This window comes from Salmo trutta, chromosome 37, assembly GCF_901001165.1.
Source record: "Salmo trutta chromosome 37, fSalTru1.1, whole genome shotgun sequence".
Lineage (NCBI taxonomy): Eukaryota > Metazoa > Chordata > Actinopteri > Salmoniformes > Salmonidae > Salmo > Salmo trutta.
This window is the reverse complement of record NC_042993.1, coordinates 7,689,681-7,811,576: the sequence shown is the minus strand read 5'-3', so window position 1 is coordinate 7,811,576 and position 121,896 is coordinate 7,689,681. Positions and strand designations below refer to the sequence as shown.

Genomic DNA, 121,896 nt, shown 5'->3' with positions numbered 1-121,896 from the left:
ACGCTTACAATTACGTTTTAATTCTTGCTTGAACAGTCGTTAAGATTATATTTGGGTTGGGATCTTTGCAAAATAACTCATTTTGGATGCAGCAGTTGTTAGCTAGAATGCTAACGCTCGTTGATATAGGCTGTAGCAAAAGCTAGCCGAAATATCAATTTTACTGGTTGAAGTATAATGCAGTTGATTTGCGATGATGACACAAACATTATATTAAGCAGGACATTCATACGAGCCTTATAATCCAATCATAATCCAAAAGTAGTGTGAAAGTCACTCATAAACTACATGTAAATATGCTTTTTTGTTGTTGCTGGTGTTCTATAAGAACTCCCCCTTGTTCTGCCACCAACTTGCACAACTTGCGCACAGCGCCCTCGTGCGGCAATATTTGTAAACACAGAAAGGGGTCTATTTACAGCTTGTTTTGGTTGTGTTTCGGGCGATGTTTGTCCAATAGGAAGTGAATGGTGAATAATGTACTGTCATTTGAGACACTTTTATCGTACGAATAGGTGTTTGTGAACACCAACATGAATAAGAATGCTAACATGATTATAGATAATCATAAATTATTTGTGAATGATGAGTGAGAAAGTTAGAGGGATAAAGATCATACCCCCCCAAAAAATGCTAATCTCCCACATTATTGGTAATGGTGACAGGTTTGCATGCTTTGTTGGAGCCTAACTTTCTCACAGTCATTATTCATTAATGATTTTTCTTAATCATGGTATTATCAGGATTGATTTAGAAGTGTTCAGAAACATTGTATCTACTCACTTAGAAAATTACTCAAGTCATCATTCTATTGGGCAAAACAAAAACAAAACAAACTGCAAATGCATCCAATGAGTTTGTAGTCACAATTTTGATGTAGATAATATGTGCTAGGAATTTGGGACCAAATATTAAACTTTTGACTACTTTGGTAGACTAGAAGTGAAATTTGTCCAAATGCTTGACATCTTCAAATGGGGGGAGGAACTAGATCTATAAAGTGCTTTAATTTCTAAACAGTAAAATACCCTCAAATAAAAAGGGGACATTCTGTTCTGTCACCTCATATGAAACATTATCTCAAATCCAAAATGCTGGAGAATATAGCCACATTTTAAAGGTTGGCATCCCTGTCCAAATACAGACGTAGGAGAGTGTATTCTCGCATTCATATTCCTGCCATCTTTCCACATAAGTTAATGAGTACACTGACACAAGGAAACACTTTGCTGAAACATTACGCTTTAAGGAAATATGTTTATTGAAGTAACCAGCATATCCAAGAGGATCCATCACGAGATAAAGAACATGTCCAGAGGCATTTCTTTCCAGACCCCCTCCCCTTCTCCCTACAGCATTACTTGTAAGGGGAAAGGGGGATACCTAGTCAGTTGTACACCTGAATGCATTCAACTGAAATGTGTCTTCCGCATTTAACCCAACCCCCTTGTACAATGTTGGTCCAAAAGAAGCATTAAATATAAGGTCATACATGCTTTGCAACTGAAATTCAAAACATGAGATGAAGCACATCAATTTCAGAGATTGTCAGTGGTTGTTAAAAACAATACTAAGAACTTTTGTAATTTGACTATACAGGCTAAATGCATTAAAATAAAAATAGGCCTACATTGGATGTAATTTAGGTCAGAAAAATTCTGACTTGAGAAATTAAATATTGGAATGTGAACAGTTCACAGTAAAAAGAAAAATAGGAATGATAGATTGATTTCATAAAAACACCATAGATATTAAAGCTCTAAATAAGAGGAAATTCTTAAAATGAGGTATCCATAAACAGAGTAGGGTTGTTCCATGAAATTAGTTGCTTTTGCATCCTTTGATATTTTAAGTAGAAATTGTGCACCAATATTGGATTTTAAAAGCCTGTTATATTAAATGAAGTAGACCACATGGAAAATTATATAAATCAGATTTTTTTTATATGAATAAAATTCAGCATTGACATGTCCCTCTGTGCACTGACTTCTCAGAAGATTTTAATCCGCTTCTCCCCAAAATTGTAAAACCCTAGTTATTCTGTTGCTTTGACAGTAATTTATGAATATTTTTTTTTATTTCATGAGATTAGTGATTCATTAAGGTAAAAAAAGTAAAGTAAAAGAAAAATAAAGAAAAGTCCTTAATTTTAAGGTCAACCCTGTTACGTGAACCGAACTTGTCTTAATATCATGAAACTATTCCTTTTAAATATATTTTTCAAAAATAAACTAATAGCCAAATCATAGTGTAAACGCAGGTGAGCTGGTTCTACTCTTTTAGGCCATTTTCTGGTGTTGTGGTGGAAAACTGAGTGGGCCGAGCTTTAACTCGTCAACCCTGCTACCCATTGCTACAGGCTAATAATGCTTCATTTAATAAAATGTTGTGAACCTTGCATTCAATAGCCCCTCCCTGTTGCATGCAACAAGCTTCCATTCCTCCTGTCACAAGGGGATTTATGGCTGATTTAAGATGAAATCATCAACCCTGTTACTTTATTTGGCAGTTATAGTATTTTTTTATTATTTAACCTCTTGAGATGGGAAAACATGTTTTATTAAGTTGAAAATGTGCTCATCGTTACAGAATGAGATATATATATATATATATATATATATATATATATATATCCAAATTACAGTACCTAAAAAGGACTCATTTCGTGGAACAACCCAGTGGCATTTAACAATAAAATGACTCAGAAAAAAACTTTCCATGAATTAGGTGGAGAAACAGGTGGCAAATAATTCTATATTTGTCCTAAAAAGGCTGGTTCATTTAGTTTGTTTCTAAAGAGCATTAAGACGCAATGCAAAACGGACAACAAAGCAATTTGCTCTGAGCAATACATGATATGAAAATCCAACATAAAGAAGGAAGACATGGCTATAGTAAGTTAAAGCACAGGGATATGAACAATACCACTCCCTTTAAGGCACCGTCAGCATAAGATACTAGTCTTTCTGTATCATATGCACTTTCTCTTAAGAAACACTTTTGACCTGGTAAAAACTAAAACATGTTTGTTAAAACATTTCAATTTGCCTTAATCATTGTCATTTAAAAAAACTGTCATTATCTTTTACTGAGCACTGATTTAACAGTAAACCTTCCAGTTTCTTGAAATGAATTAAAGTGCTGCAAACTAGGCTATTTATTCACTGAAAACCTGCTTGGCCTAAAACAATACTAGGCTATTCTTTGTGTATTTTGAATTGAGACATAATAAATTGAAGTACAGTGTCTGTTAAAAATGTAGCATTTCAAATCTGATGTCAATACTAGGTGGCTATTTCAAAGGTCAACATTTTTCTGTCCATTCATTGGAGCTTATAAGATTGATTCAATGAAACGGATTCCTGTAGTAACTGTTGACTAACTGCATGTCTATGACTGAGGATCAAAAGGAGCAATTTGGTCCCAAAAACATTTCAACAGAGACTGTTCAAATATCCAGTTGTTGTTCTGAAATACTTAGCTTTGGTTAAACCTCCCTTTTGAATGATAACTTGCAGAACAATGCATAGAGGAAGTAAACTGTACATAGTTCACAACCAACTGATTGATTGACGTAAGATGCCCCATAGCACACTTATAGGCCGATTTCATCATCAAACTCATCTTCAAATGTGTAGCCCCGTCCATTGTCTCCCCCTTCCTCTTCCTCGGAATCAGTCTCTGAGTGACAGTTGTCAACCCTCCTCCTGTCCAATGGGGTGACACCCTCATACTCTGAGCTGTGTGAGGAGGCGGGACTGGAAGGTGAATCCGCCTTGTGATTGGTGGGCTGTACCTCTATTCCCGCGATTGACACGTTGATGACTTTGTTCCCCCTCTCTCGATCTTCCTCGGTGGGACTCACACACTCTTCCTCAACATCTAACCCCTGACCTTCCTCCTCCGACGCTTGGCGAATTATCTCCTCTCGTTTGTCGCTGAATCTCACCTTCGGCCTCTGCCCTTTGGCCTTGATCCCTCCAGTCCCCTCTATTATCCTTCCATCTCCCACCTCATCTCCCTCGATCCCTAAAAGCTTCTTCTCATTCAGCTCGTTCCTTATGCTGACAGACTGATCCTCCGCCGCCATTTTAAAATTCTCCACTTCAACGACAAGACTTTTGCTTGGACTGAAGACGTCTTCCTCATTAGCGCAAGTCCTAGTCCAGTCTGAGTCCAGCCCCAGTCCATCCATCACCCCCAGCACATCACCCATGATGGACGGACCCAGGTCGAAATCCATATCGAGTGTGAAAGACGACACCGACTCGGAATGCTGAAGCTCACTGTTCAGTGGGCTTCCGAAGCCATCCGTGACATCATCAGTGTGGTTAAGTGGCGTCTCGGAATCAATGGGCGCCATTGAGTCGTTTGTTGCCGTGGCACCCGGAGACCCAGGTTCAGGGCTGGGGCCGACAGTAGCCAGGAAGGAGGTGTCACCGAAAGCATCTCCGCCCCTCCCGATGTGCATGGTGTGGCGGAAGTCCCCCAGCGGAGCTGAGATCATGGTGGGGTCCAGGCGAGGTGCCTTGTGGGACGACTTGTGGAGTGGCATGACAGCTGACAGAGGGAGAAAGAATTATGGAGAAAGGAGGCAAGAGAGAGAGAGAAGATGGGGTTCAGAGGGAGAGGAAAAAGTGGTGTAGAGAAGAGAGGGTGGGAAAAAATGAAAGAGTGACAGAAATAAAGAAAGAGGCCAGAGACGGGGAGAAAAGAAAACCAGTTGGATGAGACAACACATCAAGCAGAAACATGATCTTCTATGCATCAGAAAACACACGGGAAGTCTAAATGAAACTAACAAACTACCTTGATGTTCTTACTTTGACGTAATCTATTTATGCGGACACTGAGCCAAGTTCAGTCAGTGTGAGACAAATACCAACTCAATAAACCTATTTAGAAAACACATAACAGAAATAAAATACCTTCACAAAAAGGTATTGTGCCAGTATATAAAACTGTCAACATAGATAACAGAGAGAAAGTGAATATGAGGGGCCCAGAGCCAAACTGTCACTGAGGGGCCATTTCCCTTGATTAGTGTCACTATACAGGGCAGAACTTCTATGGTCTTATATACAGTGACCTGTCATGACAGGCCTACATGAAAACATCACTGTTGTGCAAGAGTGTGAGAAACCAACGAGTCGTTTGGCATTGATATTTATGCCAAGGCCATGCCGGGACTTGCAAGTGAAACATACTCATGCAACACAAGAACATACTTCTGCCTGGATTCCTTCCCTCGGGGTAGGAGACTTTAAAGCCATAGACAAACACTATCTAGGGCAATACTAAAAGCAATTACAATGATTCCCTATTGCATTGAATTGAAAACTATATTGAAAACCGGTGTTGCTGAGCTTTTAAAAACAAATGAGGTAGCCCACATTTAAAAAGCAGTCTGACATTACTGTCATATGTTTACTATTTACCAATAACTTTCATCAGAGGATGAAACAGTAAGCGGGTGAAAGTTAATTAGTCCCTATGTGCGTCCCCTTGTCCTTGCAAGTGACATGCCTCATCAAAACAAAATCAACAACTCCTCATAAAACTGATCGCTTTTATGCGGCAAGGCAGGCTACATTATGTCAAACTTACTGCCAGACATAGCTCGGGACCCCATTTCAACAAATAGCGAATGTCTGCGAATTGAACTCTAAAACGTATCATATAGATTGTTTAGCAGTAGTAGTCTATGTAAGGCCATATTGAGTGATGTCAATGGGGAGGAAAGGGGGTAAAACTTGCGCTCCGCCGATCAAGTTTCTGAGTGGAATGTTTCCAAAGCAGAAAAAGTATGGGAAACTTACTTTGATTACGCTCGTGTTTCGCTTCCTCCCGCCTCACTATCCCTCTTTTCATCGGTCTTTTCTTCTTTATCTTCTCTTCTGGCTTCTTCTCGCTCTGTCCCAGCGTCGTTCGGCCCTTTCTAATATTTCTTTTTCTAAGGGATTGGCAAGGAAGTGACGCGATATTTTATTAGGGAGTGTTTTACGGAGGGGGAATGACGGGGTCCAGGGTCCACATCAAGTGCACACATAATCAAACAATCAATAACTAAATGTTTTTGATACAAGGTTTTTGTTACAAGTATGTTGCATAAGGGGCTCCCGAGTGGCGCGGCGGTCTAAGGCACTGCATCTCAGTGCAAGAGGCGTCACTACAGTAACCTGGTTCACTACAGTAACCTAGTTCGAATCTACCCAGTCACTACAAAGAGACAGGAGTCCTTCATAACTCAATTGCTGGAGAGGAAGGAAACTGCTCAGAGATTTCAACATGAGGCCAATGGGGACATTAAAACAGTTAGAGTCTAATGGCTGTGATTGGAGAAAACTGAGGATGGATCAACATTGTAAGTTACTCCACAATACTAACATAAATGACAGTGAACAGAAGGAGGCTTGTACAAAATATATTCCAAATGTGCATCCTGTTTGCAATAAGGCACTAATGTAAAACTGCAAAAAATTTACTTTATGTCCCGAATTCAAAGTGTTATGTTTGGGGCAAATCCAATACATCACTGAGTACCACTCATCATATTTTCAAACATGGCGGTAGCTCCATCATGTTATGTGTATGCTTGTCACCGGCAAGGACTTGAGTTTTTTTTTTTTTTTTTATAAAAATAAACGGAATAGAGTTATGCACAGGCAAAATCCTAGAGGAAAACCTGGTTCAGTCTGCTTTCCAACAGACACTGGGAGACATTAATCTTTCAGAAGGACAATAACCTAAAACACAAGGCCAAATATACACTGGAGTTGCTTATCAAGACAACATTGAATGTTCCTGAGTGGCCTAGTTACAGTTTTGACTTAAATCGGCTTCAAAATCTATGGCAAGACTTTAAATTGACTGTCTAACAATGATCAACAATCATCCTGGCAGATGTCAGAGCTTGAATAATTTTTTAAAGAATGTGTAAATATTGTACAATCCAGCTGTGCAAAGTTCTTCGAGCAGGTGAGTCAAACTCATTCACATGGAGGTCCTAGTACCTGCTGGTTTTTGTTTTTTTACTTTCAATTAAGAAAAAGGTATGAAATGGTATGAAATGTATGCATTCACTACTGTAAGTCGCTCTGGATAAGAGCGTCTGCTAAATGTCTAAAATGTAAATGTAAACGTATCACATCCGGCCGTGATTAGGAGTTCCATAGGGTGGCGCACAATTGGCCCGGGGTAGGCCATCATTGTAAATAAGAATTTGTTCTTAACTGACTTGCCTAGTTAAATACAAATAATTAGGCTACATTAATGAGAGCTCTTCTCTCTGTCTCTCCCTCAGCCAGTCAGGTTGGTGTCATTCCTGTACATGATAGAAACTTAGCTAATTACTATGGGTGTAAGAAATTGGCTACAATTCCTCCCTTTTCGGGAATGCTGTCAGGCAAGTCAGTCGTCATACTCAACCACTTAGCAGCACAACATGCTTTGTCCTAGAGAGCACTGCCTGTGGGGTCTAACACTCAGTTCCTCTTCGCTAATTTGGATCAGTCCGCTATTATCCATCTTGAAAGGGGACTTGAGGAAATCCTGGATCTAGGCAATCAGAATTCTGCCCGCTGCTGTAGGAAGACCTTCCGTTTGCTGTGGGACAGGAGAAACTATCTCTCATCTTCCTCCCCATTCAGCCCCATATCACTCATACTTCAGGGAATCACACAATGATGAGGCATGGAAGTGACTCACTGTTTTGTGGGATATCGTCACCCAAGGTTTACATAGCTGTGGGAGGTGTCCAAAGGTTCAATTGAATGGCACACCGTGGGAATTGAATTCAATCAGGGAAAAGTAAAGTGTCTTCTACTACCCATCAAGTCCCAAATACAACCTCTGGATGAACCAGTAGACTATCAGGAACCAGTGGAGGTGTTTGTGGTCACACTGATGAGTGCCTATGGGAATGTTTTTATTTTTTTTATTTAACATTTATTTAACTTTATTTAAATATTGATATAGGATATTGCATCTGAGTCCTTGCTCTCTATCTCTGTCTCTCTGTGTCACACACACATCATACAATAGTAAGATATCCTCCTCTGCTGACCATTTGTGTGCGTGTGTGTGTGTGCGTGCGTGCGTGTGTTTTGCAAAGACACTGTGCTTAGGGTTGTGAGTATGAAAAGACGTACATCCTGCAGCAGTCGAGGTGCAGGGCAGGAAATAGAGAGAACAGCAGGGGGAAGGAGGAAAAGGGGAAATGAGGTACAAATGTATGTGTGTTTATTACGCCATATTACTCACCTCTCCCGTGCTCTATTCTGTTTGCCAAATATGACCTCATAAATAGAATAGAGCCAGTTGGGAAATCAGAATTTGCTCAGTAATAAAAAATACATAATTATTTGCTCTTATCTGACAGAAGTTGGACTTCTGTCTCAGGTGACATGACCTAGCCATTAACCCAATAATGTTTAAAATGAAAGCCATGGGATTAGTGGCCCATATAAACTTTTTTTAATCGTGTCTGCTGTTCAGTTCAATGCCAAATGAGGATGCTATTAATCTTTTATAGTGCTTGATTCCACCCGATTGTATTATCTACTGTCACTGTAAATCGACTATTATGGTTCATGAGTCAATGCATTTAAGACACTACAACATAGTATCAATGTGTCTGATAAAACAGTGTAGGTTACGCATCAGTCATAATTATTTCTATGTCTGTCCTTATATTGTTCATGTGTGGCTCCGTAGATGGGCTCATCGCTATTAAGACACTGACGTCTTGCTCCCAGACAAATTAAACAACTTCTTTGTTCGCTTTGAGGACAATACAGTGCCACTGACACGGCCCGCTACCGAGTAAAACATTTAAACGTGTTAATCCTTGCAAGGCTGCCGGCCCAGATGGCATCCCTAGCCGCGTCCTCAGAGCATGCGCAGACCAGCTGGCTGGTGTGTTTACGGACATATTGAATCAATCCCTATCCCAGTCTGCTGTTCCCACATGCTTCAAGAGGGCCACCATTGTTCCTGTTTCCAAGAAAGCTAAGGTAACTGAGCTAAATGACTATCGCCCCGTAGCACCCACTTCCGTCATCATGAAGTGTTTTGAGAGACTAGTTAAGGATCATATCACCCTACCTGACAGCCTAGACCCACTCCAATTTGCATACCGCCCCAATAGGTCCACAGACAACGCAATCGCAATCACACTGATCACTGCCCTAACCCATCTGGACAAGAGGAATACCTATGTAAGAATGCTGTTCATCGATTACAGCTCAGCATTTAACACCATAGTACCCTCCAAACTTGTCATTAAGCTCGAGACCCTGGGTCTCGACCCCACCCTGTGCAATTGGGTCCTGGACTTCTGACTGGCCGCCCCCAGGTGGTGAGGGTTGGAAACAACATCTCCACCCCGCTGATCCTCAACACTGGGGCCCCACAAGGGTGCATTCTCAGCCCTCTCCTGTACTCCCTGTTCACCCATGACTGCTTGGCCACGCACGCCTCCAACTCAATCATCAAGTTTGCAGACGACACTACAGTGGTAGGCTTGATTACCAACAACGACGAGATGGCCGACAGGGAAGAGGTGAGGGCCCTCAGAGTGTGGTGTCAGGAAAATAACCTCACACTCAACGTCAACAAAGGAGATGATCGTGGACTTCAGGAAACAGCAGAGGGAGCACCCCCCTATCTACATTGACGGGACAGCAGTGGAGAAGTTGGAAAGTTTTAAGTTCCTCGGCGTACACATCACGAATAAAGTAAAATGGTCCACCCACACAGACAGAGTGGTGAAGAAGGCGTAACAGCGCCTCTTCAACCTTAGGAGGCTGAAGAAATTTGGCTTGTCACCGGAAACACTCACAAACTTTTACAGATGTACAATCGAGAGCATCCTGTCGGGCTGTATCACCGCCTGGTACGGCAACTGCTCCGCCCACAACCGTAAGGCTCTCCAGAGGGTAGTGAGGTCTGCACAACGCATCACCGCGGGCAAACTACCTGCCCTCCAGGACACCTACACCACCCGATGTCACAGGAAGGCCAAAAAGATCATCAAGGACAACAACCACCCGAGCCACTGCCTGTTCACCCCGCTATCATCCAGAAGGCGAGGTCAGTACAGGTGCATCAAAGCTGGGACGGAGAGACTGAAAAACAGCTTCTATCTCAAGGCCATCAGACTGTTAAACAGCCATCACTAACATTGAGTTGCTGCTGCCAACATACTGACTCAAATCTCTAGCCACTTTAATAATGAAACATTGGATGTAATAAACGTATCACTAGTCACTTTAAACAATGCTACTTTATATAATGTTTACGCACCCTACATTACTCATCTCATATGTATATACTGTACTCTATACCATCTACTGCATCTTGCCTATGCCGCTCGGCCATCGCTCATCCATATATTTATATGTACATATTCTTATTCATTCCTTTACACTTGAGTGTATAAGGTAGTTGTTGTGAAATTGTTAGATTACTTGTTAGATATTGCTGCACGGTCGGAACTAGAAGCACAAGCATTTCACTACACTCGCATTAACATCTGCTAACCATGTGTATGTGACCAATAAAATTTGATTTGATGTGTAGGGTAACGTGAAGGTAACTAGCTCCCCTAAGAACAAAGTCCAATTGCTGACACAAAATGCAATGTTTTTTGTTTCGGCAATAAAATTATCTCCAAATCATGTCAAAATCATCCTAAAGTATCAGGGAAAAAATTACTGCGTAACTCAATGAAGTGAGTTGTAGATTATTTGGACATGATTTGGAAAATCCTAATTTGGAGCAAGTTGCCGCATTGGAGGATGGGCCAATTGCCCCCTACACACTCACCTTAAATGTTAGTGCTCTATGAAACATTTATTAAAATGTGTATCTCTAAACAAGTGGATAGTTTTTTTTAGGCTCCCCTAATGGTATATATATATATATATATATATATATATATATATATATATATATATATATATAAACATTGATAGATCTAACTTAATTGTCACGTCCTGACCATGTTATTTTCTATGGTAGAGTAGGTCAGGGCGTGACAGGTTTTTTTTCTCTCTATGTTTTCTATTTCTATGTTTAGGTTCTAGTTTTGTATTTCTATGTTGGGGTTTTGTTTGGGATCATCTCCAATTAGAGGCAGCTGGTCCTCGTTGTCTCTAATTGGAGATCATACTTAAGTAGGGGTTTTTCCACCTGGGTTTTGTGGGTGATTCATTTTGAGTTGCGTATGTGTTCATCGCTGCGTCACGCTTTGTTGTTTGTTTTTCTTTTCTTTTTTAAAATGTCAGTGTATTTATATATATTGCATAGTTTCACAGTATAAATAAAAATGTGGACCGACACACACGCTGCACTTTGGTCCGATCATTCCTACGACAACCGGGACATGATTATATACAGTATGTATAACTTTTTGTAAATCACGAAATATTAGATAAACTTACCTCAGAATCGTTATGTTAGATTGACTTAAATTTTCCGTATGAGACAGAGAACATTTTTAGTTAAGCAAGAGTACTGGCGGCCAGGGAAAGTGTTGGTAAAAAAATTGTGACAAAGTGGTGTCTGTGAGAATTACGGGGGGGGGGGGGGGGGGCAGTTAGCCCACGTTACACTATCACGAGTTTTTGAAGCACACAGTGTTTCAACATGGGATCGATTTCAAAAACAATGTTGGGAAGACAAACATTCAGATTGCTAATTATGGGAGGCCCAGGGGGGTCTCCCAAATGAAACATGACCCAGCTACCACATACTATATGTTTCTTGGATCTTGGTGAGAGCATGGTTGTCCTATGGTTATTTTGCATACAACCTTCTAGCAATGGTGCATGATTTTTTTTTTTTAACTAGGCAAGTCAGTTAAGAACAAATTCTTATTTACAAGGATGGCCTACCCCAGCCAAATGACACTGGGCCAATTGTGCACCGCACTTTGGGACTCCCAATCACAGCCAGATGTGATACAGCCTGGATTTACATTTTTGTCATTTAGCAGATGCTCTTATCCAGAGCGACTTACAGTAGAGAATGCATACATTTCATACATTTTTTTCCCCGTACTGCTCCCCCATGGGAATCGAACCCACAACCCTGGCATTGCAAACACCATGCTCTACCAACTGAGCCACACAGGACTGTAGTGATACCTCTTGCACTGAGATGCAGTACCTTAGACCGCCTTAGACCACTGCGCCACTCGGGATACCCAGCTAGCACATAACGTTCTGAGAACCATATGTTGCTTAGGTGGGAATTTCAGTACTTCAGTATAACGTTTCCCACAGGTTTCCTCATGCTCTTATATAAAGTAATGTTCTCAGAACGCTCAGAGAACATTAAGAAACAACGTTCTTCTGTGGGAATTTCAGTACTTCAGTATAATGTTTTCTGCAGGTTTCCTTATGGTTCTATTTGAAATCAAATTGTATTGGTCACATACACATATTTCGCAGATGTTATTGCGGGTGTAGCGAAATGCTTGTGTTCCTAGCTCCAACAGTGCAGTATTGTCTAACAATTCACAACAATACACACAAATCTAAAAGTAAAATAATGGAATTAAGAAATACATAATTCCATTCCATTCTAAAACCTTTTAGAAGTAATGTCCCTTGTTTAGGGGACCTGCGTGGTTCTGGTACCGGTTCGGACTGACATTTTCGCTTATAAATCTGTGGACACCTTAGATTGAAATGGCATGCATTGAATGACAAATAGCCCTGGTGCCCACTGACACAGTAGTATTTTTTCTGAGCCTGTGTGACTTAGATGTGGAATCTGAAACCACTTGAAGCTGGTATGCCCCTCCTACCATTTCATTAGCTCTTCTGACATTTCATTCGCTCTTCCGACTGTCCATCAACTTTTGTCTGAACCCCACATCATAGCCACTGACAAAGCAAATGCCTGCAATCATTACATCGTAGCGCATTCAGAGATCGATTAATAGCTATTAATCAAAAATAATTTATAGATTTTAAACAAAACACACTCTCTGTGTAATAGACGGACAAGATTAATATGAAATGAAAGGCGAGTTCCTAACGAGTTTAGGAAGCTAAGCTAGAGCTCTGTGATACATTCACAGCGATGGGGGCAGACGTTTTGATCAAGAGAGACCTTTGGAAAATATGCACATTTTCTCTAACACTAAACATACAAATATGCATTTCCCAGTTACAAGGAAGGTGGAATCTTAGAGTTAGTAGTTTTATAACTTGATAATGCTGTATTTAGAAAGCATATAAGTAATTTTAAGCCTTCTTCATACAGTTTTGTTGAATAGGAAATACATCACATAAAATATGTAATATTTTTATCATATTTGTACTGTGTACTTGAGCTTGTGTCCTCAAAAGTGACTACACCTTAGCAATTTACAGCTATTTTAACCAGAAAGATGAGATTTAAATCTTTCTTTGAATATGCAGAACTTCTAGTTATTATTTATGGCCCTCTCATGATAAATAATTACTTTTGGGGCTTACATTACTTTTTCTGATTGATTTAGTTACATTTAACTGGTTAAAGTCATGTTCTCAAAACGTTCAGAGAACATTAAGAAACAGCGATCTTCTTGTGGGAATTTCTGTACTTCAGCATAAGGTTTTGTGCAGGTTTCCTCATGTTCTTAGAACATTAAGAAAACGTTTCATAAAAACCACAAGAAAACATTAGTAATGTTCAAAGAAAAATCTAAGAATGTTATTTTAAAAGAACAGAAGTGAACATTTTGCCTGTTCTGGGAACTTACATTTTTAGTTTGCAGGGAGACTCTGAGAACGTTTTACTATGGTTCCCTGGAAGTTTTCGTAGGAGGTTTTATTAACGTTCTGAGAATGTAAATTATAGGCTATTTGGAGGTTTTTGAAGAATGTCCTTAAAACTTTCACAGATTTTTTTTTTGTTGCATAGGGCAACCAACCCATCATCAGCATCTGGCTCCGAGGCACATTCCTCTGAGACAAGGCCATACCTCAAACTATTCAATAAAATTGACATCTGTGCCCAGTACGGGTTGTCATCTCCGAACAGTCCTGTATCTTAGACCCTTTTCAGGTGTCCCAACTTTTCTTTTTATAAAAAATGTATTAATTCAGGCTACAAGAGCATAGACCCAATGACAGTCACTGAATGTCATTACACTTTTTGGTGTTTTGTAACAGATTCATCAAATTGCGTGAGTGCACAGTGCATTGTTTTGATGCTTGAGTGGATGAACATGCGCAGGTAGCCTACTTTTTTAAGTGATTTGTTTGACAATAAGATGAAAACATCATGACTGGTTGTGTTCATGCTAAATAAAAAACAGACAGTTAAATATCATTTACTATTAGGCCCATAATTTTTTTGTGCACACATAGGAGGTCCCATGAAATAAATAGAGACTCCCGAATGTCACGGTATAATTCACACACTGCGAACAATGTTGCTATGACCCAAGTCAAATATTCAAATTGAACTGGCTGTATTTAGACCAGAGTTTAGAGTTTAATTTTTTTTAATTAATACTTTTTTACTTTCAGATTTTTCAGGGGGCACCCTCAGCATACCTGCTTCCCACGGCTATATGCGGATCAATTTTCCAAAACGTAATAATAATTATTTATTTTTAATTCAGGAACTCTGTCGGGGTCTCAAATTACTGTTTAGAGTTAGAATAGTAGAATACACAAGGTGCAATTTTTTGGTTGTGGATCAGCAGTTTTTCTCTTGTTATGTCAGTCACTACACTGTCACTCAATTAGCTCATGTCAGATATTTTTTTTAGATTGGTAAATTAGTCGAGCCAGCTATCTAAACTTGTAGTAATCATTGTCGAATTACCGACTGGGGGGCCACTTAGGGCCCCCAAAAGGCTATGGCCGGCTCTGACTGCACGTGTGGGTATGGATTTGGGTACAAAGACCAGCGAGCTACTGCGGCCCCTCATGATGAGTTCAGATTTTTTGTGGCCCCCACCCCCATCAAAGTTGCCTATCCATGGTCGAGACTATCTTATCACATTCACCTTGATTGACAGTGGTGTGGTGGAGGATGAAGAGTCTTAAATATATATATTTATTTTGCTTATAACAGCTTTTAACCAGTAGGGAGAGTAAAAACATGTTTTATTCAATATTATTCTACAACATCAAGGGTTACGGTGTAACAACAATAACTTTATTACGCAAGTAGTAGCAATAGTGATAATGAGAAGGCAAAACTTTGAAATCTAGGAACAAAGTAGGTGTGTATTTTCCTCCAATGAGAGGAGGCGAGGCAAAGGAAACGGAAGGCGAGGCATACGTTCCATATCTAATGCAACTGCCATTTTGTTTTTCAGTTGAAGATCCATTGCAGCTACCGTTGTTGTTGTGAAAATGGTGTTATTCGACGTTTAGATATTGCTTTATAGTGTGTTTTTTTCTTAAATTTAAAGACTGTCTTGTTGAGAAGTAGTGGATGGTAGTGTAAAAGACCAACTTTCCTTGTATATTGTGATTTAATTGTTCTTGTTTACGTTAGGGTCTTCTGGCCGACGACGTTCTATTATATTGGTACTGTAGCCAGCTAGTTATATCGGTGGCAAAATGGCGGCGAATACGACCCAGACAGCTCCAGCTGCTAACTGGTAAGACTTAAAATTATCAAGTTAAACATATCAAGCTTTCGAATAGGTTCTCACTTTATTTTGACCTGTATTCTAGCTAGACATTGACATTTAATAACGTTCGAAGAAAGCCTGCGATTCGCAGAGTTCTTCTCGTTCCGTTAGTTAACGTAGCTAACGTTACCTAGCTAACGCTAACTAGCCAGTAAGTTAACGTTAGCTAACTCCTACTTTCCTGCAGCTTTGTATCGGCTAGGCTTCTGTACTAGTAAACACCACCAACTATGTAGTACGTAGTTATGATACACAAGGTAATTAGCTATCTGGGTCACAGTCCAGTAACCTAGTAACAGACTCTCACCAAGTTTACGTTATCTTCCAGGCCGGGTCACAACTTCTAGTATCAACACGATTTTCATGTCTACGATGGGTCATCAAGAACTGGTGTAATAGGGCTAATGGGTTGATTCCGGACCGGGCAGTTGAACTACTCTCTCAAGGCTTGGGCAATATTGTATAACTTGTCATTGAATCACATCTATAAGATTTGGAAGTGGTCTAGCTAATTGTCAGAAAAGTTACTGGCTCTTAAATATAGGTAGGGCCAGGCGATGACTGTTTTATTCTGTACGAGCAGGGGTTCTTGCTATTCTTCATCTGGAGTCAAAGCACTCTTATTTTGAGCCTCGCTCAACATACCCTCTGCTGACAGACACATTTATTTCCCATCAATGAGAATGTCCCATTTTATTTAGGGGCTACAGAAATAGCAGGCTTTGAATTTTATGTTTGTGGCAGGGCCATGCTCAAGCAGCTGAGATGCTCATTCAACAGGTTACCTTACTAAAATGTATTCATATACACTGAGCAAAAATATGAACACAACATGTAAAGTGTTGGTTTCATGAGCTAAAATAAAAGATTCCAGAAATTGTCCATATGCGCATCAAGCTTATTTATCTAAAATGTTGTGCAAAAATGACATCTGTTAGTCATCATTTTGCCTTTGCCAAGATAATCCATCCACCTGACAGGTGTGACATATCAAGAAGCTGATTAAACAGCATGATCATTACACAGGTGCACCTTGTGCTGGGGGCAATAAAGGGCCACTCTAAAATGTGCAGTTTTGTCACACAACACAATGCCACAGATGTCACGTTTTGAGGGAATGTCCACCAGAGCTGTTTCCAGATAATTTAATGTTTATTTCTTTACCATAAGCCACCTCCAATGTCGTTTTAGAGAATTTGGCAGTAAGTCCAACCGGCCTCACAAACCTCTCTAGGGTATGTGGGACGAAATCGTCCCAACTACGTAACAGCCAGTGGAATCCTGTGGCGCGTTATTCAAATACCTTAGAAAGGCTATTTTTCAAACATATAACTATTTTACATCATTTTAAAGACAAGACTCTCGTTAATCTAACCACACTGTCCGATTTCAAAAAGGCTTTACAACGAAAGCAAAACATTAGATTATGTCAGCAGAGTACCCAGCCAGAAATAATCAGACACCCATTTTTCAAGCTAGCATATAATGTCACATAAATCCAAACCACAGCTAAATGCGGCACTAACCTTTGATGGTCTTCATCAGATGACACCCCTAGGACATTATGTTATACAATACATGCATGTTTTGTTCAATCAAGTTCATATTTATATCAAAAACCAGCTTTTTACATTAGCATGTGACGTTCAGAACTAGTATACCCCCGCAAACTTCCGGTGAATTTACTAAATTACTCACGATAAACGTTCACAAAAAACATAACAATTATTTTAAGAATTATAGATACAGAACTCCTCTATGCACTCGCCATGTCCGATTTTAAAATAGCTTTTCGGTGAAAGCACATTTTGCAATATTCTGAATAGATTGCCCGGCATCACAGGGCTAGCTATTTAGACACCCAGCAAGTTTAGCCTTCACCAAAGTCAGATTTACTATAAGAAAAATGTTATTACCTTTGCTGTCTTCGTCAGAATGCACTCCCAGGACTTCTACTTCAATACCAAATGTTGGTTTGGTCCCAAATAATCCATTGTTATATCCAAATAGCGGCGTTTTGTTCGTGCGTTCAAGACACTATCCGAAAGGGTAAATAAGGGTTACGCGCCCGACGCGTTTCGTGACCAAAAAATTCTAAATATTCCATTACCGTACTTCGAAGCATGTCAACCGCTGTTTAAAATCAATTTTTATGCCATTTTTCTCATAAAGCGATAATATTCCGACCGGGAAAGCGTGTTTACGTTCAGAGAGAGAAAGTAAAAGCATGGGATCCCCTCGTGCACGAGCCTCAGTCTGATGGCCCTCTGATCGACCACCATCCAAACGCACTAAAGTTTTTCAGCCAGCGGCTGGAATTACATCATTTAGCTTTTTCCCGGGTTCTGAGAGCCTATGGGAGCCGTAGGAAGTGTCACGTTATAGCAAAGATCCTAAATTTTCTTAAACCTCTTATGGCTAGGGGGCAGTATTTTCACGGCCGGATAAAAAAACGTACCCGATTTAATCTGATTATTACTCCTGCCCAGAAACTAGAATATGCATATAATTATTAGCTTTGGATAGAAAACACCCTAAAGTTTCTAAAACTGTTTGAATGGTGTCTGTGAGTATAACAGAACTCATTTGGCAGGCCAAAACCTGAGAAGATTCCAAACAGGAAGCGACCTCTCTGACAAGATCTTGTTCTTCTTGTCTCTGTTTATTGAAGACTGAGGATCTTTGCTGTAACGTGACACTTCCTACGGCTCCCATAGGCTCTCAGAGCCCGGGAAAAAGCTGAATGATATCGAGGCAGCCCCAGGCTGAAACACATTTGCGCTTTTGGCAAGTGGCCGATCAGAGGATAATGGGCTTAGGCGCGTGCACGAGTCAACCCCGTGCTTTATTTTCTTTCGTCGATTTACCTAAACGCAGATTCTCGGTCAGAATATTATCGCTTTTTTACGAAAAAAATTGCATAAAAATTGATTTTAAACAGCGGTTGACATGCTTCGAAGTACGGTAATGGAATATTTAGAATTTTTTTGTCACGAAATGCGCCGTGCTCGTAACCCTTATTTACCCTTTCGGATAGTGTCTTGAACGCACAAACAAAACGCCGCTGTTTGGATATAACTATGGATTATTTGGGACCAAACCAACATTTGTTATTGAAGTAGAAGTCCTGGGAGTGCATTCTGACGAAGAACACCAAAGGTAATAACATTTTTCTTATAGTAAATCTGATTTTGGTGAGTGCTAAACTTGCTGGGTGTCTAAATAGCTAGCCGTGATGGCTGGGCTATCTACTGAGAATATTGCAAAATGTGCTTTCACCGAAAAGCTATTTTAAAATTGGACATATCGAGTGCATAGAGGAGTTCTGTATCTATAATTCTTAAAATAATTGTTATGTTTTTTGTGAACGTTTATCGTGAGTAATTTAGTAAATTCACCGGAAGTTTGCGGGGGTATGCTAGTTCTGAACGTCACATGCTAATGTAAAAAAGCTGGTTTTTGATATAAATATGAACTTGATTGAACAAAACATGCATGCGTTGTATAACATAATGTCCTAGGGTTGTCATCTAATGAAGATCATCAAAGGTTAGTGCTGCATTTAGCTGTGGTTTTGTTTTTTGTGACATTATATGCTAGCTTGAAAAATGGGTGTCTGATTATTTCTGGCTGGGTACTCTGCTGACATAATCTAATGTTTTGCTTTCGCTGTAAAGCCTTTTTGAAATCGGACAGTGTGGTTAGATTAACGAGAGTCTTGTCTTTAAAATCTACAGTCAAAAGTTATATTACAGTTTGTAGAAACATGTCAAACGATGTATAGAATCAATCTTTAGGATGTTTTTATCATAAATCTTCCATAATATTCCACCGGACAATTCCTTTGTCTTCAGAAATTGAAAGGAACACAGCTAACTCTCACGTGTGAGCGCGAGATTGAGCTCATGTCATTTTCTCAGTCAGATTCCAATGGCTCTTATTCTCTCCCCATTCAGAGGCATGAAACAACGTTCTAAAGACTGTTGACATCTAGTGGAAGCCTTAGGAAGTACAAAATGACCCCATTGACACTGTATACTGGATAGGGAATCACTTGAAAAACTACAAACCTCAGATTTCCACACTCCCTGGTTGGATTTTTTTTCTCAGGTTTTTGCCTGCCATATGAGTTCTGTTATACTCACAGACATCATTCAAACAGTTTTAGAAACTTCAGAGTGTTTTCTATCCAAATATACTAATAATATGCATATCCTACCTGCTGGTCCTGAGAAGCAGGCAGTTTACTACGGGCACGCTTTTCATCCGGACGTCAAAGTACTGGCCCCTACCCCGATGAAGTTAAATAAAAATATATTTCTTTTATGAACTGTGACTCAGTAAAAGCTTTGAAATTGTTGCATTTATATTTTTGTTCAGTGTAGTTACACATTTCCAAAAATAATCAGTCTTATCTCTTGAGTAAAGAATTGGTGTGCTGTAAATATTGCTGGTTTGGTGGTAGTATCTTCCAAGTTAACAAACCTAAAACTTGGTCATGTTAAATGTATCAGACATTTGTTTGGTGTCCATACTGAATGACTGACAGTCACGTGTCTCCTGTCTGTTGTAGGTCGTATGGCGCAGGTCCAGAGGGCCAGACAGTCTCGGAAAACCCAGAGTGGGAGAAGGCCAGACAGGCACTGGCCTCCATCAGCAAGACCCAGAGCGCCACCAAGATCGCTCAGGCCAACCGGACCACTGCACAGGTGTGTGTTTGCTTATGTGTCTGTGTTTTGCTTCTTGGATGCGTTTGTTCACTTACTGTAAGGCACGTTACCTACGATAAGGAAGTAAAATTCTGCTTAGGAAGGGGTTTCATATCTGGCAGATGGCAGTTCAATTTGTCTAATTCAGGGGTTCCTAAACTGTTTTGGCCCGTGACCCCATTTTGATACATATAAAAATGCGACCCAACCATGTAAAAAAAAGTTATGTCATCAACGGCAAATGTTCACTTTTTAAATTGGGGCTATGACAGTTTATTACAAATCAGCCTGACAGTACTTTTGACTAGGGATGCACGATATATTGGTGAACATATCGGAATCAGATGTTATTAGCTAAAAATGCCAACATCGGTATCGGCCCGATGTCTAGTTTAACGCCGATGGCAAAACCGATGTCAAAGCTGATGTGCATACCTATATAACGTAGGTACATGACGTAATGACGCCACGTAAAATTTTGCGCTACACATGCAACACAGCATTCCTAACCTAGCCCACAATGTCTGCTGGTGTGGCTCGAGCAGTCAACAAGTCGAACAGTCATTTGAAAGAGTAAGAACATTTCAGAGAGAGAACTCAAAGGCGAAATCCATTTACGCCAAGATAATGGAACTCATTGCCTTTGACAGTCAACTGTTCTCTGTCGTGGGTGATGTTGGCTTTCGCCGACTGGTCGAGCACCGGTACACATGTTGCCCTACCGGAGTTACACAGTAATAGTGTCACTGCTATTAGCTTCACGACGTACTATGGAACACCGTTTGGGTCTTTGCGTGTCAAAAAAGATGAGTCAAATGACACTATTTGACGAGTCAAATAAGCTTTTAATTGGTGATGCACCGATATGACATTTTTGGCCGATACTGATATCTGAGATTTTCCTTGCCAAAAAAAACAATACTGATAACCGATGTTTAACATTTCTGCGGCCTTTTAAGCATTTTAGTACAGTTAAATAGTTAACACACACACATGGACGCAGCGGTCTAAGGCACTGCATCTCAGTGCAAGAGGCGTCACTACAGTCCCTGGTTCGAATCCAGGCTGTATCACATCCGGCCGTAATTGGGAGTCCCATAGGGCGGCGCACAATTGACCCAGTGTCGTCCGGGGTAGGCCGTCATTGTAAATAATAATTTGTTTTTAACTGACTTGCCTAGTTAAATAAAGGTTACACACACACCAAACTAACCAAAAATGTATTTTGTTGGCATTTACCTATGTCCCCATTACCAGTAAAACATAATCAAAACCTATTTCTTTCACTTGCTGTGCTGTTTCGTTGTTCAGTCGTTTCATTCTCAACCAGGATTTCTCATACTATGGAAAGCCCTTTAGGTCTTTGTGTGAAATAACACTATTTGATGTGTGAAATAACACTATTTGATGTGTGAAATAACACTATTTGATGTGTGAAATAACACTATTTGATGTGTCAAATAACACTATTTGATGTGTCAAATAAGCTTGTTGACCAATCATAGGTTGACAACTTGGAGTCACGCGATGATATGGTGTGTGTGGTCCGCCCACTACAACTCGGGAAACCATGCAGTTTATTAGGCTACAGATGAAGTAAATTATGAAAGTGCACGCTATGAGCTTGATGCTCCTTTACAGTAAATATCAAGGGTCTTATTCTGGTGACATGATGGATTGCTTGACTGCCATTTGACAAATACAAATATCCATAATATAGACTCCTACCTGCACAGCCTACCCACACTGTATCTGCAAGCTGTTGTCTAGAGTGCATGTGCCAAGACCAGAATAGGAAAATGTTATTTAACGCAACAGTTTTTGTGACAAAACTATCGGTAGAGTTGAAGATGCAATGGAAACACACTGAACGTTTCATTTTTATTAGATACATGAAAACTTAAGTGAAAAATTACATTTTGTGTGCACTACGTCATAAAGCACAGATTTCTCTTTGTGGATTTTAGGATATTCGCATTAAAATCTGTTGCCAATTGGATGGAGATCTAACTAATGTTGTTTTTCCCCCAGTCTGATTTAGTGCCTGTTCGTCCATTCTGTTCTAATGAGTTCTGCGTGACTTGTGGGCATTGTAGAGTGAAACAGAATGCACATATACTACTCAAAAAAATAAAGGGAACACTAAAATAACACATCCTAGATCTGAATGAATGAAATCTTATTAAATACTTTTTTCTTTACATGTCACGTCTGTCACGTGCTCAGTGTGAACCTGCTTTCATCTGTGAAGAGCACAGGGCGCCAGTGGCGAATTTGCCAATCTTGGTGTTCTCTGGCAAATGCCAAACGTCCTGCACGGTGTTGGGCTATAAGCACGACCCGCACCTGTGGACGTCGGGCCCTCATACCACCCTCATGGAGTCTGTTTCTGACCGTTTGAGCAGACACATGCGCATTTGTGGCCTGCTGGAGGTCATTTTGCAGGGCTCTGGCAGTGCTCCTCCTGCTCCTCCTTGCACAAAGGCGGAGGTAGCGGTCCTGCTGCTGGGTTGTTGCCCTCCTACGGCCTCCTCCACGTCTCCTGATGTACTGGCCTGTCTCCTGGTAGTGCCTCCATGCTCTGGACACTACGCTGACAGACACAGCAAACCTTCTTGCCACAGCTCGCATTGATGTGCCATCCTGGATGAGCTGCACTACCTGAGCCACTTGTGTGGGTTGTAGACTCCGTCTCATGCTACCACTAGAGTGAATGCACCGCCAGCATTCAAAAGTGACCAAAACATCAGCCAGGAAGCATAGGAACTGACAAGTGGTCTGTGGTCACCACCTGCAGAACCACTCCTTTATTGGTGGTCTTGCTAATTGCCTATAATTTCCACCTGTTGTCTATTCCATTTGCACAACAGCATGTGAAATGTATTGTCAATCAGTGTTGCTTCCTAAGTGGACAGTTTGATTTCACAGAAGTGTCATTGACTTGGAGTTACATTGTATTGTTTAAGTGTTCCCTTTATTTTTTTGAGCAGTGTATATGTTCCTGAGTCTTCTGTTTCAGTGATGGGGCCATAATATTTTGTAGCTTAAACCATTCCAAAAGCGAGCCATATTTATAGTAAAAAAAACCGAAGCCGCTCGGTTTATTTCAACCCCATCTTGGAGCTACTGAATGTTGCTGACGTAACCCCGGTTCTATGAACCAAGCACCTTTTTCTTTCATGAGTTTCTCCCGTGATCCCGTTTTTAAATGAAATGCTGGTCTAATTGTTGCAATTATTGGCATAGTAACAGTGCCTTTTTTTTTTAAGCCGGGTGGACACCACGACTTTCAAAATCCTAACATCGCCGAGCCTCTAAAATTAAAGGACTGTCTTTCCTGTAGGTTTTTTTGTCTTGCCAACGTAGTGGTGCGCACAGACGGGGTCACACACTACAAGATTGTTGACCTGGTCGTGAGGATTCTCCTTACCATGCTGTCTTGCCAAAATAACAATGATGTGATTACATTTAACGTAGCTACGAACTGTGGCTCAAAGCAGCCTGATCAACGTTTTGTCATTCACGCTTCCCATTCAAATTAGATAACTTACGTTTTGAATTAAATATCATTGCTTATGAGCTTCAGAGCTTTAACAATTTGACACTTTGGTTAAAGGCAAGTACAAACACATACTAGTAGTAGTCATCGCTCCTGCTCGAGAGTCATCTGACTGGCTTCTCTGGCGAGCTCTCATTGGCTATTGCTGATCATCGTTCTCAACTTGTCGTTGCACATCTCACACTACAAGACCATTGCACATTTGGTTCCGATAAAAATCAAACATGTTGGAAAATATCGGGACGTCTGGGATTGCTCAAAGACGAGATCAGTAGCCCTCAGATTGAGTCTCTGACCCGCTCACATTAAACGACGGCCACGGGCCCCGGGTAGGCAATGACATGGAGCTTTTATCTCAATCTCAAAAACTTGTTTGGGACAGCTAAATCGGAGCCAAAATAGTGTAGTGTTGACCCGGCTTTAATCTCACAGGCGCTTGTTATTGGGTACAATATATTACCTCAACAGTTATCTTAACTTGACGAGCTGTACAGCATGGACCATTTTTTGCCCTTCCTGACACACACAACTGTCTGATCTGAGCTCGTATCCACAAGGCGTCTCAAAGTAAGAGTGCTGATCTAGGATCAGGTCCCAACCTGTGTAATGTAGTCTTATTGATTAGGATTCTAAAAGGCAAAACTGATCCTAGATCAGCACTCCTACTCTGAGGCTTTGTGGATACGGGCCCAGGTCTTCCTAGCTTTTTACCCGAATATGATTCAAATGGACAGGCTTTCGTTCTGATTTAATCTCTCATCACTTAGTAGTTGTCTGTTTGTGTTTCCAGGCTGGTCAGTTTCAACCTGCAGTAACTGAGTCCGCAGCCATACAGCAGCAGCAACAGCAGCAGTACTACCAACAGTGGTACCAACAGAACCAGCAGCAGCCGTATCCTGGGTACACGTACCCCTACAATTACTACTACCCCATGGCGCCGGGCCCCGTACGTGTACATATCCTCGCACCCTCCACATTTCACCCCCAAAGCCAATTTCTCCTTCGGCTGCCTCTCCTTCCAGTTCTCTGCTGCCAATGACTGGAACGAACTACAAAAATCTCTGAAACTGGAAACACTTATCTCCCTCACTAGCTTTAAGCACCAGCTGTCAGAGCAGCTCACAGATCACTGCACCTGTACATAGCCCATCTATAATTTAGCCCAAACAACTACCTCTTCCCCCACTATTTATTTATTTAGCTCCTTTGCACCCCATTATTTCTATTTCTACTTTGCACTTTCTTCCACTGCAAATCTACCATTCCGGTGTTTTACTTGCTATATTGTATTTACTTCACCACCATGGCCTTTTTTGCCTTTATACCTCCCTTATCTCACCTCATTTGCTCACTTTGTATATAGACTTATTTTTCTACTATATTGACTCTGTTTATTTTACTCCATGTGTAACTCTGTGTTGTATGTGTCAAACTGCTTGCTTTATCTTGGCCAGGTTGCAATTGTAAAAGAGAACTTGTTCTCAACTTGCCTACCTGGTTAAATAAAGGTGAAATAAAATTTCAGTTGAACTGTATTGATAATAATCCTTGGCAATGATTTCCCCGACACTGATGCCGGCTTTATGCACTATAGCGTTTAGATAAGGAATTGGAATTGTTCGATTTAGCCAACACATTACAAAACCGGCACTTTACGACAAAAAAAAACTATGAGCTGTTAACACATGATACACCGACAGAATACACAACATGAAACCATTGGTTGAAGCCAAGCCAGTACCATATTTGAAGTGTGTTTTCCTCTGATTCTCCAGTATGGTGGTGGTGGCTATCCTCCTCAGGGCCAGTATGGTGTACCTCCAGGACCTTACCCCTCTCCCACCACTCCAACTGGACAGGTAACCATCAGAAAACTGCTACTGTTGCTACTAAATCAATCAAGTTTTCAGTTTACTTCACTCTTCCTCTATTGCAGTTTATGAATCATTGACTAAATGATTCCCCAATGCCAGGCGTTTGTGTAAATATAACTTTCTGTTTCCGGACAGAAGTGCGCCAGGAATCAAACGTATGAATTAAGATGTTATTGATGACTGGCATTTGAATAATGTTCTATTTCTACCCTGACGAGCGTCCCTAATTATCTCTCACTGTCAGGTACAACCCTACACTGTTGATTGGTCAATGCGTCATGCTGCCTTGTTGACAAAATTACTGAGTGGCACAGATTACTGTTCGGTTTGAGAAGGGGCACAGATTACTGTTCGGTTTGAGAAGGGGCACAGATTACTGTTCGGTTTGAGAAGGGGCACAGATTACTGTTTGGTTTGAGAAGGGGCACAGATTACTGTTCGGTTTGAGAAGGACGCTCCTCCCTCCCCGCTTTCGACCGATGACGTAACGGGCCTTTACCCGGTGCCTCGCGGCTCAGCATAATGTAATCCTCCCACTAAGAATATGTCTGGAGCTGAAGTCTGTTGCAGTTAGAACGTTTTGCTCTGCAGTTCTCCTTTCATATTGAGATATTCTCAGTTTGAAGTTTTTGGAATCTCTGTAGTTTATTACCTTTCCTTCACAAGTTTATTTTCCCCCATCTATTATTTGTCCCTACTTTCCCAGCCTCCATCCCTGCCCGTGATGGATGACCAGTCTTCCAGCTACCCCTCTCAGCCCCAACCCCCTCCTCCTGCTGCCCCTCAACCACCCCCCCAGAGCCCCACCAGCTCTGAGCAGCCCCCACCCCCCCCTCCCCCAGCCATCCCTCCCCCTCCCAACTCCCAGTACCCCCTTCCTCCAGGGCAGAACTCCTACAACCCCAACAACCCCATGCCCTACCCCAACAACGACCCCAATCAGATGAGAGGTTACAACCACAACCAAGGCAGGCCCAGCTATGGGCAGAGCTACCAGACTCAGAACTCATACCAGCAGCAGCAGAATAACAACCAACACCAGCAACAAGGACAGGGTCAGTATGGACCAGGAGCTGGGAGAGGAGAGGCCAACAAAAACAAGAATCATCAACAACAACAGCCACAAGGACAGCAGCTCTGGCACCGCATGAAACGTAAGTGTGTGAGGGTATTGAGTTGTGTGTGTGATCAGATATCTCAAGCATGTTTTTTTCTGTCAGCTTATCTTTGTGTTTGTTTCCTATCACTTGGTGTTATTGTCTTCGTTTCAATGCCTTCTTTATTGTCTTCCACAGAGGCACCTGGAGCAGGTGCGATGAAGTTCAACATTCCCAAGCGACCCTACGTCATGACCAATCAGAGTTTCCCTCCTGGGGAACAACCCACCGGATTGGCTGCTACTCCTTCCTCCCCAGCTGCTGCTCCTGCTGCACCTGGCGGTGCCCAGACACGGTGAGGAGACAGCTACTGACACCAATATATCTGTCTGTTCTATCCTTAATACCTACTGGGGAAGAATTAAGTATCTCTACTCATGATCAGAAGATGACAGGGGTTTCAAATCTGCATCCAATAGATTTCAGAAGTACCATGTCCCGCTTTCTCAAACTAATAATTAGTCACTTCAAATTGACCTAATGCTCACAAACCAGTTTCCTTTCCCCCTGATTTATTGTTGCGATGCTGATTATAAAAATGATTCCCTCAGGCCCCAGGACTGGCCCCAGGCGATGAAGGAGTATGTTCAGCGCTGCTTCACAGCCTGTGAGAATGAGGAGGACAAGGACCGCACCGAAAAGGGGCTGAAGGAGGTCCTACAGAAAAGACTACAGGATGGGTCTGCCTACACCATCGACTGGGACCGCGAGCCTCTGCCTGAGTGAGTGGAGCAGTTGTTCTTGGAAAACGCCTGATATTTCACTGTCTTGGAACTTAGCCTGATGTTTCACTGTCTTGGAACTTAGCCTGATGTTTCACTGTCTTGGAACTTAGCCTGATGTTTCACTGTCTTGGAACTTAGCCTGATGTTTCACTGTCTTGGAACTTAGCCTGATGTTTCACCGTCTTGGAACTTAGCCTGATGTTTCACCGTCTTGGAACTTAGCCTGATGTTTCACCGTCTTGGAACTTAGCCTGATGTTTCACCGTCTTGGAACTTAGCCTGATGTTTCACCGTCTTGGAACTTAGCCTGATGTTTCACCGTCTTGGAACTTAGCCTGATGTTTCACCGTCTTGGAACTTAGCCTGATGTTTCACCGTCTTGGAACTTAGCCTGATGTTTCACCGTCTTGGAACTTAGCCTGATGTTTCACCGTCTTGGAACTTAGCCTGATGTTTCACCGTCTTGGAACTTAGCCTGATGTTTCACCGTCTTGGAACTTAGCCTGATGTTTTACCGTCTTGGAACTTAGCCTAATGTTTCACCGTCTTGGAACTTAGCCTGATGTTTTTTATTTTTGCATTTTCCAATTAAGAACATTCTAAACAAAAGTGAAAAGATATTAGACAACAATAGAACAAAGTGACAGTAACAGACGAGCGTAACAAAAAATGTTAAATAATTATAATTATATATACAAACATACTATAAATAAGTCATAATAACGAGTAAAATAAATAATAATAATGAGACATTGGCTCATATGGTCACCTGCCATAAGCTACATATTATACATTACGTGTGAAACATTATATAGAGATTCAATGTGATGTGGGGGAGATTCACCATATAGTCAAAAGGTTGCCAAATTCTGTAGAATGTCTAACTTATTCCTCAAGCAGTAAGTGATTTTCTCCAGTGGGATACAACTATTAACTTCTGTTAGCCACATTGCAACTGGCAGGGGGAATCCGATTTCCATTTCAAGGCAATACATTTCTTGGCAATCACTAGCAATATTTCTGTTAGGCAAAGCCATACTATAAAGCTAAGATTGGTGTTAGTAAAGTTACCCAGTAGACAGACCTCCGGGTCTAAAAAGAATGCAACCCTGTGAATTGAGGATATGTATCGCATACCCCCTGCCAGAAACCGTGTCGTTTTGAACACTGCCAAGTAGAATGGAGGAATGTTCCTTCATCTGAGCCACATCTAAAACATGGGGAGGAAATATCAGGGTTGAACTTGTGCAGTCTAGATGGGGTGATATAGAGCTGATGGAGGAAATTAAACTGGATCAGTCTGTATCTGGAGTTCAATGTGGATGTAACACCATCCCTGCATAGGTCACTCCATAGACCCTCATCAAGATCAATACCCAGATCTTTTTCGCATCTAAGTTGGGGTTTATCTAGCTCAGGCAGTGTTAGTCCTGACATAAGAGCATCGTAAACACAGGAAATGGTCTTGAACAGTGGTTGGTCTACGTGGCAGAGTTGTTCAATAGGTGACATCTTAGGTAGGTTCCATTGTCCCTCGAGAGTCACCCTAATAAAGTCTCGTAGTTGTAGGTAGCTAAAGAAGTCCCTGTTAGGCAAGTGGTATTTCTGTTTCAGCTGATCAAAAGACATAACTCCCTCCTCATAACAATGTTCCAGAAGAGTGATACCATGGTCTAAAGTTACTATTCTGGAAAAACATAGGGATCAATCTATTGTTCCATAAAGTGGTTTTAGGGGAAAGGAATCCCCCCTCGTCTGAACAGCTCATGCAGTTTGCACCATGCCAGGACAGAATGTATGATTAAAGGGTTGTCTGTGATGGTTTTTATAGATTTTCTGTCCCATTTGTAAAACAATTCTGCCCCAGTGTCATCATTTACCTCAAGCTTTTCAATGTTCAACCATGAGGGAGAGGGACCATTGTCAAACCTCTGAGCCAGAAACCTAGACTGTGCAGCCCAGTAGTACATTCTAAAATTGAAGTTTTAAGCCCCTTTGACCGTAATCAAGGGTCAGTTTATCCAGGCCAACCCTAGGGTTTTTGCCGTGCCAGATAAACCATCTGGTCAGCTTGTCGAGAGAGGAAAAGAATGCTGCGGGAACAGGGATAGGGAGAGATTGAAACAAATATAGAAATCTGGGCAGGACATTCATTTTAATTATTGATTCTACCCAGTAGAGTGAGAGGCAAGTCCATCCAATTACAAAGGTCACCCTCCACCTTTTGCAACAAACTGGCCAGATTGAGTTTATAGAGGTTGTTCAGATTACCATCCACCATTATGCCCAAATATATGAAGCCCATAGGCGACCATCTAAGAGGAAACTTGTGCTTGAAAGTATGATGGTCAAAGACAGAAACCGTAAGATTTCGCTTTTATCGAAATTGACCTTATATCCAGAGAAAGAACTATAACACTGTAGTAGGACCTGCAAGTGAGAGAGGGAGTGTTCTGGGTTCGCTAGAAATAAGAAAAGGTCGTCCGCAAAGAGTGATAACTTATGGGTCTGGGGGCCCACCTCAAAGCCATGTATGTCAGGGCCCGTTCTAATAGCCTCAGCCAACGGTTCGATGGTGAGGGCAAAGAGGTGGGGGCTAATTGGGCAACCTTGTCTGTTCCCCCTATAGAGAGGAGGAAGTAATCCCATTGGTAGCAATCCTAGCTTTAGGAGATTTGAAGAGTGATTTTATCAAATTTACAAACACGGTACCTAAACCAAACTTTTCCAAGACGCGAAAGAGGTATGGCCATTAAACCCTATCAACAGCCTTTTCAGCGTCGAGGGAGACTGTGACACTAGGTATTTTGTTTTTGTTAGCAAGGTGAATTATATCAAAGAACCTAATGAGATTATTGGAAGACAATCTATTAATTATGAAGCCAGTCTGATCTGGGTTGACCAACAGGGGAAGACATGACTCCAGTCTCTTAGATAGCATCTTGGTGACCAGTTTAAAATCTGTGTTAAGGAGAGGGGTTGGTCTATAGGAGGCGCACTTTAGCGGGTTTTTCCCTTTCTTGTGGATTACAGTAATCACTGCTTGAGAGAAAGACTCTGGAAAGCAGTTGTCTTCCCCGGCTTTTTTAAGTATCTCCATAAGGTAGGGTACCAACAGCTCCCTAAATTCTTTATAGAACTCTGGAGGGAAGCCATCCTCCCCAGGAGATTTATTAGAAGGTAAGGATTTAATGGCCTCCAACAATTGAGAAGTGAGACGTGTTCTGAGAAGTGTTCACTCAGGCGCTGTCTGTCTTCCCCTGACAGTCATGGGAGGTTGAGAGAGGAGAGAAAGGAGTTGATCTCTGATAGATCGCTTGATTGGGAAGTGTAGAGGTCTTCATAGTATTTCTTAAAAGTATTATTAATTTCAGTAGGGTCAAAAGATATCTCATTAGTAAGAGCATTAATTGTCCTCTTACTTTCCTCTGCTTTCTCTCCAAGCTCGTAATAACGTTGTTTTGATTTAGTGATGGCTTTCTCAGCTTGATATGTGTTCAGAATATTATATTTCAGTTTTTTATTTACCAAAAGCCTGTATAGATCTTTAGTCGGGCCTCTTTGGTAGGTTTTCTCTAACTCAGCGATTTCAGATTCAAGGGCACTCAGTTCCGCACCGTGTTTTCTCTTCAGCCCTTTAGTATAGGAAATGATCTGTCCCCTCAGATAGGCTTTCAATGTGTCCCAAAGAATGAAACTGTCAGGAGCGGAGGGTTTGTTTGTCAAAGTAAAAAATATTGATCTGCTCGTTGAATGCACAAAATTCAGGTTGCTTAAGGAGTGTAGAATTTTGTCTCCATCTATATGCTCCATTTACCTTGGTAGGAATGGAGATTGATAATACCAGAGGAGAATGGTCACTAAGCAATCTGGGGAGATACTCAATATCTAACACTCTATGAAACAGTTGGATCGATAGTAAAAGGTTATCTATGCGTGTGTGTGTCTTGTGGGTGTGAATAAAAAGAGTAGTCCCTATCCTGTGGGTGCGACTGTCTTCAGATGTCTAGCAAATTAAGATCTTTCATGAATGACATGGTGAGCTTGCCGGCTTTGGTAAATAGTGAGGGTTTATCAGAGGACCTATAAAGAATTGTATCTAAACAAAAATTAAAATCTCCTCCAACCAGTAGCCATCCTGGTGGTGCTTGTGCGACCTGAAGGAAGACATTCTGTATAAACATATGGTCATCCAAGTTAGGAGCATAAATATTCAATAGGGTCCAAGACTCTGAAAACATATGCCCCTGCACCAAAACAAACCTGCCCAAGGGATCAGAGATGGTGTTGTTGAAGCAGAAGGGGATGTCTACTTATCAAAATTGCAGTTCCTCTTGCTTTGGAGTTAAGAGGACGCAAAAACTTGTCCTACCCATTCCCTCTTCAGTTTCTTGTGTTCACTGGCTGTAATATGTGTTTTTACAAAAAACACAATGTCAGCCTTTAATTTCTTAAGGTATGTGTAGACTATTTTCCTTTTAATCGGGCTGTTAAGACCTTTTACGTTGAATGTGACACATTTTAATGGATTAAGCATAGGTTGGGTTTCAAATATGTAACCGAATGGAAATCTCTCATATGGAAATAGTCAGGAAATGTTTTAACTTTGGTTTGAACACAGAAGTGACCTATGTGTCTCTTTAGGAAGTAAACAACAATAAACAGGGGAAAAAATCCCACCCACCCCGATTGTCAGACTAACACCACAATCCCAACAATCAAACATGAATACACTTGTAGAGATATGTTGCTGCTCGCTTTCCATCTTGCTCTTACTAGTTAAACCTTGGCGTAAACTAAAACCTGCGAGCTCTAAGTTGAAAACAAAAGTTGTGAATAGACATTTATGGCTGAATATTTACTGCCCACGGTAAGGGCTGCTTGAGTGTCTTTTCGGGAGAGGAACATAAATGGGAGGGAAAGCAGTGGGCCTATGCCCACTTCTTTGCTTCACTCAGTGGATATTGACTAAACCAAAATATACTCTCCTGTAAATGTAATAGGACTCACCCCGGGGAAAATACGGTTAGTTGAAAATGTACAAATCAATTATAGCGACCGGATAGCGGGGTAAACGGATCCAAATTCCAAGAAGATATCAGCAGTTCAGTCCGGATAAGAGAAAACAAACTGCATCTTATCCCCCAGAGAGACTGTCCTGGTTCAGACGCGGTTCAGTTCTTTGAGAAAAGTGAACACTTCTACCGGTGTGTTGAAGAGATGGCTTCAGCCTTTGTACTGAACTTTCATCCGCCCAGGGTGGATGAGGTAGCTGGTGATGTTCTTCTCCTTCAGTGCTTTGGTGGTAGGTCTGAACTGCTTGCGACGTCTGGCGAGATCCGCGCTCATATTCGGGAAAAGGCTGACCCTCTTGTCATCGGGTGATGTCCCCTTTGGCTCTTGTGAGTTGCAGTATCTTCTCTCTGTCTTGGAAACGGAGGAACCTGACCAGGACGGCCCGTGGGGGCTCATCTGGCCGGGGTTAGGGCGCTGATGTTCTGTGGGCGCGTTCGATTTACAGCAGCTTGGTGAAGTTGATTATGCCTAGGACATCCGGGATCCATTGAGTGAAGTAACGGCCCTCGCTGTCCTCTTTCAATCCCACCACACGGATATTACTACATCTGCTCTGGTTTGCCATCTGGTCTACCTTGTTTTTGAGGTAGGCATTGTCCTTCTGCAGTTGTATCAGAACCTGGTCATGTCGAGCGACGGTATCTTGAACTGTGCTAATGCGCAACTCAGCCTCGGTCATTCTCAAAAGGAGATCATTCATGGAGGATTTCAGGTCGTCAATGGAAGAATGGAGTTCAGCTGATTTCTTGTCCAATTTTCATAAAAAGACCTTTGTTACCATCCTGAATTTCCCAGAGGAGAGTAGCTAGCATGTCGGCAGGCTCGCAACAGTTTGGAACTGTCGTCTGAGTTATGAGGGCTAATGCTAAACTTGCTAGCTGTAGCGTTATCGCCCGCCGAACTTAGCCCGATGCTTCGCCGCCCGCTTCGCCGAACTTAGCCCGATGCTTCGCGGGAACTTAGCCTGATGCTTCGCCGCCCGCCGAACTTAGAAAGCCTGAATCCCCTTTTGGAGACCAAATGCCTAATTTCTGTCTAAGCCCTATCAAGAGGTGCTAGTCATTCTAATCCCTTCTCTCCTGTCTCTCCGTCCAGACTGAAGGCCAAGCAGTCTCGCTGGGAGGCTGTACCCACCCGGAGGACTCTGGAGAGTTCTGTGGGTCGTGGTGGGGGTACAGGTGGGGCTATGCGTGGCAGGGGTGGTGGGGCCAGGCTGGGGCACTACAGGAACGTCTTCTCCCAGAGAAGCCCCTCATCCAGCTCCTCAGGCTCCTCCTCTCGCTCCCCCTCTCCCTCCCACAGCCGACACAGGGACCGCAATGGCCAGAGACACAGGCGCAGGTCAGTGTGTTTTGGGTTAGTCCAGTGATTTTTCTTCCCCCCCCTCCCCATGTAATAATTGGCTAGGTGTATTATTTGTCCCAACCTGCTTTGTTATAGGTCAAATATTCCCCTTAATATAGTATAATGATAGCCACTCTAAAAAGAGAAAGTATGCTGTGTAGTTTTATGTTGTAATGTCCTGTTCGTTCTCCTCTTCCAGTGACTCTGAGTCCCAGTCGGACAGTAGCATGTCCAGTGACCTCCGAACCCAGCTTCCCCGGCGCAACCAGAAAGGAGGGCGTGGCCGTGGGGGCGACAGGGACCGAGGCAGAGGGGGTGGAGAGAGGGGACGAGGAAGGGGCGGAAGAGGCAACAGAGGACGGAGGTAAACAAGCATATTTTGGCCAAAAGAGAAATTCCAGCCGAAATGTTTTGCATGTCAACAATCAAGTTTTCAAGATATACAACTTTCAAAATACAGAAATATAGCCGGAATTATTCATTCTGCATCATATTATGCCAAACTGCAAAATGCGGACAAAATGCGCCATACCGGCAGTATTTTGAAAGTGGTACATCTTGAAAACTTGATTGCTGACATGCAAAACATTCTGGGACTATATCAACAATGGACTAATGAAACAAATACCAAAAGCTAGTCATTGGCCTTGACCCACCCACAAACTAATATTCACCTTTCCCTGATTCTCATTGTGCTGATCACATTTCGGCTTCTCTTCTCAGAAACATGGATGATGCTAACTCCACCGTCCTGGGCAAGAAGAGGAAAGGTGGGAACGCCGGCCTGGACTTCCACGACCCCCACCGGGAGGCCAAGAAACAAAGCCGAGCGGCACGCTTCCACAACACCAAGATGCGCTCAGAGCCCCTGGTGCTGTCCATCAACAACCTGGAGCTGCCCAAGGAGGACCTGAGCTGGGACGACTGCCCCATCGTGGGCACCTGCCAAGAGATCACCAAGATCTACCTGAGACTCACCTGTGCCCCCGACCCTGCCACCGTGCGTCCCATATCTGTGAGTATCGCCTGTCACGTGGAATGAGAGGATCCTTATTTGAGGCCTCCCTTCAGATTGTGTGATGCTCGTCTCCTAACCCCCTGTCTCTGGCCAGGTGCTGAGGAAGTCTCTGTTGGCCGTGAAAGCCCACTGGAAGACCCGTCAGGACTACCCCTACGCCTGTGAACAGATGAAATCCATACGACAGGACCTCACGGTCAGTTTACATGTTCTTTTTAGTTTTGTCGAACAGGCACTTTGTCCTATCTCGGTATTTGAGTCCTATTGTATGAGGATATGAAAACAGGAGGCGTCTCTTCTCATTTCAGGTCCAAGGAGTTCGTACAGAGTTCACAGTGGAAGTATACGAGTGCCATGCACGCATCGCTCTGGAAAAGGTGAGGGGTCCTTTCCATACATTGTCCCCCTTCGCTACCTCGTATTTGACGTCAGGCATCGTATTTGAGTTTAAAGTTGCTGTGTCGTACTAATGTGCATTCTTCTCTAAATGTTTGCGTTGTTACCAGGGCGACCACGCAGAGTTCAACCAGTGCCAGATGCAGCTGAAGGCCCTGTATAAGGACAACCCGTCAGAGAACATAGGGGAGTTCACTGCTTACAGACTACTCTACTATATCTTCACTAAAAACTCTGGAGGTAACTTACCACCTGCCTGATATTCCTCATCAACCATTATATTTCTGCATTGGATTTTGGCTTGCATAGAATTGAGCTTAATGTCCTGATTTTCTTGGTTGCGTGTTTGTCCCCCACACACAGACATCACGACTGAGCTGGTGTACCTGACTGCGGCGCTGCGGGCGGATGAGTGTGTGTCCCACGCTCTCTCCCTCCGTGCCGCCTGGGCTCTGGGAAATTTCCACCGGTTTTTCCAGCTCTACCGGAGAGCCCCACGCATGGCATCCTACCTCATAGACAAGTTTGTAGAGAGGGAGAGGATGATCGCTCTCAGGGCCTTATTCAAAACGTATGTCAGAGGCCTTTCATCCAAACTCCATGGTTCCGAACAATTCATCATTTTACGTAGTTGTATGTAGGATAGAAATGCTCCAACTTTAAATTGCCTCTCCCCCTCTGTGTTTTCCCAGATTCAGACCAGACTTGCCGGTGGAGTATGTGCAGTCCAGTCTGGGCTTCCTTTGTTTAGACTCTTGCATGGCCTTCCTCACAGGCCTGGGGGTCACCTTCTTCCCCTCTGACCCCAGCAAGATAGACTGCAAAACCAGCTCAGCCTGTCTGGCAGCCTCCTGAGGGGGTGGGGGGTTTACCAGGGAGGGGGGAAAGCACACTAAAGGGAGATACTGAGAGATAGACAGGGTCAGGAATGTACCCTACAGTTCTTCTGCACTACACTTCAGGAGGGAGACTAGTAGTTAGACTGAAACTACAATTTAGTCCTGTAGAAAGAGGGAGATATGCACTAGGATGCACTAAATCACTTAAGGCTGAAATTCAGTGAGGATCCCACCCACAGATGCACTGTACTCACAGATATGGACTGTATAACAAGAGTGGGGGAGATTGTCTGCATACATGCTGCACATCAAATACATTTAGAATAGCTTAGCCCCACACATCTCTGATCAGCTCAAGATATTAATTATACCTTCGACTTAGAACATTTTAATGACGAACAGATGATGTTAGGCATTAGTTCAGTTTAAGACCCGAAGATCAAGCGCCAACTCACACAGATCAGGGAAGAGCGTAGCCTCAAGGTCTCCCATCCACTATCGCTCTCAGAAGTGTTAAGCTAACAGTGTTCTGTTATGTTTTTCCCTCCCTCAAGTCAACAGCCTCAAACTCATGCGAAGACGAGCCTTGAGAACCCAAGAGAGAGATGAAAAATAAATGAGCTAAAGTCATCCCTCAAGCCCTCATCCAACAGGCTGCTCATCCACTCCAAAACCAAACCATCAATCAGAGAAGAGGTTTGTCTGTTCAGGTGTTCAGCTCTAGAGACTGTGCTAGCCCTTTGCTGCTTTCAGGAAGCCTTCGTGATCCAGCGTCCAATCCGGGAGAAGAGGAGATGGTGGTTTGTATGTCCTGCCCCCCCTTCCCCCAAGCTGTCTACGATTGGCGATCAGGTGGGGAAAGTTACCCCCACTTCCTGTTCCTGCCTAGCCCTGCACACTTGGCACCCCTGAAAGGTATTGACTGAGAAATCTGAAGGTTCTGATTGGCTCCTTGCCCAGGTTGGCCACATCCATCCTTACCCCACAGTTGTCCGCTACCCACAGTCCCCTGCTTCACCCTTCAACAGTCTGTCACCCAGAGTTCACCAAAGTTTAACCACAAAGTTTACATCCCAGTTATATCTGCTCTCTAATATAGAAGATCTCCAAGCCTGGCGTCTAGTCCCTTCTGGTAGGCATTGACTTATAAAGTGTGATGGTGGATACAGTCCCCTAATCTTTACCAAGAATGGCCTCTGCAATCTCTCGGTATGTGTCCAGGAGGCAGGATATCCACCTATAGTCCATCTATCCCCTGAGAGCAGACAAGGAGGCAGTCTCCCACCCCTTAAGAATACCAAATAACCAAGTTGAGGCTCTGGGCGAGCCTGTGGTGTTTCCTGAGTTACCCGATCAACAACCCCCTCAGCAGCATGGAATAGCAGTCGTCAAGCACTCCCACCACATAGGAAGAAGTCAGCTCTATCAAGATGGTGGCAAAGTCTCCACCTTCAAATATGGTGGCTGGATCAGTTCCGCCATACAACAGATGGAGATGAGATCGCTGTCTGTGCAGATGGCGGCAACGTCTGGGTTTGTATGCTCCACACTCCGTTCAATAAGGCTGAGTATGTATGTATGGCTGGTAAGAAAAAGGACTCTTGGTGTGCTGAAAGGAGGTGGATGACAGCACGGCAAAGATCACCTGGCATTCACTATTGGTTCATTCACAAACACTAACCATTGGTTTGGGTTAAGGTGTATGATATCAAGTCTATGGTAATTGTTTAAATTCCATCCACATGATGATAGTGTGTCTGAAATGGTGATATAAAATGAAGGGTGACAGTATTAACCCTTGGGGAACACCCCTCATTTGCAAGACAATGATGAAGTCATATTGTGCAGGTGCAGATACCTTTTAAACCTGAATTTGTGTAACTGTCTCCTCAATTGAAAATTGACATTCTGCCACAAAACATTAATTTAGGACATTAATGTTGACGTCTAAAGCATACAGGACTCTGCTTATCAAATGTTTGTCTGTAATCAAATAATCTGCTTATATATTTAAAGCTAAGAAATCACCATGTGATATTTTTAAAACCCCATTGCAGACATTTTGGTTTTCAGTAAATGCAGGTGAGAGAAGGATTGTAGAGTAGTTATTTTGGGGTCCTATCAGCAGTTATACATTAGGCTACATCCCTGTGTATACTCTTGATAAGATCTGATGTGAGGAGATTAGTGTGGAGAGTTAATTGTAAATCAACATAATTGGCAATACATAAATAGAACATGAGTTGGTGATATCAGTTGATCTAATATCAGCGTATATACCCCTTGTTTTCAGGCATGACCTTGAAGAGTGTTAACTTGATTCACATCAAAGCTTGAGGTATTTTAGTGAGTTCAGTGCCATTGCGGAGATATCAAATTTATTTGTCACATGCACTGAATACAACAGGTTCAGACTGACATGCTTACCTGCGAGCCCTTTCCCAACAATGCAGAGTTAAAAAGTGAGAAAAATGATATAAATAAAAAGGGATTTGGTAACACAAAATAACTAACGAGGCTATATACAAGATAGGACTCTACTTTCAGGATGAACAGAAGTCTGTAACAAATGTCCTGTGTGCTCATCTATAGAGTAGATCTGTCAGTATCTAATGTACATTGTTGTGGATTCAGTTGACCTTTTTTCTTCTCAGTAACTATTCATTGGTCATTTTGATATGTTTTATGTTTACCAGGGCAAGTGTAATTTTGACAGAAACGTATATGGTGAATGAGAAGCTGAAGCATTTTAGATATGGGTAATAAACAATTAATTATTTAATTAAATTGATGTGAATATGTAAATTATAATTACAAATCTAAAAAGTTGGATGATTTGGAATACATTGCCTGTTTTTGATATTGCCGTGGATTTAAATGGGGAATTGATAGTAACTGCTTTTTGTAGTGCAAACACTAGCGTGATTTATACCCTATTTTTGGCCGCTTATTCAATAAGTGTGCAGGACAGAAGGTTTATATTTTGGGCTTTTACAGGGATTGAAAATGGGATATTTGCTGTATAAACCAAATATTTTTCTTGCCACATTTCCCTTAGATATGCGCACTTGGTTGACCACTTTCATTTCTGACTCATTTTTTTAAATGCTCATCTTCTGTAAACCCATTTTTCTTTAGATTTTATTTAATGCATTTCTGTGTCTTCTCAAACTTTCTGGCTATCTGTACTCATGAACTCCTTAGAGCAGTGGTATTCAAAGTCAGCATCGCAACCCATGAGGGAACTGCAGTGGGGTCGCCAAAATGCGAGAACATTCATAGGTCATATTGTATGGGACAATATAGAAACGTTTTTGAGAAAGGTCATTTGAAAAATTAATTTTTATTGAGTAAATGTATTTCTTGGTATATTTTCATTTCGATGAGATGAACATGTAATGAATAAGGGTGTCAGTAGGTTTGGAAATTCTTCCGGACAAAAAAATTTGTCCCCAGAAATTCTGGTGGAAAAATGGTGTCCCCGCTGAAAAAGTTTGCATATCACTGCCTTAGAGATAAGTAATGTACTAAAACCACCACACAACATCCTGATGGCAAGAGAAAGGTTTGGTTGAAGGCACTGCACTCCCATCAGCCAAGAAACAAACTGTTACTGTGTGTGTTTGTGTTGCTCAAGGCTCCCGTTTGTCAATTTCTTTGGAAGTAGTTTGTCAGAGTAAACCCAAACCTGTTTCAGATTAACAGTGACTTGGCTGTTTGGCTGGTGTGAGTCAGTGTTTTGATATGGTAACATATCAATATGGTACTGTCATTATGTTATTAATATTCTTAATGATTGGATTGAGAGAGCGTGTGAGATATATGTATGTGTATATATATATATATATATATATAGGACTGCAGGATCAGTTTCAATATGAATGTCTGGATGAGTGATCAGTCTTCTCAGCAACTTGTCTACCCATTTATAGATCCCTTTGTTTCATTTGACTGGCACTATTTTGTCTATGTGCTCTTGTTTCGGTCACTTTGGTCATTAATTTCAGAAGTTGTACTCATGACTCAACTTGTCCCTTCTCTCCTCATCTTCCTATCCTCTGTCCCTCTTTGCTTTTCCCCACTCCCTTCACCAGTCCTTTTCTCTTATTTTTCTTCTTGCAGTACTGCATTACAGGAGCAAAAGGAATGTGAAAAGAGAGCACCTCCTCCCAGCCTCCAGAAGCAAGCTGGAGAGAGGGAAAAGTGTGAGAAATGGAAGACTTGATACTGCCAACTCAAGTTCAAGCCATTTTGTCAATATGACCTGAAATGTTGTGTTGTCTTATACATGGGAGGCTGACTTCAATTGTTTTAATCAAGGCCTTTTGAATGTGTTTTATTTGACTATTCTTAACTTGAATCAAGAAAACATTCAATGTCAGATTTTTTTCCACTCTAGTTTGCCAGAAACAATCTATAGTTGAGGTTTGCCAAAAATCTATGTCTATAGTTAGGAAGGCCTATACCTTTAAACCATCATGTGTTAATGTATACTGTTTGTCCAGAAACATTTGCATGCGTTCTTGTTTTTCATAACCAGGGTGTTCCCTAGAAATTGCTTTGTCATTATGTCAACTTCTCAAGTACAGATCAATATTTGGTAAGGCAACCTTTGTTTGTCAGTGGATTTTTGGCGTCTCTGTAACTTTGATGTATTTTGTCAGCTGCCTCATGTGGTCTACCTGTAAATTAATTTGCCCGCATTTGGTATTTGTCGTAATACAATGGGAGTTATTTTAACTTGGAAACACATTAATAAGTATCTCTAGCATGTAAACTACTTTTTGGGATTTGAAATGGATCTGGACATACAGCATACAATTTATTATATCAAGGAAAATACTCTATTCCATTCTAGATATTTTTTTTCTTATCTCCTTATATTTGGCCACATTCCTGTCAGTTTTGAGTAGTCCGGTAGTAGTTGGCTCCCATATCAGAATGTTGCTCTGTCTTGCTCTGTACCTTTCCTAAACAGGATGCTTTTCTGTCTTGTCTCTGTTGATTTCAGACACCTCTTCAACAGTGAAGTCTCCTGGTCAGATGTGTTTAACATTACAGAACCTCTCATATCTCACATTGATGCTTTAGTTCAATAAGTTTAACTGTACATTTCCATTTAACTAACTATGCTTCTCCTTTTTAAAATGTGCTGCTCCTTCTCTTACTCAACTGTTCCTTCTGACACCTGTGGGTTTGTTTTTTCCTCTCTTGAACTTCTTGAAGCCCGTCAATGTGTAACTCCTGCCTCCATATGTCCTATTAGACTGCACTTGAACAATTCCCTTTTCTTACTTCAGCCTGATGCATCGGTTCATTTTTCATTCTTTAGTGGATTTGTTCTGTTGCTCCTTTTCTCTCACTCTCCTTACCTGCATGTGTCCCCTCCCTCTTCTCTTCTATCAGAATATCTCATTTCTCCACCCTCTTCATGTTGAGTATCTGTTTGCTAGTGACCATTGTTGCTGAGTAACTATCCATTCTCGGTAGTAAGTATTGCTTCTACGCTGCTCAGGTGGTTTCTGTTGCAGCTAGCTGAAACTAAAGGATATACTTTCAAAATATCCCTCCTCCCCAGTCTCAACCCTCCCTGGATTGTATTTGAAATGAAATACTCCTGTTTTGTAAATACTGTGTACATATGTATTTTGTTCTTGAAGAACCTAATAAAATAAGTTTAGAAATAAGTATTGTTTGTCTTGCGTTATAGAAATGACACGTTGCACTTCTACTTAATCAATGTAAAAATTGCTGCTCAAGATTGAGTAGTCTTCTGGGTTTGATACAATATCAAACTGAACATTGTTAAAGGCATTTAATTTATTTAAAAAAAATCTGAACTAAGACGGCAACAATCAATCATATTACAGGGACAGTTCAGTGAGTTGATTGACATCAAAGTCCTGAAATTCTGGCTTTCATGTCACTGATCAACATGATTGCACTGTTTCTAGGGATTGGCACTGAACTTAAATTCAAGGAACAATATTAAATGTCAAAAGAAGGGCCGGAGTAAAGAATAGCTCACAGTATGACCAGAGAGCAGTTGGAAAAGGCATGCAAAATAAGAGGAAATTGAGTAGGCTGATAGCTATAGGGTAAAGAAGCCTCAGAATGTCTTCTAGAGAACTACAGATAGGTGGAGAGGAAATTCTACAAGATTCATCTCTTCAGATGTGTAAGTTCATAATGAAGGAAAATAAGTTATAGGAAGAGAAAAGCACACAGGAATAGAATGTGACAGACGTGGAAGCTGGTACAAGAGAAAAGAGCTGACTTCAGAGAAATTAAAGCAAGGGGCATAGAACATGAGGGAAGATTCTGACTAGACTGAAAGATGAAAGCAGTTTTTCACAGGAGCTCAGAAGACAGGAAAGCATTCAGAACAGGTGAATGGAGAAGAAAAACAGCATAGCATAACTAAACAGCTGAAAGAACTAAACACAGCTGAAAGAGGAGGACCTAAAGAGGGACAGAGTGGAGCAGAGGAAGACCTAATTAGGGTCAGAGAGGAGCAGAGGGAAAGAGGAAGACCTAAAGTGTGTCAGAGAGGAGCAGAGGGAAAGATAGGAGCAGAGGGAAAGAGGAGGACCTAAAGAGGGACAGATAGGAGCAGAGGAGGACCTAGAGAGGAGCAGAGGGAAAGAGGAGGACCTAAAGAGGGACAGAGGGAAAGAGGAGGACCTAAAGTGTGTCAGAGAGGAGCAGAGGGAAAGATAGGAGCAGAGGGAAAGAGGAGGACCTAAAGAGGGACAGATAGGAGCAGAGGAGGACCTAGAGAGAAGCAGAGGGAAAGAGGAGGACCTAAAGAGGGACAGAGAGGAGCAGAGGGAAATAGGAGGAGCAGAGGGAAAGAGGAGGACCTGAAGAGTGACAGAGAGGAGCAGAGGGAAAGAGGAGGACCTGAAGAGGGACAGAGAGGAGCAGAGGGAAAGAGGAGGACCTGAAGAGGGACAGAGAGGAGCAGAGGGAAAGAGGAGGACCTGAAGAGGGACAGAGAGGAGCAGAGGGAAAGAGGAGGACCTGAAGAGGGACAGAGAGGAGCAGAGGGAAAGAGGAGGACCTGAAGAGGGACAGAGAGGAGCAGAGGGAAAGAGGAGGTAATAGAGAAACAAAAAACAGAAGAAATAGACAGCACAGTAGAGTGAAGGAAAGTAATGACAGCTGAGAAATAAAAGAAGATGGACAGAACATTTAGAAAACTTTAAAATAGGAAAGCAAAATAAATGACAGAAAACAGAAAAATAAGAAATTGGAAATGAGTTCCAGCTTAAAGCAAACAGAAAGATAGAACTCACAAGTCAGGTAAACGAATCAGGATGTTGTAATGTTAGTATAAGGAAGTAGTTCATGTTAATAGAGAAAGTATATACCAAAGTGTAGAGTGAAGCAGAATTACAGAAATGATCAAAAACAAGAAATGTAAAAGTGGCACAGCTAGATGACTACAAGACAGCTAAGAGGACAGTGTGTAAAAAGCAAAAGGAGAGTTTAGAAAGAAAGAGTAAATCTGAAACAATGAGGAAAGAATTGCAGAATATCAGTAGCAGACAAAAAGTAGAATAAAATTCAGAAACAGAAGTTGGGAAAAGAAAAAGCAATATTGTGTAAATAGAAGACAGCAAGAGGAAAGATGAACCTAGAAAAAGGACAATTTAGGGGAAAATAAAGGAGAAATGCTGTTGGGAAAATAGAGAAGAGGACAGCAGAAGTAAGAGGCGAGGAAGGTAACATTACAGTGAAAGAAACTAGGAAATGTACAATTTAGAGAAATACATGATAAGATACAGAGTCAAGATGGTGAGGAAATTATTTGAATGCATCAAAGCAGAGAAAAAAAGTTTAGAAAATGAAGACAAATGTGTCAGTAAAGAAGAAGACAAAGGGTGAAGAAAGCCTTAAGATGAATACAGAAAAGGTGAAACGGATCGAGTGAAGAAACACAAGAAAAAATGTAGTAAATAAGTTTAAAATTGCTATTAGATTGAAAGAAGGGTAAATTATAAATCTGATAGCCATGCATAAAGAAAATAGGAAAATAACAGACCTGAAAGCAGAGGAGTTTGAAAGAGCGAGAGCAAGAGCGAGAGAGAGTGAAAGATCGAGAGATAGAGGACAGCAGAGTAGAAGTAAAAAGGCATATTTTTCCATATTATACATTTTTACTAGATGTAAAAATACCCTGATGAAGGCATCACAGTCAAACCGTTGTTGAAATTGAATAATACCATGATAAAGTGTGACTTTAGTTTCTATTTCAAATTGATATTGTAGGCATGGTTAACTAACCCTCAATTATATCTCGTAGGGTTAAGGTTAGGGTTAAGCTCCCCTTAGAAATAGTGAGAAAAACCAGAACAACAACAGTAAAGCTTGGAAAGAGAAGTCTTTTTCCACTTCCAAGAAGATAGGAAAACGAAGCAAAGAGGGGAAATTAGTATACAAAAACTAAAGCTGAACTTTGCATAAAGAAGAGGTTTAGCCCATAGGTTGAAACACACGCAGTAAGACCACACACTAAAGCAAGGCAGGCACAGGGCTGGGTGTCTAGGTACTATACTGTAGCCCCTCTAGAACCACACATACAACATTTGAGATACTAAACTCAAATATGAAGTTATATGCGTTGATCTTACGTTAAGATTCAGTCCATACAGTACAAAGGTACTGAACCAGAAACAGTTGCATAAACATATGCAGACAGTCATTTCTGTAAAACACTCACAACCTTCTTGCACTGGTATCAGTCAGCCTCAAAACTTACAGTTATAGTTGAGAAAAGGAACACTGAGAATATGTTTGAGCAGAAGAGTGAAGGACTGCAAAAAGAGGCATTGAAAAAGAGAAAGGAAAATGACATGAATCAAAGAGAGGAGAGGAAAGGGAAAAAGAAACAATGTTTTATTGAGAGGTCAACAGCAAATAAACAACAGTGAAGCTAAAGTACAGGATAGAGAAGGAGAGATGGACCCATAGAACTCATCTGATTCTTTCTATGGATGGAACACAGATTCTCAAACAGAATGGAGAGATGCAGGCGAGAGAACAGGAAGAGGAAACCAGACACAACGTCATAGAGTTTAACAGGACAGAGGAAATAAGGGAAAGCACCATAGAGGTTACAGGCTCGTCAGGCAGAGCGAAGTAAAACCCAGAATGAGGCTGCCATAGAAAAATGATAAAGTGGGTTAGGGAAGTTTGTCGAATAGCTAGTATTTAGCATTGAGCATTATGCAAGTAGAGAGAAGATGGATAGAAGCTCAACAATGAAAATAAGAAAAAACGTTTTGTTACAGTTAATTTGTTGACAGAGAAGTAATGGCTCCTGAATGCTTTTTTGACAAGTGAAACATTTTTAGAATCAGAGGTAGATTGTTAGGAAAGCAAAAACATACGTACATTTTATGCAAATGATAGTTTTAGGGTTCTAGAAGCATTTAAAAAAAGATTACTGTGCACATTAACAATACCAGTGACATTGCTGTCTCTCATAGCTTGTGCTTTGAGTATTGATGTCGTCACATACTCCCACACACAAGCACACACACACACACACACACACTTCAACGTCCTCAAACAGTGCGCTACATCATTGACAAAACCAGTGTCATCAAAAAGAAGTAATTTAACTGTATAAAATGTCATTGTACTCTACAATTTGACTCTTGAAAAGTCAAAAGCTCAGACGTTGATCAAAACCTGTTTTACAAAGGTCACCATGTAGAGAAACCAGTATTGTTGTGCCACTTGTGTTGCAGTATTGCACCATGAAGTCCAGCCAATGAAAAATAAAATGGCTCACATTCAACTCTCTCTGTTAGAATAGTGAAAGAGTAGCTTATAACCCAGGTACGGAGGCAGAAATCTTTACATTCTTAAACCCTGGAACAAATCAGTGGCACAAACAATACAGATTAAGTGTAAAATAAAGGTTTTAAATAACTGTCTATACATTAGATCAGGCTCTTTATCCTATATGTATTCTCTGATAGAATAAATAGTGAAAAGCTACTACAGTATTTACACGTCCAGTCGGTTGGATTTGACCGTTTCCAAGTGGAGGGAGTCAGACAGGAGGTGACACAGAGTTCAGTGATGTCATAACCTGTCCTGCGTTGTTGTCCTGGCACTGGCCAATCCCGGAAGAGGTGGCGGGGTCACAGAACGGCTTCCAGGCTCCCATTGGGCAGCTCAGTAAGGGGTGAAGCGGTTGTATCCTCCTCTGTACAGACTGGCCTAGAAATAAGTAGAAGATATGATAAATCATGGTGGATCGGTGCCCACTGGCGGGTTGAGACTGATTCCTTTTTGAGGCTCGATTAAAGTCTGTCTCGTTGCTAGAAACAATGGTCTGGATGACTTAGTGGGTCACACACTTTAAACGTTGGTACTGCATTTTGAGTTTTAAAGAGGCTCACCATTGTTCCGACGCCGTATGTTGCCGTGGGTCCCACTGAATGGTGGTAGGGATCCGTTGCAGCAGCATAAACTCGGCCATATCTGATGGACAGACAAAACAAAACCCCAAATGAGAAAACATACTAAACCAGCATGGTCTCATAGACTAGACGTAACATAGTAAACAAAAATCCGGGACACTCAAATTAGTATATGTTACGTTTGGTACAGTTACATAAGACAGAAGGTTACTTAAGGCAAAAAGGAAAGGAGGGTGGGCGGTTCGGAGTGGATGGGTGGGCGTTTAATGCAAACGTCATGTTCGAATTTCGTCATGGACAACTTCGGCATTTTAGCTAGAAATTTTGCAATTACTTACTACTTTTTAGCTACTTTGTAACTACTTTGCATGTTAGCTAACTCTTCCGCTAACCCTTTAACATAACTCCTAAACCCTAACCTTAACTCTAACCTTAACCCCTAGCCAATGTTAGCGACCTCGGTAACGTTAGCCACAACAAATTGGAATTAGTATCATACGTATTGCAAATTCTTAACATATTGTACGAATTGTTGTCATTTGTAACATATCATACATGTTATGATGATGGACATCCACAAATGAATACATACCATACCAAACGTATCATTCTAATTTGAGTGTCTTGGATTTTCGTTCACTATGTCCGTCCAGGTTACTAAACAGGTGTGCTAGTATTGTGTTAGAACTAACAGTGAGGCCCCATAGACCAGACTTGAAGACCACAGAACCTCAACATTAGAGTGCTGCTTATCTCATGTTCTAAGTCCCTTTTGAAGGAAAAAGTCCTTGAAATCCTCATACAAACACAGTCACATTGTCAGTCATTGGGCGCTGCTGCTCACCCATCACTGTATGTTGCTGTGGCAGCGGATGGTGACTGGGCAACTCTGTACGCTGCAGGATACCCGCCCTGATAGGGAAAAGACATTCAGAGACAAGGTAAGCTTTTAGCTAAACACAAGGTAGACAGCCTGAAATAAGCTGAAATCAGAAGAAAAATGTCCACTTACATAGACTTCAGCTCCATATAATCCATCTTGGTACAGCACACTGAAAGGAGACATTCTATCATTCACACAATAAACAGTGAAAATTAAATCATTTACTTACACTCACAATGGAAATGGTTATTCATTTTAAAATAGATTTTTTGAAGATAGAAATGATCTTACCCAGGGTAGGCGGGCATGGCAGTGGGTGCGGCTGCAGCAGCTGAGCGAATTGTGTTGTAGACAGCCCGGCCCCGCCCACGCAGTGGTGAGCCCCGATAGGCCAGGGTGGGAGCAGCTACGGGGTAGGGGAAACTGGCAACTGAGGAGAGAGAGAAAGAGAGAGAGCTTACAGTACCCACTAGGATATGTACTGTAGCCACCCTGCCTTTATAAGCAGGTTTATTGACTACCCCAAGGGAGCATGCTTTCTTGGAGCCATCGATAAGAGAGATTGAGTATCATAGGTGGGATCTGAACCTGGGTCTCCCGCTCGGGAAACCCACGTCTTAACCATTAGACCAAAATAGTATTCTTCCTTGGTGATGAGGTAGCAAGGCCTCAACACAAGAGTCTGACTGACCTCCGCTACAAGGGGTCATGAATTCCGATTGGGTTTGATAGGGATACAGTACAAGTACATATATTACAAGGACAAACTAATATTGAAGTAATCAAACTCACCCGAAAACTCACATTGAAACTCACCGGTATAGAGTTCAGGTGCATACATCGCTCCCATGACAGGGTTGATCTTCCATCCAGGAGCTACGAAAAGAAAGAAAGTAAGAAAGAAAGAAAGAAAGAAAGAAAGAAAGAAATAGAGAAATAGAGAAAAGAAGGGAGATGTTGAGAGAAGGAGAGAGAGAGAGAGAGATGTTGAGAAGGAGAGAGAGAGAGAGATGTTGAGAAGGAGAGAGAGAGAGAGAGATGTTGAGAAGGAGAGAGAGAGAGAGAGAGATGTTGAGAGAAGGAGAGAGAGAGAGAGGAGAGAAATAGAGAAAAGGAGGGAGATGTTGAGAGAAGGAGAGAGAGAGAGAGATGTTGAGAGAAGGAGAGAGAGAGAGAGGAGAGAAATAGAGAAAAGGAGGGAGATGTTGAGAGAAGGAGAGAGAGAGAGAGATGTTGAGAAGGAGAGAGAGAGAGAGAGAGATGTTGAGAGAAGGAGAGAGAGAGAGAGGAGAGAAATAGAGAAAAGGAGGGAGATGTTGAGAGAAGGAGAGAGAGAGAGAGATGTTGAGAAGGAGAGAGAGAGAGAGAGAGATGTTGAGAGAAGGAGAGAGAGAGAGAGGAGAGAAATAGAGAAAAGGAGGGAGATGTTGAGAGAAGGAGAGAGAGAGAGAGATGTTGAGAAGGAGAGAGAGAGAGAGAGAGATGTTGAGAGAAGGAGAGAGAGAGAGAGGAGAGAAATAGAGAAAAGGAGGGAGATGTTGAGAAGGAGAGAGAGAGAGAGAGAGATGTTGAGAGAAGGAGAGAGAGAGAGAGAGGAGAGAAATAGAGAAAAGGAGGGAGATGTTGAGAGAAGGAGAGAGAGAGAGAGAGAGATGTTGAGAGAAGGAGAGAGAGAGAGAGATGTTGAGAGAAGGAGAGAGAGAGAGAGAGAGATGTTGAGAAGGAGAGAGAGAGAGAGAGAGATGTTGAGAGAAGGAGAGAGAGAGAGAGATGTTGAGAGAAGGAGAGAGAGAGAGAGATGTTGAGAAGGAGAGAGAGAGAGAGAGATGTTGAGAGAAGGAGAGAGAGAGAGATGTTGAGAGAAGGAGAGAGAGAGAGAGAGATGTTGAGAGAAGGAGAGAGAGAGAGAGATGTTGAGAGAAGGAGAGAGAGAGAGAGATGTTGAGAGAAGGAGAGAGAGAGAGAGAGATGTTGAGAGAAGGAGAGAGGTTAAACAACAAGTAAAGGAAGAAAGAGACAGTGGAGATCATGGAGATTAAGGGGAACACACAGATACAGTTCAGAAGTACAGAGTGCATGTCCAACCCCTCCCACATGCCACGGAAAGATGTGTCCAAATAACTTTAGGTATCTTACTTGAAACCTCACCATTCACAAGAGGTGTTTGGGGCTTCTTGGTGACTATTCTGGCTGTAGCATTGTTCACCTGCACAGACAGAGGGTACAATTTCTTAGACAGACAGACAGATAAACAGATATTCAAGATAGACATACTATAGATAGTTATTCCTCACCTCAACCTTCCTTCCCTCAACGATAGTTCCATTCAGTTTTTCCCTTGCTCGGTCTGCCTCCATTGCGCTCTCAAAGGTCACGAACCCAAAACCCTGAGAGACGGAAGGAGAAACATTTCTGATTGTCCAACTTGTCATTGTCTTGGTAAGGCAAAAAACAATAGGGCAACCAGGTTTCATTCATTCAGTTTGTAATTTCTGATATTGAGTGGTCTCTCACCTTTGACCCTCTCTCATTAAAGATAATCTCCACATCCAGGATCTTGCCAAATTGCTGAAAGACAAAACCAGATCACAATCTTGTCCACAGGTTATCACTGAGGTTATAAGAGATTACAATGTTTCGTAGGATAATAAACCTGGACATAACCACTAGTTGTGTCTCTCACCCCAAACATCTGTCTGAGGTCCGGGTCTCTGAAGCGGAAGGGGATGTTGGAAACATGGAGACGCTTGGGCTGGGCCTTGCCTGACCCCTCCTCATCGCTACCACTTCCTGCTCCGCCCCCTGATGACACTGACACGCTCAGAGCCTGGGAGTCAGAGGTCACCGGAACCAGTGCATCGTCCTGGGAGACAGAAGAGGAAGAGGAGAGGAAGAGAGGAAGAAGAAAAGGACGAAAAGAAAGAATAGAGGAGATGAGGAGGAAAGAAAGGAAGTGAAGGAAGGAAGGGGAAAGGAAGGAGAGGAGTGAAGGAATAAGAGGAGAAAGAGAATAGACAGAGGAAGAGCAGGAGAAGAAGAAAAAGGAGGAAAGGATGGGGAGAAGAGGAGGATAGAAGGACAGAGAGCAGGAGAAGAAGAAAAAGGAGGAAAGGATGGGGAGAGGAGGAGGATAGAAGGACAGAGAGCAGGAGAAGAAGAAAAAGGAGGAAAGGATGGGGAGAAGAGGAGGATAGAAGGACAGAGAGCAGGAGAAGGATATAAAAAAGGTTTCAAGGGAAAGGCAGAGAAAGAAGGGGGGGAGATTACAGAGGAAACTAAGGACATGTTGCCAATTGGTCCATGCACTTGTACACCTCTGAATAGACAACTAATTTACAATTTAGTAAAAGGATTCTGAGATAAAAACAGATTTTTTCCACAGAATGTTTCTTTAAAATCTATCAAAACAGTTCACATGTTCTGGTACAGTGTCCCATTACAGAGGCATCACATTGCATTGGAAAAATGTTGATAATTTTAATTGAATCAAGTATCCACAACTCAGTCCAAATAAGCATTCAGCACCCAGTGATCCTTCTCAGGCAGGAGTGAGGAGGCGTGAACAGTACCTCATTTTAGTGAGGCATTTAAATACATGCCCGTTAGAAAATCTAAAATAATATGTACAGCAGAGGAGGCTGGTGGAAGGAGCTATAGAAGGATGGGGTCAATGTAATGGCTGGAATGGAATTTTTGGAACGGAGTCAAATAAGTTGTTTCCATGTGTTTGGTACCATTTCATCGATTCCATTCCAGCCATTACAATGAGCCTGTCCTCCTATAGCTCCTGCCACCAGCCTCCTCTGATGTATACTAACAAAATATTAAGCTACATAGTCATGTTGATTCAGTTATAACAACCAGCCAATACCGAAAGTAACAGCTCCCCCAACAGAAATACTTTGGAGGAACTGTAACTAAATACAATATCATACTGAACATAATTGTGATGAATTATACTTAGAAATTCATAATAACTAGGTAGTTCAGGTGACATAGATTATATAGACACGTAAACAGTAAGCCTGCAGGAATACATTTTCATAATATAATCTCATTAAAATGCCCCCATGCAAAACCATACAGGATATAGTAATGTGCTTCAAAACCAAAACATCCACTATCCCAAAATGCACCACGATGCCAGTGTCTGTCTATTGGTCCTCCAAAAACCAAGGGATTATATGAGTCCAAACAAGAAAATTAAGATGAAAAAAATATTACACCAAAAAATGAGTGAGCGAGAGCAGTGGGGGTGATAGGAGAGAGGGAGCAGAGTGCAATGTGAAAGGAAGAAATATCTTTAAATTGAAAATCAAAGTGAATGCAGGCTTGAAAGAAGTCAGATAAATATTAATGCAAATCAAAATACAGATCCTAATATGCAGAAATGAAAACACAGGTATTATTAGCATTATAATATAGGAAGGCTGATAGAAAGAGATGTGCACAATGTCTTCAGAGCAACGATAAATAATAAATTAAACAAAAAGATAAAGTGAACAAGGCAGAAACTTGCGCAAAAAGCTTGGGTTGGGGTGAGGAGTGGGAGCTGGGAGGCATAGTGCCGGGCAGGGTCAAAGTTGAACGTTCTAAATGTCAGTTTGGGGTCACGGTGCTGCTTTTTCTGCCAAAGGTTAAAGATCATTACTCAAGATTCCGAGGGGGCATGTATTAATAAGTGGGGTAGAAACAGAGGGAGAGGGATAGAGAGACACATTCACGCAGAGAGAGAGAGAGAGAGAGAGAGAGAGAGAGAGAGAGAGAGAGAGAGAGAGAGAGAGATTCACACAAACACATACAGTGCATACAGGCTACTGCTGTGTTGTTATATACTGGCTTCCCATGGCAGCATGGTTCACACAAACACCACCTCCTCATCATCCTCACACACACACACCAGAAACAGGCTTTGGGGAAGTGGGACAGTGAAGAGAGGGGAGGGGGGAGTGGAAGAAAGGGGTGGGTGGGTTGGGTTGGATGTTGGTGTCATGTCATGTCATGTCACGATGCAAAATTGATTTCTGAACCTGGCCGATATTTCGGAGGGGGAGGGGTCACCCGTTCGGCCTCCCCCGTTGACCCCACCTCCATGATGTGTGGCGGCGTCTCAACTTTCCCCGAAAATCAGGACGGACCTTGTAAGTCAGGGGCTCTAGTGATGGAATATATAAATGTGGCCATAAAAGTCAGTTATGACATCAGAAAGAGCTGCTGAGGCAGGGAAAAGGACTTCACAGTCACAATGCATTGACCTTTATTCACCATTCACCTCTGTCTTTGTCTAGAGTAATAACCTACAGTATATAAAACCTACCAGGACACTGGACATAAACATTAATGTACATGTTTTCCTCATTATAAGTTCATAAACTGGGCATTGTTCCTAATGAAAATTCCTAAGATCCCATCAAATACATGTAATTTTGTGCTGTAGGCTATATGAAAATAAATAGTAGGAAATATTACATTGAACCCTGATAACTTACCTAATAACTTATGCCATACAATATACCAAAATACATTTAAATTATAATCCTACATTTAAATACTGTGTTGTTCCATTCTCCTGTGTTTTCTCCTGTAACTTCTCCTTTCTCAACTCTCTTTACCCCAACCCCCTACCAGTAACCCGCTGCATGATTTTACACAGACATACTGCATGTTAACGGCTTTGGGATTACCTGCTCTATTTCCAGATAAATGGGAGAGGGAAAGAGAGAAGGAAAGAGAGAGAGAGAGATGGGGGGGGATTCACTTTCAAAAATGAATCTCCTCTCAGCTGCCCCTATCTGCTCTGCTGTGCGCCAGAGGAGATTCCCCTACATGGGCACAGGAGTGGAGGTGGGGAGCTAAACATAGAAGTAGCAGGGTCCTCTGTGTGTATGTGTTCCATGTTACTGACAAAGAATTTCCTCAAACTTTGTGTGACATGTTGTCGTTGATTAGAATAAAATCCCCTCCTAGAAATAGGTTACAAACAACATGTGATTCCCCCATACACACATACAGTAGCTACATATCTTGATTACAAAGTATCTCTGTCTCTCTATCTTTCCTGGACACTATTTCTATAGTCCCACACCTCCAGTCTATCATGTTGTTCTTACCGTGCTATTGGCTGCCAGAGTGTCAGCCCCTTCGTGTTGCGGGCCCTGATAGACTCTGAGCTGGTGATGCTCCTGGTACTCTGAGTTGGGGTGGGCGGGACTATAGTCTAGGGGAGGAAGTCTGCCTGCAGGTGTGGGAGGAGCTTGTCCTGGTGGAGGGTATGAGGGAGGCTGGGCATAGACCTGGGGGAGGGTGGGGTCACCACTGCCGGGGCCGGCCTCCTGGCCAGGGCCTCCCTGTGATTGGATGAGAGAAGAGAATCAGTCAATAATCAATCAAAATAACATTGTCATAGTATCTATCCAACCTAGCTGTAGAATAAACCATATTGAAATTGTAATAGTGAGTGTGACTCTTGTTATAAGAAACAAAATAATCAATTACTATCACCAGATATTCATTAATTACATTAAAAATAGACCTTTTTGATTCACAGCATACATTCATTGACAATGTGTGACTGCCCATAGAATCATCTCTAATGTAAGCACAAAGACCTCGGGCTTCATAAAAGTCATTTTCTCTGAGTCTTTGAGTCTAAATATCACCTGGGAAATGTCTTATGGTTGAGTGGTGCTGGGCAGTTTAGATTTGCACAGCTGGTACAAAACTAGAGGACCTTAAGAAAGATCCACAGAACAAACCCATACATACAGTACAGCTCACTGTGATATGTATACTATTCCTTTTGAGTATTCATTCAGGATTCAGCATACTTTGGAAAAGAGTATCTGGCAAATATCCAATACGTTACCACTTATGCCAAAACAGTGCACCTACAAACACTTCATTGTAATGAAAAATCAACTCAGAACGAAACTGATTCCAGACTAATACCTTCAACATCATCATAATCATATAATCAATGTACCAAATCCATTCCAATCCATTGATTCTTCAATGTACCAAAATAAACAGCAAGAAAGCAGAGAGTTCACACAGTGAGGTGACCAGTTCTCACACAATGAAAAGTGATAGTGGTGACACAGACACAACAGGAGAATAGATGATTGTCTTACCCCGTCACTGCATATCTGATTCTCTGGTACATTGTCCAACAACTGCCACATGTTTTAATGCCGGCTTCAACCCGCCCACTACACCATAAGTTCTACTTAACCACCAATCACATGACAGGAGTTCTGAGAGGAGGGGGAGCTGGGGGGGCTATGCCAGCTGTGGACATTTGTACCTGTCAATCACTTTTAACCGCCTCCCCCTCCTCACAGAAACACACTAAAAACTTAGGAGAGCTACACAAAAATGTGTAATTTCTACATTAAAAGCTAATACTGTAGCCGTACTTCAACTTGCCCACTAAAAGGTCACCTCTAAGAATACTATCCTCATTATTACCCTGTAATTGCTGACGTACTGCCTTTTAAATATTCCTATGTCTTGTAAATATTCATATCATTCCAATACCTTCTTTTTGACCAGACTCTTTGAAGAGACATAAGCAGGCAGGAAACATTTGGGTAGTTTTATATCTTTCACATTAAAACACATTAATAAAACCCTTATATCTCTACTCTGAAACTGACCAGAGGTCAACCAGAAGATTGGCAGAGCCATTAGTAGATTTTTATGTTGTCCTTTACAGTTGTAAACATAGTAAGTGTCACAAGGTCTAAAGGTAATTTAATACAGATTCATGTTGTTTTCTCCAACCACTTCTCCTCTTCCTCCCCCCTCTCTCTATCTGTCCATCAGCTGTTGCACTCATCGGATGGGGGAGATAGGACTGATGGTGAAATTGAAGAGGGCGAAGTGGAGGGAAGGTATGAAAGCTGATCTGATCATTTAAACCTTGTACGATCAGCTGATTCTGATATGTAACAGGGAGAGTGTCCTACATTCTCATAGGTCTAACAAGACAGTGTGGCTACTGCAGGTAAAACCGCAGCATCAAAGGTCTTACTAAGATATGAACTAACACTCACACTTGTCTTTTCCTACTAGCACTGACTTTGCTGATAACTTCATTTATTGAAGAACAACGTAGTTGCTATGACTGTGATGTGTGGTTGTCCCACCTAGTTATCTTAAGATGAATGCTCTAACTGTAAGTCACTCTGGATAAGAGCATCTGCTAAATGACTAGCATGTAAATGTAATGCTAAATATAAGATATACTATCTTAGTTCACTAGAAATGGAAAAGGAACACCTTGTCTGTGTAGGTCTTAGATTCTTCCTATCAAACATCAGGGGTTTTAGTACAAAGTACAGGATTTCTCTTCACAGACCACACAGGTGTTCCTCCTATACCTCTGAATTCTTACTTTAGAAATTCCACTAGAAGATGGTCAGGAATGAGACTGATACCATCTTGAATGTATTAGGTCTCTAGAATAGATTTACAGGCATATCATTTACAAGGTTAGTCATTTAGCAGATCATCTTACATAGTGCTTTCAAATGGGCCAAAACAACAACCATGTAAAAAATCATCATAAAACCTTTCAAGATAAAATGTTTTTACATGTACTACTCTGCATCCTGTCTGCTAATATTGGAAGGCATGGGTGTTGTATATCTGGGTTTATTCCAGGGTTGACGCATAATAATTCAGAAACTGTCCTTTTAGCTTTCACATGGCAGATCCTGGCGATCAGTACACACAGTAACTGGGCCATGTTAGAGGACATGTCAACACCGACACACATGCCTGTATTGTGTCCCCCTCCCCACCTCACCCCCCAATATCTGACCTTCCCAAGCTTACACCATACATGGAGAGTGTCTGACAGGGGGAGATAATAGAATCTATTTGATACTAGCACTGGCCACCTTCACACACACTTCCTCTCTTTGTCTCCCACTCCCAGTACAGTATTACATTGTCAGCAAACAAACATTATACACAGTATCTCTCCATGTGCCTCAACTTTATTCCTTGCTGTCTTTTTTTGATTGCCATTTGTTCCCCTCTGTCCTTCCTCCCCCTATTCAGCTGTCAGGTATCAGGGTCAAAGGTCACCGGCTCTGAGACAGGGGGTTGCTGGGACAGCTGCTGGAGGATTTACACTCCGAAGACGACAGGAAACTGCTGATGTGCCCTTTAAGAGGGCTCATATAGTGGGGGATACAAACGCACAGACAAAAACACTGACACACCCTATGGCCTACTACATTCACTATGTTTACACTGAGTGTACAAAACATCTTTTCATGACACAGACTGACCACGTGAATCCAGGCGAAAGCTATGCTACCTTATTGATGTCACCTGTTAAAACCACTTAAGTCAGTGTAAATGAAGGGGAGAAGACAGGTTAAAGAAGGATTTGTAAGCCTTGGGACAACTGAGACATGAACTGTGTCGGTGTGCCATTCAGAGGAAGAATGGACAAGACAAAATATTTAATAACGGGGTATGGTAGTAGGTGCCAGGCGCACAGGTTTGAGTGTGTCAAGAACCGCAACGCTGCTGGACTTCACGCTCAACAGTTTCCCATGTGTATCAAGAATGGTCGACCACCCAAAACACATCCAGCCAATTTGGCACAACTGTGGGAAGCACTGGAGTCAACATGGGCCAACATCCCTGTGGAATGCTTTCTACACCTTGTAGAGTCCATGACAAATTGAGGCTGTTCTGAGAGCAAAAGGCGGTGCAACTCGATATTAGGAAGGTGTTACTAATGAGTTGTACACTTAGTGTATATTAAATACAGTATACAGTAATATCGAACAGGTAATATGATCACAAACACAGATTGTCAGACATTTTACTCCACTGGTATGTTCTGATCATAGCACAGTACACTGGTCCTCATCCCCCTACTTAGGCTACACACTATCAGGATATCAGTGTCCCCCTTATCTGCATGACAGGGGAGCCTTCTCTCTCTGTGTTAATCTACTTTTCAAGGAACAGGCTAAAAATACAGGGGCTGTGACACAGAGACAAGGAAGACAGATTCCAGACACACATCATATCTGTGCTGGCATTCACCAACGGGTTGTCAAGGACTCACACACACACACACACACACACACACACACACACACACACACACACACACACACACACACACACAACCACCTGCTGGCACCACTGAGACCTGCAGATTAAATATAACTGCCAGTGTGTCATTGCATTTAAAACCAATGGGTTTGGCCCTATCAACAGTATTTAGGCCTCGATGCAGCTGTTTGCAAACTCATGACACAAATCTACACTACATTATGTGAACAACCACATAATTTTGCTGTGAACTACTCTGAACTAAACATCATAATTTGGATTATTTTGAAATCTAGTTCAATAAACCACTTTGCTATCATCATCATGACAAACACAAACAGTTTCATTTATAATGTGTAATACTGGGTCTGAATACATTTAATCTGAATGTCCCTTTCCATTTCACAAACAGGCCCTCCAACCTGTTGTTTGTGTCATGATGACATGTCATTCCCCGGGCCAGTGATTCAGCATATCCAGTGACTCAAACCCAAACTATCTCAATGACGCTTGAGATGAGAGCCATGTATACAGAATTCAATGGGGACCATGTTTGCACCAACAGCTATGCAGGATAGTTTGCTGATCTCTGTATTTGGCTCTGGGTCTACTGACAGAGTACCAAGAAAGACATCCAATGCTACACACCCGGCCTAAAACATGGTAGGAACAAGGAGAGAGAAGGAAAAGGCAAAAAGAGGGATTGAGAGAGAGAGACAGAGGTAGATTACCTGTACTAGGCTGGGGTAACATTGGGCACCCTGGGGATAGACGGGCAGTCCGTAAGGCTGAAGAATCATTGTAGGAGAAGAGAGCATGGTGCATAGCCCGAAAACCACCAGGAGAGGGAACAGTGGGGAGATATGAGGACAAGAGAGGGTGGAGGGGGAAAGGGAGAGGATGGTATGCTCAGAGGAGATGAAAAAACAAGGCAGTTTGAGTAGAATCCAAGTGATGAAAACACAGAAGGTCCAAGTGAATGAGAGGAAGAGCTGTAAAGTCAGAAGGATAACTGTCAACAGTCAACCTCTCAGCTTTAAAAAATAAAAACAAACTCCCTAAACTAAGAAACAGCCAGCCTGTCTAGGTAGGAAGACAGGATATGGCAGAGAAGTTAGAAAGAACACTGCTGTGTGTCTGTCAGCCTGTCAGTTGGTCGGCCTGACAGACAGAAACACATGTAAAGGGTCCCGTTTCAGGGTGTTATAAATAGTCCCCGTCTCTCTCCCTGCCACCTCCACCCCCCCTCTCTCAGTCTGTCAATTAGCCTACTACTAGGTACCATATGCACGCTCTTCTGTTGTGAGCGCACGTGCAACATGTCGTTTGATTGGGTGTGGTGGTTAGTAGGCTATCACTTTTCTAAAAGCATTAGCTACCCTTACAAAAAAATTGAATGAAACAACACACTCAGACTGGTCCATTTGTTGTGTGTACATCTCTGCTCTCCGTCTCCCAGTAGCACTGACAGTGGTGGCTGTCAGAGATTTGTGACAGCTGGGTCTTTCTCACACGCACACATACACACACACACACACACACACACACACACACACACACACACACACACACAGCCCCTACATAGGATGCTGGGCTAACACACATAACGTTACACTTTTTTTTTCTAAACAATGTTCAATAACCGAACAGAGGCCTACACAACAGCTCACAAAATAATACATGGCATACCTAGGTGATACAACTTTCATTCCGTGTAGTATACTAGACTAGATAGTTGTTTGAAAAGTTAGTTGTTCATGTTCAGCAAGTAAACATAAACGGTTTTTGTTTGACGAACAAAGCTGTAGTTTTAAAGTTGAACAACAGATGGAGTTGTTTCACCAACTGCTGCTTTGAAGTGGTGTCGTCACATATTTATGGGAAATGTAGTTCGCGGGATCCTTATAAATATTGGAGAAATCCAATTTGACTTCCTCTTTATCGCGCTGGCCTGTGGAACACAGGTAATAACGTACTATGCGCTTTAGTCTGTTGTTTTTCCATAGAAGTAGGGTCGCAATGTTGAGAAGTAATGTATTAATACGCTTAGTTGTGCATTTCGGTAACATCGACCAACATCTTTTGTATATTTTTGGCATAACTTCTGCCTTATTCGGTCATGTCAGTCGTACACGCACTGTACAACGTGGTTAGCTAGCTAGCTAGCAAGAGTGACATATCGCCGGTCTGGCCTGACGTTACTGTAGTTCTCTGCATCTTCTCAAAAGCTTTACACTATCAAACTACATTTACAGTTTGCAATTGTATAGGTGGGGGGGAAAATGCCCTAATATAAATTGTCTATTTATATGAATCCGTTGACGCTAGTTAAATAGTTAACAAGTTCCCACTGTTGCTTTCGCCAGCCAAGTTACGGAGTACCACTGTATTAATGGGTGTATGACTTGGTCTGCAGAATAATTAACATGGGTTGAAATTCAGTTTAATAATTTGTGTAATCGCAATGTTGGAACTAAACAGCCATATCAATTCTTATTCCTCAGGCACTTTGATCCACTATGCCCGTTGCCAGGAGTTGGGTTTGTCGCAAGACATACGTCACCCCCCGCCGCCCCTTCGAGAAGTCTCGTCTCGACCAGGAGCTTAAACTTATCGGTATGTGTGCAAATAAGCAGATTCAATATAAATCAAAACTTGCTCTCTAAATACCATGTATTTTTTTCAGTAAATTAACTTTAATCTCTCAGGGGAGTATGGTCTGAGGAACAAGCGTGAGGTGTGGAGGGTGAAGTTCACCCTGGCCAAGATCCGCAAGGCCGCCAGAGAGCTGCTCACTCTGGATGAGAAGGACCCCAAGCGTCTTTTTGAAGGTACGCCACAGCTAGATTGTACTCTGAGCTATATTTTGACTGTTCGTAGAAGTCCTTTGAGCTGTTAGCTAGTGAGATATCGGCCAATGATTTAAATATTCGATATTCAGATTGTCTGTGGTGTCAAGAATTCCTCGTGAATGAGGCCGTCAGTCAGATTTCCAGATGCCTTAAATCGGGGATATTCAGATTTTACCCTAAGAGGTCCAGATTACTGCTGGTTCTGTTCTACCTGAATTAATTGCACCCACCTGGGGTTCCAGGTCTCAATCAGTCCCTGATTAGGGCCAGATTAGAGGGCCCTATGTTGTGATCAGTGACTGAGAATTTCCGCATCCTGTATCCTAGGTAACGCCCTGCTCAGGCGTCTGGTGAGGATCGGTGTGCTGGACGAGGGCAAGATGAAGCTCGATTACATCCTGGGCCTGAAGGTGGAGGACTTCCTGGAGAGGAGGCTCCAGACGCAGGTCTTCAAGCTGGGCCTTGCTAAGAGCATCCACCATGCCCGCGTTCTCATCCGCCAGAGGCACATCCGGTAAACTGTTGGAGATGGTCACTAGATGGCCATGCTAGAAAGGACAAGTCGATAGATCATTACACTGGTCTGTTTTTTTAAGTGGGCTCTGAACTTGTGACCGGTAGTTAAACCACTTGTAACATGTACATTTTTCAAATTCTCACATGCCTACAATAACTGTTCAGGTAACTTATGAGTTGAAACTGCACAACTTATGAGTTACTTTCTCAATCCTTAGAGGGCCTCACAAACGATAGCTCATCCCTGAGTGTGGTTTAACATTCCAGCAAGGTCAATTCGGTAACAAACCGTATACCTTGTCTATGACTGCCCAGAGCCAATCCTGCCCATTAAGAGTGGGCAAAGAGTTTCAGCAAGGTCAATGCAGTAAAACTGTATACCTTGTCTATAAGACTGCCCAGAGCCAAGCGAGAGGCTTATTTGCTGACAGGTAATGTATGGAGGATTGCACCTCGGGCAGATATGTGGACCAATGGTCACGGCAAACTGTCAAGTGTATTTGACTTGTAAGGCAATCGCATGGTCTTCAATTTAGTTTGGATAAGAGTACTTTACCTCAGGCAGGCCGATGATTACAATTAATATTCAGACTTCCTGTGGTGTCAAGAATTCCTCGTGAATGAGGCCTGTCATTGATGGAAAACTATTCTAGATGGTTTTGTCTGCTATTAAGTGGGGGGGAACAAACCACTCACTGAGTTCTCCTTTCTCCCTCTAGTGTGCGCAAGCAGGTGGTCAACATCCCCTCCTTCGTGGTGCGCCTGGACAGCCAGAAGCACATTGACTTCTCCCTGCGTTCACCATACGGTGGCGGACGCCCCGGCCGCGTCAAGAGAAAGAATGCCAAGAAGGGCCAGGGTGGTGCTGGAGGAGCTGATGAGGAAGAGGAGGATTGAAATAGAGGATGACTTGTCTGACACTTCCTGTTTTTCAATAATAAAAACATTTGACCACAAATTTAAGTGATCATTTTTACTTGGTGGAAACTACGCTTGTTAAGGCCTCTGCACAATAATTGACTACACCTAATGGCTACATTAGGGTTATAGATGTGTGATTGCTGGACATTTATAGGGATCATGTAATTCTGACTTGCTCAGTTGGCTATTGGGAGTGAGAACTAATCACATTTTCCATTGTAAAACGGGTGTAGACTAACTGAACTGCTTGCTAATGGGCTGTTCCCAACAGTGGAGAAATAAATGAAAAATAAGACTAACCGTTAGAGACATAGTACCAGGTTAATGTGCATGGGGTATTAAGGAATTGAAGTAGATTGTAAGTGACTAGGCAATGGTGAATGCAGATCATCTAGCTCTTGGTTAACTAATTAGCAGTTGGACAGCTTGTGGGTAGGCGCTGTGCAGGGTCTTGTTGGTTCCAGACTGCATCAGTTTTCCCTGTTATCAGAACTGGGACTTGGGTGGCTGGAGTCTTAACAATTTCTAGGGCCTTCCTGACACCACCTGGGTTAGAGGTCCTGGATGGCAGGGAGCTCGGTCATACGCACTACCCTCTAGTCTTGCGGTTGGATGCTGAGCAGTTGCCATACCGAGTGGTGATGCAGCCAGTCAAAATGCCCTCAATGGTGCAGCTGTAGAACTTGAGGATCTGGGGGCCCATGCCAAATCTCTTCAATCTGAAGAGAACTTGAAGCTCTCGACCTGCTCCACAACATCCCCAACAATGTGCATGGGGGCATGCTCGACCCTCCGTTTCATGTAGTCCACGATCAGCTCCTTTGTCTTGCTGAGGTTGTCCCGGCACCACACTGCCAGGTCTCTGACCTCCCAATGATTTAAGGCTGTCTCAAGAATAAGCAAATAGCACAGGGTAAGTGCTTTGTCTGCCATAACTCCAATGGGATTGTGGATTCATAGGGAATAAAGGTAGGTAAAATGCATATTTATCAAACAGCCTAGTTAGACTGACAATATTCATATTTGGCACTTGAAATGTAGGCCAATCTGCAGTTAAAATGATAAAGCAGTCATCCCTCCACTCCTTTACGGGGCTGGAGAAATGTAAACACTCATTCATAGACGGCTATGGATGCAAGGAACTAACATCCATAAAATGAAATGATATTCACCATGTTTTACATTGGTTACAATGGCTTATGAGCTTATTTTGGGTCCTGATGGGGAATATACACTGAACGCAATGAATGGCATAACAATGGCCTCAGGATCTCATCACGGTATCTCTGCATTCAAATGGCCATTTATAAAGTGCAATTGAGTTCGTTTTCCCGTAGCTTATGCCTGCCCATACCATAACCCCACCGCCATCATGGGGCACTCTGCTTACAACTTGACATCACCAAACCGTTCGCCCACATGACGCCATACACGCTGTCTGCCATTTGCCCGGTACTGTTGAAACTGGGATTCATCCATGAAGGGCACACTTCTCTAGCATGCCAGTGGCTATCAAAGGTGAGCATTTGTCCACTGGAGTCGGGTCAAGACCCTGGTGAGGATGACAAGCACGCAGATCTTCCCTGAGACGGTTTCTAACAGTTTGTGCAGAAAGTCTAAGGTTTGCAACAACAACAAAAAGGTTTAATGAGCTGTCTGGGTGGCTGTCTCAGACAATCCCGCAGGTGATGTCCTGGGCTGGCTTGGCTACATGTGGTCTGCGGTTGTGAGGCCTGTTGGACATACTGCCAAATTCTGTAAAACGATGGAGGCGGCTTATGGAAGAGAAATTAACATTCAATTTTCCGGCAAAAGCTCAATTGGACATTCCTACAGTCAGCATGCCAATTGCACGCTCCCTCAAAACTTGAGGTATCTGTGGCGCATTGTGTTGTATGACAAAATTGCACATTTTAGAGTGGCTTTTTATTGTCCCCAGCACAAGGTGCACCTGTGTTATGATCAAGCTGTTTAATTAGCTTCTTGATATGCCACAAATGTCAGATGGATGTATTGTCTTTGTAAAGGAGAAATGCTCACTAACGGATGTAAACAAATGTGTGCACAATTTGAGAGAAAAAAAGCATTTTGGAACATTTCTGGGATCTTTTATTTCAGCTCATGAAACACGGGACCAACACTTTACATGTTAAATTTATATTTTTGTTCAGTGTATACTGTATCATTGGGTACGACAGTTGAACAAAGCTTATGAGACATTAAGTAATATTCCTCAAGAATCAATGGGTTCGCCATATTAATGTAAAATTCCAAATCATTTCAAGCAGAATGATTATTTTTTAAATGTACTGCCTTAATTTATGGACGGGGCAGTGTCCATGGGCGGGGTTTTGGTTGTGAATGACACGTTGGTGCGGTAGTAGGAAGTGGGATTTACCAAATCATCACGGTGCTTGAATATTTGTTCCAGGGATTGTTAACTATATTGAATGTCGGCCTGATTTTAAACGTGAGTACGTTTACTCTAGAAGTTTAGCTACATCCTTTGAACAGAGATGTACATCTACAGGGAATACAATCATTGAGCTAAGAGCTAACGTTGGCTGCTACTGTAGCAAGTTAGCTCGTTGTGGTCTTGGGGGATAGCTAGGCACATTTTTTTGCGTTTCTAGAATATGTAACTTATCGCCTATAGAAGATCCTCTAGAATAAATATTTCCCTTGTCTTCTGTCACTGCGGCACTTCCTCTCGTGTCACGCAAGGCTGCAGTAGCTAACTAGCCCAGCGTGTGCTAACATTTAACGCGTATGTTGCAATTCTGTGATTACTCCATCCATGGCATGATCAGGCGAGCTCTGATTCAGTCCACACACTAACTCACGTCAGTGGTGTAAAAATGTTGTCATGACGATGTGTTGTTGAGGCATGTGTATGATATAAACACTTTCTTATACTACTTAGCTTGTACCAATATTTGTGTATTGAGGAACCAACATGCATAGCAACTTCGAATAGAACTGACATTAAGTTGTCGATCACAGGATTTATCACTGTCATAATGATGTATGCAAACTGCAGTCAAATTTCTCATAGCATTTTTCCATGCAACGCAGAGGACCTATTTTAGTTACCATGATCATACTGTATACTGTGTGTGTGTTGTGTACCTGTGTGCAGAGAGATGTCTCCTGATGAGCTGGTCTACTTGGGAATTCTCGCTGCTTCCATCCCCATCGGGTTCCTATTCCGGTACCCGAGTGAGTATTCTATCTGGGCCGTCGAATAAATTCACCTAACCTATATGGCGTCTCCTAGAATAGATGAACACTGAAAAACACAATTCTTTATTTTCAATACATTCTGGTAACACGCAGGACAGAAGAATTAAAAGGCAGTTGCAATCACGATAACATGTCTAAACATTTTTTAGCACATGATTTATAATAGGCCTATCTGCTCTGCTCTGAAGGTTTATTGTGAGTGAAATGTGTGTGGGTATTATTGTTGCTGTAGGTCCTCCAGTGAAGCAGGGGGCAGCGTTGCTCTTGGGCCTCTCGATCACCATAGCAACATGTCATGTCCATGCCCTCCACTCGCTGGTGACAGTGCTTGGAACATGGATCATCATCAAGAGCAGCTGGCGGTGAGACATTAGTGATGGGGGGGAAGAAATCCATGCAGTTACATACCGATATATTATTTTTGACGATATGTTGTATCGTTTTGACTATATCACAATATAATTTTTTGCGCTAGTTGGCTGTACCTGCAACAAAACTCCAGTATCTTTTCTTCATAACTTCTTCTATATCTTCTTTTTAAATCCGGAGCCAATTTGTTTTCAGCACTTTTATTTCCATGACTGATCACAACTTGTGTTCTCAATGGCTCTCTCTTGTCCCTTTGCAGCAGACATATGGTGAGCAGTATGTTTGGAACATCGAATCGCAATACATATTGTATCAGCGCCAAAGTATCGTGATAATATCTTATCGTGAGGTCCCTGGCAATTCCCAGCTTTAAGAGACATTATTCAAAATATACAAATGATATACAGTTTAAGTCGGAAGTTTACATACACTTAGGTTGGAGTCATTAAAACTCGTTTTTCAACCACTCCACAAATTTCTTGTTAACAATCTATAGTTTTGGCAAGTCGGTTAGGACATCTACTTTGTGCATGACAAGTCATTTTTCCAACAATCGTTTACAGACAGATTATTTCACTGTATCTCAATTCCAGTGGGTCAGAAGTTTACATACACTAAGTTGATTGTGCCTTTAAACAGCTTGGAAAGTTCCAGAAAATGATGTCATGGCTTTAGAAGCTTCTGATAGGCTAATTGACATTTGAGTCAGTTGGAGGTGTACCTGTGGATGTATTTCAAGGCCTACCTTCAAACTCTGTGCCTCTTTGCTTGACATCAAGGGAAAATCAAAAGAAATCAGCCAAGACTTCAGAAAAAAATTGTAATTGCATACTATTGTACAAACAATAGTATGCAAGTATAAACACCATGGGACCACGCAGTCGTCATACCGCTTAGGAATGAGACGCGTTCTGTCTCCTAGAGATGAACATACTTTGGTGCGAAAAGTGGAAATCAATCCCAGAACAACAGTAAAGAACCTTGTGAAGCTTGTGGAAGGCTACCTGAAACATTTGACCCAAGTTAAACAATTTAAAGGCAATGCTACCAAATACTAATTAAGTGTATGTAAACTTCTGACCCACTGGGAATGTGATGAAAGAAATAAAATCTGAAATAAATAATTCTCTCTACTATTATTCTGACATTCCACATTCTTAAAATAAAGTGGTGATCCTAACTGACTGAAGACAGGGAATTTTTTACTAGGATTAAATGTCAGGAATTGTGAAAAACTGAGTTGAAATGTATTTGGCTAAGGTGCATGTAAACTTCCTACTTCAACTGTATCAACAGACACTGTAGAACACTCCTGTGTCGTAATGGTGTGCCACTATTTAGTGTGACAGTCAGGAACTTCTCTCTCTCACCCATTCCCCTGTTTACCTTCTTCAGGAGTGCCCCAGCTCTCTCTCTGGCCTGGACCTTCCTCTACCTCCTCTTCTTCAGACTGGTCACATGGTTCGGCCTGCCGCCGCCAACACCCTTCGCCAACGCCATCCAGCTACTCCTCACTCTGAAGGTACATCTACAGGAAGAGATGGAGGACATACACGATTACTGAAATGCAAGGGCATAATGATGTTGTTTACAGTAACAACCCACTTGTTTTCATTCAGATGGTCAGTCTGGCCAATGAGGTGCAGAGTTTTCACCTGGAGAAGAAACAGGAAGTGAGCTCATTCTCTAAGTCTCCTGTGGTTGGTGGACTGTCCCAAGAGCCTTCCCTCTATGATATGATAGCCTATAGCTACTGCTATGTGGGTATAATGACAGGTAAGGCTGTCTAGCCCCATTCCCTAGTTTGTTTCATCATACAGGGCTACTGTCAACATATCCACAGTTCACCCATTTCTCTGGACCTCTTTTTGATATGGAGACAGGTGAATGGCTTCAGTGTGTATGTGGTGTAAATGTACCATGTATCTAGTATGATTTGCCACAAATTTGCTTTTGCACCCATTTTAACTGTTGTTTCTCTCTGTCTTTGTATCTGCCACTAGTAAAATATTGTGAGTCTGCTTACGTTCTCTTCCAGTACACGACCTTCCTGTAACTCTCCTTCCTTTTTTTACTCACCCCCTTCGTCCATCACCCATTAACACTACTCTTCTCTCTTGCAATCTATCCTTTTTGTCCTCCAATGATCCCTCTCTCTCCTTATTGTCTTTTCTAACTTGTACTATTCACCTTGTCTATCCTACCACTTCTCCCTCAATGCTCTCTCTTCATCCCTTCATTTTATCCCTGCATCTCCCTAAAGGCCCGTTCTTCCGGTTCCAAACCTATGTGGACTGGCTGAGGCAGCCCAGCTCCCTGGACCTTCCTGGCTGGGTACCCTGCATGCTGAGGCTGAGGTTGGTGCCTGTCTACGGAGCTCTGTTCCTGACCGCCAACATGTACTTCCCCCTGGCATACGTCCGCACTGAAGAGTTCCTGGAACATCACTTTGTCTTCAGGTAGCAAAACAGCACTCTTGATTTTGTAAAAATGTTGTTAAATAAATTACTTGTATCAAAAAAAGGTATACTACCCTTCAAAAGTGTGAGGGCACTTAAATTAGTTTTTTAAAGAAAAGCACTTTTTTTCTCCATTTAAATAACATCAAATTGATCAGAAATATAGTGTAGAGATTAATGTTGTAAATGACTATTGTATCTGGAAACGGCAGATTTAAAAAACTTTTTTTTTTTTAAATAAAAATAATATCTACATAGGCGTACAGAGGCCCATTATCAGCAGCCATCACTCCTGTGTTCCAATGGCACGTTGTGTTAGCTAATCCAAGTTTATCATTTTAAAAGGCTAATTGATCATTAGAAAACCCTTTTGCAATTATGTTAGCACAGCTGAAAACTGTTGTACTGATTAAAGAAGCAATAAAAATGGCCTTCTTTAGACTAGTTGAGTATCTGGAGCATCAGCATTTGTGGGTTCGATTACAGGCTCAAAATGGCCAGAAACAAAGACCTTTCTTCTGAAACTCGTCAGTCTATTCTTGTTCTGAGAAATGAAGGCTATTCCATGCAAGAAAATGAAGATCTCGTAGAACGCTGTGTACTACTCCCTTCACAGAACAGCGCAAACTGTCTCTAACCAGAATAGAAAGAGGAGCGGGAGGCCACGGTGTACATCTGAGCAAGAGGACAAGTACATTAGCGTGTCAAGTTTGAGAAACAGACACCTCACAAGTCCTCAATTGGCAGCTTCATTAAATAGTACCCGCAAAACCCCAGTCTCAACGTCAACAGTGAAGAGGCGACTCCGGGATGCTGGCCTTCTAGGCAGAGTTGCAAAGAAAAAGCCATATCTCAGACTGGCCAATAAAAATAAAAGATTAAGCTGGGCAAAAGAACACAGACACTGGACAGAGGAAGATTGGAAAAAAGTGTTATGGACAGACGAATCTAAGTTTGAGGTGTTCGGATCACAAAGAAGAACATTGGTGAGACGCAGAAGAAATGAAAAGATGCTGGAGGAGTGCTTGACGCCATCTGTCAAGCATGGTGGAGGCAATGTGATGGCCTGGGGGTGCTTTGGTGGTGGTAAAGTGGGAGATTTGTACAGGGTAAAAGGGATCTTGAAGAAGGAAGGCTATCACTCCATTTTGCAACGCCATGCCATACCCTGTGGACGAAGCTTAATTGGAGCCAATTTCCTCCTACAACAGGACAATGACCCAAAGCTCAGCAAGAACTATTTAGGGAAGAAGCAGTCAGCTGATATTCTGTCTATAACTGAGTGGCCAGCACAGTCACCAGATCTCAACCCTATTGAGCTGTTGTGGGAGCAGCTTAACCGTATGGTACGAAAGAAATGCCCATAAAACCAACTTGTGGGAGGTGCTTCAGGAAACATGGGGTGAAATCTCTTCAGATTACCTCAAATTGACAACTAGAATGCCAAAGGTCTGCAAGGCTTTAATTGCTGCAAATGGAGGGTTCTTTGACGAAAGCAAAGTTGGAAGGACACAATTATAATTTCAATTAAAAATCATTATTTTTAACCTTGTCAACGTCTTGACTATTTCCTATTCATTTTGCAACTAATTTCATGTAAAACAAGGACATTTCTAAGTAAACTTTTGAACGGTAGAGTAGATTTTTTTTATTTATATTGAGTTGGCATAACAGAATTGTGAGTTCATTCACCGCTGTCTTTCGCTCTCCAGAGAGCTACGTAGTTATACATAGAGGTCTCTCTCTATTCCCCCCTCCAGGTTGTTCTACATGACGGTGGTGTTCTTTGTGTTCCGGATGCGGTTCTACGCTGCATGGTGTGGGGCAGAGGCTGGCTGCATCAGCGCAGGACTGGGCTGTTACCCAGAGGGGGCGCTCTCCAAGCCGGGAGGGGGACCCACTGTCAACTATAGGCAAGTCTCACACAGGATATTCAGTCCAGTTGGGGAAAACAGTAAAGTACATTCATTCATAATTATTTAAGTGTTTAATCTTGGTTTTGATCCTTCGGTCTCTCCAGCCCTGACCCTGAAAGTCCGGTTGTGTACGACTTCAAAACCATCCAGAACATTGACCCATACAACACTGACTTCTGTGTGAAGGTCCGCCACGGGATGCGCTACTGGAACATGACTGTGCAGTGGTGGCTGCATCACTACATCTACCCCAACTCCCCCTTCAAGGCTTACGCACTCAAGTAAGGGCCCTATGTAGGTTCACTAGAGAAGGCATGTGTATTGTGTCTAAAATAAACTGTCTCATAGAAGTCTGTTAAACTACAAAACTACAGTCAACTTTCAATATATTTGTAACTGCCAGATAAGATGTCCCCTGAATGTCACTTGATGCATACGTTTCACAATTCTCTCTCTCTCTCTCTCCCAGGGCTGGATGGACCATGTTCATCAGTGCATACTGGCACGGGCTTCACGCTGGCTACTACCTGTCATTCCTCACCATTCCCCTGTGCATTGCGGCTGAGTCGGCCATGGAGGCGTCGGTCAGGGCCAAGCTGGGGCCCCGGGGTCAGAGTGCCTTCGACTGGGTCCACTGGTTCCTCAAGATGAGGGCCTATGACTACATGTGTATGGGCTTCGTCCTGCTGAAGGCCAGCGACACCGTCCACTACTGGACCTCCATCTACTTCATCATCCACATCATCGCCCTGGCCTGCATTCTGTTTGGGAGGCTGATGAAGGGAGGAAAGAGGGAGAGAAAGAAGAGTGAAATGGAGGAGAAAATTGAGGGGGAGAAGAAAGAGGTGAAGCAAGAGGACGTGAGAGAGAAGACAGAGTGAGAATGGATTGATGGGTGGGAGATGGGAGGATGTACTGTATGGGGAGGATAGGTTTACTAAAAAACGACTATTCCCACAATGCACTGTCTGTCACTGATCTGTATGGGTCACTTTTGTCAGTTAGGTCCAGTGATGTCTCCCCTGGTAGAGAAGAGTTATGTTCGATCCCAAACTGGCCCCTAGACCCTACTAGGGTTTGATTTGCAGTTGGGAGGTAGAATAGATGAAGTTGTAGGATTTCCCTAACCAGGAGACATCATTGGACTATTAGCTGAATACAGTGAATCCTTATGAACATTGTTGTAACCCAGTAACAGTTGCCATGGTGATATTACATTACAAAGCACGTGTACATACAGGTATAATTGGGTGAAAGAATGTTTGCTTAATGAATGTTATTTTTGATGTGTGAGTGGCAAAAAAGTTCAGGGGGATGTAGATTATTCAGCTACTTCACTTGTGCGTATGTGTGTGATTATTTCAAAATCAGTCAATTTTCATACAAATTTACTTCAATTAGTTTAGAGGACACAAAATTGTATGTTCTAAGGCTGTAGGTTCAAGATGCTGCCTTGAAACAGAGTAGAAAGTACTGTATAGCCACAGCGGCACATCCCTTGAATCCATTCATAGAGCAAGGACTCAATTTGAACTGGGATCTAAGTATGTTACTCAGTCTGTAATTTTGCCTAAATCTCTAATCCCATTGACATCAATGCATGATTTACTCAAAGTTAAATACAAGTCACAGGCATTTATCTCAAGTCATGACCAGATCAACAATGCATTTTCCCAGTGCAACAAGACTTTCTGCTTCTTTATATTTGAGTTTTCATTGATCAGGCCATTCCTATGATAAATTATAGAATAGTGCAGAAAACTGAACTTCGGATAACCATGAGTACATACTGAGTTATACTTGTCTCGTTTTAAAACGCATATAGAGGATCCAGTCATAATGAATGTGGCAGTTGTATACGTTCTCTTTCCTCAACATTCTTATTAGGTTTTGTATTATGATAAGATGATAATTTCTCCCTTAGCTCCAAGTTGAAAGGAAAACAAATTCTCTGTCATTATTAAGTGGAGCCATCCTCAGTGATTTGTTCTCAGAGTAAAGACCAAGAAACTTGAAATAACTTTCACTGTGTCAAGAGGGGCTACTGGAACCAAAAAGACCAGTGCAAATTTCAGAATGGAATCTGTGGTTTAGAAAAATATGAAAATTGCTTAAGGTATTTGCTATGTTGATTTTAATCTGAATATATTTTACTGCATTATTTAAAATGTCGTTTTGGGTGATCTTCTGAAATGTTCTCATCTTGACTTGGCCTGTAAATGAGCATTTTACTCATCTCTTCTTCTTTACAAAAATGATCTGTCCTGCATTCCGTAGTCATTAGTAATCTCTTGTGGACAGATGCACGTAACATAAATAGAGCATTTGCTGCAATTACGCCAGAATTGCGTTCTAGGTGTCTGAGATTATTTGATTAGAGATGTAATTCTATACTGTATGGTGAATATGTATTTATTGTTCTTTATTGTTGTCTGTATCACTGGCTACATCTCAGATGACACCTGGCTATTCCCCAGACAGTGCACTACTTTTGGTCAGACCTGGGCCAAAGGTAGTGCACTATATTAGGAAATAAGTTGCCTCAATCAGAACATTTTGGCAGTGACTGAGGACTGACTGACAAGGTAAGGTTGTAGAAAGACCAAGCTACCAGTCAGTCCTCAGTCACTGCCAAAATGTTTGACTGCCATCTTATTACAAATGTAATGGTATTACTATATAATTTTTTTTTAAATAAATTGTGCTGACAGTAGAATAAAAAGTTATTTGGAATTATATTTCTTGTAATTTAATTTACTAGATAGCATGGAAGCATTGTATTATAATTGTTTACCACAATCTGATATATCCAAACCCTCCCTCCTTTTCCTTGTGCCAAAACCCTAACCCCAAAGAAACAACTACCTTGTGTTTTTTTTATCAGCCAACTCATTTCAGTACATGACCAGTATAGAAAACATTCCTTGATGGTTGCTTCTCCATCACGTGTAATATTTAGTTTTTCTTGTGTATTTTTGTTTGTTTCTGAATGGTTTCACCTTGATACTATGATGATTGTAACTCTCCCTGCCTTGTAACAGTTCAGTGTTACCAACGGAATACATGTCTCAGCTATTCAACACGTCTGAAGTCTTGTTCCTTATTGATGTTTTGTTCATGGATGTTGGCTGTAGTTTTATTAGTGCACATTTCTCTTGCAATTTCTGATCTGACATGGTTCATTCTATGGTTTTTACTTACTATAGGAGTTGTCAGACCTGAAAATGATCAACGTTCCCCTATCCCCTTGCACATACTCACACGCACAGCAACGAACACACAAATCCCACTGTTCACAGGCTTGCCTCTATGGTTACCTAACATGTCACATCAGTGTACAGACAGGTTTATGAACTGAAGCACAGACAGTAAACACTCCTACATGATTAAGTTATGGGTCTAACCTGTAACCAGTCATCAAATGTCTTGTAACACCCCAGCTTGTTGATACTGCATTAGTTACTAACGTCCATGTTCTGTTGGATGTAAGCTGAGTGGAGTGTAACCTAACGGTCTACCAGGAGTGAATGGGTTAAACGTACAAGGAAGTATCTGTGGCAGAGATGGTTATTTGCATGGAGCAAAGTCTGAGGGGGGAGTGATTCCTGGATACTACCTTGTAAAAGAGCTAGCCCTGTATGCTGGTTTAACTATATATTAGCATTGTAATTAGCAGTGAGATACAGAGGACTGGTTGTTTGATTGTAGTGTTTCTGAAGTGTTGGTGGAATCCTCCGTCTCATGGAGTTCAGTGAGCTACAAAGACAGAGCTCCACTATAGGTAAGCCGCGCGACTAATGTTTTGTAGGTGTGGTATGTTCGGTCTCATCGGTACAGGTGTGCCTTTGTGTTCAGTGAAATGCTTCCTGGTTACTTGTTTTGTTCTATACAAAAATATGCTATTACATGGTAAAGGGAGATTTTCCAAGAATGTATACTTTAAAATATCCTTGAATTATGTGTACCACACAAGTATAATACACCAACAGATTGCAACTCTTCCAAAACTACAACCAATCAACTACACTGACACTGGGCTGACTCAGGACATCACTCATAGTTTTTCTCTGTATATATATATATATATATATTGGATATTATAGGTGAATGCACCAATTTGTAAGTCGCTCTGGATAAGAGCGTCTGCTAAATGACTTAAATGTAAATATATATATATATATATCTTTGCCCTCCTCTGCCCTCTCCAAGCCCACGGTTACCATGGTGCCCAGCAGTTGGTGAGGTTACGGAGTAAGTCTGTAGTGTCCAATCAGAATGGCCCTCAGTTCAACTGGGGTTCTCCCCCCTCGGAGGGGGGAGAGGAGGGTGACTCGGGTCCCCCTAAGGACCTCAGAGAGCGGCCTATGACCATGCGCCTAAAGAGAGCGATACGGTATGGGACCTCAGTGGTCATAGTAGTTACTAGCGTCTCTGCCTCTGTGCAATTCCTTTGCTGTTGTCCTGTTGTCCTACTATACTCCCTCACTTCTCTAATCTTCCAAAAAGCATACTCTCTCTCTTCCAGGGAGGTGCAACAGATGCGTGTGCCTGTGGTGACTAGCTGGCAGTCATGGAAGAGGAGCAAGGCCAAGTCCCTGAGCAGGTTCAGAGCAGATGCAGGGGGAGTCATGTCCTATGTAGCTCTGTGGAGAAAGGCTCTGCATAAGATAGGAGGTGACAGATTTAATCACACTGTATCACTCAATAAAATCAGGCAATGGTTAATCCAATACCAACTACATACACATCTATATCCTGGGCTGTATGTACAGTTGAAGTCGAAAGTTTACATACACTTAGGTTGAAGTCATTAAAACTCGTTTTTCAACCACTCCACAAATTTCTTGTTAACAAACTATAGTTTTGGCAAGTCAGTTAGGAGATCTACTTTGTGCATGACACAAGTCATTTTTCCAACAACCGTTTACAGACAGATTATTTCACTTATAATTCACTGTATCACAATTCCAGTGGGTCAGAGGTTTACATACACTAAGTTGACTGTGCCTTTAAACAGCTTGGAATATTCCAGAAAATGATGTCATGGCTTTAGAAGCTTCTGATAGGCTAATTGACATTTGAGTCAATTGGAGGTGTACCTGTGGATGTATTTCAAGGCCTACCTTCAAACTCAGTACATCTTTGCTTGACATCATGGGAAAATCAAAAGAAATCAGCCAAGAACTCAGAAATAAAATTGTAAACCTCCACAAGTCTGGTTCATCCTTGGGAGCAATTTCCAAACGCCTGAAGTTACCACGTTCATCTGTACAAACAATAGTACGCAAGTATAAACACCATGGGACCACGCAGCCATCATACCGCTCAGGAAGGAGACGCATTCTGTCTCCTAGAGATGAACGTACTTTGGTGCGAAAAGTGCAAATTAATCCCAGAACAGAAGCAAAGGACCTTGTGAAGATGTTGGAGGAAACAGGTACAAAAGTATCTATATTCACAATAAAACGAGTCCTATATCGACATAACCTGAAAGGCCGCTCAGCAAGGGACCACGTCGTACTTTTTGGAGAAATGTCCTCTAGTCTGATGAAACAAAAATAGAACTGTTTGGCCATAATGACCATCGTTATGTTTGGAGGAAAAGGGTGAGGCTTGCAAGCCGAAGAACACCATCCCAACCGAGAAGCACAGGGGTGGCAGCATCATGTTGTGGGGGTGCTTTGCTGTAGGAGGGACTGGTGCACTTCACAAAATAAATCATGAGGATGGAAAATTATGTGGCTATATTGGAGCAACATCTCAAGACATCAGTCAGGAAGTTAAAGCTTGATCGCAGAATGGGTCTTCCAAATGGACAATGACCCCAAGCATACTTCCAAAGTTTTGGCAAAATGGCTTAAGGACAAGAAAGTAAAGGTATTGGAGTGGCCATCACAAAGCCCTGACCTCAATCCCATAGAAAATGTGGGCAGAACTGGAAAAGTGTGTGCGAGCAAGGCCAACAAACCTGACTCAGTTACATCAGCTCTGTCATAAGAAATGGGCCAAAATTCACCCAACTTATTGTGGGAAGCTTGTGGAAGGCTATCCAAAACGTTTGACCCAAGTTAAACAATTTAAAGGCAATGCTACCAAATACTAATTAAGTGTATATAAATAAAATCTGAAATAAATCATTCTCTCTACTATTATTCTGACATTTCACATTCTTAAAATAAACTGGTGATCCTAACTGACCTAAAACAGGGAATTTTTTACTAGGATTAAATGTCGGGAATTGTGAAAAACTAAGTTTAAATGTATTTGGCTAAGGTGTATGTAAACTTCCGATTTCAACTGTATGTGACATACACAGAACTTAACTACACTGCTCAAAAAAATAAAGGGAACACTTAAACAACACATCCTAGATCTGTGTGGCCTCCACGTGCCTGTATGACCTCCCTACAATGCCTGGGCATGCTCCTGATGAGGTGGCGGATGGTCTCCTGAGGGATCTCCTCCCAGACCTGGACTAAAGCATCCGCCAACTCCTGGACAGTCTGTGGTGCAACGTGGCATTGGTGGATGGAGTGAGACATGATGTCCCTGATGTGCTCAATTGGATTCAGGTCTGGGGAACGGGCGGGCCAGTCCATAGCATCAATGCCTTCCTCTTGCAGGAGCTGCTGACACACTCCAGCCACATGAGGTCTAGCATTGTCTTGCATTAGGAGGAACCCAGGGCCAACCGCACCAGCATATGGTCTCACAAGGGGTCTGAGGATCTCATCTCGGTACCTAATGGCAGTCAGGCTACCTCTGGCGAGCACATGGAGGGCTGTGCGACCCCCCAAAGAAATGCCACCCCACACCATGACTGACCCACCGCCAAACCGGTCATGCTGGAGGATGTTGCAGGCAGCAGAACGTTCTCCACGGCGTCTCCAGACTCTGTCACGTCTGTCACGTGCTCAGTGTGAACCTGCTTTCATCTGTGAAGAGCACAGGGCGCCAGTGGCGAATTTGCCAATCTTGGTGTTCTCTGGCAAATGCCAAACGTCCTGCACGGTGTTGGGCTGTAAGCACAACCCCCACCTGTGGACGTCGGGCCCTCATACCACCCTCATGGAGTCTTTTTCTGACCGTTTTTTGAGCAGTATATATGCACTTGTTAATGCATACACAATCACCTCACATAGATTAAGTTTTCTCGAGGCTTTCAGCAATATCTAAAAGGCCTCGGTTCCACACACTTCTACTGCATTAGGCTAAATCAGGGTCACACAGTGTTTCTTGGTAGTCTTAAACAAATCTCCTTTGAAACTAAAATACACACCTCATACACATGGTTATGGGCTTAAAACAAAGAAGACACCTATACCATGTCACATATAGGAGATGAAATGTATTACATTCTGACATTCTGACATTGCATCCCAATATGTTATTTTTATTTAAATTATGAAATTATGAAAAATATGAATAACATTCCAGGGCTACTGTCGTTGTTAATTATGTTGCCTTCACATTCACCACATGGCCCTGTGACCCCTGTCTTTGCAGGCCACTTTGGCGGTGGTGTCCAGTCCTACTTCATGTTCCTGCGCTTCCTGGTGGTGCTCAACTTCCTGTCGTTCTTGCTGATTGCTGGGTTCATCCTCATCCCCAGTATCGTGTTCAGATCCACCAGCACCAGTAACATGACAGTGGACAGCACTGGTAAGGCCAGCACTGGAGGATGCATTTTCAAACCAGGCCTATGATTGGTTAAAGGGTGATGGCATTGGAGTGACATTCACTATCTTTATTCCAGTCCAGTCTATTAACATTATTCTGTCTCCAATATAAAACAATGTCTTCTCACTGTTCCCTGTAGCAGTATCATAGCAACAGATCTGCCTTAGAGGATGGGCTTTTAATTGAATTGAGGGATTGAAACTGCAAATATTGCAGCAGTTGTTACTGGGATTCTCTCACGGGTTTGAGAATGGAGTCCCTAACAAAGTAGCAGGTCATGGAACTTAGGTATTCTGTGCCAAGGCTGCGGTGGGAAACATGATCAAATGTGACCTTGGCTTATCTTCAAACAGCTGAGAATGTGTGTGTGTGTGTGTGTGTGTGTGTGTGTGTGTGTGTGTGTGTGTCAGGTCCAGAGGTGTGTAAGGTCTATGATCCAAATCTTCAAGGTCTGGTGGTGTTTTACCAGTACTTCCTGGACTTACTCTCTGGAACGGTGAGAAAACACAACATGTGTAATCTAGTCCTGTGTACCACTGGTTATAGATATAGTGAATACAGCTCAGAGAACAACACTTCTCTGAAGTTCAGAATGCAAAACCATGCAGCTTTGTTTTAAGAGGCCTTGGCCTTTCACACACTTTTCTCTGTCTGTCTGCACATCCGTCTGTCTTTCTGCCTGTGTATGCTGGTGATTCTTTGATCCACCTCTACACAGACGACACCATTCTGTATACATCTAGCCCTTCTTTGGACACTGTGCTAACAAACCTCCAAATGAGCTTCAACGCCATACAACACTCCTTCCATGGCCTCCAACTGCTTTTAAATGCTAGTAAAACTAAATGCATGCTCTTCAACCGATCGCTGCCCGCACCTGCCCGCCCGTCCAGCATCACTACTCTGGACGGTTCTGACCTAGAATATGTGGACAACTACAAATACCTAGGTGTCTGACTAGACTGTAAACTCTCCTTCCAGACTCACATTAAGCATCTCCAATCCAAAATTAAATCTAGAATCGGCTTCCCATTTCGCAACAAATGCCTTCTTCACTCATGCTGCCAAACATATCCTCGTAAAACTGACTATCCTACCGATCCTCGACTTCGGGCATGTCATTTACAAAATAGCCCCCAACACTCTACTCAGCAAACTGGATGTAGTCTGTCACAGTGCCATCCGTTTTGTCACCAAAGCCCCATTTACTACCCACCACTGCAACATGTATGCTCTCGTTGGCTGGCCCTCACTACATATCCGTCACCAAACCCACTGGCTCCTGGTCATCTATAAGTCTTTGCTAGGTAAAGCCCCGCCTTATCTCAGCTCACTGGTCACCATAGAAACACCCACCCGTAGCACACGCTCCAGCAGGTATATCTCACTGATCATCCACAAAGCCAACACCTCCTTTGGCCGCCTTTCCTTCCAGTTGTCTGCTGCCAATGACTGGAACGAATTGCAAAAATCTCTGAAACTGGAGTCTTATATCTCCCTCAGCTGTCTGAGCAGCTTACTAATCACTGTACCTGTACACAGCCAATCTGTAAATAGCACACCAGACTACCTCATCCCCATATTGTTATTTATCCTCTTGCTCTTTTGCACCCCAGTATCTCTACTTGCACATCATCATCTGCACATCTATCACTCCAGTGTTAATGCTAAATTGTAATTATTTTCACCTCTAGGGCCTATCTCCCTACATTTGCACACACTGTACATAGATTTTTCTATTTTTATTTTATTTTGTGCTATTGACTGTACTTTTGTTTATGTGTAACTCTGTGTTGTTGTTTTTGTCGCACTGCTTTGCTTTATCTTGGCCAGGTCGCAGTTGTAAATGAGCACTTGTTCTCAACTGGCCACCTGGTTAAATGAAGGTGAAATAAAAAATAACGTACTGCTTGTGGGTTTGTGTGTTTGTGTCAAGTCTGGTATGCTACTAGTCTAGTAAGCTCCACTCTCACCACTTCCCACCCTCCACCTATCTCCCTCTCCCAGGGTTTCATGGAGTACTCCTACATGTTCTATGGTTACTATAACAACACCGTGGCAGAGAGCAGTGGCTTCCACTACAACCTGCCCCTGGCCTACCTCCTCACCTCCGTCTTCTACTTCGCCTTCTGTCTCATCTGTATCGTCACACGGTACCTTCTGGAATGCCCTACACTTCCATCTGCATAGAAATAAAATGGATAGAATGGACATTAACCATAATGACTTACTGACCCCCCACTCCGATTGGTCCCTTATACAGCATGGGGAGCGCACTTCGCGTTGCTGTGGCAACAGGCAGCGGTGCTGCCGGCAGTTACAGCAAGATGGTGTTCACTGGCTGGGACTACGGTTGCCAGGGAGACCGGGCCACCAAACTCAAACAGAAAAGCATCCACTACCAGCTACAGGTAGGAGCTCTGCCTCTTACTGCATGGTCACTGAAGATGCACTCCTCTTTCCTCCCCTCTAATTTCTCTGTATGATCTCTCCCCTTTATTTCTCCCTTCTCCACTCTCTCTCCCCTCTATCTGTCTCCTCCCTCTGTCAGGTGGACCTGGAGGAGGAGAGGCTACAGAAAAAGGCTTTGTCTCTAACCTTAGGTCAGACAGTGGGTCTGTGTTCTCTACGCATCTTCCTCATGCTCATCTCCCTCACCCTCATAGGAGGAGCTTTCTTTGGCATCTTCAAGGCTACTGTCTTCAGCCAGGTCAGTCAAAAACACAAAGAAACAAAACAAAAACTATTGATTGGATGTTTGGCCTTTCATCCTCTCCATGTCATATTGAGTCAGTACAGGGAGGTGGGTATCCTGGGGCTGTTCTAACCTTTTCTGGTTGACCTTTGCCCCCTCTCCTTGTGGTTTCTAGGCACAGGTTGGAGCAGAGGGCATTCTGGGCCTGTTCTGGGTTTACCTTCCTTCCATCGTCATCACAACAGGAAACTTTGTTGTGCCCTTCATGTGTGACCAGATAGCCCTGTTTGAGAGATATTCTCCTAGTACCACCATCATCATGGCACTGTTCAGGTGTGTGTGTGTGTGTGTGTAGCCTCTGCTGAGTCCCTAGTTTCAGGCATTTCTTTTACGCCTGCTACGTTAGGTTAGTGTGTGTGTGTGTGTAGCCTCTGCTGAGTCTCTAGTTTCAGGCATTTCTTTTACGCCTGCTACGTTAGGTTAGTGTGTGTGTGACCTTATCGCTTTGCTAGAGCTTCACTCAACCAGTGTGTGCGCGTGCATACGTGTGTGTATGTCTCTCTGTGTGTGTGTGAATATTGCCTGTGTCCCTCCCTCCTGTGTTCAGGTCAGTGTTTCTGCGTATGATAAGTTTGGGAGTGCTGCTGTTTACTCTGTGGAGTCAGATCACCTGCTTTAAAGACAGTCCAAAATGTGAGCTCTGCCAGTACAACAACAAGGAATATCCGGTAACCACTCTCTTAATACAGCATGGTAGCAGTCAGGGTCTAATTTATCAGATTTGTCTAGAAAAGATGATATCTCCATTCGATTCTACCTACAGTACAGAACCGGTATCAACCATGTTGCATCATCTTCTATTCTTTCCCACCCATGCTATGTCCGTCTGTCTTGCTGCTGCCACCCAGTGCTGGGAGACGCGTGTGGGACAGGAGATGTACAAACTGGCCTTGTTTGACTTCCTCATTACCATCGCCATGCTTTTCCTGGTGGAGTTTCCACGCAGGTAGTGTACACTATACACCCTACTGTGGTGTAACTCAATCTGAGCTAGTCATCCTCTATCACATTTATTGATGATCTCTTCTTCCATACTGTGGCAGGTTGTTTGTGGACCACTACTCCTGTGCACTGACCCGGTGGGTAGGTCGTCAGGAGTTCTTGGTGCCTCCCAATGTGCTGGGTCTGGTCTACGGTCAGACAGTGGTGTGGACTGGAGCTCTGTTCTGCCCTCTGCTGCCTCTCATCAACACACTCAAGTTCTTCATCCTCTTCTACTGCAAGAAGGTCAGGCTGCTCTCCATACTGTACCAATAATGGAAATGTAATCAATTCATTTTCTGAAAGGTTTCTCAAGTTAAAGTTTGGCCCCAGATCAGTTGCCCTTCACTACACAACCACAGTAACCCCCCCCCCCTTCATCTCTCCTCCAGGTCACTCTGTTTTCTAACTGTCGTCCGGCGGTGAAGACGTTCCGCTCCACCACCTCCACCATCTTCTTCCTGGTGGTGTTGCTGTTCGGCTGGGGCCTCGCCCTCGTCGCCATGATCTACAGCCTGGCCCAGTGAGTGACTCTGCCTACGTCTGAAATGACACCCTATTCACTATATAGTGTACTACTTTTGAACAGGGCATATAGTCAAAAGTAGTGCCCTATATAGAGAATAGGGTGCCACTTCGGACGCAGACTCTATCTCTACTGCAGCAGGAAGGAAGCCTGTTATACAGTGCAGGGATAGTAGTGGCAGATGGACCAGGTGTAGTGGTGGTGGTGGTAGATGGTGAGGGTGTTGATATGTCATCCTCAGGATCCATCCCTCTATGAGCTGTGGTCCGTTCCGCTCTCTCACTATGATGTGGAGTATCGTTCCCAACACCTTCTACACTCTCTCCCTGACAACACAGGACTTCATCTTCTACATGGGCTCCCAGGCCTTCTCCATCCCTCTCTTCATCTTCTCCTGGTGAGTCCCCTTGTCTTACTGATCTATTCATTTTCTCCTGGTGAGTCACCTTGTCTTACTGATCTATTCATTTTCTCCTGGTGAGTCCCCTTGTCTTACTGATCTATTCATTTTCTCCTGGTGAGTCACCTTGTCTTACTGATCTATTCATTTTCTCCTGGTGAGTCACCTTGTCTTACTGATCTATTCATTTTCTCCTGGTGAGTCCCCTTGTCTTACTGATCTATTCATTTTCTCCTGGTGAGTCCCTTTGTCTTACTGATCTCTTCATTTTCTCTTGGTGAGTCACCTTGTCTTACTGATCTATTCATTTTCTCCTGGTGAGTCCCCTTGTCTTACTGATCTCTTCATTTTCTCCTGGTGAGTCACTTTGTCTTACTGATCTCTTCATTTTCTCCTGGTGAGTCACTTTGTCTTACTGATCTCTTCATTTTCTCCTGGTGAGTCCCCTTGTCTTACTGATCTCTTCATTTTCTCCTGGTGAGTCACTTTGTCTTACTGATCTCTTCATTTTCTCCTGGTGAGTCACTTTGTCTTACTGATCTCTTCATTTTCTCCTGGTGAGTGATTTAGTCTTACTGATCCGAGTGTCCATTGCAGGTACATGGGTCCGTGTGTTACTGTCTACCTTGTGTTTGATGATGTAATATTGCTTTTGTAACTCAACAAATGGGAGGCCCATATCTGCATAGACTCATATGGTCAGCATGGGTTATTTCCATGTGTTCAGATTCCTGTACATAACATTCTGACTGTGTTTGTTGCATAAACATTGCTCTCCTCTGTCTCCCTGTCCTGATAGTGTGGTGCTGTGTTACGTAGCAGCTCTAGCCGCAGTCTATGGGAAGAGTGTTGATCTGCTAAAGGCCCAGCTTAAACTGGTAAGTGATGAATGGGGAGAAGTCCTACATGACATCATAATGATGCAAAAAAATATATGTTTGAAACAAAACCATGTCCATGACCCATACTCAAGCTTAACCTTGTATAACAGTGTGTTTAACTCTAACAGGAGGGACGTGATAAGCAGTTCCTGGTCAAGCAGATTGAAGAGCTGAGTAGAGAGATGGGGGTTCCAACAAGGGACCAATTGGAAACATTTGACACTGGTGCAGCAAACTGACTCAGACACCAGACCCATCTCCCGGCCCAAGGCACTTCTTGTAGATTTGAAAGGCTTAGATAGGTTTTGCATGTGGCAATAGCACAAAGCACATATCTACACCTTCACAAATCACTTTACAATTGTCACTCTCTAGTGTACGATAGCTACATTTGAGGCAAAGTTTTACTTATTATGATTGAGTGGTGATGAATGCACCAACTGTAAGTCACTCTGGATAAGAGCTTCTGCTAAATGACTAATCTAAATGTGGAGACTACCATTTAGTATATTAAATATTTAGTTTGTTACCCTATTTCTCTCTCATAATACCTGTAACAGCAATTGCCATGTTCATTGCCTTTGCATTCTCTTACTCACCTCTTGCCTAAACATCAGACTGTGACCGTGTTTACCCCATGGTTATTCAGTGTGAAAGAAGTCGCCCTAAAAAAGAGGCAAGAGTCTCTACAAGCCAGAATGTTGAATACAATTATATTTACACTTACCGGTTGTCCATGCTGTTGGTCCTTTTGACGGTAGGAAGTGGAGATACAATATCCACAGGAAAGTATTGTTTACCCAACTTTTTGCGGCGACGGTATTCGCTTGTATCTCCAGAGGCATTGTTGCACATTATGTAAACAGTAGCCGAACGTTGTCGACCGAAGCACGTTCCCTCGCAGTCAGCTGGGTATAATTTGTGGAACGTTCCAACAGGAATCTGTTCCAAAAAGTTCGTAAATAACAAGATTGCCAGCAAACAACGGATACAAAATTGCATAGTGGCAGAATAAGATACCGGGTAGGGAGTGGGCTATTTCATTAAGTTTTTCACTCACCACGTTTATTCCGAAAAATGTCTGTCCTCACTCAGGACAACCGAGGTAAAGACAGTTCAAGTTGGATATTCGCGCTTTCAAACCACTTGAGCCACAGACTCCAAATAAGTGTCATGATGTTGGAAAAATTGCGCACAACATTGCACAGGTCTTATTTTCACGATTTGGACATGACTTCGCTTTCCAAAGCTAATAAACATATGCCAATGTGAGCAGCATTTTGTATTCCAAGTTGAATTAGTTAGGGAGCGTAAACAAAGTACAAACTCTTTTTACATTCAAATTTCAATAGCTCCTTGGTCATGTGGCCTACTGACTTCAAACAAGGTTCAGAATGTCCACTGACTACCATTCTATATTGCACACCCCCCTTTAGTTTGTCCATTTTCATCTCACAAGATTTTACATTAATTTTTCAAAATGTAAAGTTTCAATAGCTCCTTGGTCATGTGACCTAGTGACTTCAAACAAGGTTCAGAATGTCCACTGAGTGGCCATACACATTGCACACCCTTTAGTTTGTCAATTTTCATCTCATATGGTTTTACATGAATTTTTCAAAATGTAGAATTTCAATAGCTCCTTGGTCATGTGACCTAATGACTTCAAACAAGGTGCAGTATGTCCACTGACTACCCTTCTATATTGCACACCCTTTAGTTTGTCTATTTTCATCTCACATGGTTTTACATTAATTTTTCAAAATTTTGAATTTCAATAGCTCCTTGGTCAATAGCTCCTTGGTCATTACTCTGGTGACTTCAAACAAGGTTCAAAATGTCCACTCAGTGGGCCTACACATTGCACACCCTTAAGTTTGTCCATTTTCATCTCACATGGTTTTACATGAATTTTTCTAAATGTAGAATTTCAATAGCTCCTTGGTCATGTGACCTAATGTCCGCTGACTACCCTTCTATATTGCACACTCATGTTTGTGTACTGTAAAATCATGCGGTGTAACGTACATTTTTCATAGTTTCACATTTGCAATAGCTCCTTGGTCATGTCAACTACACACCTAAGAAGCATGCAGTGGATATACACCCATATTGCATAACCTCTAGTCATGTATCTTCTATATTGTTGTACATTAATATTAGTTTGACAGTTAGGGGGTTCAGTCTAGTGTTGTGTTTACCCTTTTCTTTATATTTATCTATAATAATTGGTAGTTCTAAGTACTTATTTTCCCTGTTTTTTATTTTTCCACTGTATTTAACAGTGGTACACAATAAAGAGACAGATAATATCTCCTTTTGTCATTAATATCAACCATAAAGGAAAAGGGCAAAGTACGAGAGTCATGCTTTTAATTGTCCAAAGCAGGGATGGAGAGTGAGCTAGTGAGGTAGGCTGCAGCGGGTTTTCTGGTCTATACATATACTGAACATGTAACCACAGTAATGGTGGCCAGTAAATCAATGAATAAAAATGTAATATTGGCAAATTAAACAGAAATTGTAGACCTTTAATCTTTTCCAACATGTCAGACACTTAATTCAAGCTATGTATGAAACATTTCACATTGTTAACTTTCTCTTTATCCCTGGTTGATGTACATTTCAGAGCCTCTTCAGTGTGGATTTTTATTTATTTAACTAGGCAAGTCAGTTAAGAACAAATTCTTATTTTCAATGACGGCCTAGGAACAGTGGGTTAACTGCCTTGTTCAGGTGCAAAACGACAGATTTGTACGTTGTCAGCTCGGGGATTCAAACTTGCAACCTTTCGGTTACTAGTCCAACGCTCTAACCACTAGGCTACGCTGGGGTATAGCATACATTTTCAACAACAAAAACTGCTCTTCCAGTTTGTGTTCTTTACTCTGTTGAACTCTTTTGTCTTCATTCCTAGGCACAGCACCGTCTGCATGCAAAACATTCAATCTAAAACAAAACAAAGCGTAACACGTTATAAATAATATCAAATATCAATGCAGTATGACAAATGACGAATTAGCTTTCCATTGTGTTATATCATAAATTGTCTTACATGCCGTCACTGTTGTCAAAAGATTATAAACATGTTAAATAAAGTTACTAAGCCAGTCAGTCTTTGGGCCACATCCAGGTTCTTTATCAGCGGCACACATGAAGCAGTTGTTGGCTTTGTTGAACTCTGAAATCATAGGCATAAACTGAACATATGGCTGTCCCACACAAATACATAAAAATAAAGAATTTACATTTACTTTGAATTAAATGTCATTACATACCAGACATTTTTAGTATATCCTCAGCCATTTCTTTTTGCAGTTGCTCCATGTGTTTTTGAAGGTTCCATATCAATTTGGGAAGGGGATGTTGGGGAAGTTCTGTGCAACTTCCTTGGCCATCTACACCAAAAAATAAAATAGAGTTCTTGACCTAATTGTCACATAACAGCTAACCATTCATTATTGAAAATAGAACTATCAAACCTGCATTACAAAGACCCCACAGCTGAAGGTGTCCTGCTGCATGGTGTGAGTTATTTCCCCTCCTTTCCACTTTATACATTTCATTTCAGTCATTTAGCAGACGCTCTTAACCAGAGCGACTTACAGTAGTGAATGCATACATTTCATACATCATTTTCTTCCCCCCCATACTGCCCCCCTGTGGGAATCAAACCCACAACCCTGGTGGTGCAAACACCATGCTCTACCAACTGAGCCACAGGGAAGACACAAATCTCATTACAGAGACATTAGTATACATCCAACATGTCCGCCCAATCGTCTTTTCCATGGCAGGATCTTCTCATTTTGAAGTATACTCTTTTTTATGTAAACATAATGGAATTATGATTAGTTATAGGCAAATGAATACACAAGCCAAATTTGTATGCTGTTTTCATTATCACTATAATCTAGTAGTAATTTCTTAGTAGAGGTAATTTCCTTTATGCCTCCTTCAACACACAGCCTAAATTATATGCGCTGAACCATTTACAGGACAATAATAAAAGTAGCATATAGGATCCAACCCTATCACAGAGTGAATAAATGTAGAGCGTTTGTAGACTTTAAGAACAAAAATATTAAGTGACAGTTTCATCAGTGCTTAAAGAAAGTCATATCACAAAGATCACAGATGACAGTGCCCACCAAATCTATGACACTAGAGAATGAATTGTAAGCACCAACGTGTGTTTGTCAAAATAATATCTGAAAATGTCAGTTGTTAAACATAATACCTCTATTTGCAATAGCAATTTATGATCTATGCAGTTGAGGAATATTCCATGTACCAACACTACATGTAGGACGGACATAAGACATTCCCACATACAGTATTTAAAAAATTTTATTTCACCTTTATTCAACCAGGTAAGCCAGTTGAGAACAAGTTCTCATTTACAACTGCGACCTGGCCAAGATAAAGCAAAGCAGTGTGACACAAACAACAACACAGAGTTACACATGGAATAAACAAACGTACAGTCAATAACACAATACAAAGTCTATATACAGTGTGTGCAAATGAAGTAAGAATAGGGAGGTAAGGCAATAAATAGGCCGTAGTGGCGAAATAATTACAATTTCGCAAATAAACCCTGGAGTGAGATGTGCAGAAGATGAATGTGTAAGTAGAGATACTGTGGTGTAAAGGAGCAAAAAATATAAAAATATAAATAAAATAAATAACAATATGGGGAAGCGGTAGTTGGATGGGCTGTTTACAGATGGGCTACGTACAGGTGCAATGGTCTGTAAGCTGCTGTGATAGCTGATGCTTAAAGATAGTGAGGGAGATATGGGTCTCCAGCTTCAGTGATTTTTGCAATTCGTTCCAATCACTGGCAGCAGAGAACTGGAAGGAAAGGCGGCCAAAGGGGGAATTGGCTTTGGGGTGACCAGTGAAATATACCTGTTGGAGCGCGTGCTACGAGTGGGTGCTGCTATGGTGACCAGTGAGCTGAGATAAGGTGGGGCTTTACCTAGCAAGGACTTATAGATGGCCTGGAGCCAGTGGGTTTGGCGACGAATATGAAGCGAGGGCCAGCCAACGAGAGCATACAGGTCGCAGTGGTGGGTAGTATATGTGGCTTTGGTGATGAAACAGATGGCACTGTGATAAACTGCATCCAATTTGCTGAGTAGAGTGTTGGAGGCAATTTTGTAAATAACATCGCCGAAGTCAAGGATCGGTAGGATAGTCAGTTTTACGAGGGTATGTTTGGCAGCATGAGTGAAGGATGCTTTGTTTTGCAAAATAGGAAGCCGATTCTAGATATCATTTTGGATTGGAGATGCTTAATGTGAGTCTGGAAGGAGAGTTTACAGTCTAACCAGACACCTAGGTATTTGTAGTTGTCCACATATTCTAAGTCAGAACCGTCCAGAGTAGTGATGCTAGGCGGGTGGGCAGATGCGGGCAGCGATCGGTTGAAGAGCATGCATTTAGTTTTACTTGCATTTAAGAGCAGTTGGAGGCCACGGAAGGAGAGTTGTATGGCATTTAAGCTTGTCTGGAGGTTAGTTAACACAGTGTCCAAAGAAGGGCCAGAATTATACAGAATGGTGTCGTCTGCGTAGAGGTGGATCAGAGAATCACCAGCTGCAAGAGCGTCATCATTGATGTATACAGAGAAAAGAGTCGGCCCGAGAATTGAACCCTATGGCACCCCCATAGAGACTGGCAGAGGTCCGGACAACAGGCCCTCCCATTTGACACACTGAACTCTATCTGAGAAGTAGTTGGTGAACCAGGCGAGGCAGTCATTTGAGAAACCAAGGCTGTTGAGTCTGCCGATAAGAATATGGTGATTGACAGAGTCGAAAGCCTTGGCCATGTCAGTGGATACGGCTGCACAGTATTGTCTTTTGTGGATGGCGATTATGATATTGTTTAGGACCTTGAGCATGGCTGAGGTGCACCCATGACCAGCTCGGAAACCTGATTGCATAGCGGAGAAGGTACGGTGGGATTCGAAATGGTCAGTGATCTGTTTGTTAACTTGGCTTTCGAAGACCTTAGAAAGGCAGGGTAGGATAGATATAGGCCTGTAACAGTTTGGGTCTAGAGTGTCTCCCCCTTTGAAGAGGCGGATGACCACGGCAGCTTTCCAATCTTTGGGGATTTCAGACGATACGAAAGAGAGATTGAACAGGCTAGTAATAGGGGTTGCAACAATTGCTGCGGATAATTTTAGAGAGTGTCCAGATTGTTTAGCCCAGCTGATTTGTAGGGGTCCAGATTTTGCAGCTCTTTCAGAACATCAGCTATCTGGATTTGGGTGAAGGAGAAATGGGGGAGGCTTGGGCAAGTTGCTGTGGGGGGTGCAGAGCTGTTGACCGAGGTAGGGGTAGCCAGGTGGAAAGCAAGGCCAGCCATAGAAAAATGCTTATTGAAATTCTCGATAGTAGATTTATCGGTGGTGACAGTGTTTCCTAGCCTCAGTGCAGTGGGCAGCTGGGAGGAGGTGCTCTAATTCTCCATGGACTTTACAGTGTCCCCAAAATTCAGATGAGACTGAGACATACAAGGCAAGATATGTTGCAAAGGGGTATAGTCAAGTGGCAGGAATAGACTATAAGGAGACTTTTTCTCCAACTGCAAATATGACATCAGTACGCTGTTTGATGCAGCTAGCAGCTCAGTATGACTTAGAGTTACATAAGATGGATGTCAAAACAGCATATCTACATGCTCCTATTGACTGTGAAGTGTACATGGAGCAACCAGAGGGTTTTGAAGTCAGGTCAGATACAGGTGAGCAACTAGTCTGCAAACTGAACAAGTCACTGTACGGCCTGAAACAGTCAGGAAGGAACTGGAACAAAATGTTGCATGATCACCTTAGTGAAAATGGTTTTACACAGAACCCAGCTGATCACTGTGTTTATAACAAACAAACTGCAACAGAAAGGATCATTTTGATAATTTGGGTCGATTATCTAAGTATCGCTGCTAGTGATAGTGACTCACTCACAAGTGTAAAAGAAATGTTAAGTGAAAAATTTAAGATGAAAGATCTTGGGAGGCTTGGACATTTCCTAGGCATTGATTTTACACAAAGTGAAGGGAAAATAAGGATGAACCAAACAAGGTACATAACCAAGATCCTGGAAAGGTTTGGTATGTCAGACTGTAAAACAAGGTCAACACCATGTGAACAAAAACCAAACTTTGATGGTGATGGTGAACTTATTGATTCAAAAAGGTATCGTGAAGTGATAGGCAGCTTGATATATGTGATGACATGTACAAGACCGGATATCAGTTGGATTGTCAGCAAGCTGTCACAATACCTATCAGAACCAAAAGAGCACCACTGGATAACAGCTAAACATGTGTTGAGGTACTTGAAGGGAACAATGAATCAGGAGTTGTGTTACAAAAAGGGGGTGGAAAAACTCAACCTCGTAGCATATAGTGATGCTGATTGGGCAGCAGATCAAAGTGACAGACGAAGCATAACAGGGTATTGTTTTAGTTTAACTAAATGTGGACCTGTCATTTCATGGAGGTCTAAGAAGCAGCCAACAGTAGCTTTATCTACATGTGAAGCAGAGTACATGGCACTGGCTGCTACTACACAAGAAAGTTTGTACCTTGTACAGTTATTGGGCGAGATGGATAGTGAGTGCCAATATACACCAGTAACAATCTTTGAAGATAACCAAGGTGCAATTGCTCTGTCAAAGAACCCAGTATGTCGTCAGAGATGTAAACATGTCGACATCAGATATCATTTCTTTCGATCTGCACTCAGTGATGGTAAAATAAGTATTGAATATTGTCCAACGGCAGACATGGCTGCAGATGTTTTGATTAAACCTGTAACGAAGTTCAAAAATGAAAAATTCTTGGGTTACATGTTTGGAATATAAACTGACATTTGTGAGATGAATAACTGTAAGCTAAATGTGTTGATAAAGTTAGGTTGAATACGACTTGTACAGTATAAGAGCAAGTGGGGGTGTTGGCATGTGGACTAATATGTTGTTGAGTTGTGTTCTTACACTGGTACAGTCATGCCCTATGAGAGATGTATGACTGCGCATGTGCGAAAATAAATAAAGTGCATTTTCCCCCCGTTCTGGTTAAAACACCAATGATGAACATGTGTGTTTATTCCTCCGTTAAGTAAACCGGTATTCCTGTCCTGAAGATGTCAGCACCAACAACACTTATGAATGTATGTAAAATGCTAATATGTATTAGATCCATTACAATAGAATAACTAATACCTGAATTTGAATGCAGCGTGTTCCGATTCCTCCTTCTCTTTCTGTCCAGCAGGGTCAACCAAAAACACTTGGCCTGATGGTTCATGCAGCTACTGGGGAAGCAAAATAGAAATGTATTGATCCCTTAAAACCTGTTGAGGATCTTATCCCGATCTTATCCCGGTATTGGGATTCATTGTCATGTGACCATGGCGGGGAATTCAAAACTGCAAGAGTAATCATTTCAAAAAATCAAATAATCAACTATTTTCCTCCATTTGAAAGATATATCTCCTAAATCTAACCACGCTGTCCGATTTTCAGAGGCATTACGGAGAATGCATAAAGTTAGGTTATGTGAGGAGAGTACATTGACAATAGCTGCGTGTAATGTTTAGCCAATTCAAAGAAGGGCATCAACAGACAGAAAACTAGCTAGAATTATGCACTTACCTTTGACAATCTGCATCAGATGACACTCATAGGACATTATGTTATACAATACATGCATTTTTAGTTCCATCAAGTTCATATTTATATCCAAAAACAGCATTTACAGTCGCGGTGAAATTCAGAATTTTTTTCGGCTCGAATGCACCCAGTGAATCCAGCATTACAAATCACGGAATTACTATTCGAAAACATTGGTAAATTATAATATTGTCATTCAAAGAATAATATATTATCATCTCGTAATTGCTACCGAAGGGCCAGATCTCAAAATAACTTTACTGGGAAATCACATTTTGTATAAACTGGGTACTATGCTAACAACAATAAGCTATATGCTAAGCTAAGCTAAGCTATACCGTTAGCATTAGCATCATCTAATATCGATAATAACATTCTAAATATCCCCTTACCTTTGATTATCTCCATCAGAAGGCGCTGCCAGAGATCCCAGGTCCAGAACAAATGTGGTTTCTTTTGACAAAGTTCATAATTTATGTCCAAATAGTTAGCGTTCAGTAGGCTCCCACAAAATGAGGTGGGCAGTGTAAAGTCACGTCGAAAAACTAAAGAAAACCTAGTAAATAATCTATTTACGTTTGTTTAAACATGTCAAACGTTGTTTAGCACTAATCTTTTGTTCCATTTTTAACGTGAAACATCAGTAAACATCAGTAATATTTTCACACAACCTATCAAGTGTCTAGAATAAACGATAATGACAAAGGCACTCTTCTCAGATTCATGCGCAGGCGCAAAAAATGAAGTGATGACGTGTCAACTTGTAAGCTTTCTAATTCGGTGTGTATTTATCACAGATGCTTCAAACAACTTTCTAAAGATCGTTGACATCTAGTGGAAGCAGTAGGAGTTGCGAACTGAATCCTTTCTCACTGTGGTATCTTTAAAACAATGACACTAAATAGTACAGTCACAAAATTCTCTTTTTTTTAAATCTATTTTTCACAGGTTTTTGCCTGCAATATGAGTTTTGTTATACTTACAGACACCATTCAAACTGTTTTAGAAAATTCAGAGTGTTTTCTATCCGAATGTGTTAATAATATGCATATCCTAGCTTCTGAGTTGGTGTAGGAGGCAGTTAAAAATGGGCACATATTTCTTTCAAAATTCTCAATACTGCCCCCGTGGCCCGTAGAGGTTAAGTGATTTTACTCTTAAATGATCCATATCACAACCCTCAGACCTATTCACAAAAATGTACCTAAATCAATTTTGGAAAAAGGATTTTACTCACAAAAGACGTAGGAATTTATTTTCCCAGTTAGAAATAGTAGGCCATGCATCAAATAACTATTTTCATCAGAAAAACTAACCCTCAAATGCAATATTGCATTTGTAAGTTGTCTGTGTAACAGTGTAGGTTCCGTCCCTCTCTTCGCCCCAACCCGGGCTCGAACCAGGGACCCTTGCACACATCAACAACTGACACCCACCGAAGCATCGTTACCCATCGCGCCACAAAAGCCGCGGCTCGTGCGACGCAAGGGGAACCCTACTTCAAGTCTCAGAGCGAGTGACGTCACCGATTGAAACGCTATTAGCGCGCACCACCGCTAACTAACTAGCCATTTCACATCGGTTACATCTGCAGGTGGCTTGTTGTGAATGCACTCAAATATCAAGTCATTATCAGGTTATGTAAACTGCGTTCTAATACTCAACATAGAAGGATTTGTCTTAATGTACAGTATATGAAAGTGATGCTATGAAAATGATTCTTTCACCTTATCAAGCTCACTGTGACTGACAAATCACTGCCTATTACTGTGATTAAAAAGAGCATATGGAACATTGTTTTTCATGAGGCCTAACTGTGCACCTTCCTTTAAGCACCTATGTTCTAACACCTCTCTTGTCCTTGATCCATTCTGAACCTTGTTTGAAGTCACCAGGTCACATGACCAAGGAGCTATTGAAATTCTACATTTTGAAAAATTCATGTAAAATCATGTGAGATGAAAATTGACCAACTAAATGTGTGCAATGTGTGTCTATGCCATCGGGTTAGCTACAACCAGTTTTGAAAGTGTTAGGAGTAATGGTTAAAGAGCTATTGAAATTTGAAAAATTGGATTTGTCACTATGTTGATGATCCCTAACTGCTGTTGGTGGACGTAAGGAAAACTACAAAATAGATCCGTCGAATATCCAACCTGAAACTGTCTTTACCTCGGTCTATGGACAAACATTAAGAATAAGCTACGTGGTGAGTTGATGCCTATTCGGCAGCTAGTTAAATAGGTGAATGTATCATGTTAGTTTGTATACAATATTATACTTTACGAAATTTTTTGAACAGATTTCTGTTGGAACGTTCCACAAATTGTACTCACCGAATTGTACCCATCAGCTAGAAGTGCTTGTGGAATTTGCAAGTTGATTGTGTGGGACAACGTTCGGTCTGTGATTCAGTTAAGCTCGGCCATTACTTACATATTGTGCAAGTGTTTGTCATGTGAGAATTGTGTCAGTATTGAAAATACAAACGAATATACAGACCAGTCCAGTGTATTGATAGTCAGGTTAACACTTTCCTGATATTTTGTTTGTTACTTCCCGACATAACGACACAATCAGCTGATTGTGTCGTTACAAAATATCATCAGGGAAGTGTTAACCTGACTAAGCAAGTTAAAATACATTTTATTCAACATTCTGACTTGTAATGGGACTGTTCGGGAATGCTGAACCTACATGTTAGATACAAGAGTGTAAGTCTTTCACTCTCGGATTCTAAGAGGCTACCTCTAGCCCACCTTTACAACATTAAATGTGTTTATTTTTCTAAATTGATTCAAATAATGTTTACATATATTTATGTTCTTCAGTTTAACAATTTCTCTCTCTCTCTCTCTATATATATATATATATTATACTGCTCAAAAAAATAAAGGGAACACTTAAACAACACAATGTAACTCCAAGTCAATCACACTTCTGTGAAATCAAACTGTCCACTTAGGAAGCAACACTGATTGACAATAAATTTCACATGCTGTTGTGCAAATGGAATAGACAACAGGTGGAATTTATAGGCAATAAGCAAGACACCCCCAATAAAGGAGTGGTTCTGCAGGTGGAGACCACAGACCACTTCTCAGTTCCTATGCTTCCTGGCTGGTGTTTTGGTCACTTTTGAATGCTGGCGGTGCTTTCACTCTAGTGGTAGCATGAGATGGAGTCTACAACCCACACAAGTGGCTCAGGTAGTGCAGCTCATCCAGGATGGCACATCAATGCAAGCTATGGCAAGAAGGTTTGCTGTGTCTGTCAGCATAGTGTCCAGAGCATGGAGGCGCTACCAGGAGACAGGCCAGTACATCAGGAGACGTGGAGGAGGCCGTAGGAGGCCAACAACCCAGCAGCAGGACCGCTACCTCCGCCTTTGTGCAAGGAGGAGCAGGAGGAGCACTGCCAGAGCCCTGCAAAATGACCTCCAGCAGGCCACAAATGTGCATGTGTCTGCTCAAACGGTCAGAAACAGACTCCATGAGGGTGGTATGAGGGCCCGACGTCCACAGGTGGGGGTTGTGCTTACAGCCCAACACCGTGCAGGACGTTTGGCATTTGCCAGAGAACACCAAGATTGGCAAATTCGCCACTGGTGCCCTGTGCTCTTCACAGATGAAAGCAGGTTCACACTGAGCACGTGACAGAGTCTGGAGACGCCGTGGAGAACGTTCTGCTGCCTGCAACATCCTCCAGCATGACCGGTTTGGCGGTGGGTCAGTCATGGTGTGGGGTCGCATTTCTTTGGGGGGCCTCCATGTGCTCGCCAGAGGTAGCCTGACTGCCATGAGGTACCGAGATGAGATCCTCAGACCCCTTGTGAGACCATATGCTGGTGCGGTTGGCCCTGGGTTCCTCCTAATGCAAGACAATGCTAGACCTCATGTGGCTGGAGTGTGTCAGCAGTTCCTGCAAGAGGAAGGCATTGATGCTATGGACTGGCCCACCCGTTCCCCAGACCTGAATCCAATTGAGCACATCTGGGACATCATGTCTTGCTCCATCCACCAATGCCACGTTGCACCACAGACTGTCCAGGAGTTGGCGGATGCTTTAGTCCAGGTCTGGGAGGAGATCCCTCAGGAGACCATTCGCCACCTCATCAGGAGCATGCCCAGGCGTTGTAGGGAGGTCATACAGGCACGTGGAGGCCACACACACTACTGAGCCTCATTTTGACTTGTTTTAAGGACATTACATCAAAGTTGGATCAGCCTGTAGTGTGGTTTTCCACTTTAATTTTGAGTGTGACTCCAAATCCAGACCTCCATGGGTTGATACATTGGATTTCCATTGATTATTTTTGTGTGATTTTGTTGTCAGCACATTCAACTATGTAAAGAAAAAAGTATTTAATATGATTATTTCATTCATTCAGATCTAGGATGTGTTATTTTAGTGTTCCCTTTATTTTTTTGAGCAGTTATATGTATGTATGTATGTATGTATGTAATGTATGTATGTAATGTATGTATGTATGTATGTATGTATGTATGTATGTATGTATGTATGTATGTATGTATGTATGTATGTATGTATGTATGTATGTATGTGTGTAGATCTCTGAAATAAATACAAAATGCTATTATTTCTGTCATGTGCAACGTGCGTCCCCTGCTGACCCGTGAGAGAACTTCTACAAAATAGATTTAGTTACGTAGACGTAATGACGTAACTATATTTTCGGGTGTGTGTATCCGGTTGTGGTTGAATTGCTTTTTGGTTGCTTGTTTACCTTTCAGATGTGTTAAATATATTTTCTTTGGTTTTATGCAAACGTTTTATTCATTCGGTAACAGCTGTACAAAACCCAGTGTCAGAATTACATCTCTGTGATTGAAATAGCTGTAAAAAAAAAATGTTTTTACAGGAAATAGGTTTGGACTAGCTAAAGTTAGCTAGCTAGCGAACTGGAGTTACAGTGCAGACTGACTGAATTGCAAACAGAAGTCAGGGCATGTTACGTTTTTGACACATTTTTGCTTAACTGTACAAGCCCTGGTCAAAACAAACACTCGACTTCAGGAGAAAAATGAATATTCTACCTAAAAAGAGCTGGCATGTTCGCAACAAGGACAATGTCGCGCGCGTGCGTCGGGACGAGGCACAAGCCGCAGAAGAGGAGCGAGAGGTCCAACGCCGTGTGGAGCGAGCAGAGCAGGAGGTAACCACAGCAACGTTGCATCCCCATCCCCAAATTGCAAATTGATACATAACTTATAATTGATTTAGTATGGTCTGAAGTGACAACCAAACTTTGTGTGATACAGGAATGTTACGATGTATGACATGTGCGATTTTGTTAAGAGAAGCGATGTAAGAGGCATTGTTAAAATAGTATCAAGTCATAAAAGTGCATACAAATGTGTAATGTACTTCATTATTGCCATTGAATCTTATGTAAGTAAGTAACCTCTTTGCTGTAGGCACGAACAGAGCACCTGAGACAGAAGTCACGAGCTGCACTTCAACAGTCTGGAGGATGGAAGGATGAGGGAGGTGAGAGAGGAGGGGAGGTGAGTGGAGGAGTGGTGGAACACCTCAATCTATTTCCTCTGGAGGAGTCGTCTGAGAAGAAAGGAAACGCAGAGTACCTCAAAGACCAGAAAGATGAAAAGGTGACCTTTCTGTTATGCTTTTCCCCCTTCACCTGTGTTGAAATCAAGTTTCTTTGTGCACATGGCTACTGGTTTTTGCATCCCGCTCTACGTAACAATGTTTACCTTCATGGGCTTGTTTCTCTCTACTTCAAAGCTTTTCTCTAGTGGATCTAGCCAGCCAATGACAGTGCCTGGTTTATTTAGTCCAGAGCCATTTCTAAACAGAGATCGGCCAATTCAGTTTAAGATTTTGAATGTAAATGGGTACCATGTTGGCAATTGAGAATGCATATTGGAATTTAAATATCATGGCGTATTCGACGCTAATATGGAAAAAAATGTAACAGATTTAATGGACTGATGCTTATCACATCAATGGAAGGATCAGAGAATGAGATGTGAATAAATGTATTGAACTTTCCAGATAGTACACCTGAGATGGTAGCTGGTCCTGATTCCTCCCACAACAGATCATTACTTTGAATGAAAATATTCTACTTATTCTAATGCTATGGTGATTCTGTTGTTGTAGGAGCGCGAGGAGCGTGCTATTGGTCTGCTAGTGTCCCTAGGACCCCAACCTGGGACAGAGGTAACTCCATGGTACATGAAAACAGGCCATGAAGAAGAGAAAGATGAAGAAAAGAAGAAAGAGAAAGACAACAAAGGAAAGAGACTGCCACTCAGTCAAGAGGAGAAGGAGAAGAGAGACAGACGACTGAAAGACATGCTGGACCCCTTGAAAGAGATGAAGAAAGCACTGGCGGTGAAGCATAGAAAAGAACATAAGAGTAAGAAGAAGGAGAAGAGGGATAGAGGGGAGAGGAGAAGCAGTGGTGGAGAAAGGTGAGAAGTTTGAGTCTTTATCAAGACAAGGTGTCTTATCTGTATGTCTGGGGGTGTTTTGTGTTTCTTTGATCAATCATAAGACCAATTAGCTTTGACCTAAAGGGGCAATCAGCAGTTGCTACATACATTTTTGGAATTCTAAATTAATAATATGTACCAATTCATTCTTGAAGAATGTACAGTTGAAGTCGGAAGTTTACATACACTTAGGTTGGAGTCGTTAACTCGTTTTTCAACCACTCCACAAATTTCTTGTTAACAAACTATAGTTTTGGCAAGTCAGTTAGGACATCTACTTTGCATGGCACAAGTCATTTTTCCAACAATTGTTTACAGACAGATTATTTCACTTATAATTCACTGTATCACAATTCCAGTGGGTCAGAGGTTTACATACACTAAGTTGACTGTGACTTTAAACAGCTTGGAAAATTCCAGAAAATGATGTCATGGCTTTAGAAGCTTCTGATAGGCTAATTGACATCATTTCAGTCAATTGGAGGTGTACCTGTGGATGTATTTCAATGCCTACCTTCAAACTCAGTGCCTCTTTGCTTGACATCATGGGAAAATCAAAAGATATCAGCCAAGACCTCATTACAAATATTGTAGACCTCCAAGTCTGGTTTATCCTTGGGAGTAATTTCCAAACGCCTGAAGGTACCACGTTCATCTGTACAAACAATAGTACGCAAATATAAACACCATGGGACCACGCAGCCTTCATACCGCTCAGAAAGTAGATGCGTTCTGTCTCCTAGAGATGAACATACTTTAGTGCGTAAAGTGCAAATCAATCCCAGAACAACAGCAAAGGACCTTGTGAAGATGTTGGAGGAAACAGATACAAAAGTATCTATATCCGCAGTAAAATGTGGCTGCTCAGCAAGGAAAATGCCACTGCTCCAAAACTTCCATAAAAAAGCCAGACTACGGTTTGCAACTGCACATGGGGACAAAGATTGTACTTTTTGGAAAAATATCCTCTGGTCTGATGAAACAAAAATATAACTGTTTGGCCATAATGACCATTGTTTGGAGGGGAAAGGGGAGGATTGCAAGCCGAAGAACACCATCCCAACTGTGAAGCACGGGGGTTGCAGCATCATGTTGTGGGGGTGCTTTTCTGCAGGAGAGACTGGTGCACTTCACAAAATAGATGGCATCATGAGGATGGAAAATTATGTGGATATATTGAAGCAACATCAAGACATCAGTCAGGAAGTTAAAGCTTGGTCGCAAATGGGTCTTCCGAATGGACAATAACCCCAAGCATAATTCCAAAGTTGTGGCAAAATGGCTTAAGGACAACAAAGTAAAGGTATTGGAGTGGCCATCACAAAGCACTGACCTCAATCCCTTAGAAAATTTGTGGGCAGAATTGAAAAAGCATGTGCGAACAAGAAGGCCTACAAACTTATTGTAGGCCTCCTTGTGGGAAGCTTATTGTGGGAAGCTTGTGGAAGGCTACCTGAAACATTTGACCCAAGTTCAACAATTTAAAGGCAATGCTACCAAATACTAATTGAGTGTATGTAAACTTCTGACCCACTGGGAATTTGATGAAAGAAATAAAAGCTGAAATAAATCACTCTACTATTATTCTGACATTTCACTTTCTTAAAATAAAGTGGTGATTCTAACTGACCTAAGACAGGGAATTTTTACCAAGATTAAATGTCAGGAATTGTGAAAAACTGAGTTGAAATGTATTTGGCTAAGGTGTATGTAAACTTCCGACTTCAACTGTAAGTTTTATAAATGCATCATTAGCTTAGTTTAACTGTCATACCGCATCAGAACTATTTTACTCTTTGTAAACCAACTATATGTAAACAAATACTATATTACCCCAACTTTGTTATAACTGTAATTTTGTGCATGGTCAGTCCTTGCATCCATAGCTCTATGAATTTAAGTGGTTACATTTCTTCAGCTTTTTACCGAAACGGGTGGGGTGGCACTTTGTTATTGTTTCAACTCCACTTGGATGCATAACCAAGAGACCAAGTACACTGAGCCAAGTGGATAAGTGCAAAACCAAGTGCTCTGGATAAACATGTATTGTTGATGGTAACCACCTCTTCTCTCTTTTCTAGCTCTATTGAAAGGTTGCGAGCAGAGCGGCTGCAGAGAGAGGCGGAGGAGAAGAGGAGAGCCCAGGCCCTGCTGGACCATAAGAATGGAACAGGGAAAGAGAAGGAGCGACCAAGGGAGACAGAGGAGAGGGAAATGCCGTACAACAGTGCTTATTTCCCAGAGCTGGCCCGCAAGAGGCAGAGAAAAGACCGCAATGCCTGGAGAGATGGCATCTTTTGAAGTCATACAGCATGCAGTCTCATTGTTCGGGCAACAGACACAGAACATTAAGGCATTCAAGATACATTTATTAGTATGTGAAAGACACCGAAGACTTCGACAAGGACTAGAGAGCCTGGAAGGTTATTCAGTTGTATTGTTGTGAAATGTGAGGCAGTGTTTTTAGCTTATTCTTGCAGTAACATGGAGGAGTTGTGCATGTAGGCATATACTGTAGGTTGTTGAACTAGTGAAGATGTGTACAAAAATAGCTCAAAATGCTACATTGTTTATTTCTATAACATCTAGGCTATCCTGAGTATCCTAGGCAGACGTATTAATGATTGTTGTCATTGAATGATCAATGTTATTTCTAATGAGGTAGAGAAAGAAAGAACCAATCAAGGGATTTGGGACAGCTGAGTGTAGTGTTGGTGTCTGTCTGGCACCCTGCTCAAGTGTGAGACAATACAGAGAACATTTTGCTCCACAACACAAGACCACTGTTCAAGTTGGAGTGCGTTTGATGTTTTACTATTGATGACAACATTGTGTCACAAATGTAATTGTGTCAATTCAAGTCTGTCAAGTCTATTTTGTTTCTGATAATAGCATGTGCCAGTTTGGGAGGTGTGTGTGTGTGTGTGTACATGCATCTGTTCTATTTAACTATCTGACGTAGACAGAGTTTAGGGTGGTTGGCCCAACTATTATTGCACATTTTCCATTTCAATTAATTCAATAAAAATGATAGGCCTGCCAAATATCAAAATCATGTGTTCTCCGTTATTTTGCTTATTTTATACATACCCCATATCCATGCACCACCCAAATGATTAACCTAAAACATTTTACTATAGCAATGTCAATAGATTGTGCTACAAAACAGAGTTGCGGCAGTATAATACATTCATTTGTCTAGCAGGTGCATACATACACAGCACCGCGAAATAAAACGGGCCCGAGACAGCAGAGTGTAGAAGCGAGACAGACGCATGAAACCACGGGCAAACCATGATAATGCAAGCTCACTTTTGTCTGACGTAACCGACGTTTAACGGGAGATAAATACTACAGTCGCCCTCGTACTGGTGTCGGGGGGGAAAGAGCCGAAACGGGAAAAATAGCGGATGGTTTGACCTCATTGGGGTTATTTGTTGTTTTCGTTGCCGTTTTTGTGGAGAGACCACTGATGTAACGGTTCTGGATTTGATGGGTTGGGTTGGCAGGACGAGATGCACAAAAGAGCGTCTCTTACACCGTGTTTAGTTGCGGATTAGGAGAGGGGGATCAAACGGAGGAGGGGGAGAGGGGAACACAACAACAAGGAGACGTTCTTTATTAGCGGGGGAAGACAGCGCCAGACCAGGATACGGTAGCGGAGAGAAGAAGACCGAAAACGTCGCTCGAATGATTGTGCGGTGGTGGATCCGGCGACGATGCGACGACACTGCTGGGTGATAGTGCTGGCGGGGATGTTGTCGTACTTCAACCCGGAGAGAGCCCTTGGAGCCCCGCAGAGAGAAGGTGAGTGGTGTCGGTGAGCTGGAATGATATTGACGCTGGGAGAAAGAAGAGAGGGGGAGGTGGGAGAGGGGATAGATTAGAGGGTTATGAATAGGTACTCGGAAATATTACGGCCAAAACACACTGACACAGCCTCAACAATAATACTATATATGTTATCTTTCTTGGCTGATATGATTAGGCTATGGTAGGGAATATGCCTTTATAACACGGGATGAAATCAAAAAGACAATGGCCACATTATTATCATCAAGTAGCCTGGAGAATTCGGTAGGATCTGCGACCCTATTTCGGTGGTATTTATCAATAGTATCGATGGCATGTCAAAACGGGAATTTGCCCAATGAATGTTCAATGAATCGCCACTGTATCATTCATGTGTATATCTAACCTATATTATGCCACTTGGGTTTAATGATAAAAATCTTAGAATTTCCATTTAAAATCCACAAAATCCGTTTTATTTTGTCCGCCTTTTATTAGGCATCGCAGTGTTTTGTTTGTGTATTGTCGTTTGCAGTCATGGTGTTCTAGTGTATTGTTTTGATAAGAGCTGTAAACTGGAGCTGGTGGAATAGGCCCCTGCTATGTGTACCTATTTATATGCAGTGTATGTCTGGATAGCTGTCTAGGGAAAGAATAATAGAATTGCCCAGGAATTGTGCATCTATACTGCCGATGGATAGGCTACATAAAATATTATTGTATTCTACATAGACTTATGTGAAAGAGTTTGAATTTCATATAGGCCAAAATGTTTTTCCTATTTTAACAGTTTCCAATGTAATTCTACTGCCAGGCCATAGGCTTGCATAGGCTGCAGTCCAGTCCAGTACATAAATCAACGAAATTATTACACATTTATGATGAGTCAATAATTCATGTATCTTTGTCAAATTCATACTCATGATTTTTAGTAGCATTTCTTACTTAGAATTTACACGTCACTCTTGAATTTGTTAGAATAACATGGACCCTTATGTTTTTAGGCCTTCATAGAGGTCTGAGTGTTTTTCTCATAAAACAGCCATTGGAGGATGGAATCATACAACATATCATTTCTGAGCTCAACACATCCTTAATGCTAATTACAATGTTCAATTATGTTATTTATATATTTAAAACAGTGCTCAAAGTGCTTCATAAATGTATTTTTAGGGGTAACTTGCATTTTCCACTCATGAATGATCTCATGAAAATATTCCATTGATCAGAAAAGCCTATTTGTGATTGGATTCCCTTTCAGTGTGTTATTGGACGTCTCTGTAAGATTTGTGTACTGTCTAGAGGGAGAGGCAGAGGAAAGGATGTGCCAAAATTGTTAATCACAGTTAAGCTTACACATTGATCTACCAATAGGGTAAACATCAATTAAAGCCTTTTGTTTTGACTATTACTGGACTGTTGATGCATCTTCACGCCATGCTTTCAGTAATCAATGAGCTCATGAAATGGATGGGGAAACGTACATTTGGTTTTGCATTATTCATTACTGTGTCGTAATAGTGAGTCAATATCTAGAAGTAGTGATGAATACAGGGCATGGTGGAATAGGATGAGCAGGGGAAAACAGAGTAGCTCTGGTACTCGCGTTTTCTGGTTCCAATGACACTGAAAATGCTCAAATTGTGGTTGATATTCATAAGTACTGTACTGAATTGGCACTTGACCTGCAAGTGTATTGACAAGTATATGTACTCAGAGGTTCACCTTCGGGAGTTGGAGAAGTGTTTTTTGTAAAATTGTATATGGGGGAAAAACAAATAATATTGACAACAAGTTCATCTAGAAATATGCATTTTTGATTGTGGCGATGCTGGTTTTGATTTGAGGGTTTAAAATCTAAAGATACAACAAACAAGTAGTAGCCTACTGTTGTGAAGGGTTTTTAACCACCCTGCCCTCCCCCTTCTCTTTTTCACAGATGGTTCGCTCCTCTCAAACGGCCAAGTTGAGGTACAAATATATAAAAAAACGCCCCAAACTCCTCCTTCTCACCTAGGTAGCCAACCTCCCTGATTTGAGTGATTCTTTTCCAATTTTCCAACCCTCCCCCGGTAGCAATTTCCCCAAAATGACAACGCCACCCCTCCCTGCTTTTCAACTGTGTTTCCTGGAAGGAATGTTGTTTTTTTGGTACCCACTCCCTCCTCCCCCCTCTTTCCTAATCGGAATGGTAGACTTCCCTGATTTTAACTTTAATTCCGATCTCACCTCTCTTTTATTGATTCCGAAGATGGTTTCCTGACTTTCCTCCAAAGTTGATTTCCTTTTCCTGCTTCTCCCAAAACTCCAATGACAGTTGTTCATTGGGGATCCTCCGCTTTGTCTCAAACTTACCTCTATTGAAACAATTCCAACGGTTTTCCTCCTCAATCTCAATATGTAACAATGACTTTGACCCTTTTCAACCCAATTCTCCGAAGCCTCTCTTTCCCCCACTCACTCATCCACTCACCAACACTTCAACCTAACAACTGTGTGTTTCCTTCAGGAAGTACTTCCTGGCTGATTAACCGTATTAACTTTTTCCTCTCCTCCTTTTCTCTCCCGCCATATCCCAGTCTCTCAATCCAGGGCTGCGTCTCTCTCTTCTCCGCCCTACGTCGTCATTCTCATCTCTTGCTCGGGGCTCGTCTCCTTTGTTTTACTGCTCTTCACCTGTCTGTGCTGTAAGAAGGGAGGAGTGGGATTCAATGTAAGTCTCCATCATGTAAGAGACTTATTCACACGTCTTGTCTATTGTGTTGCACTGTCTGCATGCATGTTGTGTAGATCAATAGATATAGGCATCATATTACACATTGGCCCTTAGGGAAACCCTAAACATTGAGGGCTGTAACAATCTTATAGCATATGGGAATGTCCTGACTTGTCATGGAAGGGCCCAGCACCCCAGGGGCGGTGGGCATCCCCATAATTCAAACCCTCTATGAATCTATTGTCTTTTAATCTGTGATCATCGGATGGTTCATTGTTTCTTTGGATGCATGTGCAGCACCACATTTTACCAGAACTATTACAGATGTTGCATGAGCCAGAAAGCTTAGGGTCTGTTTACATTTAATAGATTTCCTCATATTAAATCCAGATAGGCCTTTCTTTGTGACATCTCAGCCAGCACACTGGGTGCATCTCAATTATCTAAAGTGGCTCCCCTCCTTCATCTAAACTGATGTGAAAACACAGGCAACAAGGGGAAAGTAATATGGTGTCTGCCTACCAGTTATTTGTTTACACTTTCCCAATTTCTTTAGAAACGTAAACCACTTTAGGCTATTGACACACCCACTAGAAAAGCGGTCACTAACCCTCATCCTGGAGAGCTTCGGGTGTGTAGGGTTTTGTTCCAGGACAGGCCAGAACTAACACACCGGATTCAACTAATCAACTACGGTAATAAACAAGAGTTTAATAAGCTGAATCTGGTGTGTTGGTGCTGGGCTGGAACAAAAACCTGCAAACCCTGTATCTCCCGGGACCAGGCTTGGTGATCACTGCTTTTCAAATTTACAATATCTCTAAAGCTTCTACGCTTCCTCTGTTCTTTCCTGTCAAATCAGGAATTTGATAATGCGGAGGGGGAGGAGTGTTCTGGTGGTTCTAGCCCCGCCCAGGAGGACAGTCTGTCCTCTTGCCCCTCCCTCCCGGAGGTCTACACCCTCCCACTCAGGGACAGGGCTAACTGCCCCGCCCTGCAGGATGGCTCAGGTAACTAAGGCAGACTCTCTGTAGCTGGAGCTGATGGCAGTATATAGCACATGAATATTAGCAAGCTTGATGGATATCAGAAAACCCCAAATCATGTGTCTTTCTCTTTTCATCTCCTCTATTCTGTCTCTAAAGACTCTAAGTCGAAGTACTTCCGTAGGCACACTCTCAACTACCTTCAGGAAATAGGAAATGGCTGGTTTGGAAAGGTGAGATCACCAACTCATACCTCCACCCTCAGTTGTGACGTCATCATGTAATGGTGGTAGCTGGATCTGGCAGTTCTTCCAAATGTCTCTCAACCCCATGTTTCCTCTAAAAGACACATCCTCTAAACAGCTTCTCAGTAAATCTAATATTGGCTTCCTACCAGCTCTCATGAGTTATGTCTTCTTCCTACACCACTATATTTCTGATCTCTCTCTCTCTCTCCCTCTCCCTCTCTCTCTCTCTCTCTCTCTCTCTCTCTCTCTCTCTCTCTCTCTCTCTCTCTCTCTCTCTCTTTCTCTTTCCCTCCTCTCCTGCTCCCTCTCTCTCTCCTTCCTTCTCCTCTCTTTCCCTCCTCTCCTCCTCTGTCCCACATCTCTCTTTCTCCTCGCATCTATCTCCCCCTACCTCTCTCCCTCTCCTTTCCTCTCCTCTCTCTCCCTCCTCTCTATCTCTTTCCTGTCTGTCCCACATCTCTCTTTCTCCTTACCTCCTTCTCCCTCTCTCTCTCTCTCCTCTCCTCTTCTCCCTCCTCTCTCTCGCTCTCTCTCTCTCTCTCCCTCCTTCCCTCTCTCTCTCCCTCCCTCAGGTGATCCTAGCGGAGGTGCTGTGTGACTGCAGCTCCTCCCAGGCCGTGGTGAAGGAGTTGCGGGTCAGTGCCAGCCCTCTGGAGCAGAGGAAGTTCTTGGCTGAGTCTGAGCCATACAGGTCAGAGAAACTGAAATTTTGTGTCATCAGACACTTTTATTTAAGTTATTTGTTTTTGTGGTTTCCTGAGTGTACAAAACATTAGGAACACCTACCTAATATTGAGTTGCACCCTCTTTTTCCCTCAGAACAGTCAGGGCATGGACTCTACAAGGTGTCAAAAGCGTTCCACAGGGATGCTGGCCCATGTTGACTCCAATGCTTCCCACAGTTGTGTCAAGTTGGCTGGATGTCCTTTGGGTGGGGGACCATTCTTGATACACATGGGAAATTGTTGAGTGTGAAAAACCCAACAGCTTTTCAGTTCTTGACACACTCAAACCAGTGTGCCTGACATCTACTACCATACCCCATTCAAAGGCACTTACAGTGGGGGAAAAAAGTATTTGATCCCCTGCTGATTTTGTACGTTTGCCAATAACCCCACTGATAAAGAAAGGATCAGTCTATAATTTTAATGGTAGGTTTATTTGAACAGTAAGAGACAGAATAACAACAAAAATATCCAGAAAAACGCATGTCAAAAATGTTATAAATTGATTTGCATTTTAATGAGGGAAATAAGTATTTGACCCCCTCTCAATCAGAAAGATTTCTGGCTCCCAGGTGTCTTTTATACAGGTAACGAGCTGAGATTAGGAGCACACTCTTAAAGGGAGTGCTCCTAACCACAGCTTGTTACCTGTAAAAAAGACACCTGTCCACAGAAGCAATCAATCAATTAATCAATCCGATTCCAAACTCTCCACCATGGCCAAGACCAAAGAGCTCTCCAAGGATGTCAGGGACAAGATTGTAGACCTACACAAGGCTGGAATGGGCTACAAGACCATCGCCAAGCAGCTTGGTGAGAAGGTGACAACATTTGGTGTGATTATTCGCAAATGGAAGAAACACAAAAGAACTGTCAATATCCCTCGACCTGGGGCTCCATGCAAGATCTCACCTCGTGGGGTTGCATTGATCATGAGAACGGTGAGGAATCAGCCCAGAACTACACGGGAGGATCTTGTCAATGATCTCAAGGCAGCTGGGACCATAGTCACCAAGAAAACAATTGGTAACACACTACGCCGTGAAGGACTGAAATCCTGCAGCGCCCGCAAGGTCCCCCTGCTCAAGAATGCATATTCATGCCCGTCTAAAGATTGCCAATGAACATCTGAATAATTCAGAGTACAACTGGTGAAAGTTTTGTGGTCAGATGAGACCAAAATGGAGCTCTTTGGCATCAACTCAACTCGCCGTGTTTGGAGGAGGAAGAATGCTGCCTATGACCCCAAGAACACCATCTCCACCGTCAAACATGGAGGTGGAAACATTATGCTTTGGGGGTGTTTTTCTGCTAAGGGGACAGGACAACTTCACCGCATCATTTGACGGGGCCATGTACTGTCAAATCTTGGGTTCGAACCTCCTTCCCTCAGCCAGGGCATTGAAAATGGGTCGTGGATGGGTATTCCAGCATGACAATGACCCAAAATACATGGCCAAGGCAACAAAGGAGTGGCTCAAGAAGAAGCACATTAAGGTCCTGGAGTGGCCTAGCCAGTCTCCAGACCTTAATCCCATAGAAAATCTGTGGAGGGAGCTGAAGGTTCGAGTTGCCAAACGTCAGCCTCGATACCTTAATGAGTTGGAGAAGATCTGCAAAGAGGAGTGGGACAAAATCCCTCCTGAGATGTGTGCAAACCTGGTGGCCAACTACAAGAAACGTCTGACCTCTGTGATTGCCAACAAGGATTTTTTTATTGTTATTCTGTCTCTCACTGTTCAAATAAACCTAGCATTAAAATTATAGATCATTTCTTTGTAAGTGGGAAAACGTACAAAATCAGCAGGGGATCAAATACTTTTTTCCCCCCACTGTAAATATTGCCCATTCACCCTCTGAATGGCACACATACACAATCCATGTCTTGATTCTCTCAAGGTTTAAAAATCCTTTTTTAAGCTCTCCTCCCCTTTATCTACACCGATTGAAGTGGATTTAACAAGTGACATCAATAACGGATCATAGCTTTCACCTGGATTCACCTGGTCTGTCTATGTCATGTTACGAGCAGGTGTTGCTAATGTTTTGTACATTCAGTGTATATAAATCACAGTTCTTGGGATTAACTTCACAGTTAACTCCCAACCTGTACTTCACTCTGGTTGATTTGGTGCTGTTTGAAAAAGATCTACATGGACCAAGTCACATCAGTAGATGTATTTAATTGTCGTGTGTCATATTGAGATGCTGGTAGTTAGAGACTGCATGCTGCATACAAGTGGTGCAGTGTTAGAACTGTAACATGGAGTGACAGATGACTACTGGTCTGACCTATTTATTATGCTCAACTTAGATTAAAATGACACTTGGCCTGCCATCTTTCTCTCTCTCTCTCTCTCTCTCTCTCTCTCTCTCTCTCTCTCTCTCTCTCTCTCTCTCTCTCTCATACACACTTACAGTTGTCTTTTTCTCTGTCACATATAGAAACACATGTTTCTCTTTCATCTTTCTCTCTTGCTCCCCCTCTCTCTAGCTCTGTCTGTTTTCTTTCGTCCTCTCCACTTTCTCACTAACAAACCCACCTAAGTAAACATACACAAACAAATGCGCCCAGATGTTATCCCCCTCTCCTCTTCCCTCATTCACTTTAACTGCATATCCTCTGCTGCATTGCCTCTCTCGTTTCATCATCTTTCTCTCTCTCCCCCCTCTCTCTATTTTCTTGCCTTCAGGAGTCTCCAACATCCCAACATCCTTCAGTGTTTGGGCCAATGCAGCGAGAGCATTCCCTTCCTGCTGGTCATGGAGTTCTGTCAGTTGGTGAGGGCCATGTTGTTTTTACTACTATTATGACATGGAGAAGAAGAAGAGGGCACATTGTAGAGGAGATCCAAAGAGAGGCCATTTTGTTTTGGAACGGATACATTTACTCCATTCCTCTTGTTTGGTCTCATCATTGTGTTTCTATCAGAGACTGATTGATACCTGAGCAACCAGCTGATTGGACTCTCTGGTGACTGGTCAATAAATGAGTCAAATGGATCAATTAAGTGACAAACACCAGACTGTAGCTTCCGTACATGGAAACATGTGTTTGGTTAGTTTCCTTTCCCCCATCAAATAACCATGTAAATACTTGGTGACGTTTCACACTTAGATATACCTTTTGTAGTATAATGTTATGCCAGTCGTTTCCAGCTCCAACACTCAACACCTGCTGCCTCTGTTTGTTTGCTTTCATTCTTGCTCTTTAATCAAAGACCGATTGAGACCTGAAATCCCAAGTGATTGGACTCTCTGGCCAATCAATGACTCAAACAGATCAATTAACGACCAGGGATGGGAGAGAAACAATACCGCAGCCCTTTACCAGAAGAACATAAGCTATAAATCCTCTGTACATTGAAACACACATCCCTTTATCATTTGAAGTATCTTATTCTCCTGTCCTACCATCAGTACAACCTCTATCTCTCTAATGATATTAACTCATTACCAATTCCCCTTCTGCTTTTGAGGACCTTCAGGTTCAGAAAAACACTTAGGAGAGGGTATTTCTCCAGCATAAATGTACAAATGTACTTCATTGATAGCTGAATATGTCCGGTCAAAGTCATAAACTATGTTAATTGTTCTTCTGATTGTTTTAAGTATCACATACTGTACATGATATTGGTAATGCTCATTGATGGTGTAATAAATTAATGATATTGGTAACACTCATTGATGGTGTAATAAATTATATTTGTGATGTGTTACCAGGGCGACCTGAAGAGGTACCTGAGAGCCCAGAGGAAGTCAGATGGGATGACCCCTGACCTTCTGACCCGGGAAATGCTGACCCTGCAGAGGATGGCGTTTGAAATCACCTCTGGCCTGCTGCACCTCCACGAGAATAACTACATCCACAGGTCTGTGAGGTCATATCCTGGCTCTCTCTGGCTCCAGTGGGGTTCCAATAGCTCCAGTGATTGATTAGTTGGTAATTGAGTGATTGATAGTAAATGGATTATGATTGTTTTGTCTCCAGTGATCTGGCTTTGAGGAACTGTCTCCTTACCTCTGACCTCACTGTCAGAATCGGAGACTATGGGCTGTCTCACAACCACTACAAGGTATGTTTGTGTGTGTGGGCGTGTGCGCTTACCCATGTACTTTGCTTGAACCACCACAATCTGTAGACAAGTTATATCCCTTATACCATGCCATTGTTGGATTCGATTTTCATAATAGCAAACTAGGACTCAAATTTGGTTAGCTAAACTAGCAAGTCTGTTTGTTTGGTAACCATGGCAACTACTGTCTCTATATAGTAAACTTGCTGGGTACTTCAGTGGATGTTGAACACATTTCTACCTGCAAATGAACACATTTCTAGCTATAAATGTTTAAAATTATAGCCATGGTATAAAAGGGATAATCAACTCGGGGCTCTATGCGTTCTCTGCAAAATAATGCAACTCCGTGGAAGGTCAGTTCCACTCCTTTAGCGTGTCATGGAGCACACCTTCCAGGTGGTTCATTATCTTCCAGAGAACACAGAGCCCCTTGTTGATTATCCCTAACGTATTGGATGTCCCTAATGGCTTATCTTCAAGTCCATGCATCCCTCTGTGTGTGTTTGTCTGTGTAGGATGACTATTACCTAACATCAGACAAGCTGTGGATTCCCCTGAGGTGGATAGCGCCAGAGCTTCTGGAGGAGTACAGAGGATCTCTGATCGTCACTGACCAGACCAAGACCAGCAATCTGTGGTACGTACCATAACACAACCTGCCTCTAAAACGGACAAATAAACAACTGAATATTTCAATAAGCTGTATTCTGTATTTCTTATCTAATTTGATTATTTCTCTATCCGCCAACTCTCTCTCTCTACTCCTATTTTCTATCTCTCCCTCTCTTTCCCCTCTTTATCCCACATCTCTTCCCTCTCTTTCCCCTCTTTATCCCACATCTCTTCCCTCTCTTTCCCCTCTTTATCCCACATCTCTTCCCTCTCTTTCCCCTCTTTATCCCACATCTCTCCCCTCTCTTTCCCCCTCTTTATCCCACATCTCTTCCCTCTCTTTCCCCTCTTTATCCCCCATCTCTCCCCTCTCTTTCCCCCTCTTTATCCCACATCTCTTCCCTCTCTTTCCCCTCTTTATCCCACATCTCTTCCCTCTCTTTCCCCTCTTTATCCCACATCTCTCCCCTCTCTTTCCCCTCTTTATCCCACATCTCTTCCCTCTCTTTCCCCTCTTTATCCCACATCTCTTCCCTCTCTTTCCCCTCTTTATCCCCCATCTCTTCCCTCTCTTTCCCCTCTTTATCCCACATCTCTTCCCTCTCTTTCCCCTCTTTATCCCACATCTCTCCCCTCTCTTTCCCCCTCTTTATCCCCCATCTCTTCCCTCTCTTTCCCCTCTTTATCCCACATCTCTTCCCTCTCTTTCCCCTCTTTATCCCACATCTCTTCCCTCTCTTTCCCCTCTTTATCCCACATCTCTCCCCTCTCTTTCCCCCTCTTTATCCCCCATCTCTTCCCTCTCTTTCCCCTCTTTATCCCACATCTCTCCCCTCTCTTTCCCCCTCTTTATCCCCCATCTCTTCCCTCTCTTTCCCCTCTTTATCCCACATCTCTTCCCTCTCTTTCCCCTCTTTATCCCACATCTCTCCCCTCTCTTTCCCCCTCTTTATCCCCCATCTCTTCCCTCTCTTTCCCCTCTTTATCCCACATCTCTTCCCTCTCTTTCCCCTCTTTATCCCACATCTCTCCCCTCTCTTTCCCCCTCTTTATCCCCCATCTCTTCCCTCTCTTTCCCCTCTTTATCCCACATCTCTCCCCTCTCTTTCCCCCTCTTTATCCCCCATCTCTTCCCTCTCTTTCCCCTCTTTATCCCCCATCTCTCCCCTCTCTTTCCCCCTCTTTATCCCCCATCTCTTCCCTCTCTTTCCCCTCTTTATCCCCCATCTCTCCCCTCTCTTTCCCCTCTTTATCCCCCATCTCTCCCCTCTCTTTATCCCACTTCTCTCCCCTCGCTCTCCTTTCTCTCCCCTCTCTCTCCCCTCTCTCTCCTTTCTCTCCCCTCTCTCTCCTTTCTCTCCCCTCTCTCTCCCCTCTCTCTCCCACTTCTCTCCCCTCTCTCTCCCACCTCTCCACCCCACTCTCCCCTCTCTCTCCAACTTCCCTCTCCAACTTCCCTCTCCTCTCTCTTTCCCATTTCTCTCCTCTCTCTCCCACTTCTCTCACACTCTCCTCTCTCTTTCCCCTCTCTCTTTCCCCCCACTCTCTCCCATTTCTCTCCCCTCTCTCTTCCTTTTCTCCCAGGTCTCTGGGGGTGGTGATCTGGGAGTTGTTTGAGTTTGGTTCTCAGCCTCACAGGCACCTGAGTGATGAGGAAGTGTTGACCTTCGTCATCAGAGAGAGACAGATCACCCTGGCCCAGCCACGGCTCAAACTCTCCCATGCTGACTACTGGTCAGTGGGCCATTTCTTGACTTTTGGTTCTCTAATGATATCTGCATTTGATGAAGAAAGTAGTCGATTACAGATGTGTTACTTTAAAGGCCTACTTTGCCAATAGATCATTAAGGTCAAAGCTAATATATGCAATCCCCTCAAACCTTCTCTTTTTTGGGGGGTGTTGGTAGATCAGCTTTAATATTGCAGATAGATTGTAGCTTCCATCAATGTAATTGTCTGCATCATTTCCAATCCCCCTTATCTTTGTGTTTGTCTTTCCTGTCTTTCCTCTTCCAGGTATGAGATCATGCAGTCCTGCTGGCTCCCTCCTCCCCAACGCCCCTCCATCGCTGAGGTATTCCTCCTCCTCTCCTCCCTTCTGGCTGCTGAGCGAGGGATGTCCCGAAGGAGCGTGGGAGAGGAGGATGAGGACGAGGAGTATGAGGAAGGGAGAGGAAGAAGAGGAGAGAGCGATGAGTCATTTGAGAGACGGTGGGATTCTCTCCGTCCTCTGGCCTTTCAGGCTGCAGCGAGTGAACGACAGAGAGAGAGGGAGTATGGGAGGGATGACAGGGGGAACTCCTACCCTCTACTGGACCCCGTGGGGAACTGCATCACCCCATCCTCCACAGAACTCGATGACATCCTGACAGTCACGGAGACCAGTAAAGGGTTAAATTTTGAGTACTTCTGGGAGAAGGCCCATGCAAGGCGGGGCTGCCAACCACTTCCTCCTCCCCAGCCAATCCCGATGGTCAACCCCTCCCACAGACAATCCCTGGACACACCCACTGTTGTCCCTGTGATAAGTGCACGTAGCCCCTCCCTCGCCAGCGAGTACTTCATCCGATTGGAGGAGCACACCCCTCAGGATAAGTCCCCATCTCTTAAAGGGAAAGCGCAGTCTTTCCGTTCTGACTCGTTGTGTCCTGGAGATCTGGAGCTAGTGGAGATACGCAGCGGGATGCTGGGCAAAGAACGCGCACCGTACAGTTCTGATGAGGAGTACACTGGGCGAGGTGGGAAATCCATCCAGACCGTCCGATCCAGCGAGGTCCAGCTAAGGGTCCCCAACACTGGGGTGGCAGAGTTCAAAGACATCTCCAGTAGGGTGACTGACTTCTCTGTGGTGGATTTAGGAGATGAGGATGAGGAGGAGGAGGGTGAAGGAGACAGTAAGTCATCCACTGGTTCTCAGGCCCCTGTCCTGCCTCCCAAGCCACGTTCTATGTCAACCTCCTCGGGCAACCACCTCCACTCGCGCCCCCTCCCTGCGCCTCCGTTGGACTACCACCGAGTAGGGCTTGGGCTGGGTCACTATTCCATGAGTGGTAAGATAGAAACGATGGACCCTCTGATGGGCAGCTGCCTGCCATCATCATATGATCACTTAGGGTTCCACCGTCCTCGTCAGACCATGCCCCCCTCCCCGTCACTCTCCCCCTCCCTACCCCAGTCCAGCCACCCCATCTACCCCACTCCCCAAACATGTCCTCCCCCTCTCCCACCCCACTACAAGCCCCAAAGGGGCCTGTATCACAGCTATGGTGTAGGTAGCTTCTCCAGATACAGTAAGCCCCAGATGTACTCTCAAAGAGACCCACTATCCTGTGACTACTCAGACAGACAAGGTGGTGTACGGCGCACAGCATCCTTGCACAACACAAAGGGAACATCCAATTTCCGCTCAAAAGACTTTGACTCTCCCGTACGACGCCAGAACGTATTTCGCCCTGTTTACCGCAACATCTCCCACTCCGAGTCCGGGGTCCCCAGAATTGAGAGGCACTCGTCCTCCAGTCCCACCTATTCAGATGAGGATGACTCCCCCTTTATGTCCCCTGAGAAACCCAGTGGGGGAGGGACAACCGTCCCGACCTCTAGTTTGTCAGAGGATGCGGATCCGGCCACAGCCGAGCTCTTCTCCAGGGGTATGAAGAGGACCCAGTCGCGCCTCGCCACCATCCTGCCTGCCATCTGGAGGGAGGACGCGGAACTGCAGGCAGATAGCGTAACCGACGCCAAGATATCCCCCATGCACCTGTTTCTGACTGAGATCTCTAGTGTGTCAGAGTCAAATGATGCCAAGTCCAAGGAGGGGAGGACCTCATGGGAGGGAGAGACAGAGCGGGAGAAGAAAAGGGATGGGGAGAGGTCAGGGAACTTCCTCCAGCCCTTGAGAGGGGGGATGCGTCGGTCCCGGTCGCTGGTCACAGAGCTGGGCTCTGCAGAACAGACATTGGGGCCAGACAGAAACACACAGATGGGGACAGAGGTGGAGAGGGTGAGGAAAGGCTCCATCCAGAGAGATCTATTCCTCACTGAGATCACAAACACAGGAAGGATGGATGCAGGCATGGAGAGAGATCCGGTGAAGTTCCTCCACCCTCCTGGCTCCCGATCGCATCCCTACACCTACACCTGCGCCCCCGGCCTCCCGTCCTACGCTGAGGCCGAGGAGGCATACTCCAGGGGCATGAGGAGATCCCGATCCCTCCTCTCCGAAATCACAGTGGGGAGGCAGGAGTCGGAGTCACAGGAGAAGGAGACAGAGAAGGGACAGATGACCAGAGAGGAGTTCCTGAAGGAGATCCAATCAGCAGAGACCTTTTTGACGGAGATCATATCCAGACAAAACGCAACCGCCTCCAACAAGCATTGCGAGGACTTGTCTCAGTCACCCACTCCAATGTCACCAGAATACGAGTCAATATGCATAGATCCTGACTCCTCTCAGACCATCCGTTTCCAATCAGAGAGTTCCATACGCACATCAAACAGAGGCAAAGACGATGTAGCACCGGAGGCCATTTACGCCCAAGTGACTAAACGGGCAAAAAAGAGTGAGATAAAGGTCACTATACGGCCTGAGATCCCAGTACTGCAAATAGGATCAAATAAACAGTTTGTCAAACAGGAAGAGGAATGTCCCACAGACACAACCTGCCTCAAGGATTCACCCAGCTCACTCACAGATCCCACCGCTGACACCAACTCTCACCCAGACTCTCAGCCCCAAATTGGTGACTTTGTGTTCTCAGAGATAACACCACAAAATGGCCTCCTCCTTTACCAAACATTCCCCAGTACAAAAACAGAGGAGGACATTTCAGAAGGTCCAGCCTTACCTGTAAGAGAAACACAGAGAGTCAGAGAAAGGATCGAGCTCTCAAGACAAGCTCAAGTTCAGTCTTTATCTCAAGACAGTGTTACTGGAGAAGTGGAAGAATCTGAAAAGAAACCCTGTGATGATGAGTCACCTATTTCTGTAGATGAGAAAGAGAGCAGGGGTCAGAATAATGTTGGGGAAAGGAATTGTGAGAGAATGAAAGGTGATGCTGAGGTCAGAGATACAGGGCAAGGATGTCAGAAGCAGGAAATTGTTGATGACATTTTACATGACTTAACAACAGAGACATCAGAAACAGATAGAGCATGTCAAATTGAATCTAAAGATCACAAGGAAGAAGGGTCAGAGAGTTCAAAAGGTTGTGACAGTCAAATGAAGAACGACACATCACATTGTTCTAATGCTCAGTCACATAACCCAAATGTTGAAAGCTATATACAAATCAACAAACAGAATTCACAGATCAACCAGGAAGGAAGGTCAGACCCAAGTCAAAAGAGCCCTACAGCCGTTCCCACCACCCCAGACTGGGACCCATCCTCTGACCTCTCTCTCTCCACCATGACCCCCTCAGACTCATTCCTGTCATCTTTGACCCCCAGTTCAGCCGACTGTCTGACCCCAGGTGACCCGTGTGTTGGAGGTGAAGGACCAGGTGGTTGGAGGGTGCTGGGGACAGAAACCCCCCACAGAGACTCCGCCTACTTCTCTGACAGTGACTGGGAAGGGGAGGGGCTTAGCAGGAAGGGCAGTGATTGCCTGAGCGTGACCAGACCCGGCAGCGGACGAGGTGGAGATAGGGGGACGCTGACAGGAATAGAAGAGAAGACAGAATTAGAGGATGAGGGAGAAACCGGGGGAAAGAGTCCCTTGAAGAGGATTTCAAATAAGGGAATTGACATTGAGAGGGAAAAGGAGACAGTTCTTGAACAGAATGCTCATGTGCAGGATATCTCTCAAAACAGTGATGATGGATATAAAGACATATCGAGTATTCAGGAGAACGATCTCAGTCTGAAAGAAGTAGAACATAAAACAGGGTTAGAATCAGAACAGAGAGAAGATTCTGGAATGTTCCACAATGAGAGTGGAGAGTCAGATGAAAAGGGCCTAGTCCATCCGGGACTACTGTCTGATAACTCACAGACCAAGGAGAACAATGCGTTTATAGCTAAGCTGTTCTCTAATTTAGATGATACACCTCTCAAAGGGTTCTCTTACAATGATGGAACTCAAATTTGTAATCATTACACAGAAGGTGTGATTTCTCATGTGGAGTCGAATGATTTTAGATTCCATGACTCCACAGACAAAGACTTGACATTGCCTTCTAATAGTACCACTAAGACAGATTGTTTGAAATTAATATCTGCCATTCAGACAAAGGATAACAAACTTGAGAATGAAGAACTTCCAGGTATTGAAGAGAGAGAAAATGATAATTCCATGAAAGACACTATGGAACCAGTGACAGCGTTACATGGCGACCATGATAACAGAGAATCCAGGCTGTCTAGGTTCTACGGTATTCAAACCAGCGAGGTCAAACTCAGTGACGATATTCCAGTAGTACTGGAGCCCCACGACGGAGAGAGCACCAATGACGAAGAGAGCAAACTGGCCTCTTCTTTCTGGGCCGAGGGGGACACTGAGGGGTCTGAAAGAGAAGACGGGCAAGGTCTGGAGATTCAACAGACAGACGCCAATGAGCTTGGCCTGAGAAATTTGTGTTACTCAGAGGAAAGCGAAGACGAGAGGGCCAAGGCCAAATCAGAGACAGAGAAACAGCTTGCCGCTGGAGAGCTGTGTAACGCCATGAAGGAGAAATCTCCTCAAAGAGGACCATTGACGGGAAGCCAGAGTGGGTCTTTGAGCAGGGATGGGTCTGCTGAGACTGTGGACAGGGAGTCGTCTAAGGATCTGGAGTTGAAGGCTAAAGAGCTGTGGAACACTCTGGAGGAGGGGGAGGGGAGAGGGGGAGGGGTGGTGAGGGGCGAGTTCGACTGTCACCGTTTCCAGCAGGGAGACCTGCACCTGTGGCCATCGGAGAACGACCAGTGGGCCTCGCCGGAGAACAGAAACCAGGAAGCTGAACTCGGATTGGAATTCTTCTCAGCGTTCGGAAAGACCTGGGAGGAGAGGGAGCAGCTGGTGGTAGGCCGGGAATTCTGGGAGGCTGGGGAGAACGATGAACTGGCGGGGAGTGAGCCTCATCCAGCCATCCTCCAAGATAGTGAAGATACTTCTAATGACGAGAGGCAGGGACGGGTAGCCTACCTGGAAATAAAGGGAGAGTTGTCCCAGAAACAGGCTCTCTCCAGTAGCATTGACAGCCAACTATCCCAGGCACTGGATGTACAGCAAGAGGAAAATATAGAAAATCCAGATAGGTTTGACGATGATGATGAGCAAAATGTTGAAGGTGATCAGCTAATGGTTTGAGGTGGAAAACCGAGAAATCCCAGAGTATGAGACCTTTGCAAGAGGGAGGGAGCAGTTCAGGTCACTCACTGAGACGGGTGGAGACAGTGAAAGTCAAACTGCATCTCTTCTAAACGACTTGGATGGAAACATTGCTCAAGATGAGGGAAATCAGAACTTCAACAGGTTGAATCATCTCAGTGAAGTCCAAATGGAAGAAGGGGCAATGGCCGAAAATAACATAGAAAAAGAACAGGACTTTGAATTAGACAACCATCTTGCTCCCACAGTGAAGAGTATATATTTGGGTGTATCTATCTGCCTCACTGGAGTACCACAGGTAGATTTGTCAGGATTACAACATATTGAGCCAAGCATATGCATTGAAGAAGCTGACTCTACTCGTCAGCTTGTGGGGGAGGACAGAGAAGGGGGAGTAGACATTGTAAATACAGGTGAGGATTTGAGAGACATATCTCTTCATATCTTGTCTTATCCCAATGATAATGACTTGGAGGATATAGCCTCTTGTACAGATCTGTCTGGTTCACAAGGAGACAACTTTCAGTTCATTTCTGTAGACTTCCCAGCCCTCCTCCTAGCATAGATCTTGATATGCAAGAAGACAGGTTGCAGAGTTTAGATGATTCTTTTCCTAGTCCCCCACCCTTCTGTCATAGAAATAGACGACGATCGCGGTCTTATAAACCTTGATTATTTAGGCTCAGATTTCATTACCAGTGCTGAGAGAGACCCAACAATGCCCCCCACTCCTCACACTGATATCTCAGAGCCGCCCCCCTTACCACCCACCACAACCCACAGCAGAGGGATCTCTGCAAACCTCGACCTTTCACCTGTACATCCAACACTTCCATTATTATTCTCAGGTGAAAGCCAGAACCAGAGCCGCCTCACATCAAACATGTCCGAGGATGACAGAAATAACCTGTCCCAGAAAAACACAACCACCACCTCCACCACACTCCCGTCATTCCCCGAGAGTCCCCCTCAACACCATCCCAGAGCTGTTGATCTCTGAGTGGAAGGATTTGGACGAGGAGCCTCTGGAAGATTTCGAGAAACTGGAGCAGCTGTGCTGCATATCTGGGGATGAGGAGGACACCCTGGGTGACCTCTTCCTGGGGAATCTGGAGCTGTTGGAGTCTATGAAGAAGACGCCTGAGCAGAAAGCTAAGGGTTCTGGAGAGAGCGATAAAGGTGAAGAGACCTGTGGGACCTCCTATGCCTGAGGGGAAGAGGAGAGTGGAAACTGAAAGAGGAAGTTGACGGAATCTCTGAGAGCGCTGACTGGCTGGCCAGGTCAGTTCCATCGGCGGTCCAGGACATCCCAACTGGGGCTAAACTTTCACCTCAGGAAGAGAGGCGTGAACTACAGTTCCCATCAGCCCTTTCACCATGTCATTCTCCTGACTCCAAGGACCAGAGGTCACTTTCCAAGATGCCCACTAAAAATGGCCCTAATGATGCAGGTGAGCATTAGCCTTGCATTTTAATCCCTTTTGCACAACTTTGTAGATGTATGAAAGTATAAGCCTACACAATTTACAATATCCATTTTCCTGGATGTGTTTAAACATTCATACCCCTATTATCTTCTTCTGTTTCCCTTTCTTCAGGTGTGTGAGGAGAGACTGCAGTTCTCTCTCTGTGAGAACGTTAAAACGAACGTCCTCCGGGGGGCGACAGTGAGCGACAGCGTCATTCTCCACCCATGGGGAGACCAGCCCTTAGATGGGGGCGGAGACACAGTCAGTGTGAAGGATGTAGGAAGGTATGCTCTCTCTATCACAGGAAGTTGGTGGCACCTTAATTGGGGAGGAGGGGCTCGTGGTAATGGATGGAACAGAATCGGTGGAATGTCATCAAATACATCAAACACATGGTTTGATGCCAATCCATTGGCTCCATTTCATCCATTATCATGAGTTCTCCTCCCCTCAGCAACCTCCACTGCCCTCTATGTATTTTGAGATTTATCAAACTGTTGTGTTGAATGATGGCAGGCAGACAGATAAAAAGAAGATATCTTTTTTTCTGTTCTTAGCGAAGAGGAGCCGGACACCGAACCCAATTCTGAACCCCAGAGTGAGTCTGATGCAACTGACAGTGAACCACTGACTGTGATCCAGCAGCCAGAAGTTACACCCCCTAAGCCTGTGGCAAACCAAGCAATGAAAGGTACCTCCAGACTTTTTTCTGTGTGAAAATGTGTATGAATAGGATGCAGAATTGTTCACATTCACCCACTCTGCAGGTGTGTAAATGACATGTTCTAATGGATAGATTGGTGCTTTTTGACACATCTTTCATGTCTCACTTTATCTATTCTCTCTTTTCTTTCACAGCCAAACTGGCTCGCCTGTCCCTCTCCCCTCCCTCCTCTCCCTCTTGCTCTCCCTCTCTCCTCCAGTCCCAAGGGAGGGTTCAGGGAGGGCGGGCTACATCGAGACAGGAGTGGGAGACGGAGGGGTGCGTCCCCAGGAAGTGACCCCGATGAGGATGAGGAAGAAGAGCAGGAAGACGAAGGCTCCAGGAGGTGATTGTTGTCACGGAAACAGACGTTGGCAAAAGGGTGGGGCTCAGGAGTCTGCTGAAGTCGCCAAGGGAACCGATAGACAAAGAGAAAGACAGAGGGAGAAACGTGTCCTTTTTTGATGATGTCACTGTCTATCTCTTTGATCAGGTGTTTGTTTAGTTTTTCCCCCCTCATATATTGAGTCCCATGTTACTCTTGGGCTTTTAACACTTTCACTATATTGGATGTACATGTACTGTCACTGCTCTTTTCAGTCCCTGACTCTTCCTCTCTGTTTCTGAAACAGGAAACTCCAACAGTGAGCTGAGTAGTTCCACCCGCACCAGTCCAGCTCCAGCTCCTAACAAAAGCACTAAATTTGATTTACATGGTACGTACTACGTATGCATGCATGTTGCTATTAGAAACATATAACGGTCCTGTACATCATTCCCTTCTGAGAGCCAATAGAAAGCTTTTGATAAATCACTACAATAACAAGCACCCATT

General features: G+C 42.8%; 7 protein-coding genes and 1 long non-coding RNA gene across 18 annotated transcripts; 5 read left to right on the top strand and 3 right to left on the bottom strand.

Annotated features, from left to right (window-relative positions):
- Nucleotides 1-1,237: 1,237 nt before the first annotated feature.
- On the bottom strand, nt 1,238-6,265 carry LOC115177555 (uncharacterized). Its single transcript, XM_029738449.1, has 2 exons — nt 5,820-6,265; nt 1,238-4,560 (listed from the first exon to the last, which is right to left on the bottom strand). Exons 1-2 carry the CDS (start codon nt 5,869-5,871, stop codon nt 3,596-3,598), a joined length of 1,017 nt encoding a protein of 338 aa, XP_029594309.1. The 5' UTR covers nt 5,872-6,265; the 3' UTR covers nt 1,238-3,595.
- A 9,043-nt stretch (nt 6,266-15,308) lies between these two features.
- Nucleotides 15,309-42,033, top strand: LOC115176630 (leukocyte receptor cluster member 8 homolog). The gene is made up of 15 exons (XM_029736746.1): nt 15,309-15,616; nt 20,223-20,358; nt 24,708-24,863; nt 25,693-25,776; nt 26,498-26,945; nt 27,087-27,243; nt 27,500-27,670; nt 33,845-34,090; nt 34,293-34,457; nt 34,817-35,108; nt 35,206-35,307; nt 35,420-35,488; nt 35,618-35,747; nt 35,871-36,078; nt 36,200-42,033. Exons 1-15 carry the CDS (start codon nt 15,576-15,578, stop codon nt 36,360-36,362), a joined length of 2,568 nt encoding a protein of 855 aa, XP_029592606.1. The 5' UTR covers nt 15,309-15,575; the 3' UTR covers nt 36,363-42,033.
- Nucleotides 42,034-45,224: 3,191 nt separating this feature from the next.
- Nucleotides 45,225-58,894, bottom strand: rbfox1l (RNA binding fox-1 homolog 1, like). Of its 10 annotated transcripts, none has more exons than XM_029736759.1 (12): nt 58,483-58,894; nt 53,779-54,015; nt 50,352-50,531; nt 50,183-50,236; nt 49,963-50,055; nt 49,817-49,874; nt 48,461-48,544; nt 47,960-48,098; nt 47,798-47,852; nt 47,630-47,697; nt 46,765-46,846; nt 45,225-46,582 (listed from the first exon to the last, which is right to left on the bottom strand). In XM_029736759.1, exons 1-12 carry the CDS (start codon nt 58,567-58,569, stop codon nt 46,538-46,540), a joined length of 1,182 nt encoding a protein of 393 aa, XP_029592619.1. In that variant the 5' UTR covers nt 58,570-58,894; the 3' UTR covers nt 45,225-46,537. The 10 variants fall into 10 exon arrangements, with proteins under 10 accessions (XP_029592619.1, XP_029592617.1, XP_029592626.1 ...); XM_029736757.1 differs by having other exon boundaries at nt 49,805-49,874; nt 58,483-58,893; XM_029736766.1 differs by having other exon boundaries at nt 48,485-48,544; nt 58,483-58,893.
- Nucleotides 58,895-59,651: 757 nt separating this feature from the next.
- rps9 (ribosomal protein S9) lies at nt 59,652-62,077 on the top strand. Its single transcript, XM_029738399.1, has 5 exons — nt 59,652-59,715; nt 60,256-60,367; nt 60,460-60,582; nt 60,931-61,117; nt 61,839-62,077. The coding sequence occupies exons 2-5, from the start codon at nt 60,271-60,273 to the stop codon at nt 62,014-62,016; spliced, it is 585 nt and encodes a 194-aa protein (XP_029594259.1). The 5' UTR covers nt 59,652-59,715; nt 60,256-60,270; the 3' UTR covers nt 62,017-62,077.
- A 2,311-nt stretch (nt 62,078-64,388) lies between these two features.
- Nucleotides 64,389-73,109, top strand: mboat7 (membrane bound O-acyltransferase domain containing 7). The gene is made up of 9 exons (XM_029736279.1): nt 64,389-64,510; nt 65,180-65,259; nt 65,516-65,645; nt 67,048-67,174; nt 67,272-67,428; nt 67,916-68,111; nt 69,872-70,024; nt 70,132-70,308; nt 70,497-73,109. Exons 2-9 carry the CDS (start codon nt 65,184-65,186, stop codon nt 70,906-70,908), a joined length of 1,428 nt encoding a protein of 475 aa, XP_029592139.1. The 5' UTR covers nt 64,389-64,510; nt 65,180-65,183; the 3' UTR covers nt 70,909-73,109.
- A 491-nt stretch (nt 73,110-73,600) lies between these two features.
- tmc4 (transmembrane channel-like 4) lies at nt 73,601-83,976 on the top strand. Its single transcript, XM_029736625.1, has 16 exons — nt 73,601-73,808; nt 74,237-74,420; nt 74,553-74,701; nt 77,534-77,689; nt 78,118-78,203; nt 79,715-79,860; nt 79,971-80,118; nt 80,259-80,417; nt 80,578-80,735; nt 81,010-81,130; nt 81,311-81,408; nt 81,506-81,689; nt 81,836-81,966; nt 82,211-82,366; nt 83,169-83,247; nt 83,379-83,976. The coding sequence occupies exons 1-16, from the start codon at nt 73,769-73,771 to the stop codon at nt 83,487-83,489; spliced, it is 2,106 nt and encodes a 701-aa protein (XP_029592485.1). The 5' UTR covers nt 73,601-73,768; the 3' UTR covers nt 83,490-83,976.
- A 2,065-nt stretch (nt 83,977-86,041) lies between these two features.
- LOC115176440 (uncharacterized) lies at nt 86,042-94,575 on the bottom strand. The gene is made up of 5 exons (XR_003872237.1): nt 94,277-94,575; nt 91,491-91,582; nt 86,529-86,648; nt 86,306-86,431; nt 86,042-86,199 (listed from the first exon to the last, which is right to left on the bottom strand). It is a non-coding gene; the product is annotated as an uncharacterized LOC115176440 (long non-coding RNA).
- On the top strand, nt 94,074-101,471 carry leng1 (leukocyte receptor cluster (LRC) member 1). 2 transcript variants are annotated; one of them, XM_029736483.1, is made up of 5 exons: nt 94,074-94,149; nt 96,949-97,116; nt 97,379-97,570; nt 98,085-98,398; nt 100,501-101,471. In XM_029736483.1, exons 2-5 carry the CDS (start codon nt 96,985-96,987, stop codon nt 100,718-100,720), a joined length of 858 nt encoding a protein of 285 aa, XP_029592343.1. In that variant the 5' UTR covers nt 94,074-94,149; nt 96,949-96,984; the 3' UTR covers nt 100,721-101,471. The 2 variants fall into 2 exon arrangements, with proteins under 2 accessions (XP_029592343.1, XP_029592341.1); XM_029736481.1 differs by lacking the exon at nt 94,074-94,149 and having other exon boundaries at nt 96,612-97,116.
- Nucleotides 101,472-121,896: the final 20,425 nt, after the last annotated feature.

Coding starts and splice junctions, on each gene's coding strand:
- LOC115177555 (XM_029738449.1), bottom strand. CDS start 5,871: ATGAAAAGAGGGATAGTGAGGCGGGAGGAAGCGAAACACGAGCGTAAT. Junction 4,561..5,819: donor GAAACACGAGCGTAATCAAA/GTAAGTTTCCCA, acceptor TCCCTCTGTCAG/CTGTCATGCCACTCCACAAG.
- LOC115176630 (XM_029736746.1), top strand. CDS start 15,576: ATGGCGGCGAATACGACCCAGACAGCTCCAGCTGCTAACTG. Junction 15,617..20,222: donor ACAGCTCCAGCTGCTAACTG/GTAAGACTTAAA, acceptor TGTCTGTTGTAG/GTCGTATGGCGCAGGTCCAG. Junction 26,946..27,086: donor GCTCTGGCACCGCATGAAAC/GTAAGTGTGTGA, acceptor TGTCTTCCACAG/AGGCACCTGGAGCAGGTGCG.
- rbfox1l (XM_029736757.1), bottom strand. CDS start 58,569: ATGCTCTCTTCTCCTACAATGATTCTTCAGCCTTACGGACTGCCCGTC. Junction 50,532..53,778: donor CTCTGGCAGCCAATAGCACG/GTAAGAACAACA, acceptor TCTGTCTCCCAG/GACGATGCACTGGTTCCGGT. Junction 48,099..48,460: donor GTTTCAATGTGAGTTTTCGG/GTGAGTTTGATT, acceptor CTCTCTCCTCAG/TTGCCAGTTTCCCCTACCCC.
- rps9 (XM_029738399.1), top strand. CDS start 60,271: ATGCCCGTTGCCAGGAGTTGGGTTTGTCGCAAGACATACGTCACCCCC. Junction 60,368..60,459: donor CCAGGAGCTTAAACTTATCG/GTATGTGTGCAA, acceptor TTAATCTCTCAG/GGGAGTATGGTCTGAGGAAC. Junction 61,118..61,838: donor ATCCGCCAGAGGCACATCCG/GTAAACTGTTGG, acceptor TTCTCCCTCTAG/TGTGCGCAAGCAGGTGGTCA.
- mboat7 (XM_029736279.1), top strand. CDS start 65,184: ATGTCTCCTGATGAGCTGGTCTACTTGGGAATTCTCGCTGCTTCCATC. Junction 67,175..67,271: donor AGCTACTCCTCACTCTGAAG/GTACATCTACAG, acceptor GTTTTCATTCAG/ATGGTCAGTCTGGCCAATGA. Junction 68,112..69,871: donor GAACATCACTTTGTCTTCAG/GTAGCAAAACAG, acceptor TCCCCCCTCCAG/GTTGTTCTACATGACGGTGG.
- tmc4 (XM_029736625.1), top strand. CDS start 73,769: ATGGAGTTCAGTGAGCTACAAAGACAGAGCTCCACTATAG. Junction 81,409..81,505: donor CTGGTGGAGTTTCCACGCAG/GTAGTGTACACT, acceptor ATACTGTGGCAG/GTTGTTTGTGGACCACTACT. Junction 83,248..83,378: donor TAAAGGCCCAGCTTAAACTG/GTAAGTGATGAA, acceptor TAACTCTAACAG/GAGGGACGTGATAAGCAGTT.
- leng1 (XM_029736483.1), top strand. CDS start 96,985: ATGAATATTCTACCTAAAAAGAGCTGGCATGTTCGCAACAAGGACAAT. Junction 97,117..97,378: donor TGGAGCGAGCAGAGCAGGAG/GTAACCACAGCA, acceptor TCTTTGCTGTAG/GCACGAACAGAGCACCTGAG. Junction 98,399..100,500: donor AGAAGCAGTGGTGGAGAAAG/GTGAGAAGTTTG, acceptor TCTCTTTTCTAG/CTCTATTGAAAGGTTGCGAG.